The sequence below is a fragment of the Emydura macquarii genome, unplaced genomic scaffold (genome assembly GCF_026122565.2).
Source record: "Emydura macquarii macquarii isolate MOO-44397 ecotype Brisbane River unplaced genomic scaffold, CSIRO-AGI_Emac_v2 contig_1045, whole genome shotgun sequence".
NCBI lineage: Eukaryota > Metazoa > Chordata > Testudines > Chelidae > Emydura > Emydura macquarii.
The window spans coordinates 13,452,473-13,596,651 of record NW_027131182.1 but is presented as its reverse complement, the minus strand read 5'-3'; the positions used below and the strand labels follow the sequence as shown (position 1 = coordinate 13,596,651).

The window sequence follows — 144,179 nt, the reverse complement described above, 5'->3', positions numbered from 1 at the left end:
AGTTATTCTCCATGAGTGATAGCTTCAGTAACAAGATTTTAAAAGATATGCAGTAGTGAAATAGGGCAAACCCTTACATTGCTAAAATGGGTGGACAAAATACAACGTTGCAAAGCCTTTAAATTCCATCATTTAAGAATACTACATGCATACATACGAGAAATAATTTGTTTTGAAACAAAAAATTCTAATGGATTTTAACTTTAAAACTATGTGCTGTAATTCATAGAGATATACAAATAACAAATACAAAGAAAAAGTGCCTGACAGAACCCCCCCAAAAAGCCTCCTAAAATTAATCTGGCCATCTTCTAATGATGCTGAGCCAAAGAATCTGGAAATTGGGTAGTATGGACACAGAAAAAGTGGATAACCCTAACTAAATCTGACTTCTACCTCTCAGCTGAAACCTCTATTTACTATGTTTACTGATGTAATATCGCTGGGTCTTCACACAAAATTAAAGGTGTTTTAACATAAAAAATTTCATATTGTTCTTTGCATCCCTAGTTTTATTTTTTATTGAACAGCAATTGCCCTGGCTTATATAACCAATAGTTCTTCCTTAGTGGAAAATTTTATTTGTTTTGTTTGTTACAGTTCTTTATACAGAGATCAGAAAAGACCCTCCTGATTTATCAGTATGTTTGTTCAATTTATACATTTTGCAGTTTTCTTCCCCACTCCTCACCCTCTTTGGTCTGGGTGAGTGCACATCTTCCATTAAAGTCAGTGGGATTTGGGTGTGTAAATCTGAGAATAGATTTCCTCCCTAAAAAATGGATTAAAAACCCACTGAAGTCAATGATAATCTTTCCATTGACTTCAGTGAGATTTGGACGAGTCCTGAATATTATAGATCATTTGGGGCAAGTTCTGATCTCAGCTGCATGAATGTGGCCCCCTTTGAAGTAAATAGAATCCACGTGCCTGCATCTAAAGACAGAATGTGGCCTACATTAAAAATGCGTGTGTTCTCTTTCAAATTTAGTAAACCTATATTCAGGGCCGTTTTAAGACCTTCGTAGGCCCTAGGCACACTTGCCTTCATAGGCCCCCCGACTGAAATAACTAATTTGATTTTAAGCTATTAATAAATAGTTTTTTAAATAAAAATAAAAAATTATATATAAAAACATTTTTCGTAGGCCCTGAAAGTTTCGTAGGCCCTAGGCACTGTGCCTATAGTGCCTAATGGATAATATGGCCCTGCCTATATTGATGGGCTTGCTTTTATTGCTGACATTGAATAAAAAAGGGTAAATATGATTATTCTATGAAATTATTGATGAGAGCTACAACACCAAACATGGATTAACAGCATCTAGATGCTAGCTATAAAGAAAGTCTCTTGACTTTCTATTCTATTGGATGGCTCCTTCAGCTAAGCAGTCATCCAAGAGGAACCTCAAAGGCATCCTCTCTACAGGCAAAGTGTTTGTAAGTCATACTGGAAATTAACTACTTCTCCTGCTCATCTGATTGGGCTGTATGCTTTATGTTTTTTTAATTCCTTGTTAGACTCTATAGCTATCTAAACACTGTCTGAAAGTAACAATATAGAAGAGAGAGCATGTTCTTGTGGATAAAGCATAGGAGTAGGAGTCAGCAGATCAGTGTCCTGATAATGGATCTTTCAGATTTCCTGTGTGCATTTTGAGAAGTCATTTAGGACTAAATTTTCAAAAGTGTCCACTAATTTTTTATGGGTTACTTAGGAAACCTATTGCTTGATTTTTCAGAAGTGCTGAGCCTCTTACCTCCCACTCAAGGCAAAAGGAGTCATTGGTGTTCAGCATCCCTGGAAATCAGGCCTGAGATGTCTCGGTTTGGCCACTTAAATGCTGAGACACTCAAAAGACACTTTTGAAAATATAGTCCTTAGCCTCAGTCTCTCCATTTAAAATAAAGATAAAAATACTTCCTTACCTCAGCTCATTAATGCTTGTAAAGCACTTTGACATCTTTCTATGGGAAGTGCTATATAAATGTAGATCATTCTGATTAGTATGGACACAGAAATCCATTCCACATAACTCATATACATGCTTTAATAGCAAATAGGCTAACCACACATGAGCTGGATCAATGCTTAACTCTGAAGTTTGCAGAATGAAAGGAAGAGCTATGTAACAGCTAGAATAAGTGAGTAGCATTGTATCAGTCTGTATATTTACAGCCGGACTGTCAACCTACACCATTCCCACAAGTCTCTAGAAAAAACTGACAAAAGACACTATTATTGACATCCTATATGAGGATTTGATTTTTAAAATTAACCACTGCTACCATGCAAGTGTTGTATTATCCTAGCAGGCTGAATCTTTGTATCTCTATTCTGGACATTTGTGTTTGTTTGTATTTACATACAATAAGCTTTAAACACATGGGAAAGAAACTGTAGCTTTGTGATTCTAATACCATTTATGTCAGCTCTAGATACCAACAAAAGAACTACTGTGCATGTTCCATGACCATGCCAAAAATCTATCACATGACAGTGTCAAATTTCTAAAGGCTGATAACAAAGAGTCTTGAAGCGCTCTGTACAATTTCAGTACTCTGCTTATTTTTCTCAAAGTTTATAACTGTGTCATTTAACCACTCTGCTTTGAAGAAATTAACTGAACACAAGGACAAATGAGCACTTTTACTTCATGCATTTTAAAAGGATACAAGTTAAAAATTAAATACGGTATGTCACAATGTAGATGTATAGCACTAATTTTTCAACCACACAGTTTAAAAAGTCTCTCCCCAGCCTCTCACCCCCTTTATGGAAAAAATCCCTCAGCCTTTTCCAAGGGAAAGGAAATTATGTCAGATTTATATCATATAATCAAATCCTCTGCTAGGCTGTGATCACAACAGGTATCTCAAAATAAGTATGGTATGGTCAAAATTTGAATGGCAGACTTTGTTGCTGATTCAGTAGGTGGCACTCTCTTCTGAGTCAGTACCGAACCAGTCGCTTAGTATAGTGACCACTGTGCTTCTGGATTTATTTGAATGAAATGTAAAATCAAGCTGCTGGCGACCTTTGGACATTAATGATCTTTACAGCACTATTCTGAAAAGTAGGGGTGTTCCCTAAGTATCTTGGCCAAAGTCAAACTCACTTAATTACTTTCTGCTCACTTAAATTTCCATGCAGTTTCATTTGAACAACTTTCTTCACTACCCATCCTCAACATGTGTGCTGTGTTGCTGCACACTGTCAAACAACAGCTGTGCTGACCTTTAGACGTGACTGTATTTCAATGGTGGGTGAGTTGACTCATGTAGATTATGGAGTTTCCAAAATACTTTGGGATCATTTGAGTTGAAAAGCAAAGTATACCAAACATAAATGTAAGATACTACTATTGTATATTTCATTTCACTGTTACATATATAATAGAAAAACAGCTATTTAACAGGAATTTACTTCTGATGTCAAAGCAGTCTATGCTGATATCTGAAGTACAAGATGACAATGCTTTGTTTTTGAAGAAGGATGGTCTTGTGGTTATGGTCTGGGAATCATGAGGACTGGGCTTAATTCCTAGTATTGCCACTGGCTTCCAGTGTGACTTTAGATAAATCACTTTACCTTTCTGTGCTTCAGTTTCCTCACTCATAAAATGGGACTAATAATAGTTGTCTTCCACTTCGATCACATTGTAAAATGCTTTGAGTTCCAAAGTGAGATAGAAGTGCAAACTATTAATATTATGTACTGTCTTTCCACTAGGTAGATCCCAAAACACTTCGCAAGCCACATACATTGGGATTATTTCATCCACCCCTAAAATACCTGTTAGGAGAAATTCATCAGCTATCAATAGTCTAGAACACAACATTCTAGGATGGAGAGAGAATACTTTACATGCATTTCCAACTGAAACCATATGGGGAATTTTATATAGGTAACATATAATTATACAAAGTGGAATTTGGCCAGAATAGTTGGGCCTAATCTTGCAAGAAGTGCTGTGGGCTATTTACAAAGGTTGAGGACCTCAGTTTTACCATGTCATCCAAAAAGCAGTGTCTCTAACAGCACAGTGCCCTTCTTAGCCCCATGCTGAGGCACTGGTTCAATATTGACTCATAGAGAAGAGATCCACCTACTGAATCACCAATATCCTTTCCATCAATACCTGACTTTTTATTGGAGGCAAGTCGATACCAAGTACTGACCAACCTTGTCCTTCCCTAGTATATGAGATCTGATGAGATCACATCTTAAGGCAGAATGACTGCATAATAGAACAATTAAATCAATGTGTATTTTATTTTTAGGGAGATATACTAATATACCATATGATAGTTTTATTTGCATATTTCCTTATATGAGGATTCTTTATTTAATTCCGTAGAAATAATTTCATGCCTGTGGTACAAATACTGTTACTTTTGGAATCTACTTTCTCACATCTCTGGCCCAATTCTAGTTCAGCCTGTAAAGCTTTATTCAGAAAAAAAATGATGAGTTTAAACCATTAAGATAATTAAAACACCATGAAATAATTGTATATTAAAAAGTTGCCTTTTTTCATAAATGAAATGTTCTCAGTATAAATCCAACACCCTAATATAAAATAAACTGTTGAAAAGCAAAATAAAATTAAAGTAACTTAAGTCTTTTTAAATAACTGTACTTCATGAAAGTGCGTGTTTAGAGTCCCAATTGCTGTTGGGCTTTGTGCTAACAATTTAAAGAACAATTAGCAGTAAAATAGCCAGTTCTTAAGGCCACTGATAAATTAAAGTTAGAAAACAATGGTGGCTTGTGCTTAGTATGCAGCTCATATAAACCTAAACTGAAAAGAAGGACATTAGGATTCTGGACACCTGGTCTTCTCTTGCTGTGGAAAAAGAACAGGGTTGAATGTTGGAGTTCAGTCATACAATTCTAATAGTTAATCCTGTTTGTAACGGTCGATTTACATGTTAGAAGATCTAAAAGACAGGAAGTACAGAGTCTGCCTTTGAATTTTAGTCTTTAGAGTTTTCCCTGTTAATCTTTCTAAGAAAAGGATCACAATTTATTACCAACTATTTTGTGGCTTTCAACACAAGGGTTTCATACACCTTACAATAACATAAACTAAAAAAAAAGAAAATAATTCATTCTTGCTTAGTACTGTGACCCTTTCGTGCCTAGGATAGCAACCTGAAAACGCCAAGGTCAGGGCAAACTGTAAAAGGAGAGCAGATTCTCCCAACACTGGTGGGTGACACTGAAGTCAGACTTCCCAACCAGCCAAAAACAGTGCTTCTGATTCCCCCAAACCTGTTATCAAGAAGCCAATATACAAATATACACAGCCCCCTTTACTGCATTTCAGTCTCCGGCTCTCAATCAGCCACTAGGACCAGTAAAGAGACTAGTTATTTAAACTCTATGCTCTTTACCAAAAAGGTTCCTCCTGACCCCAAAGAGTCAGCTACAGTACCAGATCAATATACGTTTGGATCTTACCCAAAATACCACACTGCCAGCCAATCCTTTACTAACTAAAACTAAAGGTTTATTATAGAAAGAAAGAAACTATAAGAGAAATGTTAAAGGATTAAAGCAATCAGATACATACAAATGATTTGAAAGTCCATATATATGTCAGGTTTCTAGAAGAATAGTGGAGTTTGCAGGCTTGTATAGCCCCTCTGGTATACATCCAGTACTTGGATGGGTCTCAGTCTTTTGTTTCACAGGTTCAGTAGATGAGTTGATCCAGCGATAGGTGATGACTGAAAGACAGACTGAAGACAAAATGGATCCCAGGCCTCTCCCTTTTATGTCCTCTGACTTTTTTCCATGCTGCTTGTGGAATTTTACAGGAACCAAAATGGAGTCTAGAGTCACATGAGTAAGTCCTGGTGACTCATCAGGTATATCCCTGGCTTATCCCCTTGGGCCCCTGGTACCTGTGAATTTCTTAATGGGCCATCAAGCAGGCTTTTGTTCTGCAGCCATCCTGTCTGGGGTGTGACCCAGACACAGCACAATTTGAAATACAGATACATCAAATATATCCATAACTTCCATTACACATATAATACATGAACATAAACATCATCATCTTACTTAGCACATTATAGCCTTTCTAACGGTATCTGACATGGCATATCTTACATGAATTACTATGATTTTGATATACTGATGTCAAACAATATAATAAATGCCCCCCCTCCAATCCAGCCAATGTGACAAGTACACTATATTTTCATTTGGAAATGGGGTGAATAGTTAATACATACATATAAATATAATATATTATGAAGAAATATTAATTTCAAAAATAAAATGGAATAAATCAAATAATGTACTTAAAATTATTATTCAATCAGATCTATTTGAAAACTGACACCTCAGCTCAGGCTCATCTTTGGTACATTTTATTGTGATATTAATATTTTGACGTGTATTTATTAACAATTAATATAGATACGTTAATTAAGATGCATGAAACTATTAGTTACCAGACATTTCCAGAAAATTCAATATTTGTTTATTTATTTATTTGCCATTGATCACGGGAGAAATATTATGAAGATATATGTGCTGGAAATAAGGAATTTTTAAGATAAACCATTAGTAAATTAATCTGCAGATAACAAGCATGTATTCTTACTGCTGCACATCTGCTGATTATACAGGAACACATATGCAGTGGCTATCTTTAATAGGTTGCCAATTTCCAAAGTGTGTGCTCAAATCACAAACTTGTATTATGCAAGCACCTTTGAAAATTTCAGTCTGAGTAACTTGCTCAAGATCAGGTCTCCTGATTCACAGTTCTGTGCCTTAATCACATGGTCAAATACAGAAGTAAAGAAACACCAAAATTATGATTCCATACACTACATTAAATTCTGCTTTCTTACATATTATAGTACAGCTTATAATTACATGAGTACATCCAAACTTTTAGAGAAATTGTGAAGTGCGCCCTAATCCTTAATAAAGGTTTTGCTGGACCAAGATGGAAAGCCATTTCCAGATTCTAAAACCCTTAATGGAAAATGTCATGCCACCTGTTGCCTTCCTTTTAAACTGGGGGTGGGGGCTATTAGCCCAAGTGCATTAGCTGATCACAGCTGTGTCAATATCATTTCGGAAGAGGTGCAGTCTTGGGTATAGTCACATCCCAAGCCACTATATATTACCATCATTTATAGTGCATAACATTACACTATTATACTAATATAGTGAACATCTAGGGATTTAGCGCAGTCCAAGTGATCTTTAAAAAACATTTTCAGTGCCAATATTATCTTTAATTATTATTACAAGAAATTATAAAGCAGAAAACCTTTGACATGGTCCCTTACTGAAGGCCCTTAAGCAAAGTAAGCAGTGATGGGATAAGAGGGAAGGTCCTCTCATGAATCAGTAACTTAAAAGATAGGAAACAAAGGGTAGGAATAAATGGTCAGTTTTCACAGCGGACACAGGTAAATAGCAGGGTCACTCAAGGATCTTTACTGGGACCAGTGCTGTTCATCATATTCATAAATGATCTAAAAAAAGGGGGTAAACAGTGAGGTGGCAAAATTTGCAGATAATGCAAAATTACTAAAGATAGTTAAATCCAAAGCAGACCATGAAGAGTTACAAAGTAATTTCACAAAACTGGGTGACTGGGCAACAAAAAGGCAGATGAAATGTAATGTTGATAAACGCAAAGCAATGCACATTGGCAAACATAATGCCAGTTATACATACAAAATGATGGGCTCTAAATTAGCTTTTACAACTCAAGAAGGAGATCTTGGAGTCATTATGCAAAGTTTTTGGAAAACATTTGCTCAATGTGCAGCAGTAGTCAAAAAGTTAACAGAATCATTAGGAAATCATTAAGAAAAGGATAGATAATAAAACAGAAAATATCATAATGCCACTATATAAACTGATGGTATGCCCACACCTTGAATACTGTGTGCAGTTCTGGTCACTCCATCTCAAAAAAGTTATATTAGAATTGGAAAAAGTACAGAGAAGAGCAACAAAAATGATTAAGGGTAGGGAACAGCTTCCACATGAGGAGAGAGAAAAAAAGACTAGGACTGTTCATCTTAGAAAAGAGATGAATAAGGGGAGATATGATATAGATCTATAAAATCATGAATGGTGTGGAGAAAGCAAATAAGGAAGTGTTATTTACCCCTTCACATAACATATAAACTAGGGGTCACCCAATGAAATTAATAGGCATCAGATTTTAATCAAACATAAAGAAGTACTTCTTCATACAACGCAGTCAACCTGTGGCACTTGTTGCCAGGAGATGTTGTGAAGGCCCAAAGTATAAATGGGTTAAAAAAAGAATTAAGCAAGTTCATGGAGGATAAGTCCATCATTGGTTATAAGCCAAGATGTCCAGGGATGCAACCCCATGCTCTGGGTGTCCCTAGGCCTCTAACTGCCAGAAGCTGGGACTGGACAACAGGGGATGGATCACTTGGTAAATTGTCCTTTTCCATTAATTCCTTCTGAAGCACCTGACAGCAACCATTGTCAGAAGACAGGATAATGGGATAGATGGATCATTGGTTTGACCCAGTGTGGCCATTCTTATGTTCTTATAATCATCCGGGTCTTGCTTGGAATCAGTGGAAAGGATATCAATATATTGTTAATCTATGGAGATATCTTCCTATTAGTAAAATACTTGTAAAAAGAAACTAATCCTATACAGAGAAGCATGAAAACATATTTAGCAGCTTATAATCATACTTTGGTAGGTTCACTGGTCTTTTGGATTATTAACCCTCATAGAACTCAGTCTCCTCACGTAGGAGATAGCTCTCCATCAAAGATGAAGCACCTGAACAGATCTACATGCTATTGTTTCAAAAGTTACAGCCCTTTTCTGCCAACATATTCTGTATCTCTCTCAATAGACAACCTGCCCCAAAGCAGATTCTTATGTCTGGCCAGGAAACATAATTGTTTGGGTAAACATGACTGTTCCAGTGTCCATGTTACTTCCATCAGTTCAAACAAAGCATCTGAGTCCCTCATTTGGAAATCAGTGCCTGCTGTAGCTCATGAATGGAAATAAGTTTTTAAAAATATATTGTTATGTTGAAGTTTGGATGGTGTCTTTGCTCTATAGGCTCTCAGAGATTTTCATGAAGCTGATGGATGTGCTAGCTGCCTTCCATTCATGCATTTGTTTAGTGATAGTTGCCCAAAGACTAGATTGAATGCAAACGCAGGAGCTGAGGACTGAGGCTTGGTCTACACTACAGGGTTGCTTCAATGTAAATTGCCTTGCGTCGACCTAGCTGTGGGAGTCTCTTCACTTAAATTTGGCTCCTGCCGACGTAAATGCCGCTCTACATCAATTTAGTAACACCACTTTCCATGCAGCATAGAATCACAGTCGATGTAATTAGGTCGACAAAGTGTCAGTGTAGATGCTGCGTTGCTTACGTTGACTGTTACTGGCTTTCAGGAGCCATCTCACAATGCTCCACACTGACAGTACAATTGATACAAGCACTTCAGGTGTGTCATGCACCGCCGACACAAAGAGCCAGGTGCCCACACACACGTGATTTAATAACTGCAGTGGCTGTATGCCAACATAATTTTTAGTGTAGACATGGCCTGATTTGGCTGTGTCTGTCTGAGGGTAAAAATATGAACCAGAAAGCAGATTGTGAATGAAGCATAAAACAGCAGGAGAAGCACTTGTAGCTGTAGTGTGGCCCTAAGAGAGAGCTTTATGGGCAGAGTGCTGGCCAGAAAGGCAGTGTTGGAACCATGAGCAAGGCGACTGCCTCCTGTCATTTGATCCTATGGTGCCTGGTGCTCTACTTCCCACCTGCTGCAGAGCTCTGGGAGCTGGAGAGGAAGAGAGGTTACAAAGAATGAAAACCACAGGAGAAACAACTGTGGACATCTGTTCATGTTATTTTACAGGATATAATGGAAGGATCACTTCTCTTTCCTTTTCTGAAGATCAGTATGAGTTTTGTTTTCCTCCAGTCTTGTAGTAGCTACTCACTTGTCAGAAGACCTGTCCAAAATAATTTTCAGTGATTGAATGGCACAAAGTAACCAGAATAAAAATGAGAACCTGCTCCAGTGTTTTTTTTTATGACTCCCAAACCTTCTTGTACATTGATGGATTTTAATACTTCTCCTACTGACCCTCATTAATAGGTTTAATTAGCCCCCAAAACTAGCTTTACTGAAATATAACATCCTTTTACTGCAGCATTCTATATTGCCATTTTTGAATACGCTTAATAGAAATAACTTGTAGTCATCATTTGTTCCAAGCTTCCCTATTAGTCTCACATATTCAGTAAGTACTTTCCTGTGTGTAACAAACTGATCCAAGATGGATTCTCTTTTTGGTTGCAGTGTCTCTGCTTTCTGGAACGTAAATTGCTTTATAGGCAATGTCTGTAACTTTTAGAAGTTGCCTTTTTGGTTTTATTTATTACCAAATATACATGTAAATAGTTCAAATGACCAATGAGTACAGGATCTTGTGGCTCAGAGCACCTTGGAAGTTGGTCCAGTAAGTTTTCATTCGTATTCTCTTTTTTTTCCTGGTGATCTGTAGGAAGTGCTCACAATTGTTTCTACTTTGGTTTTCATTCTTTGTTACCTTATCCAAAGAATGTCTCATTTCTTCATTGTCAGGCAATAGCTCCTTACCATTGTTAATACTTGTAACACATATCACAACCTTTCCAGACCTTTGTCCATCTCTCCCTTTTCTATAAAGGTTTTATCTTCTGTAAATTACTTTCCAGTTATGAGAATCTTTATGTCCTCACCTCTCATGAGAGTGGAGGGAGCATTTGGACTTAAAATTGTTAGCCCTTTGGTGCAATGACTGAACTTTTGTCTTTCTCTTGTACAGGCCCAAGCATATTGTTGTTGGTCAATAAAAACAGTAACAAAGGTATAAATGAGAATGGGGTGAATATTCAATACGATGCATAACATAACACAATATAGTTAAAAGTACAATATTATATTTGTATTATATTATATATGTGACTGATTTGTATTTAACTGGCATTAGTTGAACATGTAAAACCTCTCTGTACTAGAAAAAGGTGTTGTGCACAGTATATTGCCTCTATACCATCTGATTGCAACTGTGTGTATAGATGTCAGTAATATTTGAACAGAAAGGAAGTAGAATCGAATGAAAATCAGTTACAAAATGCCTCTACTTATTTTAAAAGATAAAAACTCTAACAGTCTTTATTCTGCAGCTTTTTCTCTATGCTTTATGTCCCTATTTTTCAATCTCAACCGTTTTGTAAAAAACAAGTACTTTCATTACCTTAGCAACCACAGAAACATGTGGTACTGTATGTATGCAACCTCTTTTAAGAAGGTACACAGCACCATGGGAACTGAGCTGTTGACTCCTGTGGAGGAAGCAAATGATCGCAATAGAAGCAATTCAAATACACTATTCAAATAAATTATAGAAGTTTCACACCAGTGATGTAAGACAAAGACCGGGGTTTCTGCGCCACTGTAGGACCTTTTGGATATTTCCCATTATTTCCGCAGGACGGGAAGTTGCATACATCCTGACCAGTGAATGGAACAGTAAGCTATATCTTTGCAATACAGAATATCTTCCTAAACCTACCAGTTGTCCATGCACAGTGTCAATATATACAATTTTTACAGTAGTTTAAAAGAAAAAAGTGTTTCCAATTAGTAGTCTCCAGTCTTTCGAAACTGGTTATGCTCATTAAATTGTTTTTGTTAGACACAGCTGATTTCAGACTGTGTACTGTATGCTACTGCTAATAGCTTTGTGAGTAGAAAGACATGTATCAGGATGATTGCAGTGAACATATAGTAGGATGGAGCAAATATCAGGCCCAGGGCCAATCAGTTCAAAATGGTTGGTTTACATAAGCCATGTGCCAACGGTATTTTCCAGATGTTATTGCTTGGATTAAGGACACAGTTTTGCTTAGGTGCTTCATCTCTCTTTTTAAGTACAGATATGTTTCCTCCTTGTGCTGTGTTGTGCAGCATATATATATTGTTATAAGGTGACATACTTTCACCGGTATCAGGAGTAAACAGTCACCACTCTTGCATGCATTACAGAACTTAGTTGGGCCCAAGGGTCTTCTCAGTCTCATGTATCTAGCTAGGTACACATATGGCCCCATCAGCAAAATGACTGAGCACCTCACAATCAATAGATTTATTCTCACAACACCTTTGTGAGACAGGAAAGTATTAGCCATGTTTAACAGACAGGAAACTGAGGGTAGATTAAGTGACTTGCCTAAGGTTACACAGGAAATCTGAATTGAACACACATTTCCTACATCCTTGTTATGTGCCCTATCCACTAGTTCGTAGTCAATCTGGTCATTCTCTATGTTGTATTACAGTTTCCTTAGATGAAATTTAAGGGTAGCTATGTGGTGACAGAAGATATAGTAAGAATGTCCCCTAAGATAAAATTAATTCTGCTATATGGAATTTTCTTTCATTCAGACATCTTTATGTGACATACAGCATTCTTACCAAATTCAATAGCCCTATTGCATGTGATAGCTGATTGGGTTTTTTATTTGCTTTATTCTATCATAGTATAATTTCAGGCCATACCAATTGCACAGCTGGGGAGTGCTGTAATAGCACCACTGTGTGAATGGAAATACTTGATGTTGCTGAAGTTGCACCATTCATATTTGCCTACAACTGCCAGAGAGTTTCAGAGCAACACAACCTACAATACTTAAATATGAAAGTCAACTCTTCTTAATGGCAAAATATCCAAGCATTCTGAATTTACCCCAGAATAACTGAAATCAGAATTTGGTACAAATATTAAACTCATTATAGCAGACACAATCCCTACTGGATAATAAGGCACTGTGATTGGATGCCCATCCCACCCAAGAAGGGAAGGAGTTAAGATGGCCAGGCAGGCCAATTAACTCCACAGATGGCACCTGGAGGAGAAGCCAGGGAGCAGGGAACTAACTGGAAGCAGGTTCAGCTGTGCAGGAACAGGAGGGGCTTGTATTAAGCCCAGGAGTTGTGAGCAGTAGAGGGGACTGCTGGGAAAGGCTGTTGGAGGACAGGCATCAGTCATTTGCTTGGAAGAGAGAGGTGGGTTTGGAGTTAATACACCCAGAGGGAGCAGGGGAACCAGGTGTGGTAGGAAGCAGTCTAGGAAGGAGCAGGGAGGGTTGAGAGAGGAAAGCCCAGAAATGTTGAGCTGAGGGTTCCTGGACTGGAACCTGGAATAGAGGATGGGCCTGGGTTCCTCTACCAACCACTGAAGAAGTGGCACCATGGGGCAGTAAGAGGGAAGACTGCATAGGACTGCTAGGGAGAAAGGACTTTGTTACCACAGAAGGGGGTAACATTGAGTGACCCGGCCAGAGGGCTGAATCACAAAGAGGATGCTGCAGTTCCTGGGATGAGAGAAGAGCTGCAGAGCTGTGAGAGAGATAGAAGGATGGCGTGCAAGCTGCGGAAGGGGGCGTGTTGACCTTTAAGAGTTAATCCTCAGAGTCACCAGGAGGAGGTGCCAGACCAACAGTCAGTGGCACACCCAGTGATCAGCACTAAAAATAAACTAAAGGCCAGATCCTCCTCCAGTGTAAGTCCCCCTTTATGGGTTTTGCACATTCCAAAAGCTGCCTTTGCATTTAGCTTTCTGATGATGAAATTATTTTCCAAAGAGAGACATGGTCAGGAGGTAATGTGTGTTCAATGCTTTAACTAAGTCTTCTTTTCATGAAGGAGTGCGGAGAAATGGATGGGAGTTGCAGTGTAATGTGGTATTTATTGCGACTATGTCACAATTCTTTTGGTAAAATGCAGTCCTTCTTTTCCTGCTTAAAGATTTGTGTTTAATGAGTAAAGTGAAGGTTGTTGAAAAGTGTGTCGTCACACAACTGAAAAATAAATGGGTTTCCTAAAGAATAGAATGTTAACTGCAGTTACACATCTTACAATTGAAAATATGTTAGAGATGTCTTTGCAGACAATGGAGCTTATCATTAAAGCCATTGACTTCAATGAAATTGTGATTTGGTTCCAAAAGAACAGTTTCTTTACAGGTAGATTTGTTTTTAGAAAAATGATTTAAATTGCATCATTCTAACTCTTGCCCTATCACCTGGTGTTCTGTGAGACCTTTTGAACTAGGTAGCACAGAAATGCAACACTGCAGCATTCCAGTTGCCTGTAAATAAATCTTGCAGCTATTTGATCTTTCTAGGCTCCTGAAGGCAGGTTAGTGAGTGTCCATGCTCAGGGGGCTGCCTGCATTGATAGTGGGAAGTGGAATATGAACTCTGAAGGGTCACTCTGAGGACAAAAACAATACAACACATTGGAACTCGCATTGTAACTGTGATTCTCATGGATTAAACTTCAAATGAGCCCTTCCAATCCATTCAATTATTGTTGGCTGGAAATGGCTGCAGCCTGTTCTCACATCCGAAACAGAACAAGATCTCATTTTTGGGAGCCTGCTCTGTATCTTATATTTGGATTTTTTCTTTTTGCTTAGACAACAAATGTGGATCATTAAAAAAATTAGTTAAACATACAGTAACTGTCATCTTTCTCTGCATCAAACACAGGACAAAGACTCCACAATGACAGAAACAGCACAAAACTGGAAAGAAGGAAGCTTGAAATGCTTTAGATTCAATAACAATGTGCAGCACTTCTGAGATGCTGGTAAATAATTCATCCTGATAAAGGGAGACAAGCATCATGTCTGAGAGAAGGGGGAGGTAAATATTAGTAAAAAGAAAAAGAGACAATATATTCCAGCAAAAAGTTTCAATAGTTTATGAAGTGGGGTGCTGTAGATGGGGCTGTGTCTGCACATTTGTATGTACTATTGCTCTGTACCGAATGAAATACAGTATATCAGACAATGTCATCACAATAATGGAGTAGCTGTTGGATTGAATGGACTGCTTCTTTGTACACCAAGGCTTTCATTTTAAATTACACTTACTCCCACTTTAATGCCCCATAACACTGCTGGAGTGGTATGAAGTGGTCTTAGTGTAAATGAGAATCCGGAGCCATGTTTAAGGTTGTCCAACGCTTCCCATTAGAGAACTATTTTCAGTTGCTTTCAACTTTGCTAAACTTTAGCCCTTTGGGCTGGAATTTTCCTAAACCTCAGGCTGAATTTTCTTGGAAAATTTAAGCCAAAACAGTTAAGTCATTTCCTAGAATGAGGCACATAGCATGCCTACTAGATTGGGGCCTGCATGCAAGATAGACAGTGGAACACCTAGTTTGTGAATCCCACCAGGGCTTAGTTAGGTGCCAAGCTGCTTGGAAGTGTCCGTATTTAGGTGGCTGTGGTTATGCCCACTGGCAGAAACACAGGCACCTAGAGGACTTTAACTGGCAGCACGTAGGCTGGTAGCAACCCCTACCTGAGCCTTAGGCTGCAGATGTTTGTAAACCCCTGTCCTGGGCTTTAGACTGCTCCTCAGTTCTGCTCTGCCTGAGTGCTGGGGCTTTAGACTGCTCTAGTGCTCCGCTCTGCCCTGCCTCAGGGCAGGGGCGATAGACTGCTACTGGGAGTATTGGTTAATTCCCTTTGCCAATAGAGGGTGAGTGAGGCAGGGTGGCCTCCCTCCTCCCAGAGAAGGAGGAGCAACCAGCACCCCTCTGCCCCTCCTCACTTGTTATGAATTAGATGGAACTTTGTGGTTTTATGAGAGAATGTTCTGGTTAGCAGTGCAGCTGGCTTTTTGCATTTAAAGGCAAAAGGGCAAATTTTCAACAAGTGTAAGTAGGCCTAGCTGCACTGATTTCAGTGGCACTAGGAACAGTTTATATCATCTCACTATCAGGCCTAAGAAAGTAGTTCAGGTCTGATGGTTGTGACTATGGTGCCCCTTGGATCTGAAATTTTCTCCATTATTTATTCCAAGAAACAAATACTAAGCTGGGACCTCCTTTTCCCAGCACTGAACTCAGCCGCAGTTCCTGAGGGGCAGGACTTCATGAGGGGCAGGATCTGGCCCTGGTTAAGCTTTTAAAGTTAAGCTTAAGACTGTTTTCTGTGGCTCACTTAGTTCAGATGGTGTTTTGCTTTTCAGGGTGTTTAAAATACATGTATGGCTTATAAAGCATCTTGAAAAGCGCTAAAAGAAAACTGTAATATAAAAGCAGCTTGTATTACACTGCAAAATATTGAACTGTGTGAGACTTGAATTTGCAATTTCTTTGGTCAGATAAAATCTGAACATAAGCTACAAAAGAGAAGCAGCCGTCAGTTTTCATGACTACAGATAGTCATGGGCAAGATCAAAAGGTAATCATGAGAATTTTCACAACTGATGTATGGTGAATTTTCTGCAATTTGCAATTTTAATTGGCTCACTTCTCATAGACAATGGCAGAAATGAGTCTTTAAGAGTGATCAAATTAGGCAGGGGTGTTGGCTTGCTGAAGATGTTTTGGGAGAGCATTTCAAGTATGGGACGGGGGGGAGGGGGAGACATGGAAGAAAGCATGGAAAGGTTTGTGGAAGAAGGTGTTGAAAGTGTCAAAGATGGCATTTTTGCTGTCAGGCTGGCATTTTTGGTGTACAGAATGAGGTGGGAGGAGAGCATAAAAGGAAACAGGTTGGAGTATAGTAAGCAAAACCTGATATGTGTAGAGTCCTAAAAGCAAAAACAAGTAGTATGAATTTTAATACGCAGATTGCTGTAGAGAGTGGAGGGCTTCAGACTCATCACAGCAGTAGTCAAAGATTTGTTGGCAGTGGTATTTCGACAGTCTAACATTTCCTCAGCTATCATATAGTTTTGCATGGGATAAGGAGATCTTGGGAACTTAGTTATGAGTGGGAGTTAAGCATGGAATTATAGAATTCCTACAGTGTGTATAGAGAGGGGTATAATCATTAAAAATCAGAACATAAAACCAATGTTGACACTTTTTTTGGAATATTTTAATACTTATTGTCTGATAGGAACTATGAGCGTGTTTTGGGACTCAGGATTTATGTTGTAGGTTTATTTCTGTTGTAATAACATATAATGTTCTACCCGCTAGTTATTCTAATATTTCAAATAAACCGCAGGTAAGCTTTGGTTTAATTATTACTTAGCCTAAAATCTTCCAAAGTGCAGGAAATTACACCTGGTATTTCAATTATTCTTAAGGAGAGATACCCAGCTCCCCATATTACTCCTCAGCTTCCTCAGTTTTGTTTGCTTAGCTACTGGCCTGGGAAAGTATTTAATGTATAATTGTAGCTTCTTTTAATGCAGTTTAGCTACTGGGAACAACAAGAAGAGGCAGCACCATGCGACAAGCTAACTATCCACAGATGGCTGTGAACAGTAGTTTGAGAACCACTGGTTTAGTCTATAGCTATTGCCATATTTGGTCCTTCTAGTCTGTTTCAGGGCAAAGTGGGAAGAAAGCCTGTAATGTATCAAAATGAAGTGCCCAGGTCTGTAGGTTGCTCATTGTGAAGTTTAAGGAAGTTCAGTGAGGACTCATAGCCCTGGTCTACACTTAACTGGAGATTCAGCAGCAGTTGACGGGAGTTATGCAAACTACACAGAGTAGCTTGCGTAACTCCCGTCGACTGCTATGCTTCCCTTCTGCATGCCGTCTTCACTGCACTGTGCTGACGGGAACTGCATTCCCATCGATGCAGCACTACACCACTTGAGGGGGTGGTTTACAAACGTCGACTTCCTGATCAATTGAGTGGGTCTACACTGACCACTGAATCGATCCAGAAAGATCGATCTGACTGCAGCGACTTTGCCGCCGTCAGTATAGACATACCAATAGTGACAGCAGCATTAAAATATTTTGTAAGCCCAACTCAACCTTCTAAACCCAGAAGCCCTTGTTTCCTTTTACATGGTGATGGAAGGGTGACTTTTTTTTAATGACAAAAGAATATTTAAAGATCTCACTCAGAGCCTAGTGGCTCGATTGCTTATGTTTCAGCCTTTTAAAGATCTCCTTAGGATCTACCTTTGCCTGTCTTCCTAAATATCTTTCATTTTCTACCCTCAAATGCTAGTGATTTTTCCCAAATCCATTTGTCCTCTGTAAGGAACTTTGTCTGATTGCAAACTTCTTGTTTTGTTTGTTTTTTTAAAGCTCTTTCTGCTTTTATCCTGAACTCAAGTTTGAACATCTGAAAAAATCTTTATTAAACCACTAAACATAGCTACTTCATACTCCCATGTAACCTCTTGCTTAGGATTTGTATCTCAATTGTTAACAGTCATATAACACTATGGTGCTTTCAGTTCACTCACAAATTTTTCACCCCATGTATCACACTATACATTCCTACCTCCTTCTTTTATATTAAGCTTTAAGGCCCAAATCCACAAAGATTTCAGTGTTGCAACTTCGAACTTTTAGGCACCCAGGGCTTGACTTTTAAAGGTATTTAGGTGTCTACCTCCTATTGATTTCAATGGGACGTAAGTGCCTAAATTCCTTTAAAAATCTGGACCCTAACCATCCAGAGGAATCCACAGACCCTGGGTTAGGCAAGTAGGCTACTTGTACAATGCATGAGGAGAGAATAGGTGCCTAAGAATGAGATCCACAAAAGCCAACACATTAGGTGGGGGGCACACCTAAACTTGCCAACAGCAGATGCTGACGGGAGGGAGCGGGGGTTTCTTGAGCCATACCCCTCGCACAGAGTTAAGCATCTAAGTCCTGGCTGCAAGGAGTCACTTATGTTTGTGATCTACAGCTGCGAACCCTCTCTTGGAATCAGGTGACCAATCCTTTTTTTTTTTTTTTTTTTTTTTTTTCTCAAGAGCAGCAGCGCACACCTAACTCCTGACAAAATGGGGGGAGCTGGTGTTAGAAAGGTGTCTGGGCACCTGTGTGAGCTGAGACAGCAGTATGCACACCCAGAGGCAGAAACTCAGCCAGCTAGGGAACTTTTAGCTCAGTGATTAGGGCACTCTCCCAGGATATGGAAAACCCTCATTCAGTTCCCCCCATGCTTGAGGAGAAGAAGGGTTTTGAACATGGGGTCTCCCATCTTTCTTGTGAATGCCCTCCCATACTGGATTATACAGTTTTTCTATATATATATGTGTGTATCCCGATGTGCAAAGGGGAATGGTTTTGACAGAAGAGCTTAAGAGAAACCAATATCAGACTGTCCATAGTCCAGAGGCTAGGACACTCATTCGAGAGGTGGGAAACCCCTGTTCAGATCCTTTCTTCCTCATCAGACAGAGGGGGGAATTGAACCAGCGTGTTCCACATGACCCCAGCCATTTTGTGTACTGTTAGGCATGCACAGAGCATTGGATGGGGTGGCTACATTTTTACATTTTTCCCCATCAGACTCCTGCACTCACTCCAATATTTCCTGCTTAGCACTTGTAACTATGGGGAAAGGTGCATGAAGAAATTATACTTTTGTAATATTCTGTGAATTAACATTTTTCTATAAACACAAGTCTTCTGAAATAGTAAAGGTTACTGTGTAGCCAAAGACAGAATAGCTTTCCCAAAAGGTTGCTTCACTATAAATAAATGCTAACCTGCCAGATAGTGTTTGTTTCTGGTTAAACTTAGTGACTTGGAGAATCTTCAGAGAAAATGTAATTGAAGGATCATCAGCATACAAGGGAGGATGCAGAATCCAGTCTGATAGAAATTTGTGTGATGAATAATCACAGATGAGAGTACCAGAGATTGCTGGAGCTTTAGGAGGGGGTTTGGATTGTGCTTATTGTCAGACAACTTTGTGCTGTGGTCCTGTCAACTCTTATAAGCAAAATTATGTTGTACTTAATCAGCATTTGGTTAGGATACCACACTAAGGTACTTGCAGTGGCTGGTGATAGTGTTTAAATGTGTGAGACCTTGGAGTCATACTGGACTCATCACCGCTCTGCACCCACAGTCATCACAGATTGTCATTGTTATATGGAATGCCTGGAGAAGGACATCACCATTTTGATCTATGCTTTTGTCTTCTCCATATTAGATGACTACAATTCATTCTACTTGAGCTATGTATAACCACCACAGAAAAGCTTAAGTGGTACAACATCCAATAGTTCAATTCACAAGCAGCAAAGGCCAGTGGCAACACATTATACCTGTGCTTCACGAACTCCACTGGCTATCCATTCACTTCAGGAATGGATTCAAGGCCCTGGTCCTAATCTGCAATGACTTCCCATACTGGCTGTGCTCCTGGGGGATAATACAGATGAAGATACCCAGGTTTAGACTATCAAGTGCTAGACATTTTTATCTGCAGGACCCAGATTAGGGAACTCCTTGCTGAAAAAGGTCACACTGAGCCCACATCAGAGTAAAGTATAAAATGCACTTTCAGTAAACCATTCCCCAGAAAGAACACTTGTTAAGTAAATAAATCCTTAAACATATCCATTCATACTTCCCTGTAATGGAATAAAGAAAACACCATTTGTTCTGGATTCTTTTGCTTCTTAGTTTTCTTTAGCATTTGGATAGCTAAGATCATAGGTGCCTTATTAGTACCCCAGATAGATAGGGAAAAGGTATAGAGCAGTTTCCAAAACAACTAAAGCTTCTTTTATTCCTTTTTCTCTTTCACAATGGTTGCAAATACTTTGACAATCTCTTGCTGTTTTACAGGAAGTAAACAAAATATTTTTAAAACATTTTTGCTGTAAATTGTACATTTCTAGTACTCTCACTTTAAGCCAAAATCATCTACTTAAAATTGGTGTTTCCACAGGAGCCTGGAGATTGGTTTAAATGCCTACAAAAGAGGCTCTTCATAATTTCCATAAAATGTGAAGTTAATGCTGTGCTGGCCTCAGGTCCTTTCAATTACATCCCTACCATTTCTGGAAAAACCAGAAATAGCAAGAAGTACTTAAGTGATTAATTAAAAGGATTAAGGGGATTACATTTGTTAATGTATGTAAAGTGTCTGAAGATTAAAAAGAGCTATACAAATGCTAAGCAAATGTAGTATCATTAGCAGTAAAATGGCAGGCACAAATATGTAAAACTCTATGTAAACATGGAAGAGGTGTTTGGCAAATACAGCTCTAGGACAGAATAGTCTTGTAATCTTCAGGATGCTGTGAAATTGGATAGTGGATATATAGAAATAGCTAGCTTCTTTAAACTAGTGATACTAGTCTTGGGAAACTTCTACAATTAAGGAATTACTGGGCAAAACTAATTTCAAATAAAATATTTTTATCCAGAGAATGATGAATTTAGAACATGCCCCATGATAAAAAAACTCCCATTGATACAGAGCCTTTCATCCCAAAGGATCCCAAGCTCTTTGCAAATGTAACTGATTATAAATAATACACAGTGATCTCTTTGGCTTCTACAGAATTGCAGCCACTTCCGGATGAAATGTGGCAGTGGTTTAACAGAAATAGGGCTTGTCTACATGGGCAAAGATGTGGCACAATAAGCTATTCTGTAGCTATTCTGGAATAACTCACCATGTGGACACTCTATTTTGGAATAAAAGTGACTATAGGCTAAGGGTTATAAAGGAGGTCTGTCCCCTGTATCCCACCCCCTAACCCACCTGTTTTATGGAGTAAGGATGACCTCTGAGCACACCTAAAAGTCAGGCCCCACTCATGACTTGGATGGTTGAATACCTATCTTCCCCTGGTTTGGGAATTGCTCGAATGTACGTGGGAGATAGGCACCTAGAATGAGGCAGCAATGCACATGCCAGAGGCAGAGACATAGAAGCCTAGGGAACATTTACTGCAAAAATTCAGGCACTGAGTGACTTTAGGCACCTACAAGGTTAGATGGCAGGCAAGCGGGAGTTGTGTGGCTTGCTGTAGTACCTAAAAACAGGACTTAGGTGCCTAACTGCCTTTCTGGATCTCACCTAGAGTGTCCATATTGGAGCTATTCTAGAATCGCTATAGTAACATAGCTTAGTCCACTATAGCTACACGGGTCAGTTTTCCCACGTAGACAAGCTCTCTAAGGCAAAAGCTGCACAACAGTTTACAGCAGTGAATGGAAAAGATTTTTCTGGTTGAATCTACAGATGAGATTTAGGTGAGTAGAATGTAAATACTGTTGTGCTGAAAGGTTTCTGTAAATATGGTTAGGCTGACATTAAGGGAGTGTCAGGTCCAAAGACAATCACCACCCTCATTAAAGTCAGTGGGGATTCCCAGCAATCTTTCAAGCTATACAGAATGAGCAATTAAGCCCCTTTATGTATTGAAAACAGCTGGGGACAGTAGGGCTACTGTCCAAAGCACAAGGCCACATGGGAGGTCCGAGTAAACCTTGTGGATTGAGGGGGTTCCTTGGTTGCAATCACAGGGACAAGGATATCAATTGTAGGTTGTATGTATGTTGGAGGCAGAAAGCCTGGAGGAGGAATTGTGAATTGACCCCAAAAAGGAAGCAGAGGGAAAGTGCTTATTGGGCATAACTCACTGATTTCTGAGCAAGGAAGCTGCCTGCTATTGTTTGTTTCTGCTGTGTTCAGGGAAAGAGGACTTTGTGTACATTTTCTGTAAATAAATAAGATTACCTCAAGAATATACCTGACTCATATCACTGATTTCTTGTCCTAATGGAAGCAACTCAGCAAGGTCTTAAATTTTGGCTAACCATTCAGGTTAAAGGGACAACAACACTGAAATAAGAATCTGGTCAGGACACAGGTTAACATCCCTGAGCTTATGAAGAATGCATTGGGTCTTTAATGATCACAGGTTGTTAGTTGATAACTACCAAAATCCATCAGCCAATCACACTTTATAACTTGACAATAAAGATTTTCAGGCTTACAGTAGAATAACAAAAACATGAAATAACACTAAAATGAATCAGTTTGCCCATGGAAAGTCCTTGTTTCCAACTTACATCCAGCTGTCCTTCATTCTGAGATTCATTCTCCATTTAACTTCAGCTGCAACTGCTTCCAAACAAGTCTCATTTAACACTGCATCAAGGATATTCTGGGTCTTAAAGGCACAATAATGTCAGTCACCTCAGTTCTTAGATCTCCATATACCACATTCAGACCCTTTGTTTCACTTCCCTCTTGAAAGGTGATACATCTACCATCTGTAGCAACTGTCACATCAATGATTCAACAAGAAACAGGCAGGAAATAGGTTAGCTAGCTGTGTCAGACGCTCAGGGTTTCTGAGCCTATTTTTGACCCATAATGTTTCTCTATTTCTTGATGTAAGAACTTTTGTTTGCATGATCTTGTGTGGAGAGAGAAGCTTCACACCATCCACAGATGATGATGCAAAATTAATGAGGAATAGCAACATCTTTTTCAGACATGTACTGGGAAAAGATCTGCAGGATTTAGGGAAAGAGTGGCCGACAATCCTGTGAGCTCTAGTTAGGGGAGACAATGATTAATGGTTTTGCCTTTTTTTTTTTACTTTCCAGTTATTAATGGATTTTCCAATTTGTCCATCAACCTCTTTTTTTTAAAAGGTCATCATTGCATCTGACCTTGCTGTGGGAAAAGGAGGGGGCTTGCGGCTGTTCTGCATACCACAAGGTTGTATAAGGAGAGCTGAATTATAGCCAGAGCCCTGTTAAAGAAATTGAAATGTTTTACTGTGAAATCATGTGGGGTTAAGGTTTTGTTAGGTCTGAGTGCCAAATAGCGCAGTGAATGAATAGATATTGTGTTCTGTCAGTGCAGTGCATGAACGTTCATTTCAGTGTTGTGTTGTGTAAGTGCTCAGGTAAGTGTTAGATAACACAATATCACTACTCTATTCAGCACTCATAGCTAACAAAACCTTAACACCACATGATTTCACAATAAACAAACATTTCAGTTTCATTAAGAGGGCTCTGGCTCTAATTCTTTGAGAGCCAGAGCCCTCTTAATGCACTTTATGCACACGATATATTCTAAGGTTTTGTTAGGTCTGAGTGCTGAATAGCATTGTGATATTGTGTCATCTAACACTTAAATGAGCACACATAGATATTATGTGTGTAAGGTATGAGTTCTGAATAACTGAATAGATAGTGTGTTCTGTCAGTGCAGATGAAGTGCATGAATGTTCATTTGAATGTTGTGTTGTATAGGGGGCTGATCCAAAGCTTACTGAAGTAATTAGACTCCCTTTGACTTCAGTGAGCTTTGGATCAGGTCGTCAGTGAGAGAGCATATTTAGAGGAAGATGTGATGATTGTCCTGCAGAATGACTAAGCTGGCAATTCTGAGAGGGAGACAGTACTGAGCAGTAATGAGATAGTTTTTTGCCTCCTCTCTTAAATCTCACTAATTATGAGAATCATCCATGACTCTCCCCTTCTATTCTCCTTCAATCTCCTCTGGCACCTCTTCATGCAGACTGCAACAGGGATAGAGAAGATAGGCTAGAGAAGATGTAGGAAACATCTCATATGAAGTATCTGCCACTGTGATATCAGAATGCTTCTTAAACTACTAGATTGTACCTGACTATAACTCCCCTTCAGTTAAGACATTGAAAAAGCTATTTCAAATAGAGTGAGGGGGGAATCTGAAGAAGAAAAAGAGCTTACTGAAAAAGATAAAGTAACTGACACAGACAATTTATCACATTTTATTTTAAAGCACACACTAAGAAATGAGATTAGATTTTTGTGATATATTGCCTGAACTGAGGCTTGAAGCAACATATGGTAGAAAAGGTTTGAAGGGACACCACCCAGCCGAGAGAATGAAGCATGCACTTGACTCATCATTGGGCTAGGTCCTTTTACTCCAACAAATGGGGACATAAAATTGATGGATCCAGACCTGGTGAATTCACTTGCCCTAGGAGAAGACCCCTGCATAGAACAAAACTTCAGTAGAGACTAGATGCCACCATCCTCATTGCCTTATAAGTAGGGCATTTTTCCTGGGGAAAGAGCATAAGGCCAGAGCACTACAGTGTTTTTGTTATTTTGGGTGCCAGAATGGCCTTTGGCATGACAGGCACATGACTTTGGGCACAAGTTAGGGCAGCTCTGAGGGTGCTCTAATGTATGGTTGGGCAAAACTAGGGAGGCACAAAGATTGCAGCATAAAAGTACCTTTACCCCTTCATCCTGTGGGTCCTGAGTCTGACATCTAAGAATCAGGGCTATTACTTTCAGACAGAGACCAAGACTGGAAAGTTTCAGACCAAAAGGAGAACCATTCAGAAATGTATAAGTGACTGATAACAGGAAGAGGGCTTATAAGGAAAACTCTTTTACATCCTTAACTATAGTGGTTGCTAGCAATAGCCTATAAAATAGTTTGTGAAGCATTCTGTGATCCTGTGGGATGAAAGACACTATATAATTGTAAATATTAATTATAAAAGTCTTATTAGCTCTTTTTAAGTGGCAACTGTAGAGAAGAGTTAATATCTTTTATTGGACCAACTTCTGTTGGTGGATGAGACAAGCTTTTGAGTTATACAGAGCTCTTTTTCAATCTTCTGGGTCAGTTGTCTCTTTCACCAACAGAAGTTGGTCCAATAAAAGATATTACCTCGCCCACATTGTTTCTCTAATATTCGGAGACCAACATAGATACAACAACACTGCAAAGAACTTTAGAGGAAGTAAGTTACATCCAAACACTTCAGAATTTCATCTAAAAGTGCACCTTTTGGTTTATTTGTTGGGAATATATTTTAATTTGCTCTTTCTGCAGTTAAACAACGGCTTTTCAATCTGAATCAACAGAGGCCAGTTATCAACACTACAGCTTCTGTCAGGTATTTAATCATGCAGGTTTGGATAGCCAAATGTTTGTTCCAGCTGCATATGTAATCTCCCTTTTTAAGTATTCCTTATGAATACTCTTTTGTTGTGTTTTATAAAGACTAATGTTTGGCAGCGCAGGAAAGAGCATTTCACCATTAATCTGCATGCAAAATAAGATGCAGTCCCCAATTTCAGAAATAGCTATGAACATGACGTGGAAAACTCACCTCCTATAGCAGAAAGATGTGGTTTGGTCCCTGTCATAGTTCCATCCATTCTCTGTCTTTTAAAAAGAGGAGCTAGAAGTAGGTGATGGATTTATTATGTTTCACTGTCTGGGAATTTTTTATTTTATTTTATTGTTTTGGTGAAGATTATTGAATGAATTGTTTGTTTAATGGTACATAAGCACCATCTTCAGGTAAGAACTAGTACTCCTCTAATATTGTAAAAATATTAAGGATGCCATTTGTTTGTTGCTTGCAGGTATCTATTTGGTGCATAACTGACACTTCTCTATTGCTCTAATTTGCAGTGGCTTTTCCAGCTCTGTCCCCTTCACATATTTCCTTTGATTCAAGAAGGGAACATCTTTGTTTATGGAAACTCAGTATTAATAGTACTGCAGTAATTTTGTATCTGAAAACTGAAGCTATGCCCAAAGCTCTCCTGGGTAAAACAACATTTATTTTTCACATAATTCCTCTTTATGTAAAATTCATGTAATATGTCAGCAAAGTTAATTCTGGTTAATTAAATCAAAATACTGATATGAAATATTTACTTTATGTAACCATGCCTTACTGGGATCTTTGAACTATCAAAGCGTTCTTTTGGAGTAGATCTGTGTATTTGGAGGTCATGTGGTGGTAGAATATTAGAGAAGAATGTTAGAAGATGGGGCCCCTTGCTGACTTTTTTCCATAGTAGGAATGCAGAGCTCAGAAAATCATGATTCATTTGCTCTTGTAATAGGGAAAATGCCAGCAAGGGGCTGGGAAGGGTAGGACAGTCCCTTATAAAATAGTGATAGTGCTAACCAATCCAATGTGGCATCCAAGTTGAAAAAATAGATAAGGTTATTCAGTTAAGATTAAGAGCTGCTATTTCCACAACTTTGTATTAGTCCAGGCTTTAAAACCTTTGTTCTTTGAAAAAGAATCAGTCCTTAGATGCTGCAGTTCCGGCCGATCATATGAAAGTTTCATTTGGGGAAATATTTTGGTGGTTTGAATGTTGACTGAATGGATAAGTCATGTTTGTCATGCAAGTAGTACCATTCTTGATTCTACAGCAATGTCATTGTCTATAGGATATTTTGTTTTATTACATTATTGTTCTTTTATTTGTATTACCAGAGTTCATAAGACAAGAGACAACAAAGGGATACAGGCAGATGGGAGAGTACAAGGAAATTAAACAGTATCGGTCAACATGATAGGTAGCCCAGAAAGACAGAGAGTATTAATCATGTCCTCCATCATGCGATGTCTGAGAACACAGGAAGAATTTATATTTAGATGATAGACAGTGGTCTCAGCACACTAGCGACCCCAAACCATTGTCAAGTTTTTTGTAAGCATCATGGCAAGAATTTAAAGGAAACATTTGAAGGAGAACAAGCATGAGGGGGAGCATGAGGGAAAGAACAAAGGTGCTTGTTTGAAAATTTGATAAGTGGGTGATGGAGCCTGGCATTATTGGCTGATTGGAGGTGGGAATCAACATCCCCATAGTGCATAAGGGATGATAGGTGGGGTGGGGATAGGCCATGAAAGGTTTTGAAAGTGAAGATGAGTAGCTCATGTTTGATGTGACAGAGAAAGGGGGTGATGGTGGGATGCAAAGAGAGGGGTGACATGATCAAAGTGGCAGGCTAGGAAAAATATCTTTGCAGGGCTTTCTAAGTGTGTGTGTGTTAAACAATTCACCAAGATCCACAATAACAAGTCTATTGAGAAGTTCCAGAGGGGTAGCCATGTTAGTCTGTATACAGCAAAAACAACAAGAGTCCTGTAGCACTTCAAAGACTAACAAATTTAATTTCTGCAGGCATAAGCTTTTGTGGACTGTAACGAAGCAACCCACATGTAACCCACATCTGACGAAGGCTAGGTCATATCCAATGTGTACATGTCCTCACGAGAGTGGAAAGAACTGTACAAAAAACACCACTAATGGATGATATCAAAACCTGTGGCCAGTGAACAAATGTTACAACTAAGTCAATACCATACCATCCAAAGGACCCATATTCCTCATACAAGCACCACTGAGTGAGATAAAGGTTTACAGCTATTACAGAGGTCTCTTGGGTATGTAAGTGGTTGCATTCACTTTTGTATCACCCCCTGGCATTAGAGGATGGCTTTGCAGGGGACTTCATCTCTAATGCCCCCAGTTGACCACTTCTTTAGCCCTGTGCTGGCTCATCTCTGTTTGGGTTTTCTGTGGTGCAGCCCTCAAGCCAGGCCCCCTAAATTCAGTCCTCTTCTGTGGTAACAAAAGTCCAAATGTAAATCCAAATCAACAGTCGAACTAGGGTTGTCACCTTTCAAATTGCTGGTAACTGGTCCCCTCTTCTCTACCTCTTCCCCCCGAGGCCCTGCCCCCATCACTCACTGGGTCATCTCAAGGAGCCCACCTGCAGGTAGAAGGCAGCCCCAGCTAAACAGGGACTGGCGTGGGTTAATGATCCAGCACTTCTCTGTGCTCCGTGGTAACCAGACTTTGGGTTCAGGTGCCATTTAGGGTTGCCAGGTCCCAGAAATATGTCTAGCATATTTGGAGGCACTACAAAATAATAAACCCAGCAACCCTAAATGGCACTTGGACACAGAAGCCCAAAACTGGACTGTCTGGGTAAAAACCCTAAGTCGAACCAATAGTTCTTCTGGCCCTCTTGAGAGCTTCAGTGTAGCCCTGTTCTTTGTCCTTACCTCTGGACCCTGCAGAGTTGTCCTATGCTGCTGCTTTTCAGCAAGTTTCCCCTCTGCCTCCCTCCTCAGGGACTCCAGCAACTTCCCTTTCTTACATGTCTTATTTCAGGGGTTCCCCTCCCCCCGATCTGATCTGCTCCCTATTATTCTTTCCAGCCTGCCTTTATCATGCCCTTGCCAGGGGGCAGGAACTCTCCTTGATCCTCAATCCCAGTTCTTTTCCTCCTCCTGATGAGTTTTCTTCCCTCTCTGTGTAGCATACCCTGAGGTCCCTTCCACAGCTGGGATCACTAATAGTAATTGAGTCCATATTAGGATCAACTGGGTGATAACTGCCAGGTCACAGGCAAGGCTGTGCCTGACTCCCCTGAAAGTCTGTGACAGGTATCAAAATGTTATCAACTGTGTATATAGAATATGTCAGCATACAGAAGACATTTTTTTTTATTTTTATACCTACCAAATTAGCAGTATACCAAGCAGTGCCAAAGAGAAGGGCTGTACAATTCTGCTTGGGGCTGACAATTATATGATGGCATAAGACCAGGCTGATCTGAGGCTTTTGGAAGAAAACATAAGTGATTTCACCAACATTCACAGAGTCAATAATCTGCATGTCTCCTTACAGTAAGGTATGTTCAGCCGGGAGATGACATGCAGCTGGGAGGCATGCCATGTTATTTACAAAGATCGCAAATTCAACAGAGTGGGGAGTGTATATTTGTATGGTATATCTTTGGTGAAATGTCTAGCATATTTAGGGTCACTACAAAATAATAAACTATAATGATTATTATAATGAAAATGCAGTGCTCTGCATGGCATGGTCTTTCAAGTGTGGACAAGGGGAGTGCAGCTGGCAGGACAAAACAGACTTTAAAAATTTAATCAAACAGCTACACCACAGGGAGTAGTTTTAAAAAGCATCCGCCATGAAAGAATTGGGCAGCTGAGCAGTCTGCTTCAAGATTACACTGCTAGAGAGCATTTTTATTAGAAAGTTTTCAGGTTGTTTTTCAGATTTGCTTGCAAAGAGCAGATGTTTTAAATTAACGGATGCTGTTTATTCAGTTAATGGTTTGCAGGTGGTAGTAGCTCAGCAGTTTTTGAAGGAAGTGGATTTGCAAAGAGTAAAAGAACATTATTTTCTCTGGTATACTATTCTCTCCAGTATAAATTGTCCTGTCAGAGAAATATTATTAAAATATTCTAGTTCAATGTAGAAATTGTATCAGACACTTGTTGTGTATTTTGTGTCCTGCCTACCTTGCTGGAGCTAACAGGGCTACATTATTATAGGATAGCTCAGCTAGTTGAGTCTGGTCGTAGAATAGGAGAATAAACTCAGGCTATGTGTTTTTACATCTCCCTGTATTCCTGTCTGCTGGTTTCTCTCTGAGTGCAAGTAACTTCCAAGTACCAAACATAACAAAGTGGTGATGAGAACAATGGACCTGTGCTGGTACTGCCACCGGCGAGCAGCAAAAGAAAAACGTAAGGAAAACCTTTTGCCGTTCTATGTGGCTGTGTTGCTGTTTGTGCTGATGGCACAAACCGAAAGTAAAGCAGACAGATTGGGAAGGGGGAGGAATGCAGTGCTAGTGAAAAGAAATTACTAGTAATTGTGTGTGAACGATGCCCCAACACACATGAATAAAGGACACTAAAGAAAAGGAAAAAAAGAGGCAGCAATGGCTACACTCACTGGGCACCTGGGACAATTTGATGAAACTGTGGAGCAATGGAGCTCATATACTGAGTGTTTTGAGTTTTTGTTGTTGTTGCAAATGGAATTGGACATAAGAAGGTGGCAACTTTCTTAAGTGTTGTAGGAGCTAAAACATTTAGTTTGGTGTGCAGCTTAATGCAACCTGATAAGCCAGGCACAAAGTCTTACAGTGACATTGTGAAAATCCTGGAGGCACATTTTCCCCCAAAACCACTGGCAAATGCAGAGAGATTTAGGTTCCACAAAAGGAATCAAGAAGAAGGTGTAACAACTGCCCAACATGTAGCAGCTTTTAAGAAGCTTGCAAAGCATTGTGAATTTAATAATGTGTTAAATGACACACAGTGTGATAGGTTAGTTTGTAGTCTGTGCAGTGAAGCAATACAGAAGCGCCTATCGACAGAGGCCAAGCTCACCTTGCAGAAGGCCATTGAAATTGCAGTTTCCATGGAACTGGCAGCAAAGGAAGCACAATAATTAAGTGCATCAATCAGAAAGCACAAGGTATCACAAGAACCTACCAACAAGACAGTGGGGAGCCGGGAGTGTTACCGCTGTGGAAAGCTGGGTCACGAATGCTGGTGTAAAGACCTAGTGTGTCGACAATGTGGCAAAAAAGGACACATTGAGCGTGCCTGCAAACATAAGAAAGAAGAGTCAAACAGAACAGGCAAGCAGGAGAAAAAGAAGCCTGATGTCTGGTGGACCAAAAAGAAAAATCTACATGGAGTTGAGCAGGCTCAGGATGATCAAAGTGACACCCAGTCAGAAGAAGTGCCATTCCGCATCTTGTCCCTGTCAGTTGGTTCACATGAATACTGGGTAACACCGCTATTGGAAGTTAAACCTGTACACATGAAACTGGACACAGGAGCAGCAGTTTTGCTGGTCTCAGACACTGTGTATAAGGAGAAGTTAAAGCATTTTCCGCTTAAGCCGACAAAAATTGTTCTGAAGATGTACAATGGAGAAGCTGTACCTATGTTGGGTACTGTTGGTGTTAAAGTGGAGCTCAATAGACAGACTGCTAAATTGCCACTGTTTGTAGGAGAAGTCCTGAGCCCATTGTTAGACCCGCACCAATAACACCTTCCGGTGCATGAACACGAGAAGTCCGCCGTAATCCACCTAGAGAGAGAGCGCCTCCTCAACGGTTGAATCTTTAGCTAGGGCAAACCCATGTTTACAGGGCTGAATAATCACTGGGGTTTAGCCAAGGAATGAGGCAGTCTACCCTCATTCCCTTGGTTAGTTATTGTTCTGTTAAATGGACGTTTTCATTAAGGGGGGTGGAATATGTTGTGTATTTTGTGTCCTGTCTAGCTTACCATAGCTAACAGAGCTAGACTATTATGGGATAGCTCAGCCAATCTGTCTGGTCTGAGAGTAGGATAATAAAGTCAGGCTGTGTGTGTTTACATCTCCCTGTGTTCCTGTCATCTGGTTTCTCTCTGAATGCAAGTAACTTCCAAGTATCCAAACATGACACTTCTATATTATATAGATTTACACAGCATAACTGGTTTGCATGGCACTTTATCAATATATAAGGAAGTAAAGTGTCTACCCAAAGAAGCTTACACTCTAATTTAGATAGACAAATCAATGGCAATAACAGGTCATGGTGTGAATTGAGTAATGATGTGGGGGAGGCTGCAATGACTGGGGGATGGTCAGTCAGGCCTGATGATCAGAGCCAAGGGTCAAAACTAAAGACAGAATCAGGTGCCAAGCCAGGGGTCAGAGCTAGAGACAGTGTCAGGTTCCAAGCCAGGGGTCAGAGCTGGAGACAACATCAGGTACCAAGTTAGAGGTCATCATTAAGGTAAGGCAGTATCGGGGTAAGGCAGAGGAGCATGGACCTGGAGTAGGACAGGACAGCAGGAAGTGGGAATAGATAGGAATCTGGGACAGGAACCAGGAGCAGAAAGGAATGTTGGTCTTAGGAGTCATATAAGCAAGCAACTTCCTTTTGCTCAGGCAACTTCCTTTTGTTACTTCCTGATTTATATAGAGCCCCTCAGCCAACTGGAGGGCTGGATGTTTCCCTCAATGTGGAGCTTTGTAAGCTGATTCTTCCCTGGTTACTCAGGTGAACTGCCAGGTGGCTGTCATGGCCTGAGCACTGCCTGTGGGCCCAGGTTCGAAGCCTTGATTCCTCACATCAGCAAATGATGCCGTACCATCTCCAGTCATAAAAAAAAGTGACACTAAAAAGCACCTGTGATTTTTTTTTTCATATATAAAGTTAATGGGAGTGTCATCTGTGATCAGAAACAGGAATCTGATGCAATTACTACCCTTTCTGCCCACATTAGACTTGGGGTAACATGTTACTTGTACGTGTGGGCCAGCTTTTTAAAAGTATGTAGTCACTTAGCAGTATTGCTAACCTCAAATGTTCAAAAATCATAAGTCAGCCCTGGTCTACATTTACCTGGAAATTCAGCGGCAGTTGACGGGAGTTACGCAAGCTATACAGAGACTCTTGTGTAACTCCCGTCGACTGCTGTGCTTCCCTTCTGCGCGCCGTCTTCACTGCCCTACGCCGATGGGAACTGTGTTCTCGTCGACGCAGTGCTACGCCACTTGAGGGGGTGGATTACCAGTGTCAACTTCCTGATCGATTGAGCAGGTCTACACTGACCACTCAATCAATCCAGAAAGATTGATCTGCCAGTGGCGACTTTGCCGCTATCAGTATAGACATACCCCCAGGCTCATCAAAAATCATGAGATGGTTTTAAAATCATGAGATTAAATAAAAATAATAGATCTGGTGTTCTTTTTATTTATCTTCTGGGTTTTTTTAGCCTTTAGGGTGCACTGGGGTCACATTTAGAAGCTTTCTCCACAGACACAAGGACTAGAAACTTACTTTTTCTTTAAGAATGAAGGCTGAAATCCTCACATATCCATTTGACTCAGGAGCTGGAGCTTTAAGGGAAACAATAATTATCATGAGACTCATGACAAAGTCATGAGTTGGCATCGCTTAGAGATGCAGATAGGTGCCTATCTGGATTTACAAAAGTGCCTAAACAGTTAGGTGCCTAAGTCTCATTTGACAGAACTATAGCTTACTGGAGATTTAACATGAGAGCTAAAAATCTACTGGTTCTAGATTCCAGGGGCTAGTGGAAAACTTCAAGTTATTGTTCTTTATCTTAGTCTTCAATAATAGTAATATAGATGTTCCAGCTGTCATGCAAATTGAAATTGATTTTATCAACAATATTCCTTCTATAAGGAATTCCAATCTTTTTCCCACAGTATCAACAATGTGGTATGAAAACCTCTGTTTGTGTGCCTCAGCAGCCAGAAGATGTCAGACTTGCATTTCTGACTATCTACAGCTAATGAAAACATTTCCCAAAGTTAATTGCCAAAGTTAATTGCCCACTTACTTAGAAATTATCAACCTGCCTGTTTTTGTTTAAAATACAAATTTTAGTAGGATTCAGGAAACAGTGAATCAGAAAATACTGTTCAGAAAGAGACCATGAAATCTTAAAGGGAATGGCAAAAACATAGTCTATGGGACTATCATTATTTATGGATGCTTCTACAACTTAAATGCCTAAGATATTCTCCATGTTTTAAAGCTTCTTGCCATTCTGAAGTCGCTACTGCTATTATTTTAAACTATCCAGGTCTTCCCATGGGAGACTGTGCTAAGGATATTTCACAGTTTAGATTACTGCAAAGGATGTTTCTTTGTCTACGTCAGTTTGCATAAGTTCTTAATTGTGATTTAGTAGTAGCATGCATCATTAATACAGATGTGTTATCTCATGAAAAAATGTTACCTTATCATTGATGATTTATCATATCCTTTTAATTATATTCAAAGTGAAATCTAAGTGGTTTGAAGGATGCAGAACTACATGGGTTGACATTTTGCCATAGTAAATTTCTATTAAAACCTTGTGAGTAAAGGCAATGTAATTATTACTAAAAAACATAATTGTGGTCTTGTACAGTGTTGTTGTAGCCATGTTGGTCCCAGGATATTAGAGAGACGTGATGGGTGAGGTAATATCTTTATTGAGCTTGTCAAGAAGTTGGTCTGATAAAAGATATTACCTCTGTGTAGTGAGATGGCATGGGTTCCTTCCGAGACTGATAGGGAGGGACTGCTACTCAACCCCCAGGAGAGTGGAGCCAGAGAAGCCATGCCCACAACACTGGAAGCAGAGGGGCAGAACCAAGACAGGAACCGGAAGTATAAAGGGCGGGACCTACAGCTCAGATGGGGGGCAGCCGCTGAAGGGGAAGGACGTTGCCAGCCTGCCACTGCAGAGATGAGCTAGAGAGGAGCCTGGTTACCATGAGGACTCATCTGACCCCTCCTGAGCTGGTGGATGACCCAGATAGTGAAAGCTTGGTGGGACTATCGCTGGCAACGTACCCCGGGGAAGTGGATGATGACCCTTGGCTGCAGGTACACAGGCACGGGGTGGAGGAAGTAGCCCAGGGATAGCCGACTTAGATCCAGCTAGGCTCTCACTCGAGTCTTTGTTGGTGCATTTCGGCTGGAGCCCCGCTGACCCAGTGACAGAATACTCTGCCACTGGTAGGGCCCTGGGCTAGGACGTAGTGGAGTTGGGTGGGCCTGCATCCCCCTCACTGCTTCACACACCACCCATAGCGTGGGCGCCTCATCCCGGCCCGTGAAGCCTCAGAGGCCCATAGACTATTTGCCTGCCATGCCCTGCCCAAGGGTTTGCTTGCTTTGCTTTGCCTGTCCCGTCCTGACCTAGGACCAGGGCTCTAGACTCTTTGCTCATCCTGTCTTGCTCGATAGCTTGGGCTATGGATGCTGAAGAGCTAATCCACTAGCTCAAGTTTGCCCCCACAGGTGTGTAGCAAGGGGGAGTGGCCTCCCTCCGAAACTACCAGGGAGGGACAGGCCACATCTTCTACACTCACCCACCTTATATCTATAATTGTGGTCTTGTCACTTCTCAGCACGATCCTTGTTATAGACTTGATTGTGCGAATTGCATTAAATCTGTCAAGAGGCATAGTATGAAGCAGCACTCCCCAAAAGGAGCAGTAGAATGCCTCCTCTTCATATCTGCTGCTACACCTCTTTATGGGTGTAACTTACTCCTTACCGTGTGGCCTACCAGTTTGTCTGGCCGATATGTAAAGGAGTGACACCAATTCCCTGCCTCATCCCCCACCCACTTTTAGGCTGCCAGAGCAGCATGATGGGAATGGAATGATGCCAAGGATCTAGCCTCTGGTTTTAGAATTGGTCTATGTTTGGGTCTCTTAGCAATGTTATTTATGCCATACCTTTAGAAGTGCTGATTTGTTCTGCAACGTGTCCTTTGTATTTCTTACTCATTTATCCTGGGTAAAAATCCATCTTCAGTTGTAACCACATAACCCTATTAATGTCAGTGGAGTTATGTTGGTATAACCAAGAACAAAACATGGCCCACGATCTCTATGCGTTGCTCCATAGTGTCAATTCTGTCCTTGAAAGTGAATGTCCTTTCAGTTGGTTTCAAGGGAGATGTGCGTTTTGTGGCTTTTCTGGATAAAAACATCTGTTTTTAAAACTGTCAGTTTGCTAATAAAATTCCTGGGTTGAGATTTCCCTTCAGGTATTTTCAAATGAAGTAGCAAAGAAAATACAGTCTATGTGGAAGTCTGTAAATAAAAGTGGTATTTTAAGGAGTTTTATCCAGGATACTTAGGTAGGTGCTCCCATGAGTCCCACCCTCTTCTCCCATGCTAGAAAAGACTCTTTCCCATCTCCCTCCCCACAAGATTTATTTTTGAGCTTACGAGATGCAAAGCAGCACCTTAAACACTAGTTCCCTCTTAGCCCTTACAAACAACTAAATAGATCACTTTTGAGTTTTGAAAAAACATTTAATTTTGGGCTAAAATCATATATATTAACTGAAGTTTTCATGGCCTAAGAGAGCACTGAAATGTAAGAGCAATTATAGCATTCACTTCACTTTTTATGTAAGCATCCTACCTAGACTATATTGCTTTTTCATCAATATACAGCCAAAGTGAGCAGATTTTTAATATTCATAAATAAGCAGTCAAAGACAATATCGACCTGAAAGCATGATCTGAAACTGAGCTCCCAGGCAAAGCTGTTCTAAAGACTTTAAACTATGGACTTGATTTTTGAATGGTTCTGTGCATTGAAGCTCCAATTATATTTAGTGGAAAGTTGCAGGTGCTCAGCACCTCTGTAAATCAGAATCAATACATTTTTGGATTCCACTACTTTAAAAAAAATGTAGTCAGAAGTTGTATAAAGGTGTTTGAATGACTTTAAGAAAATCCATGAGGTTGGAGAACTTAAAAAAGCACCAAAACAAATTAAAATGCCAAACAGACTTAGCTTTACCTGTTCTCCTAAAAAAACCTGAGCAGGCAGGCTACTAACTCACTCAACCAGCACCTGGGGGAAAGAGTCATTCAAATGCTGCTTTTTGATATCTGTAATAGTACACGTAACTCTATATAATGATTCTCTCGAGCTACAAAATTCAAATAAATATTCTGATCTCCCTGCATGAGTTTCAACATTGACGATTGAATTGATACAATGGACATTAATCACCACTCTTCTTTTCTGAAAGAAATGCATGACACATTGACTTTTTCATGAAAAACAGGCTTAGACATTTCAATATATAGATAATTGAGATCCCTGATCATTCTGAGGAAAAAGATGTGGTTCACTTAAACACCTCTTTGGAACAGAAGACCACAGCAGATTTTGTAAAATAACACAAAATGCTAATAAGTCTATCAAGTAACTGTTACCAGCCAGGGCTTCTCTTCCACATTTCAAAGACTTGTTTAAGAAGACTTGAAATGTGGGAGAAAAGGCATTTGATGATAATGGGATCCATTTGTAACAAGCCGCTATCAAATCCCCTTTCACTCTTCTCTTCTGCAGACAAAACAAGCCTAGTTCCCTCAGCTTCTCATCATAAGTCATGTGCTTCAGCCCCTTAATCATTTTCATTGCCCTCTGCTGGACTCCCTCCAATTTGTCCACATCTTTCCTGTAGTGGGGGGGTCCAAAACTGGACACCATACTCCAAATGTGGACTCACCAATGCCGCATAGAAGGGAATAATCACTTCCCTCAATCTGCTGGCAATGTTCCCACTAATGCAGCTCAATACACCATTAGGCTTCTTGGCAATAAGGGCACACTGTTGACTCATATCCAGCTTCTTGTCCACTGTAACCCTCAGGTCCTTTTCTGCAGAACTGCTGCCTAGCCAGTCAGTCCCCAGTCTGTAGCAGTGCACGGGATTCTTCTGTCCTAAGTGCAGGACTCTGCACTTGTCCTTGTTGAACCTCATCAGATCTTTTGGCCCAATCTTCAATTTGTCTAGGTCACTCTGTATCCTATCCCTGCCCTCCAGAGTATCTACCACTCCCCTCACCTTAGTGTCATCTGCAAACTTGCTGAGGGTGCAATCCACTCCATCCTCCAGATAATTAATGAAGATGTTGAACTAAACCAGACTCAGGACCAACCCCTGGGGAACTCCACTTGTTACTGGCTGCCAACTAGACATTGAACCATTGATCACTACCTGTTGAGCCCAATAATCTAGCCAGCTTTTTATCCACCTTATAGTCTATTAATCCAACCCATACTTCTTTAACTTGCTGGCAAGAATACTATGGGAGACCATATCAAAAGCTTTGCTAAAGTCAAGATATATCATGTCTACTGCATTCTCCATATCCACATAGCCAGTCATCTCATCATAGAAGGCCAACAGGTAACTAATAGCATCAGTTGTTAGGTACCAAATGAGCCAATGACTGGCTTTGCCATTGTCTTCACAGGCCCTTCATTGACTTGGGCCCCGAAGTTAGATGCCGTTCACACTTCTGTCACAGCCTGTCCATGAGTAAACAGCCTTTTCATTCCACCTAGTTAACCACGCAGCATGTACAGGAAACTGAGGTACATACAATACTCATACAAAATATTTACAGAAAATTCCCACTGCATCACAGTGGGCCACTAGGCAACACTGCCAGTGTCATGCACCACCAGCAAAGCACCACCACCTGCTGAGGCTCTCCTATACTAGTGCAAACTGGATTCTCCAGACACCAAAAGACAAAGAATTTTTGGATAAATAGCCTGAGTTTAAACTGATAGGACTGACTTTCTGATCAAAAGGACAGGACCTTCTGTTCCAGGAGCCCCCAATTCTTCTGGAGAACGGTTGGAAGGACTTGGCCCAGTCTGGGCTCTTGTTCTGAGCAAAAGGAGTGATGAACTGCTAACCACAGGAAAACCCCTGGTTAGGATTTGAAGGGCTGTTCATTGGCCAGAACTCTTGTCAAATTGAGGGGGTGAACGCTGATAAGTTTATTAGCATGCATGTAGGTTCTTTTATTGTTTTTAAAATGTTCTCTGTAATGCTTTTACCTTAAGAATAAATGTGCTTGCTTGAAAAGAGTTGTATGGTAACTTAACTATGGCAATTACACTGTTCACTGTCTCATAAGCAGCCTGACAGCTGGAAATTCACAATGTAGGCAGGGAACTGTGAAACCTGGAAATACTCGTCAGGAGGTCACCCTTCCCATTAATGAAGCATTGCTAGTACCTTGTAAGTTCCTTTGGCAGACACCAGCTTCCATTCCACCCACTACCGAACACATGGGTAGAAGATATCAGATTCCTCAGCAAGAATATGATTATTTCTTCACCTATCCTCTCCCGGATTCTATAGTCGTCATGGCAGTGAATGAATGATTGAGGCAATTGCATCCCAAGCAAAAGATAAGGAAAGAAAGATTATGAAAGAAAGGTTTGTACCACCACAAGCCTTCAATTGAGGGTCTCAAATTATCAGGCTTTATTGGTCAAATATCCTTTATTAATTGGTCAGCAATTTCTAGGTTTGCATACAGGCTGCTTAAAAAATACAAAGAGCAATTCTAGACTATAGTTTCCGAAGCACACCATACTGCCTGGACATCTCTCCAAGCAGCTACTGACGTATCTGAAATGACTTTATGTTCAGTGGTGACAGCCATCTCGATGCAACATTCTTCTAGGTTGCAGGCCATTGGTATCCCAAGAGAACTACAAAATACAGTAGAAGATTTGTCATCTGAGGGAACTAAGCTTTTTTTCAAGAAGATTGATGCTATGCACACATTAAAAAATTCCCATGCAACACTTCACTTGCTGGATGTCTACACCCCAGTGCCAGAGGAAACTGTTCAGACCATAGGTGCAGTACAGGTCTTTCTACCACTCAAGAATTAGCATGTCTGTAGACTGAGAGCTAAGCCCATCAGCTTCTTCCACGGCAGGCCCTTCTTACTAGACTGCAGCTTCAAAACAGTTGTTTTGACATCAGAATCGAGGACAGCATACCAACTGTAAATCATCTCTAAATTTTAGAGCCCCCACCCATTTGGAAACCACCTATCTATCTTTTACAGTGTATGGACAGAAATTTCTTTTGACACCTGGGTGCTCAACACTGTGAAGAGGAATATGTTGTTAAATTCTCTTCCCTCCCATTTCCCAACTCACCTTCCCTGTCCTTTTTCAGGGACCTGCCCAATTAAGCTGTATTAATATAGGAAGTACAGTCTCTTTTGAATTGGGGAGCAGTAGAGGAAGTTCCTTACCAATACAGGAGAGGTTTCTATTGCCGATTCCCAAAAAGAAAAGTGACCCTTGAACCATTCTAGACCTAAGAAAGTTGAACAGATATATCAAGAAAATCAAGTTCAGGATGGTCACCTTTGCATCTATTATCCCTTCCTTGGAGATGGGGGATTGGTATGCTGCCCTCAATCTGCAGTGTATATACTTTCATGTGGCAATCCATCCTGGCCACTGAAAGTAACTGTAATTCATGGTATGCAATGTGCACTATCAGTACGCTGTACTGCTTTTTGTCCCATCTTCTGCCCTGAGTGTGGTTACTAAATGTATGACACAAGCAGCTCATGTACGCCATTCAGGCATTTAAATATTTCCTTCCCTGGACAATTGGCTAGTTCAGGGAAGTTCAAGGTCCCACATCCAAACAATAACCAAGTCATCTCTTTCCTCATCTGTCTAAAATTAAATATAGACAAATTGACATTACAAATAACACAGAGAATAAATATCATGGGGCGGATCTAGACTTTACAACTGGCCTGGCTTATCATACAACCAACAGATTCCAGTCCATAGTCTGTGTCCAAAACCTGCCAGTCCAATCCAAGGACAACTGTGCACTTGTGTCTGCAGCTGTTAGGACACATGGCCTTGTACATATATGTAACTCAGCATACCAGTCTTCACCTCAGATGTCTTTAAGCCTGGCTCCACATGTTATATTGTCCAAACAGGCATTCTTTAGAAATCTCATTTGTGTGCCTGCTCGAGTGATTCAGTCTCTGAATTGGTGGATGACCCCTCAAAATGTATGGAAGGAAGTTCTCTTCCTGCCACTACAACCAGTTATGACCCTGGTAACAAATGCCTCTACCAGATGTTGGTGAACCCACCTGGGTCAACTTCAGGCACTTTGAAAGCCCCAGGTTTCACTCCATCTAAACATACTGGAGTTGCGAGACATTCATTTCCATCATCAAGAACCAGATGGTTCAAATACTTACTACCACCACAACTACCATGTTTTATCTGAACAAGCAGGAAGTGTGAGGTTGAATCAGTTTTGGCCAGAAGCCATCCATCTGTGCAATTTCTGCATAAAGAACAATGACTTGCTAAAGAGTTTTCACCTCCCAGGGTGAAGAATTCTATTGCAGATTCTCTCAGCAGGAATTTTGTAAACGCATTCTGCACCAGATCTTTCATCATTGGGGTTACCCCCTAGTAGACCTCTTTGTGACCAGCCTGAACAACAAATGGAAATTTTGCTCCAGAGCAGGCCATAGGTCTGGGTTCTTTAACAAATGCTTTCCTTCTCTGTTGGTCAGGTCTTCTGATGTATGCATTTCCACCTGTCCCTCTAATTTTGAGGGGGTTGAGGAAGATATGGCTAAGCAACTTTAATCCTCATGTCAAGAGCCTGACCAAGGTACAGGTACAAGTACAGGTACCTCAACCCACCTCAACTCTCAGTTCAACCTCCCAATAGCTCTACCTCAGGTTGAGGACCTTCTGTCTCAACCTTACTTACTTACTTACAGATTTACTGCACCACAACCTACAATTATTTCACCTCACTGCACTGATGATCTCTAACTGAGCAGTGAGGAAAGAGTTTGCTCCTGAGATGTCCAAGCCATTTTGGTGTGCAGCACGAAGGACACAACCAGACCCACTTATGCTACAAAATGGAAAAGGTTCTCAGTCGGAATCAAGTCTCATCAGCTGTCAGCAAGCAATGTGGAAATTACACATATATTAGACTACCTCCTGCATTTGAAATCATCTGATCTCTCCATCAGTTCTGTGAGGGTGCAGTCACCCTCCATGTCTGCAAAACATCTGTCAGAAGATGGGTTTTCTGTCTTTTTGCATCCCTTGGTACCTAATTTTTGAAGGGCTTCATTCATATGTACCCTCCTGTCTCCAGTCGAATACCCTCCTGGGAGCTGAACTTAGTCTTGTCCTGTTTAATGGTTCCCCCTTCAAACCTTTAGCAATTACTTCCTTATCATTGCTGTCAATTAAAACAACATTTCTGGTAACAATTAATTTTGCATGAATTTGTTGATGCTCTAGGCACTATTAGTTGACCCCCCATTTCATGACATTTCAGAAAGATGAGTTCTCTCTTAGGCCACATCCGAAGGTTATATCTACATTCCACCTCAGTCAGACCATTCATTTTCCAGTGTTTTTTTTCCCAAAACCTCATACTACCAAAACCAAAAAGAAGCTTCACACTTTGGAAATTGGGTATTTTCCAGTGTTTTTTTTTCACAAAACCTCATTCTACCAAAACCAAAAAGAAGCTTCACACTTTGGATATTTGGATATTTTACTTAGACTGCACAAAGTCTTTCAGGTCATCTCCCAGACTCTTTATAGCCTTCTGTGAAAGAATTTAAAGGGCAACCGGTTACAGCCCAGTGTATATCATACTGGATTTCTGACTTTATCAAGCTCAGCTATACTCTATCAAAGGTTTCTCCTCCTCTGAGAATAACAGCCCATTCCACTAGGGCTCATTCCGCTTCCTCAGCCTTCTTAAGTAAACAATAGTGGACATTTGTAAAGCAACAACGTGGCTGTCTGTACATACCTTTTCCAGATGCAATATTATCACTCAAGCTATCCAGGTTGAGGCCAGTTTCAGTGACTCAGAGCTGCAGTTTCTTCAAGTCATTTGAAGTCTAATTACATGAAAGAAAATTGCTGGTGAGTCTCCTACAATGGAATGTGTATGTGCACAATCATTCAAAGGAGAAAAAAACTGTACAAGAGAAAAACTAGTACTGTAACTATTGTTCTTTGACATGTTATGCACATATACATTCCATGACCTTTCCCCCTTTCCCCACTATTCCGGTTATTAGTTAGCAGTCATGCCCCTTTTTATGCCCTTGGCTCAGTGCATGTGGATGTCAGTAGTGCATGTGCCCCTTAATGGTACTCCTGGCAAAAGTCTTCAACTCCAGTGCATTGGGCACGCGCACACACATTCAATGGAATGTATATGTGCGTATCTTGAAGAACAATAGTTATCGTACAGATAAGTAGCCATTTATTTCCGTCTTTTGTTTCTGAAAACGAACTTGTTTCTACCTCTGAATTCTTTGCTTCAGATGCAGCATATCCAGGTGAAAATCTCAAAGCAGCATCTTAATAATATTGTGGACGGAACAGGTGGCACAAAATAAAAATAGTATCTATAAAGCACAGGTTTTGTTTTATGCACTTTCCCCCTTTTGCTGCCTAGGATCTCAAACTGTGCAGGTGCAGGAATCCATTTGCACAGAGATCTTTGTAGGTTCCTTCTTAGCCCCTGATCTTTCAACTACACTTTGTTGTAATATAATGGGAACAGCTTCCTAAAATTCCACTTAGCTTTAAACCATTTCCTCCATGGACTGGTTATAGTAAACAAAAGCCAGTAGCCATTACATAAAATTAAATCCTGCCTCAAACCAGATTTAAACTCTTAAATACACACCATTTCTTTCCCCAGTGAATAATTGGTATCATTCCATTATTTAGCATGGGTGAAGATCATCAATAGACATATCGAAGTGAACAAGGGTTATGCCATTTGACCATCTCCCTGGACAAAAATGATCACTCACCTAAATAGAAATAGCAACACTCATCTAAACAGAAATGTATAATATTTAATTTGTGTTTAATATGAGTCCCCTGGCCCCACTTTACATTGTAGTATTTTTATTTTTTACTCAAATTTCTCTTCAAAATAAACAAAACCAGTTCTTCTATCACTGCACCAATATAGATCTGGTTAGACACAGAAACCTGGAGAAGAATAACCATTAAAACTCTGATCTTGAATGGATATGGATAGATAAATGGGATTTTCAAAAGCATTCAGCATTAGCTTAACTGCACTCTCCATGAAGTCCACTGACTTCAATAGGAGTACACTTAGCCCAAGACTGAGGACTTCTGAGAATCCAACCCTGCATGTTTAACACCACTAACATCTCCTTATAAACTCTAAACTGCCTCTGACAGATATGTCTTGACTTTCCACTTTTTTGGTCTTATTTTTGGGGATTATTATTATAATATTTAGTAAGTGAAAACACTGTGCTTATAAAGATATACTTGCCCCCAACTATTTACAATCCGATATATACAGTATATGTAATATACTGTATTCTATACTGTATGGAATTTAAAATGTGCAAACTGTCCCACTCAGTAGTAAAAAACAAGAACCAGAAAATATCCATGAGTGACAAAGAGCTGCAGGACAGTGGAGCCTGAAGAATAAAAAAAATCAGAGCAGGCTGAAGTGCGATCCTGCAGCCCTCATTCAGGCAAAACTTCCACTGACTTCAGTCTAACTATGTACTCTATGACCCCATAAAACTCTGGAAGACCAAAAACAAAAACTGGTCAGAAAGCTGACAGGAAAAATAATGTGACACAGCATTCCAATGTGTTTATGAAGAGACCACACACGTGCACACCTTCAGATGGGTATGGCTCATTCCACTGCCAATAAAGCATGCAGTGGAAATTTCCACTGCAAGTTGTAGCATATTTCCAGCCTTTAACCCTACACATACTGAAGTTTCACAATTCTTTATGGTAGCTGAAATAACCTTTACTTTAGTAAAGATAAGTATTGTAATCTGTTTTTAATCTAATCTAATCTTTCTAGTTTTAATCTAAAATATTAGTTTTAATGAGAAATCTTTATTTTTAATAATGTGAGCTAAGTGACCACTTATTATTGAAATTATAAATTTATATTTTAAATTAAAATTACCTTAAGTGGAGCAGGTAAAATTGTCAATTCCATCTGCACCAAACATGAATATTTTAGAAAGCGTTTATTAATATATGTATTATAGTATTTATTTAAAAATTTATATGTCACAAGTCATGTATGATGACCTGGCACTTTACAAACATAGGCCCCAGTTCTACAGCTGGAAGTGTGTGGGGGGCTGCAGCTCTGCTTGGGCACAAAGATCTGCCCATGGGGATCATATTGCGGGATTGAAGCCATTGAGTAAGACGCGGTCCCTGCCCCAAAGAATTTATCATCTAAAATAAATAGGACTAGCCAAGGCACGGGAAAATGGTTCAGGTAGGGGAAGGTGAAGAGACCAAGGCAGGAAGGAGTCCTAGGAAAAGTGCCTTTTAAGGAGAAATTTGGAGGAGGAACAGAATAAAAGGACTGTTCTAAAATATAAGGGCCAAACCATAAACCCCTCCTTCACCACCTTCATCCAAAAACCTTTCTGATAAGGACACTAGTGGGCCCAGATCCACTGGTGCAGTGGATCTGAGTCCACTGGTGTGGCCCCCAAGCCTGCATAACTTGCCCTGGGAGGATCATGTGGTGGTGTTGGTTTAGACTGCATTGTGGCTTCTACACTACCTGCCCTCCCCCTGAGCTGGTGCAGAGGACACATCTATGGGACAAGGGGATTTGCCTAAGGTTGCATTCCTATGCCCTGCTGATCCCTGGCTAGTGTGGTGTCCCCTGGGAACCACTGACACCAGCATAATTTAGAACAGAGTTCAGTTATACCAGCACAGAGAGGGCATAGAATCGGGAGAGTAAAAAGCCACCTTTATATCCTCTCTCCTAATCTGCTCTGCATATGCCCCGCCGTAGCCAAGATGTCTGTTGTTCTAATTTTGTTCATCCACTCATTAACACCAGCAGGAGCTGTGTTTGGAAATCCCTGTACATGAGATGAAACTATGAGTCCAATTCTCAACTTCCCTCCAAAATTTTCTCACTCTCCCCTCTCCCTTTTCTATCACCATGGACAACACCACCATCCCTACTATCATTCAGGCCTGCGATCTGAAAGGTTGTACTCTTCCTTCTCTCTTGCCCAATACATCCAGCCCATATGTTCTTCCTCCTCAGCATCTCCAAGATATGGTTTTTTTCTTTCCATTCTCGCATCCAAATCTCTTGTTGAGCATCCCCTTAAATTTTGCATTGACTGCTGCTGTAAAGGCCTCCTCTCTGGATTCCCAATACCATTGCTTCCCACCAGTCCATGCAAAATATTGCTGTTAAAATCATCTTTCTTATCCATGGATTTGATCATGACATTCCCTCCTCTGAATCCCTCCATTGGTTCCCCTCTGAATTTGCATTAAATTCAAGCTTCTTGACACCACCTTCAAAGTTCTATGTAACTCTGCCATTCCTGCCAAAAAATGTGGAGAAGCTGATCTGTGGTCTCAAAACAGGAGGGGCATTCTAAGGTAGTGGTTCTTAACCTTTCAACACTACTGTACCCCTTTCAGGAGTCTGATTTGTCTTGCGTATCCTAAGTTTCACCTCACTTTAAAACTACTTGCTTACAAAATCAGACATAAAAATAGAAAAGTCTCACAGCACACTATTACTGAAAAATTGCTTACTTTCTCATTTTTACCATATAATTACAAAATAAATTGTGACCCCCCCCCCCCCGCCCCAGGTTGAGAAACAATGATATAGTATACAGAGTAGTATAAACATGTCATTGTCTGTATAAAATTTTAGTTTGCACTGACTTCGCTAGTGCTTTTCATGTAGCTTTGTTGTAAAATGAGGCAAATATCTAGATGAGGTGACATACACCCTGGAAAACCTCTGAGTACCCGCAGGGGTACACATACCCCTGGTTGAGAACTACTGTAGTAAGGCATGGCCTAGGGTCCAGCAGGCATGGTTTGCACTTTTGTACCCCTGACCTTACAGTGCAACTATACACATCCCTTCCCTCTCAGCAGATGATTCTGCTTCTAGCAGAAGTAATCTGCATAAAGGGGTCAGGCGTATAGCCACGCTACAGCTGGGTGGAATAAGGGCACAAATGAATGCTAGTGTTGTAGCATTTGTTTGGCCATTAATCAAAATGGTCACAAATGGCAAAATACCAGAATTTGTCCCAAAGGTATGGCTGTAATTGGACATTTTCTGTAATTTGACTTCACATGTCCCACACTCATAGGGATAGTTTGTACTGAATGGATAGCTGAGACTGAGTGTGAAGTGGAAAGTTACAGGTATGCTTAGGAGTAAACCTTCCCAATTACAGGCAGAGGTCAGGCAAACTATGAGCAGTATCCTAACAGTTCTTTCAAACAAGAGCAAACAAAGCTTCAGTCCTTGTAAAATATTTAGAGCTATGTGAAACTCAGCAGTTTTTATTGGCAGGGGTTCTAACTTTGTTCTGACTTCAGTTTGTGTGGGGTTTGCACCCCACTGGGAATCACAACAAAACCTCAAAAGGAAACTCAGCCAGATTCCTTCTCAAAATTGTAACTTGGCCAAGGCTCACTCACACCTTGACCCAGGCTTGTTAGAAGGTTTGCAAACCTGAGCAACCCTTCCCAGTGAAAAGTAGCCCAAAATTTGGGTTTATAATAAGATACAAAGCCCAAGTGAACATTGCCTGGTTCACATTTAATGTATGTTTTGAAAGCTCTAAAAATATTATTGTTCCCTCATTTGAAAATATTGGACCTATAGTTGCGGAATAGAGCCTGCCAGAGCTGTGTGCTCAGCCAGATTTCACCACTACAGAGCTGAGTCAAATTCTAGGGTCAGTCACTAATTTTCTCCTCAAGCCAGGGTGTAGTATTTGGCTCAGTCATGGTCTCTCTGCTGAGTGTGGGTTCTTCTGTTCTTGCTAAAGAACAAAGCTCCAAAAGTGATCAAATGGTTAAACACATCATAAAATTTTGTACATTTATAATTCATCCCAAGGAGCGTCGCTCATTGAGTACACACAGTATCAGTGAATCACAGCCACCTCTGGAAAGGATGGGAGCAAGCATCCAGTGCAGATCACAGTGCAGAGTAGAGGAAAAGCAAGGGATGAAATTTTACCTTGGCTGAAGAAGCACATCAGGGTGGATGACCTCTGAGCTCAAAGATAAATTGTATTCCAAACAAAACCTGTTCAACTATTTTGTTAGTTTTAGAATGTAACAGATTTGATGACAGTTTAAAATTTTTTTTTTTTTTGGACGGCCCTAATTTAAAGCACTTCCTCATTTTCTCATATAGAATTTTGCAGGTACTGAGGGATAATAAACACATTGAAAAGAATGGGCCCTAACCTGTTCCCCTTGACATTATTAGCAAAACTCACATTGAATTCAGTGAGAGCAAGATAAAGCCTTGAATCATAGAAATGTAGGGCTGGAAGAGATCTTGAGAGGTCATTTAGTCCAGCCCCCTGTGTTGTGGGAGGCCCAAGTAACACGTCAGGCATAGTCTAGGTTGTTTGTGTAACGTGTTCTTAAAAACCTCCAATGACAGGATTCCACATCCCCCTTTGGAAGCCTATTCTAGAGTTTAACTATCCTTATAGTTAGAAAGTGTTTCCTAATATCTAACCTAACTGTGCTGCAGATTAAGCCCATGATTTCTTGTGCTAACTTCAGTGGAAGGGAGAACAATTGATCGCTGTCCTTCTTATGACAGTTCTTCACACATTTGAAGACTGTTATCAGGTCCCATCCTCAGTCGTCTTTTTTCAGGACTAAACATGTCCAGTTTTTTTAACCTTTCCTCAGAAGTCAGGTTTTCTAAACCTTTTATGATTTTTGTTGCTGCCCTCTGGACTCTCTCCAATTTGTCCATATCTTTCCTAAAGTGTGTGCCCAAAACTGGACACAGTACTCCAGCTGAGGCCTCACCAGTGCCAAGTACAACATGACAATTACCTCCCATGTCTTACATATGACACTTCTGTTAATATATCCCAAACTGATATTAGCCTTTTTCACAGTGGTCAACTATAACCCCCAGATCTTTTTCAGCAGTACTACCACCTAGCCCATTATTCCCTATTTTGTTGTTGTGCATTTGATTTTTCCTTCATGAGTGTAGTATTTTGCACTTGTCATTATTGAATTTTATCTTGTTGATTTCAGACTAATCCTCTAATTTATCAAGGTTGTTTTGAATTCTGATTCTGTTTTCCAAAGTGCTAAGCAACAAATCCAACCTCACACTAAATATAAAATAAAAAATATATAAATATAAAATAAAAAATATTATACTGTCACTCTGCCTTCCTATCTGTCCAAGATTTTATACCATGGCACCTGAACACTTTACAAACAAATATAGAATATTAGGATTGTAAGGGACCTCAGGAGGTCAGCTAGTCCAAACCACTGCTCAAAGCAGGACTAACCCCAACTAAATCATCCCAGCCAGAGCTTGTCAAGCCAGGCCTTAAAAACCTCTAAGGATTGAGATTCCACCACCTCCTTAGGTAACCCATTCCAGTGCTTCACCACCATCTGAATGAAAACGTTTTTCCTAATATCCAACCGTGATCTCCCCCATTTCAAGTTGAGACCGTTCTTCCTTGTTCTGTTATCTGCTACCTCTGAGAACAGCCTACTCCATCCTCCCTGGAAGTCATGTGCTTCAGCCCCTTAATCATTTTCGTTGCCCTCCGCTGGACTCTCTCCAATTTGTCCACATCCTTCCTGTAGTGGGGGTCCAAAACTGGACACCATATTCCAAATGTGGACTCACCAATGCCAATTAGATGGGAATAATCACTTCCCTCTGCTCGCAATGCTCCCACTAATGCAGCCCAATATGCCATTAGCCTTCTTGGAAATAAGGGCACACTGCTGACTCATATGCAGCTTCTTGTCCACTGTAACCCTCAGTCCTTTTCTGCAGAACTGCTGCCTAGCAAGTCGGTCCCCAGTCTGTAGCAGTGCACGGGATTCTTCCGTCCTACGTGCAGAATTCTGCATTTGTCCTTGTTAAACCTCATCAGATTTCTTTTGGCCCAATCTTCCAATTTGTCTAGGTCACTCTCTATTCTATCCCTACCCTCCATGGTATCTACCTCTCTTCCCAGCTTAATGTCATCTGCAAAACTTGCTGAGGGTGCAATCCACTCTATCCTCCAGATCATTAATGAAGATGTTGAACAAACCTGGTCCCAGTACCGACTCCTGGGGCACTCTGCTTGTTACTGGTTGCCAACTAGACACTAAGTCATTGATCACTACCCATTGAGCCCAATTATCTAGCCGGTTTTCTTTCCATCTTATAGTCTATTCATCCATCCCATACTTCTTTAACTTGCTGTCAAGAATTCATTAATATATTAAATTCTAACTTGAAGTCTGCTACTAAACTTGAGTTTTCTCGCCTCTTCCTCTTTTCAACGGGAGGACAATTTTTTCAGGAACTTGTTCTATCAAATTTTCATAATTTGAGGTATGCTATTGAAACTGAAGGAACTTTTGCCACTGCTGTGTTATGTTGTTAAATATTATTCAGGCTACTTAAAAGAGCTGCCATGCTGCATTTACTTGAGTGCAGGGGACTAGAATTTCCATTGCAGTACAATGAGAAATTGTTGAATATTAAGAAATCAATAGGAATATTGCAAACGAGACCTAATCAGACTAATGTTCAATTCACATACTACTATATCCTCCGTGTCTATGGGAAATGATAACCCATTATCCTATACTCCTTGAATAATAACTTATATTGAATATACAATAACCAGAACGCTCAAATCTCTCCTAGAGAGAATATGGGCAAATAGTAAACCCCCTACACATCTTTTGGTTGCATATAATGTTGGGATTGTATTAAGCCCCAAATCATAGCAAACTACACTTCAAGTATCATTTAATACTGATAAAAAGAATACGTATGTAGCTGGTGGAACCCCTGGCCACTAGATGTTTTGTGGACCAAGGGTTTGGTGGGATTCAAGCAAGAATTAGACATTGATGTGTATAGTGCAACAGTGAAAACATCCATAGTTGCATTAGATAGAATTAAAATATATTAGAAGACATATGAACCCTTATGTTGCATGACAGAATATATCCTCTAGCTCAAGGATCTCCTGTAAACATATTATTCCATAACTGTCCACCTTCTGTTTTCTTGCACTTTTTCTAAACCCTCTGGTTCTTGGCACTGTGATTCAAGATACTGGAATAGATTAATCTATGTCTGATCCATTATGGCAATTTCAATGTCACACTGTTCTAATCAAAAGCCTTTGTATTACATTTTAGGAGACATTTAATGGAACACACCTGTTCTAAAGAAGGATATATATTCTGAATACTAATGATAGCAATTACAATGCAGCCAATTGGAGTCAAAGGAGATCTTTTTTTTAATTGTCTCAGCTGAAATGGAATATCTGATGAAAATGTTGTTGTATTCTGTTGTTTTGTCTCAATCCTTCTTAGAAGTGGTCCAGCGGGTTGTTTGCTCACATGATTGGCAGGATAATCCTTGCTTCAGAGCAAGATCTAAAGCCCAATTAAGCCAAAGGGAAGACTCGATAGGCTTTGAACTAGGCCCTGTGAAGAGATACTGTATAAGAAGATGTTTTCCATACAATATGTTATTCCTAAACAAACAAATAAAAACACTGTTAAAAGTGTGTTTCAGTGAAGTCCAACAACATTATGCTCTTTATGAAAACTGCATGTTTAAAAAAGATTCCCCAAAATTAGACTGTCATTGACGAGTTAAGGAATTCAGTCAGTTCCCCTCCGCCACATAAATCTTCCTTACTCACTATTATCTCCCTGATTTACAATGCCCACCCACTTAACTTTGTCCTTAAAATCTGAAAAATTATATGCAAAGGTCAAAATAACAAATCACAAGGAGATTACTGGAAATTGATCTCTTGAATAGAAAGTGGAATTTTCTCATATTCTAGCAATTTGTTATTTTGACCTTTGTGTAGATTTGCAAGATTAAGGTTGGCTGGGCAATGTAAATCAGATAGGGGGACAGTGGGCAGTGAAGGCTTACCAGAATCCTTTAACCATTCATTTCTAGACAGTCTAATGTTTTTGAAAGGTGTAAGATTTTTGTAAAGAAAATTGAGTATAGCTGGACTACACTGAAACACATTTTCATTCTTAATTCTTTTTTTAGCAAAATATTTTGTGTAGGATTTTTTCTACTTTGTAGTGAGTGCCAAAAATTAAAAATGGGCTAGCATACAGGTTCATGGGCGCCCTGTTTTAACACACCTTATGTGGCCTAAAAACGGCTCTCCTGCAGCAGGACTAAAAGATTCTTCTCCTCAACATGAACATAAAAGCAAATCAGATGTGGTGTTTCTAGGCCATTTTTTAGATATGATGAGCCAAAACAAGTTAGAAAATATTTTTTAAAAGTCATCAATGGGTACATTTTAAAAACATAATTTTAAAGCTCTTTTTCTGATTTTTTTTTTAACCTTGCTTCCCAGAAAAGCTTTATTCTGGAACAAAATAAACTGCAAAATTTCAGGAAGTTGAGAAGGAGTTTAAAAATTGGGGTTAATAGGGTCACCTGCTTCATTTTTAACCAGCACCATTCCTTAATAAATTATAATTGTCATTCAGAATTGTTCCATACTTGTTATGGAAAAGATTATTCATACAAATAACAAATGCTGATTGTTTTGCATGGATGGGAATTACATTATTGCAGTTTTGCTTTCTAAACAAAAATGCTAGTAAAGAAGAAGCTTTATAAAAAGTCATTATGTGTTTATGAATGTAAATATAGAACTACACCCCTTTCCCACCATCAAAAATCCTCAACTCATCTCCATCTTCTTCTTCTTGCCTCTGACCATATCTCCCAATTTAGGCTTATCCTTTATATTCATCCTCTCCTCTTCTGTGCTGTCCTATGGCAACACTCCTGGCCTATGTGTTCTTCCTTTCTCAGGGTTCCCCGCATGCGGCTCCCCACTTCCAGCTGGTGGGATGCTTTTATAGTCACTCTTCAATCCTTAGTTGGGGAGGATGTGGTAGTGGAATTAAAGAATGATCTAAGTATCTGTGGGTATGTCTATGCAGCAAAGAAAAATCTGTAACTGGCCCATGCCAGCTGACTCAGTCTCGCAGTGTGGAAGGGTCACAGAACTTGGGCTCCAGCCTGAGCCCGGAAGTCTACACAGCAATGAAACAGCCCCACAGCCCAAGCCCTGTGAGCTCAAGTCGGCTGGTATGGGCCAGTTGCAGGTGTTCAATTGCTGTGTAGAAGTATGACAACATTAGTGTGAACAACCCAGAGAAGTACCTCCACATGCTGACTGTCAAAAACTACTTTATTCAGGGCTCCGTCATCTGCTATGTCCAACTGCAGGCAGATGAGGTCAATATCCAGCTGCTTCAGGACGCTGCCCGCAGTGTTATTCCTATTTCAGGCTTTACTCTTGCCAACCTTTTTGCTACCCCTCGCCCTGTTTTATTTCATCTGCTCCCACTGCTGCAGCTCCAAAAGGCTTATCGACAACCTTTTATCTCCCACTCAGTGATGTCTTTGGACTTGCTGAAGGCAGGACACTTTGACTTTACATCTGTCATTGTCTTCTCCTTGTCCCATTTTCCACAATTTGATAGCTGACTCGCCAGTGTTGGGTTCCTCTTCATTTTGCTTTGCTATTTCCAGCCTCTCCCTCTTCCTTCACCTCCTCTGAAATCCACTCTGTCGGGCTCTTCTTCCTACTGTTTCTCTAAGTGGTTCTAGCTACAGTCCCTAAGTCCCTTTTCTCCTGTTTCCCTGACTTTGATCATTGACTCCTTTTCCACCTCATCTTGGGTGACGGGTTTGGTTTCAGATGAGAGAGACAGATAGTTAAATCAGATTTTTTTTCAGATTTGGCTGGGAAAGAGGAGAAATTTACTCCCAGGCTGAACTCAACTGTGCCATGTTTCAGTTTGGATGGGACTTTTACCTTCATGCTAAAAAACAACCAAAAGTAGGCCTGTTATTCTAAATGGCAGAGACAGACGGGATAAATGATGCACAGCTACTATTGGATCCATTGGTGCATGGGTGTTTTTTGGATGTCAGAACACAAAAGACAAACTGTACAAGATGACAACTATGAACTGATCATTTATTATTTGACAGCCATCCTGCTGTGTTATGCAGTCATGAGGTGCAGACACAACGTCTCTGACATAAATACATCGGTTCCATTGTATTAGGGACGTTCGTGCAGTGGAATGAACTATTTAAGGAATGAAAGGTCAAAGACTATCAACTTATCTAGATGTCTTTTATTAATTCTATAGAAAGAGACAGTTCATCAGCAACAAAATCTAGCCGGTTAACCTTTTTTCATCTGTGTTAAAGTTTAGTGACGTATCCCAGTGTCCTTGTTAACCGAGTTTCTTTTGGGGTTATGAATGGCACCTTATGTTTAGAAAATCCTTGAACAATATAGCATATTAATAAAATGTACTTCAGCACCAAAGTTAATGCAAACCTCAAGGGAGTAGGTTCAAACCCACATGAACCACAACAAAGAAAGAGTTGTACAAATCCCCCTAAACTGAAAATGCAGTTTTTCACAGCCCAAATGTTCATTTTAATACAATGCTTGATGCAGATAACATATTTGAAACTATATACATTCATGAATGCAGATTGTCTTCATTATAGGTTGGGAGTGAATGGAACTATGATTATAGGAGCGTGAATATTTCACAATGGCTCTGTGAACAGTAACTTGATTGAAAAACTTGACTCTAAATTCATTCAAGCAGGAAACAGAAATAATAGCATGCAATCTGTGTGTCCAGTCAGGACTAACAAACAAAGCTTGAATTTTGGGTTTTGAATATCCAATACAACAAACAGCTCAGAATCAAACTGAGCACTTTGGGCCACACTGTGCCATCAACCTTTAGGCAGAACTCACCATTGATTTCAAAGAGAAGTTTTAATTTAAAAACCGATGGCACAATGTGGCTTAATGAGAACAAATTGACACAAAAGAATACATGAGTATTTTATTTTGGAACCTTCTAGAGAAAAAAGGTGAAGGTAAAAATACAACAAACTGCCCGTTCTGAATCCCCTAGCAAACTTAAGAAGATGTGAAAGGTCAAATACAGAGCATGCCTGCTGTATCTGTAATAGTAAATACAGTATTACATCATCTATAACGTTTTTTTAGCAGCAGGCATATTTTAAAAAGTAAGGTAAATAGTTTTCTAAGGTGAACTAGACAGTCTATTTGTTTTCTTTTAGTTTTGCAGCTGCAATAGCAAGTTTTGTTAATTTTCTGTCAGTTGTAGGAGACAGGGATGATGGCTTCACAGATGGGCCTTTACCTATAAAGGGAGGAAGTGTTGTCAAGTCATAAAGCACTAGATTAATAGTCATGAGATGGGAGTTGTATTCTTGGCTTTACTATTGACTATGACACTGGGCAAAGTCATTTAGGCCATTTTTTAAAACTTGGGCTCCTATAATAATAATAATAATAATAATTCTTGCTTACCTATGTAAAGTACTTTGAAATCTACACATCAAAAATACAAAGTGCTAATTAAAAAAAATTAGAATAAAAAAATTTAAAACAGCAGACCTTCAGAAAATGAACAAATAAAAATGTGATCTTTAAAAATCTTAGTAGAAAATACATGTACAGTAGATGTATGTAAATAAAATGTGCAGAAAACATCTATATTAAAAATTCTTGCATAGTGATTACAAATTTTGGGTTCTATCTTGCTATCAGTTCTTATGCAGAAATCCCATTAGCTTTTGTGGGAGTTCCACACATGACATGCTGGCAAGGCATGGCCCTAAGAAAATAAATCAGATTTTCCACACATTTTCCACATCTTCAAAGTTGCTTGTGTATTATAACACATCATGGGCCAGCTCCTCCGCTAGTGTCAGTTGACTCCAGTGGAGTAACAACGAAGCTCAAGATACAGCAATGCCTTTGAGAAATGCTCTTTTGAAAACTTAGGCAGATAAATGAACACTGCATAGCCTTTCGGTCTTCCCTGCACCTTGCAATAGAAAGTAAGTGGTATTTATATGCAGACTCCTTGGTTTGCAAGCTTATAACTGAAATATCATGCATTTGAAGAAATGCAATCTGGTATAACCTTCAGTGACTTAACACACACATTTTCTCATGTCAGTGATTCTTCTTAATATACTGAAGTTTTCAATTCATTAAAACTGTTAGGTTTCATTACTTTCTCTTACTGTCACTAATGTTATCTTGCTGTAAGCAGAAAACAAATTATAGTCACAAGTCTCTTTTGCAGACTTGTTTTAAGCAGTATGGAGACTGCAGGCCAAATTTAGAGGGTGAATCTAAAGGAGTTTAAACAGGTGTAATTTATGCACTGATGAGGCAAACAGTAGGTGTAAATTACACCAATTTAGATTCTCTCAAATTCAGCTCTGAATTCCAGATATATCATGGCTGGATTCAACAAATCCTTTAACCATGTACTTAACTCCAATTAAAATCAATGGGATTTAGAGCAAATGGTTAAACTTAAGTATGTAGTTCCATGCTTTGCTGAATAAGGATGATTTGCTGAATTGGGGCCAAAAATCATGTTCACGCTGAACTCCCCAATTTTCAAACATTCTGTAGGACTTCCTGCCAAAAGATTTTTGAATTACTGGCTTTGATAAACCTGTACATTCCTGCTTGATGCCTACAAAAATAATGTTTCTCAGATTCTCATTTAAAATAGTATTTTTTTACTTTTACTTTTTAACATTATTCTGTATTAAATGTATTAATTTCTATAGTGACTGTAGCCATGACAGTTTAGAACCAGATTTTGATACCTTTACACAGGCTGAACAGTATCTCAGCTCTCATTTAATATTTCATTTCCAGGAATCTTTGAAAGGAATGATAACAAGGAATTCACCAATGTGAAAATGGTCACAGCAGTCTGAAATATGAGACAGCTGGACTGCCACGAGCTTGGACTCGGTGGCTTAATGCTATGAATCATTTCCATCTTTCATTTCTATGATCTGTTTTCCAATGGGATTTCATGAGAACTTCAGCTCATGAGGCCTGCAACTGGTTGTGATGTTAATAGTTCGTATATGTTATATATTTGATGACAGTTAGGGGCCAAACCCTGAAACCACTTACTCATGCAAGTAGTCCTTCCTCCAGTTCCATGCTGGAACTACTCATGTAAAGGTTTGCAGGATCAAACCCCTATCCCAGGATAAAAAAATGAATGCAGTGTGAGTGAAGAATCAAATAGTTCTTTATTCTTAAATGAGATTATACTTTTTATGAATAGCATTAACACTGATATTTATTTATAACATATCCCACTAAAGTTGTAACATCACACTGTATATGTAAATTGTTCTCATCACATTCACATTTGGCCACATGACAGCTGTTCAGATTATTCTGTACACGTCTGAAAAAAAACTTTAAAACATGGTTATAGAGCCAAAATATGCAAGGAGACAAGCAAATTGCCAACTGTAACTTTTTTGCCAGCAGCTTCTTTAGTCAAGCAAATCAAGCACCACTATATCAGCACTAGAATCAGACAGTTTGAGAGTCTGCTGCCATTTTAAAATTTTCCCTTAGCAATGACACCGTAGTGGAAAATTCCCAGCTCAGAGGTGGTGATAGAGGAAAAGTAATCATTTACCTGTCACCATGTATACTTGTAACTAAAATCAGCTTTCCAAGTACATGAGGCGTCCATGAGAGAATTCACATGTGAAAAGGCTCAGAAAAATACAAAGTCACACAAGAGGCTTAAAAATAAGAGTGTATGTTTTTTATCAAGCTCTGTCGCTTCAGATGACTGCCCTCACTTCGCTTTGTCACATTAACAGTCCTTGTTAGCACCAACAACCATTTCCCTATGTGGAGCAGAAAGATGGGATCACTGTATGTTTCACCTTTTCTCTGCCCTCTGCATAAATGGTACCAGATACCTCCATGGCAGTCTGGACACATAGGGAAAGGGCTTTGGTCAGGCAGCATGGGGTGAGAGCAGGGAATAGCTGCTCCATGTGTCATAGTCTATAGTTACATGGCACAAATACCTTGTTTAAAAAGAGCTGCATTAAGTTCCTTGCCACACTCTGTGACCCTTCCCCCACTGAGGGTCACAGAGCTTAGCTGTGGCCTGGAAGCTAAGAGCAGCATGGTCCTTGCTCCAGCTATGTTACCAGTGCTTGGGATGTTTTAGAGGAGTTTGGTGGGAGAATCCCATCATGCATCTGGCCAGATGCTACAGTGCATATGTGAGGGTTTCCAGTATATCCCCTCTCAAAGCTTTATTCAGGCTGCAGACTATCCCTACCATACTACTTTTAGACCCACTGTGAAAGTGGCAGTATGCCTTCCAACAGAGACTATTTTAGAGCTGCATAATTTATTGATTCGTTTCCTTTGTTCCAAACACGTTCATGTGGGAGGAGGCTATAGAGCCTTTATATTCAGGAATGAAATCACACATTTCATTCCTGGATATAAAGTTCCAAATAGCACATAACATAAAAGCTCATCTGCTTAATAACGTAGGTCATTGAGAACACATCACTTAGGTGGTCTGCTCTCTACACTGGTTCCCCATTCAATACAGAGTCCAGTTCAATGTTTCTGTCATGATATTCAAAACCTTCCATAAGATTGGCCCTAAATACATGAGCAATTGCTATTCCTGCTATGAACATGGCATCCCACAAAAGCTATGTTCCACTGGAACCATGAAAATGTCAACCAATAGGAGAAGGCTCCTAAGTGGAGGAGAATTTTCACAGGATCTGGATCTAGACTATGAAAGAAGAAATAGGGATGAAAATAGGACTATAAATGCAAAAACACCTTTCTTTGACTTAAATCCTGTGAGGAAGATCTATCTTCACTACAAAGTTAACTTGAGTTATAACTCGAGTCACATCCACACACAAAAACCATTGCTGCTTTAACTAAAGTTGGCTAGACCATCAGCTGCTCACATGACCACTCATTATGATACAACAAGAGAGTAATCGCACGGACACAGCAGCTCGACTGGCTAGGCTAAATTAAGAGAAGTAACTTGAGTGTAGATAACGAGTTAACTCTGCAGAAACCCATAAATTCTACAAATACACATAGTACACCTACTCTTTCAAGCATCAACAAACAAACAAATAAGCCTTTATATTAATCAAGTAATTTCTCCTACAGGCTGGGAAGGAAAAAAAGAAAGAAAGAGAAATTTCTGCTGTTTGACAAGTGCTCAAGTGGGGGGCCTTATAAGACCTAGTTAGAGAAAAGGAGAGAGAAATAACATCATACAATTTTGTTCTTTTAGCCACAGTGATAAGATTGATGGATTGATTGATTGATTGATTGATAGACAGTGGAACATTTTTTCAAAGCATGGTCCCTAATCATATCTGCACAAATATGCATGCACAGTTGCTATATTTGTGCTTGCAAATTCTGTTATTAGGCAAAGAAATGCAGCAAATAAGCATGCAAGTGTGTGCCTTTGGAAAATTTGCACACACACAGTTACAGCCAGGTTAAGGCCAGCTGAAAATCTGGCCCATTAAGCATGGCATTGAGCAGCTGTTTTGCAGTTAAATGTACTCCAGTATGTATTGTGCCAGTGCACCATGGAAAAGAGGAACAGGCAATCCATGTCAGTAGGTCTGACTGGTTATCAGGGGCGTAGCCAGGTGTGATCTTCTGTCAGGGCCTCTGGCTGACAGGGGTGAGCTGGCTGAAAAACCCGAACGTCTTTCTCGGCCGGTGGCTTCCTGAACTTCCTGCTTCCAGCCTCGTGACCGGAAGCAGGAAGTTGGGGAAGCCACCAGCCGAGAAAACTAGTTACACAGGTAGTTTAAGTGGGCCTGCTTTCAAAGTGGGTGGACCCTGGCCCACCCAGGCCCACCAGTACCTACGTCCCTGCTGGTTATCAAAGTGATGATTAGCAATTTGCAAGTGATTTATGACATAGCAGTTCCTTCAAAGCTTTACATTTTAATCAGTTCAATCTCATCAATGACTGTTTAATTAATATGCTAAAGATAGGGTGTGAATAGATAAGCTCATCAAAGGCTTTGTACCCTTTGCTTGCCACTGTGGTAAGTGCTGTGCAGCTGTGTGCCAGACTCTGTGAGAGGCAAATGTTCAGGTTCAGGCTGTTGTCCGGTGCCACTACATTTCTCCACTCCAAGCAACAATTCCACAGCTTGTTCTGGCTTTGTCACGTGTAACCAATCTTTTCCCCTCATCTGATGTAGCAATAAGTCAGCTCACTAGCTTGTATCACTTTTTAGAGACTTTCTCTCTACAATTAAAAGGCCAGCTCTAATCATCCAATCACAATTCAAACAGCATTAGCACAGGTGACTGAACTTCTCACCGAGCTTGCCAGATGATTGGTCATCGGATACAGTTAACATACTCCTAGGTATTTGATCAGAAATCCCAACAGTCTTCAGAAATGCCTTGCCAAATTAACAGTATATAACAATAAGGCCTGCATTGTATTAGTTGCATCATAATTAGAACCCTTAATATCTTGAATATTATTGACAAATAACCACTTTGCTTCCTTGGTGTGGTTATGGGAAACATTTCTAAGGTAGGTTGAAGAGCATTAGAACCACTGTGCCTGAGAGGCTCAGGCAAAGAAAAAACAGAATTGTTACAAAACCAATAGGCATTATGAGCTACATCCTGTGAGGCACTTAGTACTCCTCTGGTGTACTCAGTGCCCTCAACTCCCATTGACTTCAGTGGGAGTTGAGAGTCGTCAGCATCTCAAAAGAGTATTCAACACCTTTCAGGATAGAGCTTTAAGTCAAGATCACAATCACAAGGAATTGCAGATGTTCAGCATCTCAGACACAGAAGGCCTTAGGTGCTTCAGATTGCATGCCCAAAAACTGAGGTACCTGTTATGTTAAATCCTTGGAAAGTACTGATATTCAAAGAGAAATTAGCATGGAACAGAGAGAGATGCAAACCCATGAAAAGTCTATATTGAACTACACTAAAACCAGCCAGGACTGGCTGAGCTATCCCCTAATAGTCTAACTCTATTGCTATGGCAACAAGCTAAGCTCTGTTGCTACGGCAACCTAGGAAAGATGCAAAATACACAACAGTACCCAACATCACTTTTGAAAATTTGGCCTTTGATGGCAATTCTTCCAAAGTTTGTCCATCAAGTGTGATAGCCCAGTTCTTATTACAAAGCCACCTTGAAAAAGCGGATGATGCCTTGATACTCTGGTGAAGTTTTGTTCTATTTCTTGAGAGTGTAAAAAAGAAGTTCTAAAGAATGCTCTTGTTTGTGACCATTGAAAATGGCAATTAGAGAAAAGCATATTGAGAAGATGAAATATTATTATGTCTCTGTGGACAAGCATGGACTGATATACACAGGGGCCTCAAAGAAAAATTTTGAAAATTGGAAAGGGTTCAGAAAAGAGCTACAAGAATTAATCTAGGTCTGGAAGTGAGAATTATAGTGAAAGACTCAAGAAACGCAATCAATTTAGTTTATTGAAGAGAAGATTACAATGTGTCCTGATCGCAATCTACAGATACCTAGAGGGAGAAGAGATTTCTGATAATAGATAGCTCTTTAACAGCAAAAGCACTATGAGATCCAGTGGCTGGAAGCTGAAGCTAGACAAATTCAAACCACAAATCAGGTGCACATTTTTAACAGTGATGGTAATTAATCATTGGAACAGTTTACGTCAGGACATAGTGGAGTCTTCGTCACATGCAGTCTTTAAGTCAAAACTGGATATCATCTAAAAGATATATCATAGCTATAGGCTTGATGCAGAAATTACTGGGTAAGGTCAGGCATGTGTTACACAGCTGGTCAGATTAGATGGTCATAATAGTCCCTTTTGTGACGTTATGAAACACTTTCTTATCTTTCCCAAGATGACTGCAAGTCCCAGAATGAAATGCTGTCTTTTAAACTATAAATTCCTACACAAAATGAGGGTATGTTTGTGCCTGTGTCACAAATACCCTCTCTTCTTGATCTCCCCTTTGTACTCCACTACACTCATCTCTATTGTGCAGTTTGACCTCTTTGGAAAACTAAATGTACCTGCAAATACAATTATCAGCTGACCTCTCCACTTAAATTATGGCCCTGTCTGTTTGTGAAAACACTGACTCTGTCTAAAGTGATTGTCCCCCTCAAAAGCTGAGAATACAGAGAGAGAATTCAGTGGATAAAACAAAGTTCATGGCAGCCTAGGGAACAAATAAATGAGAAAGCCCCACTTGGTGCTTGATGCTAACATTGAGCACCTTGAAAGGTGCTGAGCATTCTCAACTCCTATTTAAATCAAATGGGAGTTGAGGGTGCTGAGCACCACAAAAATGCCTTCAGCATCTTGCAGGATCGGACTCTGTGCAGAAAAGTCCTTGGGGAACTGGAAAGTAAGATCTTCTCAGGTGATTATTGTTTTTAACCTGAGTGCAGGGCACTCAGATTGCACAGTGTCAGGCACATTAGAAATGCATAAAATCAGTAGGTTAGGTTAAATTACATACAGTTATTCCAGTTGCTCACATTTTAATAAATATAGGATTTATTTACAAGATATGATGCAAATACAGGATTATATCACACAAGAGGTTAAAAAATCCCAAGAAAATAATAATTTATCCAGATAAACATGGGAACTAAGGTTTTCTGAAATGGGTTCATAAAGTTAAGCCCCTATATAGGTGACCTGATTTTCAAAAGTGTTGAGTGTTCACAACTCTCATAGACCAACTTCAGGCATCCACACTTTGAAAGTCTTGGCCTGTATGTTTAAGTCATCTCATTAACTACATTCAGGCTCAGTCTTCCTCACGTCTTTCTTAAAAGAACCCATATATCTCACCACCATACACAATTTGGGTTCAGTGTCTCTGTTTCTCTCATTTACAGTTTCACATAGAGATCAGCCCTCAACTTCTGCTTGCTGACTGACATAATCAGCTCAGATTTTCCAATTATAGCTAAATTATCTTTTGATGTTTGATATACAGAATTGACTTCAACAGTAAGTTCCCATAGGCTAACACCTCAGTCAGAAATCCTGGCCTCTACAGTCAGGAACACAAGCAAACAAGTAACCAGCATTACTAGCATATTGCTTCTTTGATCAACTCTACTATTTGTGTAGTCAGTTACAGGAGTTCCTGCAAACCTTTGATATGCCCTACACTGGGGCATCTGACACTATTATTCACAGCCCATTTGCTGTGTTAGTTCAGGCTAACAGCTTTCCCAAATATGATTAGCTTATTAATTGAATTACTGGCCTCACATTAAAAAAAAATCCATCTGTACCATAGTTATTGGGCCTTGCATATGACAGCCTTTGTAATAAAGAATGTATTAAAATAAAAAAAGAAATAATGATTATTAATTGTGATCTCCTGATTGTTATGAAAATCTCTGTCTTTCAAGCTGTACAGTTTTATCTGAATCTGGCAGGAACAAATCTTATCAAACATTATGGATTGTCAGATTTTCCTCCACAGATAATATTCCTCTCAGTGTAATGCAGGGATTTTTTCCCTTTATGGGGTCTTATATCCCTTGAGAATTTTTAGGAGACCAATGTCATTTCAAGCTTTCTGTATTTTTTCCAGATTAGTATTTGCTTATCTCATGGTGAGGAAAACATACTTCATGATCAGCTTCCGGATGGAAATACCTTATACCATTCCATTGTGACTCACATAGGAGTAGCATGTATCAGGAAGCAGGGCCTGCAGCAGGGAAAGTCTCTGGGCGACCTAACAAGTGCAGCTGGCCTGAACAGGCTGCTTGATTGGTTATGCTATCTAATTGGTTGGAAGAATCTGCAGACCAGCTCTTAAGCCCAGCAGCAGTACACTGCTGTTCAACTCATTTGTTCATGGTTGTGATAAGGCTTGTTTGTGCTTGGCTATGCTCTTGGCCTGTCTTATTCCAGGTAACCTGGTCCTGACCCTTGGCCCTGATTCCTGTCTGTTGACTCTGGCTCTAGCCACTGTACTGGCTTCCCATGTTTTGGTTATGGATAGCACTGATGTGTTACAAGGGGATTCTTGTCTAGTCATCCTGATCAGGGAAATGGATACTCAAGGATGGGGCCTCTGTGGTGTCTGGATGAAATGAGAGATCGATTAGAGACTATTCAGTGATTCATTAAATAGCAGTTTTTGTAAATTCTTTGGGGTAGAGAGTAGGTAGAGGGAGTTGTTTGTTTTAATAGCATCTAGGATAATGGGTCTCTGACCTTATTGAAACCTCTGTGAATAAATAAATCAATAATAATAGTCCCTGTCCATGATGAATACATGAAAATGTTCTGCTGGGCCCTGATTTTTAGTCACAAAAGAAATGTACACCCAGATTATTTAAGTGTCTGAAGCAGTGTAAATGATCCATTACTTCTAGTATGTATGTGACTCCTCTAATGGTGCTTAAGCAGATCAATAATAATGTATTACTTTGCCTTTGAATCCTTCATTGGTGATCTTAAAGTACTCTGTAAGTGGGGATGTTACTATGGATGAGAGAATTGAGGCACTAATTAGTTAGGTTCCCAAGGTAAGACATGGAGTCAGAAGCAAAACTCAGGTTGCCAGTCCCCATTTCTTACCCCTAGATAATAAAGTAGTACAGCCTCCAGGAATAAAGATGACTTCAGTAACACAAGCGTGCAGATCACGTACCCAAAATTATGCAACCTGCTGCTTATTGTGAAATAGTGAATCATCCTGAACAAAACAAGCTGTACAAGAAACAGAAAAAAGTGACTTTGGCAGCAATTTCCATGTTGCCATTTAGGCATCTACATTTGAAGAATGAGCAGTTAGCAGGAGAACATTTATGATATAGGACAAATTGAAGACTTCTGTTTGGCTCTTTCTGATTACTGTGACATTTAAACTGAATTCAAAGGAACTACTATGGTGAGTAAGGATTATGATGTGCACAACAATTGCAAAATTGGTTCCTATTTCATGGGAGCACTGAGGTATCCTAAATAAGTTTATAAATGAGAGAATATTAGGCCTTACCCTTGTGTAAGACTCATGCATTATACCCACTCCCTGCTGTATGGAGGGGGAAAGAGAATATCATTTTAAATGCATGCTATAATTTTGAGAAATGCTCAATACTACTGTGATGTGTGCTGTATGAGAACCTAAATAGACAGATTAATTGATACATAAAATAGATTAGATAGCTGGATCAAATAAAAAGATTAGGCAGAGTGAAGTTAGAGACACACTAAGTTAAAACTCCTGTGAGAGAGGCAGGCCAACTGTATACAAAACCTAATTTCTCATATTTTGAATGTGATGAACAAAAGAATTGCAGCTAATAAACAGATGAACTCTGCAGTTTTTTATAGCCAAGAGTTTTTTAAACAGTTTAATAAAATAGGCACCTAAATAGCCTTTATTTCCGTAGCTGCTGAGCATCTTGTAGCTCCTGTTGGAATCAATTAGTCTTTTCATTGACTTCAGTGGGAACTGAGTCAGGTGGGGGAGACAATTGTATTGGGAAACAAAGGCATTCTATATCCAGAACATTTTAATAAATGTATCTTAGTATGTATCGAAGCATACAGTTAGATGAGCTTTCCTATAATAAATACGTTAGCAAATAATCAAACATCTACTTAGTTGTCAACTTCAAAGCACTTTACAAATATTTAATTTAATTCTCCAAAAACCTCTATAAATTAGATAACTAAACATTATTATCCCCATTTTATAGATGGGGACACTGAGGAAGTGATGTTAATTCACTTGCCCAGTGCCAAACAGCAAATCAATGTCAGAGTGGATTAGCTTAATTTAAAGGTTTCTCAATCCTAGTTCTGTGCTTAGATGTCTCCCTATAAAATAAGTATTATTAATTTTCTCATAAGTATTCACTGAGGGCCAAATCCGTCAATGCTTACTTATGCTATGCTCCTGTTTGGTTAAATTTGCCCACATAAGAGTCTGTGTGAAGATGGTGAGATTTGGTCGTGAAGGAATTGCACATTGAGGGCTAGTGGCTACTGAGCCAGAGGGGAGGCATCCGTGACATGGAAAAAGTTGCATAGTCTTTATGTGAGTTCTTTCTTATGACCACAGTGACCTCTTTCCATATTCCTTAAAATGAGATACAGGCAGTTACCATAGATTCAACATTAAGGCCCTATCAGGAAGAATAAATCTCATGAAAATGTGCTCGCAATATTGAATTGCCAATAAATATATGTCTGTTGACCCTACAGTACATCAAATGACTATATATCAGCTCAGTGAAAGCACAATGACCTAACATTAGTAGATAGTTAGTTAAGCAAACACCAGTTAATAAATACCTAATCTTAAAACATTCATGTGAAAAAACTGTTCTTGTTCAGTCTCACCAGTTAAGACTGCAGTTTTCAAAGATGCCTATGGGAGGTAAGTGCCTTCCTCTCGTTGGATTTCAATGGCTACCAAGCTCCCTTAGGCCCCTTTGAGATTCCTAGCCTTAAAGAAATGGGAATTTTGGGTAGCTCTCAAACAGCAGGAGCAGACCCAATGTCTTAAAACTCTGTGTGAACTCTTCCAGCAGAGTAAATAAATAGGCAAAATCCACAATACTCCATAAAAGCAGAGAAATCTTTCCTGACCTTTTAGCAAACACGGCTAAATGAGATTATAAAATACATGAAGAGTCACACAAAGAGTTGTTGCTTTACTCATCAAAAGCTCTTTAACCTTGGGCTAAAATAAGTAACTTTTTAGAACAACCAAGCCAAAGAAAACTTTTAACCCCAGATTTAGTATAGATTTTATGTGGCACCTCCACACTGACTGATTTCTGCTCCATAATCTCATCTCCTGTAAAAATCGGTCACTGCAGTGCTGCCTGCTCTCCTGCCAGGTCTCTGTACTTCTGGGACTCTGTTGTGCATATCCATAATAGTCAAGGGAGCATCTGTCCAGCCCCTCCCTTGTCCCTTCATGCCTACTCCTGACCAACAGAATCCAGTCCTAGGATTTGGGCTGCAGGTGCCTCCATGGAATCAATCAGTAGAGCTGCTATGTGCCCCTTCTTTGCACTCAACCTAACTTATAAGGCTTCTTGTATTGTATTATACTGTTCTTCACTAGCTTCCCAAAGGATAGGAGCGGAATGACAACCCCTAAAAACTGGGTCTTAATCCTAGAGGAGGTCCACCAGAATCCTTATCTGGCTGTCTTTCGGGCACACGTCCAGTTCCATTTTACTATTTTATTTCTCTTATATGGACTGTTTCCAACTATCTCCATTTTTCTTAGCTTCTGCCACTCTCTTGCTTTCTCCCCTTCTTCCAACTTATTGGAAATGGATCCTTTTGGACATGGAATATGTTTTTGCTGCTCTCTGACTGTGCACGTGATTTGACTGGTTGCTTTTTTTCTAGATTTTTAATCCTTTGTAGTTTAATCCTTTGTAGTCCCTCTTCATCATTGGCTGCTTAAATTCCTCAGAAAAAGCACCTAATAAATTGATTAAACAAATAGAATATATTGCAGTGAAATGTTTTGGTGGGAAGCAGAACTACCTTCTTTATGAGTAAAGAGACTAACTAATAAATTGCAATTGTTCACAGCCAAAAAGGAAATTACATGGTTCTCAAAATCAAAGTCCCATGTCTTAAATTATGGCTCGCACAGTTCAAAATGTGGTAGTTTGGAGAAAGCATGCTACTATTCTGCTATACCTGATCAAATGAGTAGTCTCATATTCTGTTTCTGACAGTAGTTAGAGCCAGATTCTTCAGAGAAAAGTGCAATAAATCCCATTATCAGCCCAAAGGAGAAGTTTTTCATAACTCCCATCAGTTGGTGTCTGGCTTAGGCTATGAAGCATGAGGATTTAGATCCCTTATTCATTTATCATTCTCAAATATATTATCTATATAGTCGTCTGATTATTTTTTTGAACCTTATTAAGCTCTTTCTTTCAATGATATCTTGTGGCAATGAGTTCCAATTGTTAACTAGTGCATTGTATAAAGAAGTTATCTTTGTCAGTTTTCAGTTTGTTGCTTTACAGTTTCATAAGCAGCCAACTAAGAATTGTTGAAGTACAGAGGGACTTTAATCATGCCCTGATGTACCTGATGGATAGGGCACTGGACTGGGACCTCAAGATATGTGAGTTTTATTCTCATCTCTGCCACTGGCCTGCTGGGGGACTTTGGGAAAGTCACTTCCCTCCCCCATGGGAATTTCCTTACCTGTAAAACGGGGAGAATCATACTGGCCTACTTTGTAAAGGGCTTTAAGTTCTACTGATTAAAAACACTATATAAGAACTAGGTATTATTAGATGAAAATTATTACATTAATGCTTTATTTTCAGATCTTGTTTAGTCTGAAATGCTATTAACCTTAAAGCAGAGCAGAGGCAAATGAAAGTTAAGTGTGTAGTAATATATTGAAGTGGGTGGATGGGTAATACAAATAAAGCTGAGACAACCTGAAAGCAGTTAAAATGTTAAGAGAATTACTCACTAAAAGGCAGTATAATAGGGTCAGCCACCTCCCCCCACACCCTTCATGTCCAGGAGTGGGCCTCCGGCATGCTGCCTTAGTTCATCTCCATGGGCTCCTCAGATACTCACGAGAGACAACCATGAGCCCACTAATAGCCCTTCCTGCTAATAAACCAATCCCCAAGAAGTTCAAAGTAAACAGTCTTCCTCCCCAGCCTTAAGTAGGCACTGTTCCTCCTCCCTCTTTTACAGATCTGAACTGCTGGAGAAGATAGAAGGCCTGGCCTACCTTCTTTACCATTTTCCCCAAAGCAAAACACAACTTCCAGCTAGGGCTTTGTTCTCAGCCTCAACTCCCTTCCACAGGGTCTTCTGCAGGAGATTCTCTCTTCCTGCCCTTTGCTCTGCAGTCCCTCTTGACTATCTATAGGCCCCTGTTTTTCCTACCTCCCCCACACTCTGCTCCCAAAGGCATGTCCACGTTGCAGCTGGGAGCAAGGCTTCCAGCCCAGCTAGACAGACTCACACTAGGGTACTAAAAATGGACATGTAGCTGTTAAGCCTGAGCTTGGGCTCAAGGAATGGGGTGGGCTTGTGAGCCTGAGCTGCAATGTCCACACTGCTATTTTTAGCACACCAGCTGAAGCAAAGCTAGTGCAAGTCTGTTTGGCTGGGATGGCATGGGATGGGAGGCTTGCTCCCAGCTGCAGTGGAGAACTACCCCAAGAGGTTTGGTTTTAATCACATGACCAGCTGTCATATGACTTAATTAATTGTCTCCACCTGGGGAGGCAAATCAGCCCTGTCTCAGGCAGGTTGAGACCTATCTCCCTTTAAAAAGGCTAGCCACCCTGTGACAAGCAGACTGTGCCCTTCTGGTCCATGCCTCAGTAGGGGATGATGTAAAGCTGCACAGCCTCAGTGAAAGTGGTAGGTGGAGGGGCAGATGTTAGTTGATTTTATCTAAATAAATACTGCCCAGAATACCCAAGAGTACACCCACTGCTACACTTCTGTTTCTCTGACCAGTGTCCCTCCTGTCCCCCATCTGTGTCTGGTAAGGTCCACTAGCTAGTGGGGCGGACAGGAGGAGGCTATGACACTGCTTTCCACCTACCCCTTTGGGGTGGCTATCATCTTGGGATACTCCACTAGCCGGCAGGAATTCCTGGGCTCAGAAAGTTGCATGCACTGCAAGTGTGACTTGCCCTTGTAAGATGGCGGTCTAAACAGGGAGAAAGGCTCCTTGAGCTTTCTCAACCCCTGAGCATGGGCTCTTGGAACAATCTACCCACACACGTTGTTACTGCAGTGGCTAAACGTTGATTTCCCATCTAGTGGCTGTTATAATGTGCATATTGGCACTGTGCAGCATTCAATCTAAATCAGTCCTGAAGCTTTCAAGCAGGAAAGTGAATTAAGGGTTTCAATATTGTTAAGACCTGTGTGAAATGTATCACATTCACTTCACAGGGGTTTGTACAAACTTTCTTTGTTGTTTGATCAATGTGGGCTTGCATTCTGGGAGTTTTGCTTCAGGTTTCAGTCAAACCTGAAACTCAAAGGGTTCAAATATTAAAGGACAAGGAGATTTAGACTCCATATGAGGAAGTTTAGTACATAGTATAAGCTTGTGGAATTTACTGCCACAAGAGGTCATCAAAAGAAATAGGATGTTTGGGTTTTTTATTAAGAGGGCTGGATAATGCACTTCCTACCTTGCATAACTACATGTGAAGAAAATGATATGGGTAACAAAACCACCTATTTCAGAGCATAAGCTAGTTGCCTGCAGCAAGCAAGAAGGAATCCCCTTCCCATGCACAGTATTTCATAGCTGATTATGGACCTAATCCAGCTCCTAATAAGTCAGTGGGAGTCTCTCCATTGATATTAATGGAAATTGCACCATCCCCCAAATGATTCCCTGTGGAAGGGTAAGGCTGTGATTTCATCTTCCTTTGAAGCAGCAGTTATTGGCCACAGCCAGTTAGCAGATTTGATGAACTAATTGTCCGATACTAATTATTCTTATGTTCCTTTAAAATACCAAAGACCATATAAGAAATCATCTCTGAAATATCTGTGCAGTAGGCAAGTGCTCTGCAAACATCCCTGGAAAAATATAATAAAATGTTGACATATTTGGATGCCGGCTTTATCTTGTAATTTTAAGGCATGTTCTAAACAGTTGTCATACCAAGATGACTATGTCTGTTGGGGTATTGTTTTTGTATTTTATTGATGAAGTAATACTAGTATGACCATTAATGTGGATGCAGATATACCAGTACAAAGGAGCCTTACCCTAAAATAGCTTATTCCCCCTTCCTGTACAGGAACAAGCAAGACTAGTGTAAGCACTTTTATACTAATATAACTGTGTCACACTGCTACTGCTTTTATACTAGTATAGTTAAAGCAGTACTGTTTGTTAGTAGGTAAGCGAACCCTTGGATAACTAGAGCTGAGTGAAAGAACAAAGGAGAAAGGAACATTCTTAGCATTCATACCAAAAACTAAAGAGCCTTTTTAGGAGGAAGATCTTCCATATGACTGGAGAATTGCTAAATATAGTACCTATTTTTAAGAAAGGGAAAAATAGTAATCTGGGAAACTACAGGTCTGTTACTTTGACCTCGGTTGTATGCAAGGTCTTAAAACAAAAAAAAGAGAAAGTAGTTAAGGACATAGAGGTAAATGGTAATTAGGATAAAATACAACATCGTTTTACAAAAGGTAGATGGTGCTAGGACAACCTGATCTTTCTTTGAGAAGTTAACTGATTTTTTTTTAGACAAAGGAAATGCAGTGGATCTAATCTACCTAGATTTCAGTAAGGCATTTGATACTTTTCCACATGTTAAATTGGAGATGATGATGGGGATTAAAATGAGAATTGAAAGGTGGATAAGAAACTGCTTAAAAGGAAGACTACAGCAGGTCAGACAGAAAGGTGAACTGTCAGGCTGCAGGGAGGTTACTAGTGGAGTTCCTCAAGGATCGGTCTTGGGACCAATCCTAGTCAATATTTTTATTAATGACTTTGGCACAAAAAGTGGGAATGTGCTAACTTGCGGATGACACAGAGTTGGGAGATATCGCCAATATGGAGGAGGACCGGAATATCATACAAGAAGAGCTGGATGAACTTGAAAACGGGAGTAATAGAAATGGGATGTAATAGTACAAAATGAAAGGTCATGCACTTGGGGACTAACAAGAGAAATTTTTGCTATAAGCTGGGGATGTGTCAGTTGGAAGTGACCGAGGAGGAGAAAGACCTGGGTGTATTGGTTGATTATACAATGACTATAAGTTGCAAATGCAATGCAACTGTGAAAAAGGCTAATGCAATTCTAGGATGCCTCAGGTGAGTTATTTCCACCTGGGAAAAGTGTTAGTAACATTATACAAGGCACTGGTGAGACCTCATCTGGACTACTGTGTGCAATTCTGGTCTCCCATGTTTAAGAAAGATGAACTCAAACTGGAACAGGTACAGAGAAGGGCTGCTAGAATGATCCAAAGAACGGAAAACCTACCATATGAGAAGAGACTCAAATAGCTTGGCTTGTTCAGCCTAACCAAATGAAGGCTGAAGGAAGTTTACGCTTGACATTAGACAAAGGTTTCTAACCATCAAAGGAGTGGAAGTTCTGGAACAGCCTGCCAATGGGACCAGGGAGGCAAAAAACCTAACTGGCTTCAAGATTCAACTTAAGTTAATCAAGGGGATGCTATGGTAAGACTGCCCACAATGGCAAGAAGCCAGTCTGCAACTGCTAGTAGCAAATATCCCCAATGGCCAGTGATGGAACACTAGTTGGGTAGGGCTCTGAGTTACTGCCAGAATTGTCTCCCAGGCATCTGGCTGGTGGGTCTTGCTCACATGCTCAGGGTCCATATTTGGAGTCAAGAAGGAATTTTCCCCCCAGGTCAGATTGGCAGAGACCCTGGGGGGTTTTCACCTTCTTCTGCAGTATGGGGCACAGGTCACTTGCAACTTTAAAGTAGTGTAAATGGGTGATTCTCTGTAACTTGAAGTCTTTAAAACATGATTTGAGGACTTCAGTAACTCAGCCAGAGGTTATGGGTCTATTACAGGAGTAGGTGGGTGAGGTTCGGTGGCCTGCAATGTGCAGCAATTCAGACTATATGCTCATGATGGTCCCTTCTGGCTTTAGTCTGAGTCTATGTTCATGGATTACAAGGATTAGAAGGAATTATTATGATCCTCTTATCTGACCTCCTGCATAACACAGGTCATAGTTTATTTTAGTTCTGATCTCAAGTCAGTTCCTACTTGCAAGGAAATAAAACCCACAACAGGACTGATTCACATGAGCCACATATTTCAATTGTTTTATTTTAGAACTTCAGCAAAAAAGGAAGTGAAACTAATTGTTGTTAAAATCAAATTTTGGTTCAGTCTTAAGCAAACATCAGGATGTCCCTCTTGTAGTGGACAATGCACTACCAAAGGCTGTCTGCAGCAGTGCTGCGGTTAGAGAATGTTCTGAGGATCACAGGACCTCAACTCTTTCCTCTTCCCGAAGAAACTAGGGGCCTAATTGGCCCTGGAAATGAGTGTGTTTCTCTCTGTAACTTACTCCGCTATAACGAAGAAATGGTGGTAAAATAAAAAAGGATATTTTTCTTATGTTAATTTCTTTTCTCTGCAATAATCCACACCAATCCACACCCACTCTGGTAGGTAACTCATATGATGGGGCATTTCTTCCGTGTATAAGTGTTTAGAAAAAATCTTAACTTTCAAGTGATAAAAACACTATTGGACCAGTTCCTTGATGGTGCAAATCAGCAGCCCTCCAGTTGAAGTCAATGGAATAACACCAGTTTACACTAGCTGAGGATTTGGAACTTATCTCAAGGATGCATATTTTCAAAGGCACAGTTGGAAGTTAGGCCCCTAATTTCCCTTCAGGAGATATTTTTTTTTTTGAGGGCGTCATTATTTTATTCAGCTTCTGTCAGATGCTAGGTCTTTGGAGTTAGGTCATCTGAACAGCTCTGACTGCTCCCCAGTACTCTCCAGGGAAGGGTACCACCCAGTTGAGATGGATTAGCGGGCATCCTACTTCCAAAAAAGATTGAGCAGTTTAGAAAAAAAGTTTAGAAAAGATTGAGCAGTTTAGAAAAATAACCTTTTGGTCAGCTACATGTACAGCGCGTCTCCTGTGGTTTCTGAAAGCACCCAGCTGGCCTCCTCTGAGACTACTGTAATGGTGCTTCTCAATCATCTGCCAGAGAGCACAGAGAAACAGAGGCTCTGCAAGTACTCCCAGCCTCATCTTGTTCTGGGTAGCAAGTGTCCTGAAGTAGTTCTTAGAGTAGGCATCACAGAGCATCCAGAAAGTGGGAGACACCATTTACAATTAGTTTTCAAATAACATAATTGTAGGGTCTGGATTAACTGTGGAACTTTCCATTTGTAGAAAAATAGATGACTCATGCTTCTCTGCAAATGGAAAGTTCCACAGTTAAACAAACTCCAAGGTTCTTTGGCTGAGTCTTTCATTTCTGGATTATAGGGAGCCTAAGGAAGGTTGATAAACTGTAATGTAAATCCTTCACACTGGAATTCAGTTTTCTTTTGGTGTTTTCAGCTTTAAAAAGGTAGTGGGGGGGGGAGGGAGTTTTGACAGAAATATCTGAAAAGATGAAGCTGTGAGATAAAGAACGCTGTGTTCTATTTTACCTTTCCATTCAAAGCATTTTTATATTTCTCATTTATTGTTGTCATTCATCAGCTAGTATAACTGCCAGTATGTTCAAGTCTCTTGGCTTTTTAAGTGTCTTCTTGAATCTTAATAGGGTCTGGGAACTGAGAAGCAATGCTGAATAGTTTAAGTGCTCCAGGGACATGCTTGGCATCACTAAGTAGTGGAGAAACAGGGAGACATTTCCACTTTTCAGTTGTAAAATGCAAAAATTACAGTGGCTCAATAATAAGGTTGCTGAGTTAAAATCACAAAATCAGGAAATGAAAAAAATGTGTCAAACAGCAGCAGTAATTCAGATGCCTTGTACTTTCTACTCCTGTTTTTGTTAAATGTTTAACTTAATATTACAGTGTAACTCTTTGTCCAGCATATACTATAAAACATGAATATGGTTGTTACAGTAGCTCTGGAAACCTAGCTTTTGCATTTTCTAACCTTTGTGACAAATTGTATGACAGATGTTAACATAACATTAATTTTTTTTTGCATTTAATTTCCATGTCCACTTTAAAATTAAATGGGTGTTGGGGGAGAAATGACCTATGGCTAATGATGTTAGCATTTCAAACGTCCAAATTAGGATTTGAGGGTCACATTTTATTAAAGTGAGGTGAGCTGGGGGATGAGAGAGTATACAGGGTATTGTCATTTCTGGTTACATGGTGATAGCTGTATTTTCACAACAACAAAGATAAAAATGGAGAGTTTTGCCATTGTCTTCAGTGAGGTCAGGATCTTACCGCTGGCACTTACAATCTCCTACATGGAAATCATTCTAGCAGCAACAGAAGTCTGTTGGCCTGTCATGCTGGGCAAGGAGAATAACATAATGACATGTCACAGAGAGTGCAAGGTTTCATTTGTTGAACTGGATGAAATATTCATACTGAACATTTTTTGTAAAAAACTGCCTGTTCTGAGGGTTTGTGAAATTCATGTGAAACAGAAGCAATTTTACTCAGAATTTTCCAAAGATCTCAAATATTGGGTAAACTGGAACAGGGAATTAACTGCATGAGGTCCCTGTTGCTCATTGTACTACTGTGTTGGATTAGAAGTAAGACAGTAATGAGAATGCTTAAAGTGTCTGTTTATATTATGTTCCTCTCTTTATTCCTGAGAAGAAGGGAGAAATGCACTGAAAGAGAGGGATGGATTACGCAGCCCCTGAAATGCAAACTCAGAGCATGGATCCTGTCAGCAACAGGGCAGGGACCAACATGCATGATCGGTGCTAGGGTAACCAGATAGCAAGTGTGGAAAATTGGGACAAGGGGTGGAGGATAATAGGTGTCTATATAAGAGAGATCCCTGAATATCAGGACTGTCCTTATAAAATTGGGACATCCAGTCACCTTAATGATCCCTAGGATATAAGTGTTAGGGATGTAAAATTTTGTTTAAAAAAATCCATTTAAATGTACTAAAAATAGAATGGTTAAATGTGGGCGGCGGGAGCTGTGCTGGGCTCTGCTCCTCACTGCCAAGCGAGAGCTGAGCTGAGCTGAGCCCAGCTGCGGCTCTCCCTGCTCTGCACTTGCGGGAGGAACTGTGCTGGGCTCTGCGCCTCCCCGCCAGCCAGAGCTGCCCAGGCGCTCTGCCTTGAGCCCAGCTGCAGATACCCCTCTGCCCCACGCAGGGCTCCGTGCCTCCCCTATCCCTCCCCTATCTCTCCAGGGGAGCCCAGCAGCTTCTCCCCCCCCCAGTTTAAATGTAATCAGCTCTTTAAAACATTTAAACAGCTGATTACGGTTTAAACGGTTAGGCTTTTACATCCCTAGTAAGTGTGTACTTGTTTGTATAGTTAGTAACCGGGGAGCTAGACTCAGCCAAGTTTATCAGTTCAACCTTATCCTGCTCGCTACAACAAACCTTGTGGAGCCCGTTAGCACTGCTGAGAGTGCAGCCAGAGGATCTCACTGGAGCAATGCAAGGCTCTCCCTTTCCGTTGGCCTGACAAATCAGTGATCCCAACTTTGACTCTGTCTCACAGAGTAGCAGTCTGGCCTCTTTTCATTCCATTTCTTCTTCAACTTTCTTTTATTTGTTGCAGACACATGAATTTTAAAAAATGCACAAAATTAGTTACACCACATGGGATGGAAGTAAGGTAACATCCTGGAATTGTAAATAAAAGAGTGGTGAACAGAAATTGCCAGATCCAAGTATAGATTTTTATTTATCACATGACCTAAAGAAGTAGATCCTGGTATGATGACCTACCTAATGCAGTAGGTCCTGGCAGTGATGATGGAAGCTTAACATAGATGAGTTAAATGAGAGGGTGAACAAAACAAAAAGAAAAATTAATTTCAGTACCTTATCCCTACACATAGGTCTGGTCCCTGCATCTCAAGTTTTAATGTCTAACAAAATATACCTTAACTTATCGTGGGTGGCAATGTAAGTTTGTTAGCGTGTACAAACAATGGGCATGTTCCTGCAGACATTAGTACTATTGGCTTTTCATGTGTATATATAACATAGCTTTTAGAACCTCATGTGAAAAGTTCCAACCACTTCAATCGGACTAGTCACATCAGTAATGACAACTGGTGATAGTAGGAATTTGATTTTGAATTTGACACTGATTGTAAAGTTTCCACACCTATATTTCATTACACAGCCTCTTACCAATCAGTACCGCAAATATATCTGTGTGGTTTAGCTTTGACTTACAATTTCCATTTTGCCTGCATAACAGACAAAACCCAGCTTGCTCGACTGATGTGAATTGTTCTGTTGAAATCAAGATGGATTGGACCTGATTTTCTATTGTCCTGCACTTTGTGTTCTCCATTTACACCAGCACAAGGGATTCCAAAATGGATATAAAATGCCACTAACTCAGAATGGGTAGTGTTTGACACCACTTTACACTAGTGTGAATGATTACACAAGATAAAGCACAATGGAGAATCAGGTGCACAGTACCTTCTATCTGTGCTTTCTGAAAAAGTTATAAGCACAGAGTAAATCAAAGCTATGGTTTTGTAATTGATGAGTTTTTTTGTTTTGTACAAATTCAAGGGCCTTCTCCCAGAATTCTTCCGCATATAATATCCCCAACTCCTTCGGTTGGCTCAAATGAGAGTTCCATGGAAAGAGTTTGCAGGAATAAAAATGAAGGATTACAAATCCCCCTCCAGAATGATGCATCCACTGAATTGTTTTTAATGGAACTTTATATCACATTTTATTTATTTACCTAGTGCTCTGGATCCAAGGCACTGGATTTTATTAAGTAGCTACAAAGTATTGGCAGTTCTTCAGGTATTGCATTAATACTTCTTTTCTTGATTCTGTAACTTCAGGTATTTTTGCAGACTGATTTTTGTTGCATTGAATGATTTGTTGGATGTTTGCTAATGAAGCACGTTAAAATGTTGAGAACTAATATATGTGTTGTTGGTTTGTCACCATTCATGAAAATTTTAAAACTAAGGCCCAAATTCTCAGATTACCAGGTAAAAGTTAGGTTCCCAAATAAGTGGTCAGATAGTTCTGTGCATAGACTGGTAACAGGATATTGCCCTAAAACGTTTTTAGGTGAATGTTACATTTGTAACAGAAGGTGAAATCCTAGCCTCATTGGAGTATAGGGGAGTTTTGCCATTGACTTCCAGAGGGCCAAGACTTTCATCCATAATTTTCCATACAAGCCTGATCTGGTATTCCTTCTGCACCCACGCACTCACTGAGGTCAAGCTTCCCATTGCAGTCACTGGGAAGTTTTGGTGCACAAGGAATGGAGGATCTGTCTCAATATGGACATTGTTGCATTAATAAAAAGCTTTCCATTATTATCTCCTCACCAGCCATTCTGTATCCAGGACTTCCCACCATTCATAAGCACTAATTATTGTGTGGTTAACTCCACAATCCAGTCAGTGAGGCCAGAAGAGCTGGCACTGTCAGGAAGGAGTCTTCATAGCAAACAACAACTGGAATGCTAAGTGCATCCACTATGTCTGTTCATGCTTTATTACTGTCATAACCGTTTCTATTAAGAGTTTTGAAATTGTGTTCATTGTGGCAGTGTGACCTAGTGAACAGAGAACGGGCCTGGGATGCAGGAGTACAGGTGTTCAAAATTATTTCCAGTCCATGAGAAATGCTAATATTTCAAAAAAAAACCAAAAAACTTTTGCTCCTATTTGGAATTAAAAAGCTAAGTTTCCTGTAGAGAGAAAGTTTTGAAAATTTTAATTGTGGAGCTCTCCCTCCTCCCTCGATGGGTTTTGGTTCAATATTTTCAAAACAAAATGGAGCATCCAGCTGCCCTCATCCTGAGGGTCCCCTGCCACACAGAGTGGAGAACCTGGAACCCTGATTTTGCTAGGGATCTCAGGGCTTCTAGGCTGCTGGCTTCACAGCAAGGAGCCTGGCAGCCCTGTGGTGCCCAACTTTTTGAGACAATCAGCAGGCAGCACTGCCACAGACCCTGGAAAATTGGGCTCCACAGCAACCTTCCAGGCAAGCTGGAAGAAAGCCACACTGGTTTGGGGAGGAAGTATGTTAAAACTGTAACATTTCTGTGGAAAACTTTTGGTTTTGACAAATCGGTATTTTCCTATGGAAAAACCATTTCATCAGAAGATTCCTGGCCAGCTCTACTCTGGAGACCCAGGGTCTACTCCCAGCTCTGCTGCTGGCCTGGGTAGGTGGTCTTGGGCAACTCACTTAATCTTTGTGCTTCAGTTTCACCATCCGTAAAATGGAGATAATATTTACCTCTTTTGTAAAGTCATTTGAGATCTACTGATGGAAAGTGCTATTTAAGAGTTAGGTGGTATTATGGTGCATAATTTTAAGAAAACATCTATAAATATTTAATACCCAAAACACAGTTAGATGCCACTCTGTGCAAACACAACAAATAACCCCTTCTTGTGGCTTAACTTCTTCTTTTTTCTTTTATTTAAACAAAGTCAACAATAAGATAAAATTCAGCTTAAGCCTTCTATAAGGCTTGCTGTGTCTAGGATTCCTAAATCATGATTGCTCATCCCACACCCTAGGTCCTCTCTCACGTCCCTCTAAATACTATTTCTGGGTCAGGTAATAGCCACCTGCCACCAAGAGTCAACAAAACCCACTTAACCCTTTTGTAGCAGACCAATTCCTACTAACAGGGTGTGGAGTTTCTGGCAAATGCTAGGATTTCACCTTCTGTTACAATGTACCAGTCACCTAAAAAAACATTTTAGGGCTATATACTATCATCAGTCTATGCACAGATCTATCTGACTACTTATTTAGGAACCTATCATTTGTCTGAAAGTCTGAGTATTTGGGCCTTAGTTTTAAAATTCTCATGAATGGTGGCAAACCAACAATACATATATTAGTTCTCAACATTTTCACATGCTTCATTAGCAAACATCCAACAAATCATTCAATGCAATAGAGAACAGTCTGCAAAAATACCTGAAGTTCTGAAACAGAAACCAAGGAAAGAAATACTAATAAATCCCTGAGGAGCTGCTGATACTTTGTAGCTACTTTAAAAAATCCAGTGCCTTGGATCTACAGCACTAGGTAAATAAATAAAATATAAAGTTCCATTAAAAACAATTTGGCAGGTGTAATTAGGGGAACAACGCACTTAAAGGCAAAAGAGTTGTGCCAGCTGAACTGATCTGAATTGACTTGTAGATCTGAAGAACTAAGCTATCTGTGTGCTAGCATTTACTGCAGTATAACTTAGGTTTCTCAGGAGCTGGTGCTCTCCTGCCGTAAACCTTCTAGTGTAGCCATAGCAGTAGATTTGGGTGCCTAAAACTAGAGACCCGAATCCAGGCTCAGTTACCTAAACAAGTCATTCAATATTTTTACAAAGCTGCTGAATACCTACAACTTCTATTGATTTAATTGGGAACTGTGGGTACATGCTCAGCACCTCTGAAAACTAGGCCTTAGATATTTCAGTGCCTTGATCCCAATATAGATGCCTAACTTCTAGCCAAAATTTTCAAAAGGATTCTACCCCGGCCCCTAAATTTACACCTTCAGCCTTGCACTGACAACTACTTATGCATACAGGTTAGTAGCCTCTATAATCCATGGAAGTACTTGAACACGCAAATGAGGGGTGCTGTATGAACATACTTGCAGCCACATATTGAGAAATGAAAAACTGTGGCCCTAAAATAAAAAACACATGTCCCAAACTTTCACACTAATAAAAGAATACTAATAATGCATTGTATTTCTACAGTGCTTTTCATATGAAGACCTCAGAGTGTTTAGCAGGTAATAACTGATATAAAATTCATCCTGAATTGGGCAGTGTCTCCCCATCTCAAATAGCAGCTTGAATAGAAAACAATCGTATAATACATCCTGCATGAGCAAGATGCCTGGGAAGTGTAGTCAGTGACAGTCCTAAGCGTTCAGTCAGTTCAGCTTCTAGATCAGTTTACCACTTGTATTAGCAAAATGCCAATGGGTCTCCAAATCTGTTGCAACCACTACCTCCTGTTTTGGATCATGTGTATGTTTGTCCTGGAATAGGGTAGATTAAAGCAGCAGCTCCTGTGACTCTCTCTCCCCAGTTAGTAGTGCCCAATACTGCCCTCTCTGGTTTCAACAGGCTTCCTTAAGCCTTTTGCCTCCCTACAGGCTCTGGCATGCTGCTGTGCTAAGTGAGCCAGGGCCAGCAGGGCTCAGAGCCTATTTTTCTTTCTTCTACGGGACTTTGCCCATGTTAAGCACCATATCCTGTTTACAAACCCCGGGGCTGTTGCCAGTATCCAGTAAATTGGCTTTCCTTGTGTGCTGAGGCAGTAACTGGAGATGGCAGTAATGTACACTCTCCCTCCACAAACCCCTCCTCCTCACCCTTTCCCCCATTCAGTGCCTGACTGTGTTGTAATCCGTAGCTCTAGCCTTCTTGGCCCCTGAGGGCAGGTGGAATGGGAACATGATGTGAGTGTTAGTGATTTATCAGGCACAGATTGTTACCCATCTGAGCTTTCCCTCCATTCCAGCTGCTCTGTCACATAGTTAAACAGACAAGCATGTCACAGAGTTGACACGTTGGCATGGTTTATAGTCCCTGTTTTAAACCAGAGTTTGGAATTGGGATTGGAAAAAAGTGTAGAAAGGGTAGGAACTGGTCAAATTTATCACTGAGCAGGGTCTGCACGGAGAGGAGAGTGCATACAGGATTATAGGAAGCTATTGACAGTAGGACAGTAACCACAAGAACAAACTACACTGCAACCTGCCTGATATGCATGCCTAGGATGTTGGAACATGTGTTCTTGGAACTAGCGGGGGGCTTAAGTCAAAACTCCAGATACAAACTTTGGTGGTTTGGATCTAGAGAGCTGAAGAATTTTATCTTGGCTGCATTATTGTTGACCTTGTTTCAGCATGGAGGAATGACAGAATATTATGTTACTATATGATATGAAAAATTTGAGGACATAAAGTGTTGCTGTTATAGGGGCACCCAGAGCATGGGAAGGGTGCCTGTTGATTGACTGATTAATATCTCTGCTCATAAAATTGAATAAGGACTAGATTCACGTTAAAGAGTAACTTACTCCACACATAAGGATGGCAGCATGTGACCCTGAATAAACAAATAAAAAGTGAGTGCATCATGCTGACATGCACTAAATCTGCCCTGTTCCCTGAAACTTCATTGATGCAGGACAATGCAAAGTGAAAGGGGCCAGCAGGAGGCAGTGCTAATGACCACAAGACAGACACTGCCACTTCTGCAATCCTTTGCTTAAACACTTTTAGCATGTTCTTGGTTTTGTTTATCATTGAATGTTACTAAATTGTTATAGCTACACATAAATTATAAAGTCTTTGGGCCAAGATTCATGATTATTTTGTCTGTAAAGCACTTGGCATTATTTGGGTGCTGTAGAAATAATTAATCTGATTTGTTGTATAGTTAGACTAAAGCGCAATTAACTTCTTTGTTTCTCAGTTTTATTTTATATTTCTCTTCCATGTTGTTTATTTACATCTTTACATTTGTTTCTGTTAAGCGGATCAGGAAAGAGATTCCCTTCTTTGTGAATTCAGGAAAAGTGCTGCTCCTCTGCCTTTGCACAGGAAAAAAGTACTAGGGCTCAGGGTCTGATCACTTTGGGTTAAAATCTGCCCCTGTGCAAAGGGCAAGCACAAAGCCCTCTAAAGAGGATTTATGTGGGCTTTTGGTTCATAGGTTTTGTGCTGGCCTTCTGCACAGGAGGTGAATTTTCCCGTGAGTCTTATGTTCATAAATTCCAAGGCCAGGAGGGACCACTGTGGTAATCTGATCTGACTTCCTATATAACAGAGGCCTTAGAACTTCCCCAAAATTATTCCTTTTGAACTAAAGCATATCTTTTAAAATAAATCCAATCTTAATTTTAAAAATGGCCAGTGCTGAAGAATCCACCATGACCCTTGTTACATGTTCCAATGGTTAATTACCTTCACTGGCCAAGATTTTTATACTTTGTTTCCAGTCTGAATTTGTCTAGCTTCAATTTCCAGCCAGTGGATTGTGTTATACCTTTGTCTGTTAGATTGAAAGAGTCCATTATCAAATGTGTTCTCCAAGTAGGTACCCTGTGGTGCCCAACTTTTTGAGGCAATCAGCAGGCAGCACTGCCACTCTGATCCAGTCACTCTTTAACCTTCTTTCTAAGCAAAATTGATTGAGTTCCTTGAGTCTGTCACTTTAAGGCATGTTTTCTAATCCTTTAATCATTCCCATAGCTCTTCTCTGAACCTTCTCCAATTTATCAACATCCTTCTTGCATTGTGGGCACCAGAACTGGACATGGTATTCAAGCAGTGGTTACCCCAGCACCAAATACAAGGTAAATAACCACTCTACTCGTCCTTGAGATTCCCCATCTGTGCATCCAAGGATCGCATTAGTCCTTTTGGCCACAGCATTCCACTGGAAGCTCATGCTCAGCTGACTAGTCACCATGACCATACTCCTTTTCAGAGACATTGCTTCCCTACAGCCCCCATCCTGTAATTATGGCTGCATCCTTTGTTCCTAGGTGTATACATTTACATTTAGCCATATTAAAATGCATGTTGCTTGCTTGTGCTCAGTTTGCCATATGATCTGGATCACTCTGTATCAATGACCTGTAGACTTCATTATTTACCACTCCCCCAATCTTTGTGTTCTCTGCAGATTTTATCAGTGATTTTATGTTCTCTTCCAGGTAATTGATACAAATGTTAAATAGTGCAGGACCAAGAACTGATCCCTGTGGACCTCCATTAGAAGCACACCCATTCGGTGATTACAGTTTGAGACCCATCAGTTAAACAGTTTTTAATCCATTTAATGTGTACCATTTTAATTTTGTATCATTCTAGCTTTCTAATCAAAATGTCCTCTTATCAAATCAAAACCTTTCAAATGTTTAAGTGTATTACATCAACATTATTACCTTTATCGATCTTGTAATCTCATAAAAAATCAAGTTAGTTTGACAGGATCTATTTTCTATAAATCTAACTTGATTGTCATTTCTAATTCTTTACTGGTGGAGTCCTGTATCAGCTGCTCCATGCTTCTGCCTGGAATCAATGTCAAACTGACAAGCCTGTCACTAGCTATTATAATGCTAAGGCTATAATACTTTTTAAAAAAATCCTTCTCTGCTGAATTATTTCTAATAGTGCTGTTGAATGTTTTTTAAAATAAACTCACATTAAAAGTGACCTGCACACCTAAAAAAATCCAAAATAAATACAACCCATCCCCAGCCAGAGCTCTCAAATGTATTGGATTTTGAGTGATTGTCCATCTTTCAGGTGAATCTGGGAGGCTGTTTTGGCGCACTACCAAAGCAGGCATCATTCCAAGGACAAGAGAGCTTCTCTTCACCTATGTACATGGTGGCCTAGTTAAAAGTACATTGACTGTCAGTTCTGGTTTCCCCTCTATTGACTTCTCTTTAAATGTCTATACCCTTTAGAATCCTTATTATTAAGCAAGACCCCATACCTTACTGTAGAGGCCATTATAATTTCTCCATTTTCCAGATAAGTGAGAGGTAGCACAAGATTACTTCAGGAGGAACTGGGAACTTAATATGGCAAACCTAAGATTTATCTACATGGCACACTGACTCTCAGAATGAATGTGCCAAATCCACACGCTCAGTCATCATGCCTATAGCCACGGTTCTAGCCACTGAATTAAAATCCCCTCTCAGAGCCAGGAAGAGAGAACCCAAGATCTTTCATTTCCAGCACTGTACTGATGTCTAGCAAAGAGTTCTGTAACCACTGGCACAGTGTGTGTCACGTCTTTCTCTAGTGGCTGTTCCAAATAAAGCATAACAATTGTTCCTTTAGCGCAGGTGGTAGGGGGCCTGATTTGTGCATGTGCAGGTTGAGGGGGTTATACCTACTGATGAGCCATGAGCGAGGGGGGAAGAGTGGTCCTTGTGGATGCAGATGTGGAATTTTTCTTTCTTTATTAAAAGAGTGATTTATTACATTCACATAATTGAAAAAATATTCTTAAAACCTATTTTGTTTTGTTATTGTTTTTAGCTATCTTTCAGTTACGGCATGATGCACAACAAAACACAGGCATTTAGTTGGTTGTGGCATATTGCTTGTGTCACACTTTGCCAGGCTTTGAAGATTGAGAGAGATGCTCCCAAGATCATCAGCTGAGATTAAATCAAGGTCTTTCAGCACCAAATTACAGTCGGTTGCCACTTGAATTAAAAGAGCACCTGCGTTTGTTGGTAGCAGTGATAGATTCTTATCCTCTGTCAGGACAAGTCACTAAAGCAGGATACAGCACACTTAGGTTGTTAAAGTAAGATTTTGTTGTTGTTGTTGTTGAATAGCTAATGTAACCAGGCTGAGAGGGCATTTTACCCATTGGCTTCACTGAGGTTGTGTAGGCTTACTAAGGGCAGCACTCAGCTCATTAATGGTCTTGTCCAAAGCCTGTGGACATTGATTTCACAGACTTCTTTCAACTGACTTTACTGGGCTTTGCATAAGTCCCTCAATGTTCACTTCTATACAAAAAGTTGCTTACTCAGAATGGCACAGCTGGGTATGAATACCGGTGTGCCAGCATTGTAGAGTAGCTTCTTTGGAAATCACTTTCAACTAAAGTATGTTACAAACCAGTCTTTGAGCATATAATACATAATTACAAGTACGTTTATACCTAGCAAATTGTTCAGAGTGAGGAAACCCACAAAGTTCAGTTTGTATTTTATCAAAATTAATAATAGAGCTATTTGAATAGTGTTGGTTAAATTAAGAATGTTATGGGGCACCTCAATTTTTAATATTTAAAAAATATTAAAAACCAGCCTTAGTTGATAGAGAACCACTGAAAAATTGTGAAAAGACATGCCTACTTGGTACTATTAGGATGGTAGATTTAGATGGGGGCAAAAACAACTTTCAAGTAGAGATGGGCTGAAGCTATAAATGTTTAGATCCAGAATGAAACGTCCCTGAAGTTTGGGGAAGAGGGAGAGATTCAGATTTGGGGTTTGGGTTTCTGACCATTTCTATATTCAACTTTATGAAGCTTATGAAAACTTGTACAACCAGTATTAATCAGTTGTACCAGACACAAACCTCTAGCCTTTCAACAGCCTGCCTTCAAGGAATACTGCTAAATCATGCATCTAAAGCAGCAGTTCTCAAACTATGGGGATGGACCTCCCAAGGGAGGCATGGGAATGTGTCCAGGAAGGCAGGAGTTCTGTGCTCTTTAGCTCTATGGGTAACTGGAGCTCATGCAGAAGGACCATGCACACCCAGGAGCTGGGGAGAAAGGGAAACAGCTGGAGCCCCACCACCCAGGCTTGGGGTCTCTTTCCTACGCCCTCTCTCAATCCCCCACTAGGAGGGAGTCCAGGCTCAGGCTCGCCCTGTTCAAGCTTTCACCTGGAGGTGGTGGGGCTCTGGCTGTCGACCCCGGGGTAGCAGCAGCAGCACAGAAGTAAGGGTGGCAATGGGACGCTAAGTCTGCTGTAAAAAGTGATATTGATGAATATCATGTTTCACATTGCCATCCTCACTTCTGTGCTGCTGCTGGCGCGGTGCTGCCTTCAGAGCTGGGCACCCAGCCAGCAGCCACCGCTCTCTGCTCTGCTTTCAGAGCTTGGTGGCGGTGTATGTACTTGTGTGGGGGGCAGGGACATAAACAACTACAGACACAAAGAAGGGGGGCCCAATCAAATAAGTTTGAGAACCACTGTTCTAAAGCGTTCTTAAATGGTAACAAAATGGTCTGCAGCAATCATGGCATATGAACACTGACTGCTCCACCTATCCGTTTGCTGCTGTTAAAGTGGACTTACACCACTTTTTGTTTCTTTATGATAGGTTTTTAAAAAAAATCTTTGTGAAATACATTAGAAATGCAGGCATCTGTCTAGGCTGTAAGGTTCTATGACGAATGATATCACATGACTGGTGATATTACATGAGATAACACAGAAGCTAAGTTTGGCTCACACAAAATTGCCATTAAAGTAAAGTTAAGGAACTACACGACTGGGCTTTTTATTGTAATACAGCATCATTGATGACTTTTCATTTCATTACAAATTCAAAAAAAACATTAAACGAAACATGTTTTGTGCAATTCCTCAATGTGTGTGTATAAATACAGGGCCAGATTTTGGAAGCTACCCCAGGTGATATGTTCCCACAATCTAGACCACGAACATCTCCTCCTCTTAGGGCATCACATCATTCACTATAATCTGCTGTCAAGTGTCAGGGTGCATAGGGGAGCACACAAAAAATTCAAGTACCACTGTTTGCTTACCTCTTCTAGGAAATAATTAACCATTATCAATCCCATTTTTGCTCAGCTCTCATATTGCATCATATAAATATCAGAAAACGGCCTGATGGAAAGGAAGAGAACTTGTTTAAAAGGTGATTTATAACACTTGAAGGCAACATGTTAGAAAGAATCTGGAGCCTTAGCACTTCTCTGTGGATCCAGATCGGAACCATTCCATAGTTCTGGAATGTTAGGATCTAACACAGCTCCCACTGGAATCATTGCTAACGCTCCTACTGGCTTTAGTGGAAACAGAATCAGGTCTCTAATACTGATCGCTGTGGCTACATTTACCATGAGTACAGATGCATCCTATGATGGATAATATGTGCCCTATCACTGTGTGAAGCAGAAAGGGGTTAAATACCTTCAGTAGACAGAAAAATGGAAACTAGTTCTTAAAGACTGCCTGAGTTTCCAGATCAGGAGAGAAGAGCAGGCAGCTGTGGCTTGGTAGGATATGAAACTGCCATGTGGTTTGGGAAAGCAAAGCAGGACTTTCCTAAAGTGGAGTAAAGGGAAATAAAGTAAGAGAAGTAAAAATACTATAATAGGTGGATATTATGTATATTCAGAATAAGTGTTATCTAAAAGAAAATAGTACTTTATTTGATAGGCTTAGTAGCTAATCACAAGGCAAAAAGAAAAGAAACAAAGTGCATAAATTGATTGTGAAGAAAATAGACTGTATGGATACTTAGGGTAAAATCATGCCCTGACAGTGCTGCTGATGGGAGCAGGGATTCTAGTAGATGCATCCACTTGCCTGCCAGCTAGGTCAGGATCCCAAGGCTGGGCCTGGGCAACTCACCCAAAGAATGCTCTATTGACCCTGTTGGATGGGAGTCAGTGGGAGTTTTGTCACTGATTTAAATAATCCCCAGTATTTCACTCTGTCTGTTTTTTTTTTTTTAAAAGTGCAGCATACACCACTAGCTAATGTATGTTGATGACTGCTGTAAGGTGGGGAATGGAAACACTACCTAGATGGCAAATCACACTCCATATAGCTGGGCTGCACAGGCTGTTGCTGTACCTAGTCTCTCGTCCTACTGCTACTTGTTTGGTCAGAGGGAGTTCCTGCTCTGTTTCTTTCACTCTTTCCTGCCTGTAACCCTAGCGCTATACCAGATGTCAGGATCTGGTCCTTAGGTTTCTTTCATTAATACAAGATTGAATTGATAAAAATAAGAACTGTACACATATATAACATGAACCCATGTGGTTCAGAACTGAAGGAAGTGTTTCCCCAAACTAGAAATGGGTCCAAGCCACAAAGTTCAGAGCTGGATTTGTATGTGGAGCCAATCTTTCCCAATGTTTTGGGGTATTTGGATTCAAGGTTTCAGTTCAAGCTCATCTCTAGTACTAACACTTGTAAAGAAAATCCCTCCCATTGCACCGAGCTCTAAGAACAGACACTTTTATTTTACTTGGCCGATCTTAGTATTTGTATATTTGTACGATTATTTGAATTGAGGTTTACAATACTTGTATAAAGTGGGGAAGATTGTTTGTACTGCAACTGAAATGTGCAGAACAAGAGCTGAACTGACACTGAGAGAGGAAGAGAATGTTCAGAATCATAAGGGATGACCTCATAAGAGTTCAGAAGCTCTGCATGACCTCAGCTGCCTTGCACAACCTTAACTGAGTTCAGAATCCAGAACGATATTAGCCTTTCCTCTTAAGGACTGTAGTAGTCTCCTATGCTGATTTTTTTCAAAAGATTACACTAATTTTGGGTGTCCGGTTTGAGATACCTTAGGCCTAATTTTCAGAAGTACTGAGCACTCATATCTCCAGTTGAAGTCAATAGGAGCTGCAGTACTCAGCAGCTCTGAAATCAGGGCCAAAATGTCTCAGCTTGAACATCCTGACAACTGAGGCACATAAAATTAATTAGTTCAATCAAGTTCATACCATAATTTGAACTGCTAAAACTGAGCTAAAGGTAAATAATAATACCTCGTTTTCACATAGTGTTTTTCATCAGTAGGTCTCAAAGCTTTTTATAAATGTCAGTATTATTATCCTCATTTTACAAATGGGGAAAAATGAGGCACAGACAGATGAAGTGACTTGTCCAAGGTTGCACAGCAGACCAGTGGCAGAGCCAGGAATAAAATGCGTATCTCCTGAGTCCCAGTCCAATGCTTCCTCCATTAGGCCACACTGCCACCACTGTTGAACTGTGTCTACATTGGTATTAAGTGAGGTTTTCAAGTGAGCTAAATTAGAAAAACTCTTCTATGAAGAGAGACTGAAAAGATTTGAATTGTTTACCTTAGAGAGGACATAACAAAAGTACACAAAATAATTAATGGTATAGGTAAGTAGAACAGGAGCTTCTGTTTTCCTTGTCTCCTAAAAAAGAAACAAGGGGCATTCAATGAAAATGAGAAGTGACAGATTCAAACCTGCTAATAGAAAACACTTTTTCATATAACACAGGATGGCACTGAGGCCAAGAACATAGCAAGGTTCAAAGAAGGATTGAACATTTATATGTATAACAAGAATATCCAGTAATAATGGTTAATGTTAACCAAAAAAGTACTGGAAATCTCATGTTTCAGAGTTTAAACCAGCCTCTAGATAAAACCTTGGGAAGGGAGGGCAGATTACCCCTCATTTACCAGCTGTTGGTTTTCTTGCACCTTCCTTTGAAGCATCTGGTGCTGCCACTGTTGGAGACAGGACACTGGACCATGGGTCTGAGCCAATTAGGCAATTCCTATGTTTCTGTGTTCTCTTATAAATGGACAGGGTTAAAAAAAAAAAAAGGTGGGAAGTAAGCTAGTGTGCGGTGAGTTTACTCCAGCTTCACAGGAAGTACACAGAGTAATGATCTCAGCACAGGGTCATCAGCAGGACCTTCAGCACAAAAGCACAGACCTCTACCACTGCAGCTAAAAGAGTAACTCTTTTTGTTAGCAATTGTTGTGTGTTATGTGATTCAGCCACTGGCAGGGGACACACGCTAGACTTTACAAATGTGTTGCACAGTGCATTTTGACGGAGCAGACACTGGTGCATTTTTATGTTCAGTTTGTAGTCTGAATGTCATCGCACACATTTATTCAAGCACTGGAATAATCACAACTTTTGGTTATTTCATACTTTTCCTTTACTTTCCCTTTATAAAAAACAAGAAATTCAGTGCCAATAGCTATGCTGATACAAAGATATGGTTGCTAATCAAAATGCACAAGTTCTGCAGGCACATTTAAGGGAAAATTATGTTCCCCTAGTGCAATGGCTCCCAACCTGGGTTGCATAACCCCCTTGGGGGTGCCAAAGATTACAGGGGTCCATGAGGCTTCAGTAATATTGAGGTCATTTAGCCCCCCGAGCCCTGCGCCTGCTGAAGCGGAGGAGCAGCCCCCCCCCCACCAATGCCTGCTGGGTGCTCGGCTGAAGCGGAGCAGCCCAGTGCTGGTGGAGGACCTGGAGTAGCCCTGGCTGGCCTACCAGTGCCCTCCTCCATTACCCTCAGTCCATGAGGGATGGGAAGAGGTTGGGCCACACGGGGAGTATGGTGGCAGCTGCACCAGCAAGGCATAGCTTTTTATTCAGTATGAGTAATTTATTATTATTTATGTATGTAATTTAGTGTTATTATTATTATAATTATATGTGTTTATAGGTTTATGGCTGGTGAGGGGGCGGGGCGGGGTGTGTGTTTTATCTAATGTTAACTAGTGGGGCTTTCACCATCAAAGTTGGGAACTACTGCCCTAGCGATTAAAATATCAATTAAGAAATGCAGGAGTTCAGCATTAAATCAGTGTTAGTTTGCAGAGTCTCTGCAGAACTCAAACTCTGTATTGTAAGACACTTCTCCTGAATGTGCTTATATATAACAGAGGGGTCCTGGAATGACATCAGAAAGAATTAACTTAGATCCCATGTTTACCAAATGTTTAGCTGTCTCTCTCTCTGGTGACATTATGAATTGGTGGCTGCTGACTGCCATAAATTCCTGCTTTGACCATAATATTATATACTATCACAGACCACTCAGATATTTGTCATAAAAAGCAACTCTTTGTCTTTAGCTGCAGTTCTTTGTTCTAATGAATAGACCAGATAGCATAAAAGCCATAAAAGCTAATCTTCTATCTTACTTTAACCTTAATGATGAGGTTAAGCTTCATTGTTTTATCATTATAAAATAGGTCAGGATCCTCTCTAATGCGGCTGCACTGTGAGGAAAGGGAATCATGCACACAGCCTGTGAGAGAGCCTCTGGGCTTGTAGGAGTGCACAAGCTGCTACCAAGTTGCTGCCTGTAGGTATAACTCACCAAAAAGGGATCTTGGAGGAGTGAAGAATAGGCATGAGCTCAACTGCCGGTGTCAGGGATGGAGGATGGGAGGGGCAAGTATGATGCATACTTTTTAAAGGGATGTAGCAAATTACTCATCCCAGCACAGCCAAGGAGCTCCTCACATCCCCTTACAACAGGATCTACTTTAAAAGCAGTTTGCCCTGTCGGTGCTTCCTTTGAGCCATACTCTAAATAGCATTTTGTAAACAATAGGGCCAATCTTGCAGCCTTTACTAACCACAGTAGTTGTTAGACAGAAGTAGTTTCTTTGGGCCATTCAGTGGTGATGTGTAGTGTGGTGTAAATCAGACTCTCCTTTTCTTGGTTAGATTCCCTTACACCTACTTACAACCACTTATCAATGTGTTAAGGAGTCCAAGTTAGTGTAACTTACACTTTTTTTCTGGCTGCTTGGAATGTAGGTTCAATCAGTGTGTAGCCTGTTTTAACTTTCACATTCTGACACCCTTCTGTTAGTGACTTGCCTGCTGCATTCCTTTCTTCTGGCCCCTCAGCAGGCATATTGCATCAATTTAAATTCCTTTACATTCAGAGAATCAAAGTTAGATTCAGTGAGACAAGTTCCGAGGTGATGTGAGAGAGAGTGTAAATTACACTTTTGTAAGTGGGTGTGAAATTAAGTAAGTGTAAGCATGAGGGAGTCTTGGTGTAACGTGTTGTAGGGGCTGGCAGGAGGTGAATTACACAAGTGAGGCTCTTTCTAGACTTCCTTAGACTCTCCTTTATGTTTGGCAACTGATTTTAATAGGACTGCGTACATGAGTAAAAATACTGGCATGAGTAAAAGTTGCAGGATTATGCCCATAATGTGTATTCAGAATATCTTCAAGTTTTTATAACATATATGCTATCCTTTATAACATTCTAAAAATGACTGAAAAGAAAGAAATATCACTGGAGATATATTTCTGGTTTGGATTGGGACTATGTATTTTTCTTACTCAACTGAGTAAAGTTGAGAAGAATGTTGATATGTTCCCCAAATGGAAGGAAGAACATCTCCGCCCCCCCCCCTTTTATAAAAGAACTCCCACTAGGAAACTTTGCAATCATACAACACCAAATCATGCAGTTTTCTCTGTTTTGCTTGGAACTGCATTTCTTTTGATAAATGGCAGATATATAAACTTTCATCACATCTCTCTCTCTCTCTTTTACACTTATCCTCACACACCTAGTGTTAATGGCTAATTTGCTCTACTGTTGTCACTAAAACAAGGTAATCAGGGTTTATGTATGAAGCTTCTTCTGCCTGAAAGGATCCAATGATTAGAAAAACAGAATCTTCTGAAACCATTCCCTATCCCTTTTGGTAAGTGCTATGCAAAGCGACGCTGGCGTCATTCACTGCCCACCCCGTTATGTTAATCTTTCTGGCTTTACATATCTCCTCCCAAAGACCAGCCTCTGCTAAGAACTCTACACTCTTCGCTGTCACAGACAGTAACGCAAGAGCGTGCTCAGTAAACGCTTGCTTCATTTCATGTACAATGTTTTGTTTCATGAAGCAATGTTCTTTGAATCTGGTGTGACGGCTTTAACAAGGTGTTACTTTTAGTTTCTGTGTTAGAAGCTTAACTCAACAGAAGAATGCAAAGCAGGAATTGGTAGCACTTGGGCAGATATTTTTGTATCTATGCAGGATTTTAAACTACTGAAATTAGTCTTGGATTTGGGTGGGAGGGGAGTTATTTTTGTTTTTGGTCCTTAAAAGAAGAGTTAATAAGATTAAACCACAAGTTCTGAGCCAGATAAACTGAATCTTACTGTGTATTTTTAACTGTAAGAACCATAAGTATGAGACACCCAGTTCCTGGTAGTAAAGCAAATGTCTTGTGTAGAGGGATAGGACCTTCATGTACAGGTAGTGATATTTCAGTCAGCTCTGTGCATCACACGAAGGACAAAACTTACCTCACCAAAAGAAGAGGATGTTCCAGTGACACTTGGACTGTGAACCAAGCTACTGGTACCTGTAATGACTTGCAAAAACAAACCATCAGCAGTCAGTTCCACAGCTTGAGTAACAGCGAATTAAACCGCAGGGATGAATGCTACACAGGTAGGTTTTGTATGACTAATGTTTTGTATACTTGTACTCCCACAGCAAATATATTTTTGGTGAATGGGCTGGTTGTAGACATAAAGCCCATACTCTGCTCCCAGTTACACATGTGCAGACCCAGTCATATTAATGGGGTTGCAAAGGTGTAAATGAAAACAGAATTTGGCCTGAAATGCTTTTAATCCTAAACTCTTAAAATTATGATTCTACCGATGTAGCCCTTCAAGGATCTGTGTTTTGTGCTTCCTGCTGAGTTAAAAAATACTGCATGTTCAAGTGTTACATTTGGAAATCCCAGAAGGGTCTAGATTTTGCTATAAATTTAAACTCTGGTCAGTCTCTCTCTGTTCCTAAGGCTGTTGAGTTCTGTCTCATTTAAACCTCTAACGCTTTCAGAAAGGCCTGGTCTAGTGCAGCTGGTGGAAGTGGCACTGGCTACCATGGCTGTACTAAATGCCATGTTGTATAGCTAGCAGTTTGGCAATGAGAGCAGGGCCTGACTCATTTAGGCTCACCAAAGGGCCCCATAATTACACATGTGGGCCAAAAAAATAATATAAAAAAAAAACACACCTTTTTGGAGGAGCAGGAAGAGGAAGGATTTGAAAATGATTTATCTGAAATTATTAACAGCAGCTCAGAAGGAGGAAGGAAATCATCAGGCAGCTGTTTTTGGACTAGACCAATAAAGAAACTGTGGGTGATAGCACAAAATATTGCTAAACTAAGCTGGTCTAACACGCTAAAAACAGTGCAAGGAGAGAAGCACTTCTGAGATCTAATCCTGGTTCTGCCACTGGTTTTGTTTATAGTTCTGGGCAAATTACTTACGCCCCACTCCAGCAAAACATTTAAGTAGGTGCTTAATGTTAACTACGAGTATTCCCATTTATTCACTTGCTTAAAATTAAGTATGTCCTTGCTTTGCTGGATCGAAACCTTAACTTCTCTACGTCTGTTTCTCCATGAGTAAAATGAGGAAACTAATACTTAACTAAGGTACCTCCCTGGGATGCTGTGATGCTGAATATTTGTATTATGCTTTGAAAATATTAAATGTGTGCTAATTATTATGACGCTTCCTAAGTTGACTACAGCATGGGCTGGAGTGTTGGGTTACATATAATAATAGTAAGCATCGGGAGGTCAAAGAGTCTCTAGTGTGTATTAAGCAATTCTTTGTTCTTGGCAGAGTCTCACTGGTTTAGTGGCACAGTTACTGCTGGCATAGCAGCTCTGCTTAAATTACATTATTGTGATGTGACTTCCAAAAATACTTACAACACGCACTTCTTTGAAAGCAGGCCTAACATTTTTCACAAACTGTAGTCTTTGAGGTTTTAAAATATCTTTGTTAAGCCCTATCCAATGTCCACATTGTGGTTGGAACTGTGCTAGCCACTGCTGTGTACATAATGTGTGTGTGTGTATATATATATAATATATAATATGCTATATATATAAACATCACAGGGAGCAGGCTTCTAGCCAAATTATTATGACCAGTGTGAACAAGGATATTTTTATAAAAAAATCCTTTATAGATCCATGCTATAAAAGCATGCTATAGGCATGGGGTAATAAATAGCACTGTTTTACCCACTGCCCACAGATCAAGCAAATGGTGCTTGAGCCCTATAGCAACAAGAGTGATGGCTAGCACAGTATTAATGCAAGGATGAATATGGCCTAACAAGTAGAGGCCCAATCCTGCAAAGTCTTGCTCTCATGATTGACAGCAGTGGGATTATTTATGAGAGTATGAGCTATTTGTGTGATGAAGGATTTGCAGGCTTGGGCCCTAATAGGATAGTAAAGATATTATAAAAGAGTGATTCTAAGATGTATTATTTGGCCTTAGTTAGCTAACATGCTCTGTCCTTTGCTTTTTCCTGAATACAAAGGAAATGGAATCTCAGTTTCCTGGGCAAGCCTGAATCATTGTAGATCTGAGTGGGGCTGTGTAACTCCCTATCTCATTCCAGCCACAACGTTTCCCACAAGTTGTGTCTATCTCACACTATTTGAAACTAAGGTTGACAATGTATAAAAAGGCAACTGCCTTTACATAGTGTCTCTCATCAACATATTGTATGGTGTACAGGAATCTCTTCACTGAAATATAGAATATGTCTACTCTGCAATAAAACACCCACGGCTGGTCTGTGTCAACTGACTCAGGCTTGCGGGGCTTGGGCTGCGGAGTTATAAAATTGCTATGTAGACATTCAGGTTCAGGCTGGAGATTGGGTTCCGGGACCCTTCTTGCTTGCAGGGTGCCAGAGCCCAGGCACCAGCCTGAGTCTGAATGTCTGCACCATAATTTTCCAGCCCTGTAGCCCATGTGGGCATTTAATAGCAGTGTAGACATACTGGTAGATCCTTCTGAACAGCAACTATTTCGCGGCACATAGCAAGAACAGATTTAAAATTTTTATTAAAGCTAATTTTAAAATTGTCAAATACATAGATTAGAGAGAATTTCTATGCATCTAGGTGTAATGCTTAAATTTTCCAAAAGTACAAAGTATGGTTTAAAAAGTCATAAAATACTATCCCAAATTAAGATTAATAAATTAAACAATATAGTTTAAATATTACCATCCAAATTTTCAGGTACATCACTCATAAAAAATAGTACTAAAAGTAGTTTGTGGAAAGCAAATATAGTAATGAGTGTAGATTATCCCTCAGTAATTGAGAATATAGGCTAGGTTGTTCCTCAGTAAATACAATCCATCAGACGTATTTCAGTTACTTTCCTGACTTTACTTTTCAATGGCATTCTGTAGCTCGTTTCTCCTGGTATTGCTGATGTCCAGTGATGTGTTCTAAATAGTTGTTCCTTCACCACCTGATGGTGTCTGACCCCATCTATGCCACCAACTACACAACAGAACTGAAAAATAACAAGAAAAATAGCAATATCCAAGAACTGAAAAATAACTCCAGCAACACAACACCCCATGGTTTTCAAATTTGGGCAGTCAGGTACTCAAATAACAGTGTTACACTTCTAAGTGCTAGTCTGTGCTCCCAAAAGCAAAATTTGGACTAGAACTGGTTGAAAATTAAAATTTCTGCTGAAAATTCCAACATTTCAAAATTTTCTGTCATCCCAAGTTGGAACAAAAGTCTAAATTTTTCACAAAACAAAAATTCTGAAAAAATTGTTTTGGAAATATTGAAACAGCCTTATTGAACTGTTTCAATAAGGTTCAAGTGCTTTATTTTAACTATCATTTTTACTTAATAGTCAAAATAATAAAGTTGAAACAAAGCACTTTGACCTTATTAAAACAAAGCGCTTTGACCTTGTTGAAACAAAATGTTTCAGTAAGGTTACATGGAAAATACCTTCCTACTAAACGTTTAGATTTTGTCAAATCAGCATTTTTTTATGGAAAACCGTTCTGTTGGAAAAATTTTGACCAGATCTACCGTGGACATCTCATTAAGGTATCAAGTCTGAAAACTGTGCACCACCAACTAAGCTACCAAAAGCCCTTCCTGTTGCACCCTTCAGTTTCCTTAGGAGCCTACTATCCAAGTACTTGTCAGACTTAGCTTGTAAAGTCTGACAAGACCACAGTTTGTTGTGGTATTGCTGGAAAATAAATCTCTTCTAGGACTTCAGAGTTAAATTTATCTCCATATTACTTCGCTAACCTGATTTTTATTTTACAGTTTTACTTTTTTGTGGCTGGTAAAGAGAATACAGTAGATGTAGAGTATTTGAATTTTCATAAAGCATTTCTTAGTCTCTCTCAATCTTAATAATTTAAATTAGCTGAGAGTTGCTATCATATGGATTTAAAACTGGCTATATATCAAGTTGGAGGGAGACTATTTTAATTTTCCTGGGATGTGATCCTGTAAGGTACTGAGGACTCTCAACTCCTATTAAATTGAAGTCAATAGAGTCAAGGACATTAAGGCCATCATTTTTAAACATCAGAGTCTAAATTTAGGGTTCCAGGTCCATACTTAGGCTTCCAAATAACTGGTCTGATTTTCATTAATGCTGAGTGACCAGCAGTTTTCAGTGACTTCATTGGGAGTTCTTGGCTGCTCAGCACTTAAAAATCAGGTTAGTTATTCAGCAACATAAATGGGAATTTAGGACCCTAACTGTAGGCTACTATGTTTTTAAACACTTTGTCTAAAATCTTGCAGGAGGTGCTCTGCATTTTACAGATTGGACTCTACTGTTTTTCCTGTGTCCTTGATTTTGTCCCATGTAATGTTCCTCACTTGAGTTTTGGGAATGAAAACTGGGATTATGCACTTCAAAGAGGCCAGGAAGGGATTTGAGAGTTTGAGCTGAAACCCTTGCTGCACACCCAGTTGCCTGTAAGCTAACTATGATTTTATATTGTGATGTTTAATCAGATCTATAAAATGTAAACCACAGTTTGCCTGCATGTTTTGGCAAGTCCTGTTTTTAGCGGTAAGGCTTCATTGATTTTTGGCTGTAATGTGTGCAGTGGGAATGTAGACAGTTGTTTCTTTGTATCCAAAAGTAATGTGCTAAGAAGCAGTTTTAGAACTGAAACAAAATATGTTAATATAGAAAAGCATCACATTGGTTTTTCACTAACGTATGGTTTTTTTGTCTGATTTTGACATTTATGCTTCCGAAAGGGAGTTAATTTTTTTCTCATTTATAGACAATAGTGAACTATCTTTTTATATGGAATTTAAAGAAGGATGGAAATATCAGTACATAACTTAACTCTGAGGTGTGCTCTTCTGAGACAAATTTAGAGCCAAATCCTCAGCTACTGTAAAATTAATATAGTTACTTTGACTTCAATGGAGCTATGCTGCTTTATACTAGATCATCCTATGTTTGATCATGCTGATTTATACTAGATCATCCTATGTTTGATCATGCTGATTTATACTAGATCATCCCTGTCCTATATTTTAGGCCATACTTGTTTTATTCTGTTCTTAGTGTTAATAGCTGTTGAATATCATGCGTGACAATAATATTTTAATGGTTTTTAAATGTGATTAATTACTCTAAACTTTACAAATTTTAATAAATGGTAGGGCAAACCTATCTGTCTGTCTATTTAGGTCTCCTATGACTATACATCATTGTAATAGCCAACTACCTTTGAAGAGGTAAAACCAAAATCACAATAAGTGAGGAATCTAATTTTCCTCTCTACTTCTCACAAGGCATTCACAAGATAGCTAAATAGTATATCACTTGAAATAATATGAATATTAGCATTAAAACTCTGCAAAACATGCAGCATATACTCTAACATTTTTTCTTCAGTGTTGTTTCCTGGGAGCTAGAAAACATAAAATCCCAAACCTGATTTACAGTAGCTGTACTGTTCATTCAGTTTTACATTATTTTAGCTAAGTGTTTGTGTTTTGGCTGCTTGTTTAAGAGGGTTAGCAATCAAATTATTATAACTAAGTTTTGACATTTAGTAGTCCATTAAGATGAATGTAGTTATACGTCTCCTGAATGTTGACACTGTTTCTGCCTGCAAAACAGAAATATATTGACATCGAGAATAAAGCTATCTTCACAATCATAAGGTAGAGCTGAATAGTGAGGGCAATTGTGGGAATTCTATTTCTTTTTAAAAAAAAGTATGTGGACAAGGCTGTATCATGCAATACTTGACAGTATATCATACAGATTATACTACAGAGCTGACAGGCCTAACTTGGTTCAGACAGTTTTCTGGATATAGTGTCTGTGGTTTGATGCTAGAAGTGGCAAACAAAAGTGACCCACTGCTATTAGCTTTTTGCTCTTCTAGAGAACGTTTAAACTAGTTCTGATTTTTTCCCCCTAAGGATTCATCGTACAGTTAACTAGCTTTTACATTAGCACATGTAAGTGTTGCAGGATTAATTTCTGCAAATAATAATAAAATGTTAATGAAAACATGATACAATATACATGGAACACAGAAACTTTCTAATACTATACATTACTGTGCCAAGAGATATAAGGGTAGAAATTATATTCACAGACATTGATATTCTCATTTAATAGCTTTTGTGTTTTTAAAAAATGGAGCTTTCTACATTTCACAGGGCTCTTATAAAGAACAAAATTCTGAATGAGAAAGAATAAAAAATCCAAGGAAGATGTTAGGTAGCAGTATTGGCACTTACTTGTAAAGAACCACATTGCAAAACATATACAACATAGGGGAGAGAGTTCTGACAGTACCAAGAGCTGTGGTCGATCGTGTTGGATCCGTATTGGCTATTTTAAGGCCTCTTGATTTGTGAACTGAGTGAAAGACAGCAGTGAAAACCTGAGATACTTACCTTATAACTGGTCAATAGCACAACATCAGCAAACCAGCCTGAAAAAGCATGGCCAGCTATCTGAGGGGGGCTTTTAAAATACAGCTTTTTCCAGCGTAAACCTAATTTTGAAAATTGAATTCACTCTGTACGGTGTAGCCAGTATCTATCATTAATGTTCAATTTCCTGGAAGATTAGTAATTACTACTAATATTTTATTTTCTTCAAAATTGACTGGCTGGCTCCAGAATAATATTTGTCATCCAAAATATATTACAAAAGTTAGGTGTAGGTGCATCTCTAGCAACATAGAGAGAGCCTAATTATGTTAGAATTAACTGGTTGCTTAGTTTTCTAATTCACCCAAAATGGAACATTAGCCAGTGTGATGGACTGGAATGGAACGTAGAACTCTGTATGAGAAAATCAATTATTTACTTCCTTAGTATGAGAGACAATGTGGGTGAGGTAATATCTTTTACTGGACCAACTTCTGTTGGTGAAAGAGACAAGCTTTGGAGCTTCACAGAGCTCTTCTTTAGCTTTAAAGCTTGTCTCTTTCACCAACAGAAGTTGGTCCAGTAAAAGATATTACTTCACTCACCTTGTCTGTCTAAAAACCGGGTTCCAATATGGCTACAACAGCAATCCTTAATAAATCAGCCTGCACTGATTTATAATTACAGTCAAAGTTGGCAAAGAAAATACAGAGTTTGAACTACCCAAGAAAACAGAGTTGACATTTTCAAACTCAGATGCCTAAATTTAGGGATCTTAATCTATGCTAAAAGTGGCCTGATTTTCAGAGTTGCTGTTCACAGTTGCTACTGAAGTCAGTGGGAGCTATTAGAGTTCAAGGAGATAAGGGCACTTCCGTTTAGGTGTGTATATATAAATATATATATAAATACTTAGCTTTAGGTATCCGCATTTGAAACTGTTGGCTGTAGATGTCTACAATTACCCCACACGTTTTTTAAAATGTTTTCAAACACTTGTCAAAAATGTGAGTCTCAGAACGCTGATGGTAGAACCATTTTTTAAATATTTTCAGATGCAAAAGAAAATGAATTAATTTTGCAGACTCTAAAGAGAAAACAGCACATAATTGTTGTCTTTTCTCCACGAATCCACCTCTCCTCCTTGCTTTTTAGGTTTTTCTTATGCTATGGGATGTCTGAAGCCAGGCCACTGGCAGAAACCTTTGTTTGCTTCTAACCAAGAACCTGAGCTGGACTTAAGTTCAGGTCCCTCCAATCTGTCCTCAGGGCAATATGCAGCAGTAATCCCAAACCAGCCAAAAACTTCCTTAAATTAAAAACAACAACAAAAAACTTCATCTTTGGGAAAAGAAAATCAAATAGAAATAAAAGTAAACCTTAAAGCTTTGCACTGCATCTGAAATTACCACACACTTAGATGGGTAAACAGACTTTTTCACATTACATGTAAAGTTAATGTAGGCAATTTTACATCCTGGATTCCGCTATATCCTTGCTTGTCTTTCTGGTTGATGCTTTCTGTGCTCATTCAGCATCCAGCAATCATGCTTTCCCAAGTCTGATCTTCTTTTCTGTTTTTTAAAAACATGATCTCCATTTGTGCATGGGAAGTTGATAGAACACACACATGTGACAGTGATTGGAAAACATAGGTCCACAAGTGCAAGGCCACATTGAAGTCTCTGCAAATGTAGTCTGTATACTGTAATTACAAAATTATCATCTAACATTTCATCGCATCCTCTTTTCATCGTCCCGTTTTGGATGTTTTGTTTCAGGAAGTAAAGGCCACATAGTTTTTTCATAGAAATGTAGGATATTTTTTCTTCGTAACATTTCAGGGCATTCTAGATGTGGTGAATTTAAATGACTTTGATTTTTTTTTTTTTTTAAACGTAAGATTTTTATATTGCACAATCCCTCATCAGAAGTGAGATTCTTTAAAAACTGCCACAGGATAAAATTCTCCTCTGAGACCCACACAGCCAGTCTCAGCTCAAATATTCTGCTCTCCCCTATATGTGCAGAACTCAGAGCTCACATAGGGCAGAGCAGAATGATAGTACTGCTGGGAGCCACGTTCTGAGCACATGGAAAAGAACAGAATATTGTGGCTCGGATCCATGTTCTGCACACATAGGGAAGACAGGTATTAAATCTGAGATATGAATCTCTCACATGTAAGGGAGAGCAGAATATCAGATCCAGGGTTTGAATTCCTCAGATGTAAGCAGGATATTGGAGCCAAGATTGGCCATGCAGATGATTCCAAATGAGTCAACGTGGCAATTCTAATACTTGCCCCAGGCATGGGATCATTCTACAGTTCTCAAGGCAGGAGACATTAAGCCAGGTACTTTCTAATTCAGCAGCTTCAGGGGATTTGTAGAAAGGGAAAAAGAGTTCAATCTGGGAGGATTATTTATAAGTAGGCACTCCTCCTCTTGGCTGAGAATGATGGATTACTCCAGTCCTAGCATTCAGAGGCAGCTCCTTTGGCAGGCTTCTGCAGTGTCTTTTCCAACAGCTTCCTTCATCCAGAAGTAGCTGAACTGCTCAGGACTGGAGCAACCCGGTCTTATCCAGTCACTCACCAGCCTGTGTGTGTCTGTGTGTTTTCCTGCCAGTAATGAGGAGGCGGGCCTGCTCCATCCTACGCCTCCCCTTTCCCTGAGTCACTGTTTATGTGTGTATGTCCTTGGCTGCTGCTAATGACAAATGGCACCTCTTCCTTCGGACATTATGCCTGTCACCGTGCCTGTTTGTATGCCCCCTGGTGGTGCTAAAGAAACATAGAGGCTTTCCCTCTCCTCCCTCTTACTTTCCCAGCATGCAGCAGCACTGACAATGTCAACCCTGTCCAGCAATGCAAAAAAATCACAAAGTAAGACAAGACTGTTAGAATTAACACAATCATCTAAGTGTGCTAATTCCCCACTGGCCTTACAGTACTGATTAGTCATCCTAGGAGGATGGCTGTACAAGATTTTTATTTAAACATGTTAGAAGTTTTAAAAGTTTATTATAAATTGATACATATGATATTTTTTACACAGATTATTTAAAAAACTTGAAGATCTATTACTAATGGGTTCAGTTTTGGAAAATGCTGAATGGCCTAAACACCCACAGGACCCACACTACTAGGGATACACAGGGTTTTCCGCTGATTTTGGTACCAGCAGCATAGATCCCTGAAAATAACATGACTTGATTCAAGTGATATCTGTAAATCTCTCATTAAATGCTCTGAGAAAACCTCTTTCCTCAGGCTCAAGTGGAGTTAATGGTGATTATATTTTCTAGAACATAATACACCTATTAATGTCTAATAAGCACCATTATATCCTAGCTCCACAATTTTCTGCCATAAACCAACTAATTGTAAACCTTCCCTCAGTAATTCCCACTTTAGAACTGCTATTGCAAAAAAAAAAAAAAAAAAGAGAGAGAGAGAGAAAAAAAAAAAGAAAGTTAATGTTCTGGCAAAGGGTTTTCTAACTCCTGCAGCCTTCTAGCTCCAGCCAGGCTGACTCAGTGATTGCTGATGTGGAAACAATGGGTTCCTTTCTCACTCCAGTTCTTTCTTTGCTAATGCAATATGCCCCATGCTTTAAAATGGGAAATATATCTTTAAAATATTGTGCTGGTTACCTTTAAGAGGTAACTTGAAGGTGTCCTTCAGTATTTAAGCTTGAACCTTAATAAATGGGGAGGTGGGGGTGACACCCTGTCTGAAAACAAAAACCCCATATTCAACAATGTCACATAATTTTGATATGTTCTGTACAAAGTATGACTTGCTTGATATTATTTTAAAGGTCTTGATCTGCTAAACATTAATATCCTGTTGGATTGTATGTATTACCATAGTATGTGAAGTTATAAAATATTGTTGTAAATGCTACTAGAACATGTTGTGAGGCGGGAACCACCAAAACCAGCATTTCAGGTACAGCATGAAGTGGCAAGATATGCTAATGGTCCATCAAGGAAAGACGGCACTACCTGGGATTGCTTACAGTGAAGGCTTCCCTGTAAGATGCACATTCGCAATGGGGTTGCTTGACCAATAGGAAGGATCCACCATGTCACATGCATGGACTGTTCTAGCAATCTGAAACAGACTTTAAAAGGAGGAGCATGACATGATCATCATGGGGCTCCACTCCCATTCAACTGAACCTGAAAGATCCTATGGAAGATGAAAGGACATTGAAAGGAGGGAGGGGAGTCCCAGACAGGGAAGGTTGCCAGCTGGTGTTTAAGAAACTGCTTGTACTGGCTAACAAGGGTGAGACATTGCTAATTCAAATATTGGTAGTGTGTAGAATTTAGACTGTGATTTTATGTTTATTTCATTTGGTAACTACTTTTGATTTCTTTACATTTGCCCCTTATAATCACATAAAATCTATTTTTCTGTAGTTTAATAAACTTGTTCTATCGTAACCAGCATGTCTTTGAGTGAAGTGTTTAGACAAACTGCTCAGTAACAAAAGCTGGTGCATGTCTTTTCCACTTTGAGGGAAGGATGGACTGATAATCTCCATTGGTCAGGCTTTTTGACTAGAGTAGATGGTGTGGTCCTGGGTTGAGGAGCCAGCTGGAGTTTCATTACTGTTGATTCCTAAGGGTCTGGAAAGCATTCATTGAACTAAGTTGGGTGTCTGGCACCACCTGCTGTCGGGCAGGGTGACAATAGGGTCTGGAGAAGCTGTCTGTAGGTCACCAGCCAGAATGACGTGGAGGGCTCACCCCAAGCTAAATAGTTGATAAAGGTACCCGTGGTTCCATAACTCCTAGGCTGTACCCCAGGGATTCTGCATGACATCGCAGCAGGGAAAAGAAAAATTGTTGTATTTAATAAATGCATATTGTAATGGACTTATTGTTTATATGCACTATTCCCTTCTACTGGATAGAACTGGAATTGCTCAACTATGTGCTGTAGCATATGCCCTTTGCTGCTATCAGCTAACGGAGATTTGCTTTTAGGTGAAATGGTAGGGGATTGTGCTTGTAGAACAGAAGCTCTCTTTCTGCTGTCACTGTGCAAGTTTGTGGTGGACAATATAGTAACCAGAAAGTCCTTAGCAATTGCAGATATGTTAACATTTCATTGTCAGAAATAATGATAATGTGGCTAAATTCAGCCCTTGAGTAAACAGGTGTAAAAATAAGTAAAGTAAGGTATAAAAAAACTGCAAGATGGGACACTATATTTGTAAATTACTTTGAAATTTAAAAAACCAGTTATAGTAACCCTCACTATTAATTATTATTATTATAACCTTGTTTCTAAATTAGCACCAGTTCATTTCAGTGATAAATAATCAGTTGCATGTTTTTGCACCTGGTTTCTGTGAGCAGTATTTATTTATGTGGGTAATATAAAAATTGTTTCAAACATGGAAGGCTTATTATACCATTTAAGCAATTGATTATGCAATTAGAACAGTTTGGCCACAAATAGGTATGCAAACCAAGATAGAGATGTCACTCCAGTGGCGTACCATGGGTCTCTGGTGCCCGGGGCCCAAGCCTGCATTTACGCCCCCCCCCCCCCCACGGCCTCACACGCCTCCCTCCCCCATGCAGGGCAGGAGGGGTCCCTGGCTCCCACCAGATGGTGTCACCTCCCAGCTGCCCCAGGGAGGCGGTGTTCTGTACCTGCGGGGGGAGGGAGGATACACCACTTACCTCCTCCTGCTTGTGGAGCTTTCTGTGCCTACAAAGTCTAGCTGCTGAAGCATCTGCAGCATTTGCCTTCAAGTCACTGGCATGCTACTGGTACCTTAGGCTCTTGGTGAACTACAGCACTGAGCAGCCCCAATAATTACAGAATGCATAAGAATAGAAAATAAAAATGTGGTAGTGGTGCCCTGTGTGACATGCCCCCACCTACTCTGTGCCCCCTTCAGGGTGATTTGAACCCTTAGGGGTGCAAAGTGGAAGCAGTGCTTGTGATCCCCTGAACTTACAAGGACTGTGATTGTCCCAAACACTTGGGGGGGAGAGGGGAGATTTAAAGGGTAGAGTATACTGCTTGCATCCTTCCCACTACACCCCTGTGTTACAGCCAGAAACAACTTGGTTCTAAACTAGACAAATACTGAACATGAAGATAACAAACAAAAGAAAGGATTAGAAAAAGGGAAGCAAAAGTGAAAGCAAATAAAAATAATGTGAGTTATATTAGGTATAAGGTATATTAGTTTAAGGTGCCACAGAACTCTCGTTATATTAGGTATAGTGTCTCATTTGAATCATTCCTAAAAAGTGACTTTTGAAGATGACAGAAATTGAGTATTTCCAATTAAAAACCAACAACAAACCCCCACTGCTTTGGAACTATCAAGAACTATATATGTCTTAACTCAGTGACTCTGCATGCTCAATTCTGTAACTCAGGTACTTTTTCCTCCTCCTCCTTCCTAGTGTATATTAAATCCTCATATGTATGTCATGGTCATCATTTTAGTTCCAATCTGGTAAACGTTTATGCACATGCTTCACCTTACTCACATGAGTAGTCACATTGAAGTCAGGGCCTTCGACTGTAAGCTCGTCAGGGCAGAGGTGTGCTTTGTGCATATCTTCTATGAAGCACATAGCTGTCACTGTATACTATTAATATAGAAAATCTTATAAACTTGAATCTTTTAAATTAGAGGCAGATAACGTAGGAAGTGTGGTTTGTGAGAGGACTTGAAGGCGAGCAAGGATGTTTGGTAGAGAGGAAGAGTGATGACTTTCCAAGGATACGGAACAGCACAAAAAAAAGGCACCAAAGTGAGAGTGAGAGGAAGCAAAGGATACAACATGATGAGAAGAGTGGGTAGAGTGCCAGGGCAAAGGGCTATATTCAAAGCCACTGAAATCAGTGGAAGCAGTTAATGGACTTTGGATCAGGTCCATAATGATGAATGACTAGAAATGAGAGAAGAGATATAGGCTAGGACAAACCAGCACATAGGATTGAAAGTTCTCACAAGGAGTTTGAATTTTATGTGGGAAGAGATCCTGAGCTTATGGAGAGACTGAAGGAAGGAGAAAGGGGTGACAGGAGAAAACTTTTTAGCTACTGAATGCTGGATGAAATTAAAAGACAGGTGCTCAGACACTACAGTGATGGGGATAATTGGTCTGATCCTGCACCCACTAAAGTCAAAGCAACACCCCTATTAACTTCAGTGGGTGAAGTATCAAGCCCTATATGAGAAAGGAGGTGTAATAAAGTACTGTTGACCAAGGACTAAGTAAAAACCGAGTAAGAACATTAGAAATGGGCACCAAAATAATCTCTCTTTAACTAGCATTCCTATTGAAATGAAGAGGAAATTTTGATTGTGCTTGGAAATAGATCTAAGCCCATAGTCTGCAAAGTATTCCGGGATATTGCTGGATGACGAGCATTATTTTTCATCTAAAAGAAGTGTAAAAATATGGGGCCAAATCCTGCAGTTCTATCTAGATGCAATTCACATTAGGTGTAATGGGAGTTTTGTTTGATTAAGGACTGCAAGACCTAGTTCCATATTTTTAGAAGATGAATGATATCTTGACAAAATTTTAAATTTTTACTGGATATCAGTTTAGATTTAAAAACAGCATTATGATAAATAGCTTAATTCAATGGTTTCCAACTTTTCTGAGTGAAAGCCCCACTAGTTAACATTAGGTAAAACACACATCCCCCCACCCCTCACCAGCCATAAACACATATAACCCCATAAACACATATAATGATAATACTAACAGTAAATTACATAAATAATATAATAAAAAAATTACTCTTACTGAGTAAGAAGCTAAGCCTCTCTGGCGCAGCTGCCACTGCATGCCCCATGTGGCACCACCTCTTTCCGTCCCTCATGGACTGAGGGTAATGGAGATGGGCCCTGGTGGGCCGGCCAGGGCTGCTCTAGGCCCCCCACCAGCGTGGGGCTGCTCCGCTCCGGCTTGGCATCCAGCAGGTGTGAGGAAGGGGGGCTGCTCCTCCACTCTGGCCGGTTCAGGGCTGGGGGGGGGGCTGCTTCTCTGCTCTGACTGGGACAGGGCTCGGGGGGGGGGCTAAATGACCTCAATATTACTGAAGTCTCATGGATCCTCTGTAATCTTTGGTGCCCCTCAAGGGGGTCACGCAACTCAGGTTGGGAACCGTTGGTTTAATTCACATTTTCTAAAGGTGACCTCTTTCCTTTTCCAGAGACATCAGTTATTGCTCAGCCGATATTTGTTTTTGAAAAGAAAGAACGACCTTTCAAGGTAAAACTTAAGTGCCTTCCTTTTGCTTTGGTCATAAAGCAGCCTGAAAATCAGGAAATAAAGGGCCTGATCCTGCAGCCCTTTATGGAGCCCAGGTTCCACGGGGGGAAGGGTTGATCCCAAACATCTACACTGCAATTTTATAGCACTGCCGCCCAAGTCCCACGAGTCCAGGTCAGCTGACATGTGCCAGCTGTGTGTCTTTTACTGCAGTGTAGACATACCCACTGACACATTTTGTTTGGGGTTTTTTTTCAGAGGCCTGCGGAAGACCCAGTTTGCAAGGCTGAAAATGGTAATGATTGCATAACTACAACCGTTTATTATAAACTTGCTGTAAAGGGTGTAGTAGAGTGTATAAAGGGTGTATAAATGGAGTGTTTATAAGTGCTGAGTCCATTGCCTGCATTAGTAGTGACGAAAATTTCACTTTGTATGTAACAGTGCAGTTTATCGTGGGTGGATGTATATGGGGCGCAGCGCCACCACTTTTGCCCTCTTCTGTCACCCACCCAAAATCTAAATTTCAGCTCCCCTGGAGAGTAGGCAAGTGTATGCATCATTTATATAAGTACTAGGTTTTTGAATGACCTCTTCACTTCTTCAGGTCTCGTTATACTGTGACCCATACATGGAAGGGTGCTGTGGATCCAGAGTCCTGTGGATCCAGTCATCTGTTTAAAATCAGCTGAGTGCCGTGCAGCCTGCTGCAGAGTGGAAAAAAAAGGCCTGATGTAAAGCCCAGTGAAGTCGATGGGAATGGAATTGATCTCAGTGGGCTTTGCATCAGGTCTTTAAGGAAGCATCAAGAGCCCCTTCCATGAGTAGATTCTGCTAGAGCCTTGCAACCTGACCCAAACCCAATGGGACCCAACTGCCAAAGTGCTGGGTTTGGGTCAGGTTGCATCTAAAAACAACCCAACCCTCTCAGGTCAGGTTGAGCATAGTCATCTCTGAGCACCTCCTCCTAACCATGGGTTCAGCACAGTGGCAGCTGCATGCCCCAATTCTGCTGGCTGCTGCCACCTCTCCATGCTCAGCGTGTGCTATCATGTGAATGTGCCAACGAGTCGCAGTGCTTCTCACTCCAGAGTGCACACAGCACAGCGAGGTGCCAGGAGTGGGACATGCAGCCCCCACTGCACACACCTCATGGGCAGGAGATGGCTGGAGGTGGTTTGCAGTTTTTGCTGTGACCTGGGTTAATTCCATACTGAAATATTGTACTGAAATCTGTTGCAAAAGTTTGATTTTTACAGTACATGATATGTTACATTTCTCTTAGATTTCATTGGTTGTTCCAGGAAACGTGCAAGGTCTTCATCTTTTACTTTCCAAACATCTGACTCACAGTTCTACATGGGTATGGCATTTAGCTCAATTCAGTTATAACTGTAATTATATTTTCTAGATTGATAAGCAAGAAAAAATATTCTCCCCTTTATTCACATTTTGGTCAGAATAATTCCAAGTCAGCAAAACTTTTAAACTTCAAAGTCAGTCTGCAAGTAATTCTCCTAAGTCTGAAAATATTGATTTTAAAGTAACAGAGGGCCCCAGGTCCACTCGTGAGTTATTTCCACATAATGCAGTGGAAGGTCTCTGTGTTTCATTCATGAGTTTCCCTGGAATTCTTTGACTAGGTCAAGGGAGAGCAGGATTTCCTACCCTGTGGAAGATGTCCATGGTTCAACCCCATAAGTTTGGGGAGGATCCATGGAATTGAGAAGCCATGCTGACAAGAGCTTTCCCCTCCAAACAATTATTGTCTGACTTGGAAACCTCTTCAGGGTGGCGGGGTTATTTCCATAATATTGAGGGAACACGCACACAAGCCACTGCAGACTACTGTGTACTGAGCAAGTGCAGTAGAAATTCTATTTTAAAGTATGGCATTACTGTAATAATAGGGCCATATGCTTGCCTCAAAATTTGGACCTTAATGTAAGTAAATCATATTTTGTTTCACCCAGCCTTTGTGGCCCATACATTTAGTTAAAAGGGTACAATTAACCTAACTTTCATCTAGCCTTAAAATCACACCTAGAGCATTCCTACATGTACTTAGACGTCAACAGCTCCATACAAAAAAACAAAAACAAAAAAAAAGACTGACTGGTAGTGTCAGAATTTTGCTATAATACCCCTCTTGGGCTGTGCCTGTACTAGATTTTTGTTTTGAGTCACTGGTGGTAGCAACAATAGGAGTGCCAGTGTAGACTGGCCTCTGGCACTTCACCACCATAATATCTAGTCCTAATCTCAGAAGGTCTAGATGACAGTATCGTTAAAATGCTGGCAGATGCCAGCTCCTTCTCTATGCTGAAGCTGCATTAGTGTTAGCAATGGTGGGAATTTCTAAATCTACACTACAAAGCCTTAATACATAAGTTACCTGATAATAACCTAATAATACCAAAGTTACCTGATACAGGTAGATTCTGCTCATCCATGACAAATACACTTTGCTAACATGAAAAATTTGTATTCAGGTACTGTGCTTTGACCAAAGGATAATTTCAGTCTCTTATGTTTTCAGATACAGCACTCTCTCAAAAAAGAGTGAGATCATCTTCCTGTACCATCCTTCCTACCTTTCCCCCATCACAGCCAGGTAATTATGAAATATTATTCAGTAAATATTCATATAAAACCAAAGATCAGTAAAATAACAAAATAAAACTGCTATTTCTGTGGGACTGAGCTAACTGGGATGGGCCAAGTCAGTATGTGAATGGGAGAAAGGAACTTCATGATGTTGCAATAAGCCATGCTGGTGATTTAGTAGGTGGCACTCATTTCTCAGTTAATGTTGCACTGATGTCTCATGGCGCTAGCGAATGCTCGGGGCATGAAAAAGCTTCTGTTTGGGTGAGATGCAAGCAGGCCATCCACATGCTACACTGGGTTGTGCTGAGTCTACTCACTGTTATAACACAGATGTTTTTGAGATTTACAAAGTCTTATCGCAAGTAGGTGGATGGTTATATTAAGCTATAAAATATTATGTCAAATATTATGGACAGTAAACACAGAATGGCGTTAAAGAAATGGTGTGAGCTAGATGTGTTTGGACTAAAAGAGTGGTTTGCATATTTATCCTTACTGTGATGTCATTTTCCATACTGGAAACATCCTCCCTTCTAGCCAAGATTCAGCAGGGATCACCCTCCCATTTCTCAATAAGGGAAGGGCAGGGTAGTCACAAACCCTGACACCTGTTTGTTACTCCCAGATTGAAAACCATTGGATTAAAAGAATTGTTGCTTAGGGGTTTCCAAGTAATCTGGTAAGGGTACAAAATTGTTATAGCAACAAACTAGAACCATCTTGAAATGGAAGGGAAGAGTCCATATGTGGATTATCAGACATGTAATTTTATAGCTCACTATTGATGGGACAAGACAGACTTCTGAACATTTCTGGGCAGCATTTGTAAACTTTATAAAAGCAACAGCAGAGCACGCACTGACCATCATTACAATTACCATGATGGTCATCACTACCAGCACATGCTGGGTCTCCGGCATTTACCATCATACTCTTGGGCCTCTTGTGTTGATCTGAAAGGATATTTTTACTAGACGACATTACTGTGCCCATGGCTGTGTCCCGAGCTGTAAAGCTAAAGAAGGATAGTTTTGTGATTAAAGTAGCGGCTGATACCCATGATATCTGGGTTCAATTCCTGGCTCTGCCTTAGAATTCTTGCCAAGTCACTCTCCCTGTGCCTATTTCCCCTTCCATAAAATGGAGATAATACTTCCTCAAAGAAGTGTTGTGAAATAAATTCATTAATGTCTGTGAGATGGTAAGATATTACAGTGATGTGGGGGAGGGTCTATAGAAATGCATATAAACAAGTAAGTATTGTGGATAAACCCCCTTTTTTTTTTTTTTTTTTTTTTTTTTTTTGCAGTAAAGAATAACATATTCATGACTTCAGCTCTTCTCCAAAGAACCCATGACATCACAAGAACAGAAAAAGGTAACTATTGTTAATATTGTAATATTTATTAGTTGTTGATCCACAATGTGCCCAACACTGGACAGAACAGGTAAAACATAGACAGTCCAGCCAGTTTATACTCTACAGCTGAAATTCACCCCCTGTGCAGAAGGCCTGTATTATAAGCCTGTAAACCACTTAAGTCCACTTAAAGTCCTATTTTGAAAACTTAAGTAGTTCCTGGGCCATGTTCTAGGCTACTGCTCAGAAGTGAATATTACCCTGAGTAGAAATATCTGATACATAATGTTAACAAGGGATGAACTCTGCTCCCAGAGAAGGCAATGCAAACCTTCTGTTGAGTTTCAGGGGTGCAGGATCAAGCTTCATATAATCAGAAAATGGATTTATCACAATCAGTGCAGATGTTTTATTAAATATTACATGACTCCTTTATTTGCAGATCAACATTGGTTGGTTTCATGGCAAAGGTGTTTTTTAGAAAGGATTTAAAACAGGAAAGGGTGGCAGGTATTAACAATAACACTTAAATACATGGGCGGAGTTTGGGAGGGGCAGTGCCCCCCCCCCTCAACTTTGCGCCGGGACCAGATAGGCTCCCGGCTGGGAGTGGAGACCGGGTGGAAGGTGGGTGGCTGCAGCTCACCTCCCAGCTGTAAGCAGGAACCAAGCGGGATGGGAATGCTGCCACCAGGGTCCTGGCTTTGCCTCCCCAAATTACTAAATCAAACTCTGCCTATGCTTAAATACAATTAATTTAAAACTCCACAGCACATCTATGTTATGAGTCAGGAAAAAGCAAGACAAAAATGTGTTGTTTAAATGTGCTGGAAAGGTTGCATATATTAACCTTTTATTTTGTAAGGACCCTTGTCACAAACTCAGCAGTGGACTGTCATAAGACCTGCCATTTTACAGCCACCACAGTCTCAGATATGTGAGGAAAGAAGGCAGATGTGTACTGAAAATACACTGGCATCTCCCAGAGCTAAAGAGAAAGCAAATATTCAGGTAAAAAAAAGTAACTTAAATGTCAAATCTACATGGCTGGGTTTTTTCTCCATGTGCCTGAACTCTAATAATATTTCTCTGAAATTAATTATTTTAGAGAGAGATCTTGAGTATTAGTTTAATTCTGTTCCCATTGAAGTCAACAGGAGTTTTGTCATTGACTTCAGTGAAGCCAATAGTTTTTGAAAATCCAGCCCTTGCTAAATTGCCCATACGGTTGTCTGATGAGTGTGCAGATGCTGTGAACTTGTAATTCAATCCAAATTTTTTTGGGGCTGGGGGTTGGCAAAACATCATTTTCTAAGCAAATTTTTAATAAAATCTGGTTAGGAATGGCACTGGCTTGCTCCACATGATAACCATGGTCCTGTCTCTGCAAACCACCACATGCATGATCCTCATTCTTGCAGGTGGACCCATCATAATGTATGGGCTTACTCTTATACATAACATTTTCTGTTTTCAGCTTTGCAGACCCTATATTTCTGGTAAAATTATTTATAGTGCAAAATGAGTCAGAATTACATTTTTTGGAACATTTCCAATTGATTATATTAATTGTTTCCAGTTGTCTGAAGAGAGATCTGATTGCCCAGCCGAAAACTCAGCAAGTTCTGAGACAACAGTGGGGCCATCTATCTCCATGCACCTTTCTAGCCCCAAAACAACAGAGTAAGTTGGTCAAAGCATTGTGGGTTTTTTTTCTGCGTACCTAAAGAATAGCAAGTATTTGGTTTTGTTTTCTGGCCTATTGCTCTACGTGTCTATGTAGCTGTTAGCTGAAAAAATGCAAAGATCAGCCAAAAAGGAAAAGAAGGTTTATGGGAAGATTATAACTTGAACTATATGCCTGTGCAGGGGAGTAAGCACTTCCCCTTACACCTCAGCGTGAGTTACCTGGACTTTCAGAGAATGTCTACACTGCAGCGTAAACCCATTTTACAGCCACCACAATCTCAGATCTGGGAGGAATGAAGGCAGACCTGTACTGAAAATACACTGGCAGCTCCCAAAGCTAAAGAGAAAGCAAATATTCATGTAAAAAAAGTAACCGTAAATAAGTGGGACTTGAGTCAGCTGACCTATGTTGGAGAACCTAGGGCTTGAGGGTCTACACTGATTCTTAACCCTACCTTAAGAATTTTCTAACCTCGGCTTGAACCTGGGGTTCTGGAATCCACAGTGCAGCATGCAGACCTGAACCATGCCATCCATATCCCAAACTCCCTAGCGCCCTCCTGAAATGTAGTCACTCTAGCCAGTTGTCCATGGTGCACTGTGGGAAAACTTTACTGCCCACCCTGCATGTTACAGGAAGTTTGAACAGCCCACCAACACAGCCAGCTGAGCAACATGGAGGAGACCCCTTTTCAAGAAGTTGTCCGGCTTGCACTTTCATTCTTGAGTCAGGAAAAGGTCAGAGTTTTCATGAGGCACTGGTGGACATTTCAGCAACGTTTTCTGACCCACCAAAGGCACCTGACAGAGTTTCAGATGGACCAGGAGGAAGAGGTGAGCCATTTCCCCCTGAATGGACCGATGACAGCGAGGGGCTGCAGAAAGTGCACCTACCACAACTGAAGCTAGATGTACCCAGGCAACAGCAGTCAGAGATGCTCTGTGCTCCTATGTTATGGACTTCCCTGGCCTGCTGGAAGAGAGGGAATAGTATCTCTATGCATGAGGGCTAATTGATATGGGGAGGGGTCAGTGCTTGTGGGGATGGGGGCTTGATTGTAGTGCAGTGTACTTATGCAGTGTACTTACTTACTTACTTACCATGCAGTGTATTTATGAATGACATGCTGGAATTGTGAATTGGAGGTAGAGTGGGGGATGATTCACAATATGGATTCACATCAGGAAGTGATTGATATGTGACTTGCTGTATCTAACTGTATAGAGAAATAGTGTTTGTTTAGTAATTCCTAATTGTTCCTGATCATGTGTTTAGCTTTCTTATCTCAAATCATGATTGTACGATGAGATGCAGTCATAGCAATAAACTTTCCTGATGACATAAGGCTTTATTTAGAAACACGTTAAAACAATGCAGCAGTCACCCATTGCCAGGCAGGCCAGCTGCCATTAAAAAACCCAGTTACAAAAGAACATTTCCAAAACAAACAATGTGTATGAACCAGTGCAAACACAACAGGATCCCCCTCCACTGCATGTCCCCGGTCTCCTCCCCTTTCCCCCATTCTCCTTTCCCTTCTTTCCTCATTTTCTGTGCACTTGAGGGAGGGTGTGGAGCTACCCATTGGAGAGGGAGTCAAGATGGAGAGCTGCTTGGGGTTTAGTTACCCTGCCAAGCTGCTTATGGGGCCTGACTGCATGGGCCACCCAGATATGGAGATTTCCAAGCTGTTTCTGGACTGAGGGTACATCACAGGATAATCAGGCTGTGGTGTGGGAGAGGGGAGCAGGAGCCGATAATTTTGAAGCCATGATTGAGATGAGCTGCTCAAAGAGTTATCTCTGCTGAGTTCTGTCCTCCTCCTTTAGCCACCACTCCTGTTCCAGGAACTGTGAAGCAAGGGCCTGCTCCTGTGCGAAAACCCTGTCCTCAAGCTGTGCGGCGAGTCTCAGCCTTTCCTCCTGTCTCTTGGCATGCCTCTTCTCCAGTTTTAAGTCCCTGTGCTTCTGGACCTGCTGATTGGCCCACTCAAGAACTTTGACCATAAGTTCACCATGGAGGTACACTGGGCCAGGCTTGTACTGCACTGAGGTCAAGCTGTGGAGGCATAGCAGCCAGTAGAGGTCAAGGGGCCCGCAATAGGACAAGACACAGAAGATTATTGTCTCAAATAGCTCACTGGAGGAGTTCAGAATTAATTCTTGTGGAATTTCAAGGACATAAAAATGTTACACTTCAAAACTGAACTGCAATCTATTACAAAACTGATGCTTCAGTCCACAGAATCTCCCTGGGCACAACCCAGTTAACCTTAGTTACAGGCGTACACAGACAATGGTATGTTAAAAATGCCAAGTTGCTTTTGTTTTACAAAAATTTCATAACTACTTGGGTTGAAGGTCAGGTGCCTTGCAACAAAAGGCTTTTTCTATCATTTCAGGCCTTTCACATTTTGGAGGACATAAGTGAGGCAAACCCATAGCCAAACCAGAGCTGCTCGCTCAGCTGCCCCTCCAATAGCGCTGAAGTGTGTCACTGCTCAGGCATGCAGCAACAACCTCACATCATTAACTACCTTTCCAAAAGAGTCTGTGCTGAGTCAGCTCTCAAGCCTGCAGCAGCAACCTATCCCTGAGCCGAGCCTGAATCAGATGACATCAGATATTTCTCCAACCCCACTAGGGCTGCAGATCAGTCTATACAACAGCACTACCTGGCCAGGAACCCTCCTGCTTCCATGCAGTGTACCAGACTGTCAAGACACCCAGCCCACTCTTGATCCTGTTCCTGCTCCAGCCTTGCCTGAGCCCTGTTTCTGGTCCTTGCCCTACTCTGACCTCGCTCCAGCCTTGTTACCAACACGCTCCAGCCTTGCCTCCACCTCCTGACCCTCCCTGGACCCTCGGATTTTTGACTACCAGGTTTCGACTTTTGGCCTGTATCCGGACCCTGGTTATGATACTGACTTGGCTTGTCCCGAGACTCTCGCTACAGTACTGATTTTGGCTTGTCTACAGCCTCTGATCTTGGTTCTGACCCTGACCCTCGATCTCAATTCCAGTGCCACCCTTGGCCCAGGCCCAACCCTATGGCCAGTCTAAGCCTGACTACTGGAAGTTAGTGCCTGACCATAACTGTCCTATTTTGACAGAATAGGAAAATAGGATGCTGTGTTTGTTTCCACATGGCTTACACTGTTAGGGCTGCATACAAACACACACAACTCCATAGCCTTCTTCCTCTCTACCCTCAGCCCTTTTTTGAACAAAAATTCAAACCCTGGTCATACTTGGGACAAATGTCATCTATGGACTACCTTGAACTGAAAGGGACTAGTTTTGGAAGTGGAACACATTTTCCCCAAACAAACACACAGAGTCAGTTCACTGTTTTCCAGGCAGCTCTACAGATTGCTGAGCGATTACAGAGCAGCAAACTTAAAGGCATGTCAATGTAATGTTGTTATTTTTAAGAAACAGGGATGGCTCTAATAAAAATCTGTGCCTTTCCAGTAAAAATACACTTTAAAGGTGTTCTTTACTATTTGCATTTCCCAGTCACCATGTTGAACGCCACGTGTTGGCAGGCCAGGGGATGCCAAGGCACTGGGATTCAATTCGCCAGTAGTGGATACATGCTACTAGCTGGGGAGTCTCAGAACTTTTACACTGGTTCTTAGAGTAGAAATCCCTCCCATTCTGTAGCAATAAATTTTAAATTGGAGCCAAAAACTTACTGGGCTCAGGGACAGCTTCTCTCCCTTCCATGTATGCTGCAGGCTCAGCAGAAGGCTGTTCCCTGGGGGGGACATAAAACAGCTCCTCCAAGTATGGACACAGAATTTTCTGTTAATCCTGTTCCAAAGCATGAACTGACACCAGTGTCAGCAACAGAATTACTTCATGGTCCTCACCTGTTTCCTGCTACTGGCTCCCATCAGTTCCCAGGCTGGATTCTGAGGCCAGCAGGGCACCATCCCAGCTGACCAAGTCATCATGCACCACGGTTGGCTCTGTACTGGGTGCAGTGCCCAGCACTCGATCAAACCTCCTCATAAAATGGACACAATGTTGACGAGTTACTTGAGGTGCGGTTCTGGTCTATGGTCCTCTGGTACTCACTTTTGAGCTGCATAATCTGCTCCCCACACTGGTCAGTGATCTGGTAAATTTGCAAAGCTGCCAGCTTCTTTGCTATCTTCTGGTGTGCATGGTCATTCCTGGTTCTTTTACTGAAGTCCACAGTTTTGCTGGCCTCGCATCAGAGGTTTACCAAAGTCCTATTGCACTCCCGTGACCATGAAGCTGCGCGTTTTGCAAAAGGCTTGTTCTGTTCAGGCTCCACAGAAGCAAACACAGAAGCCTCTCCTATGTTGTATTTGCATCTTAGAATCTTAGAACAATAGGGTTAGAAGGGACCACAGGGATCATCCAGTCTGACCTCCTGCCAAGATGCAGAATTTGTTGTGTCTAAACCATCCAAGACAGATGGCTATCCAGCCTCCTTTTGAAAGCCTCCAGTGAAGGTGTTTCCACAGCCTCCCAAGGCAGTCTGTTCCATTGTCCTACGGTTCTTACAGTTAGCAAGCTTTTCCTGAGATTTAATCTAAATCTGCTATGCTGTAGTTTGAATCCATTGCCTCTTGTCCTGCGCTCTGTGGCAAGACAGAACAACTTTTCTCCATCTTTTTTATGGCAGACTTTCAAGTATTTGAAGACTGCTATCATGTCCCCCCTTAATCTTCTCTTTTCCAAACTAAACATGCCCAGTTCCTTCAGCCTGTGCTCAGATGGCTTGCATTCCATCCCTTTGATCATCTTTGTTGCTCACCTCTGGATCCTTTCCGTGTTCTCTACATCCTTTCCATACATTGATGACCACAATTGGACACAGTACTCCAGCTCAGGCCTAACCAGCGCTGAGCAGAGTGGTACTATCACCTCCCGTGACTTGTATGCAATGCCTCTGTTAATGCAACTGAAAATTGCATTTGCTTTTTTTTTGGCAGCAGCATCACATTGCTGAATTCATCGCATTGATGACTCATGTTGAGGTTGTGATCCATCACAACTCACAGATCATTCTTAGCAGTGCTGCTGCCAAGCAAGTTACCCCCATTCTGTATTTGTGCATTTGGTTTATCTTCCCTAAGTGTAGCACCTTACATTTGTCATTGTTGAATTTCATTTTGTTCTCCAATTTATCAAAATCCCTCTGAATTTTAGTTCTATCATCCAAAGTATTGGCAAATCTCCTTCTCCCCCCATTTGTGTCATCAGCTAATTTGATCAATATGCCCTCTATTCCTACATCCAGGTCATTAATAAAGATATTAAACAACACTGGACCCAGAACAGATCTCTGTGGACCCCCACTTGAGACCTCCCTCAAATCTGATATCATTGCCTTAATAGTTACTCTTTGTCTGTGGTTGTTTAAAAAATTATGTATCCACGTAATGGTAGTTCCGCTGAGTCTGTATTTCTCCAGTTTACTTATCAGAATATCATGTGGGACAGTGTCAAACGCCTTGCTGAAGTCCAGGTATATTATGTCCACTGCATTCCCTCTATCCACCAAACCAGTTACCCTGTCAAAGAATGAAATCAAGCTGGTTTGGCATTATTTGTTTGTTCTTAGTAAATCATGCTGGCTGCTAGTGATTACCCCTTTATCCTCCAGGTATTCCCAAACTGAATGTTTTTTACATTGCTCTAGTAGCTTCCCAAGCATTGAAATCAGGCTATAGTTCCCCAGATCCTCCATTTTCCCTTTTTTAAAGATGGGCACTACATTAACCCTTCGCCAGCCTTCTGGGGCCTCTCCTGTCATCCATGAGTTTGCAAATATTATTGCCAGTGGCTCTGAGACTTCTTCAGCTAATTCCTTCAGTACCCTGGGTTGAAACAGCATCAGGCCCCACTGACCTGAATTCATTCAAATTGGTCAGAAGATCTCTGATGTGTTCTTTGCTTATCTTGATTTGCATCCCTTCCTTTTGGTGGTCAGAAGAAAATGAAAAGGTTAATGCTGATTCACTGAGCTGCTGCTGTACATCAAGGGGGAGAGTGGCTTCCATTTTAAGCTGAGTCTATTGGAGATTTTTGCAATAGAGAGGACAAAAGAAGTTGGCCCATGGGATTGTGGGATATTTTTGGTGGACTGCCAGGACCCCAGTCAAGCAGGGTTGCATCTACACAGCAAAGCTTGAACCCTGGGTCTTGGCTTGGCACTGGCTTGGACCCTCCATGCCTGGGTCCAGCATGAATCTGAGAGATTTGTGTGTAGACGGAAGGAGGATTTGGGTTCAAACCTGAGTCTGAGCCCATGCTTACATTGCAGCATAGACATAATCTATATCTAGATACACTGAAGTAAGCTGCGCACCTGCCCCTCTATATCCCCCGCTTTCCCAAAGCAGATGGACAAGGAGTAGATGAAGAAGGTAGGGGAGTGGGTGGATCTGGTGACCGGCACAGTTAGGCTGACACAGAAAGAGTAGCAGTTCACTGGAATAAGAGGAAGTAGGGAGAGAAGTGTGTCTCTTTGATGCATGATTCTTTTCCTATACTGCTCCTGGAGTGCTGCACCAGTGGCTTGTGGCTTTGCTACTATCTAGTCTTTAAGGGACATTCTCATTATTTTCCATGAAATACAGTGTATCTCCCTAAATTCCTTTAATGAAGTATTCTCTATGGTTCATAGTAGGCCAATGTTTTTGTTTTAATGTAATTTTGGAAAGGTAAATGCATGCATTTATAGATATATTTGTATCTCTTACAAAGTCTAATTGATTTTTTTTCACAAATTTTGTTCCTCTAGAAGTCAACCAGTTGAAGATGTCACTTTTTTAAACAGCAGAAATTCTGATTTTGTGTTTGGAGAAAACATGTTAGAGAGAGTTTTGGTAAGATTTGTAAATACTGACATTTTTCTTCTTTCTTCTGTTTCTGAAAAAATTGGCATTTGAATGCTGATGGTTACATTTTCAAAGGTGGCTAGCTAAATTGTGATCACATTTGTCATATCTACATAAAAAGCCACTTGTCCTGCAAATGCTTATGCACATGAGTCATTGCCTTGAAGTCAGCCGTGTGAGTAAAGTTAAACGTGTATACATGTTCGCAGGATTGGTCCAAAATGGGTAATTATATGTCAGTGCTCATGTGCACAGGCGGACTTGATGCATGTGCTCAGCTGGATTATGTGCACACTTCATGGGCACAATTTAGGTGGCACAAATTTTAGACTTGGCCCTTCAGTGGGAAAAACAATTCTAGCAATTTTCTGTTATAGTACAAACCACTTCAGACTTTTTTATATTCAGAGCTGTGGGCTTTCTCCCCTCGAACCCCCAAGAAAATATTTGATTAGCAGTAAAACAGATATACAGGAGATGTGAATAATGAGAAAACTATAACCCTACAGAATCAGGTAAATGTAATAGTTTAAAATATCTTAGAGAGTGATTATTTCTAAATTCTGCAATGTCTTCTTTAAATTGTGTGTAAATATGGTGATCAGTAAAATGAGGAATTAATTTGGAAAGGTACCTGGTAAGCTTCTCCACTTCCGTTAAAAGATCACTTTAAGCTTAAATTGAAAGACGTTTATTCTCCTAGTCCAAAATCTCTCTTAAGAATAGACTGTGGTTCCTGCTTAATATAGTTTATGGTTTTATGATAATGGACAAAGTTCCACTATTGACTGAAATGATACCAAACACTTGTTTACTGACATCCTATGTCAGTATTTGTATGTAGGAGTAAAATTTGTATGTTAACCTATTATTTCAACGAATGTTCATCCTCGCTGTGTATTAGATGATTCAATACATTCTTGACCTTTCAGCTTGCTGCTAATGTCAAACATATAAACATTATCATTTCTTAAACTTGTTTCTTCAATTTTTTAGAGTCCTCAAACATCTGCCAACCCACATAATGAAACTGATCGATGCAAGAGAGAAATAACATCCACATTTGCTGAAACTTTTCATATTGGTTATTCAAATACAAGTAAGAATGACTACTTAGCAAACAAATACAGTGAACTCTACCAGTAGGTCATTTCAGTGCATCTTGGAGGACATCAAATTAGAGAAGTTCAGTAATTACCATTTATTTACTTTAGTTATGCAGTCATTAGTATACTACTGGGATATGCACCATAAATTTAAGTGTCCAGAAAGCAACTATCATTTGGTTTATGACTCAAAACTAGTTGGATTATCATTGTAGCAAATGATTTATTATTTGATTAATTAGACTGTTTTTTTATTTGCACGTTTTCCTGGAATAGACTTTGACCAATTTGTTTGTTATCCAAAACTGTGTGATGAATACTTTGGGAACACATTTCAGCTAATACCTTGTCTATGAACAAGTCACTTCAACTATAATTTTAGCTAGTTATTCATGTTTGACTGGTCACCTAAATTACAATGTATTATTTCTGTGCCCTAATTGTAAGACTGAAACTTTTATAAAAAGAAGAGAAATCAGAGATTTCAGGATGGCTGTGTGAATCCTCTGGCATGAACATCTCTGTCAAAATACATTCACAGAAGTGTTTGAGAGGCTTTTACTTTCTATGAACATTATTACAAACAAAAATATCATGACTGTTTATGGAAAATGAATATTTGTAGCCATGAATACTGTTGACACCAATCCATGGCTTTAATAAATTTTCTTTCCTACTGAGTATTCACAGGGCTTTTATTACCATTATGATATATGGGACTTACCTTTTTCATGACTATGACTCTGAACAGCAATTTGATTTGAAAACTCAACTATTAGTTAGTTAGGGTTTGATCCTGCTACTTTTTCCTCATGGGCAAACCTCTGCACATATACAGAAAGCCTGGATCATGGTCTTATTCTTTAAAAAATATACTGGAATGTCTGAAGCTTATTAAAACATTGGCTGATATCTAGCACCAATGGGAACATACAAAGACATAGACCATACAAGTAGACATTTTGTTGATGTACTGAAACAGTCCTTCTGTAGAAATTTTAGGGGTTTTTATTATCTTTTCCTTCTCATTTAGAAACATTTTTTGTCAAGAAATCAACACTAATTGAATCGGCTGCTGCTTACGTTTCCAAATCAGCACAGAAATATTTATTAGATAAAGTTGAAGTTATAACAGGAGAAGAAGCAGAACACAACGTGTTGCAGGTATATATTTTCCTAAAGACTGCATGGTGAGCCTTTCTACTTACATTTAGAAAGTACATTATGGTCTACTGCAACTTATAATACCATGAATATGTATGTACTACTTCTTTGGTGGACAAATGTACAAGTTTTTCCCTTTTAAAAATGTGCTTCTGTTAACGAATTGATAGCTCTTTCAACCTCCAAAATCATGCTCCAAAACTATATCCTGCTGTTGTCTTTATAACCTAGCACCAAAAGCTAAAACCCCAAATTATATGTATTTTTAATTACTTTATAAACACAAATGCTTGGTTTGTTTTTTTTAAACTGAGTTATCAAAGTAAGTGGTTTTATAATAAAGCTAAGTTACATCATTGTCCTTTTAGGATAAATCTTGCTACTCAAGATTAAAACTCTTATTTTCTTGGCAAATAATACTTGCATACATTACAAAAATCTAAAAATGGAAAGATATAAAATTATAAGATTGCTTAAATCGACTATCCCATCCATATGTGGGAAATTTGTATGTGGATGGGTCATTAGCTTCAATTTATGACAGTATTGGTACAATGGGTTGCACGAAACTTCTGGTATCAGTGATGTCATAGGATGATGTATTCTGGGACATATTTAAGAAATATGGATTTGTCAGTGGATTTCACAGAGGAGGGGAAAAATTGAAAAGATTAAAGTGAAATGTATTTCTATGCTAACTGTTCCCCATAGCCCAGTTAGTAGAGAGACTCATCATAAATCTGGGATTAGCTCAATTTTAATTTCTCTTTTTAAAATTTGTCTAATTTTATACCAACTGTAAAGTAAAAGGTTATAGTACAGAGACTTCAAAATTGTAAAAACTGCATTTTTAAAATAACAAAATTCAGATTGGTTGACAACTTCCATAATGTTTTTTCCCTTTAGATCAGTTGCAAGCTTTTTGTATTTAATAAAGAATCACTATCCTGGATTGAAAGAGGCAGAGGAGCTCTGAGGCTTAATGACACGTCAAGCAATAAACATGGAACATTACAGTCAAGGCTAGGTAAAAATTAGTTCCGCTTCTAAATCATGCTGTCCTTTGCCATAGCTAATTGGATCTCACGATATTTGTAATCCTGCAGCCAAGCTTTTTTATATCTATATGAGGTTGCTCAAAGCCTTTTCAGTGTTATTCTATAAAGTAAGCTACCTTCTGAATATCCCTAGCCACTGCAGTTTATGTGAGCTGATGTCAATAAGCGTTATGTGTTTCTGCTTCCAGAGTTCTCTAGTTTTCTTTTCTGATTTAGCTTTTCCAGAGATGCTGCTTTTTCCACGTGACTTATGGGACGTTTTGCTTACTGAGCAGTAGTTTCTTATACTGCCCTGTGTAGTTTTGAAAGACTGTTTCATTATATTATATGGCAAAAGGTATAAAATATTGTGAGAAACTTAAAAAATATCAAAATGTAGTAAAGAAATTTAAAGCCCCACCTCTTTCAAAATGTTAGGTTATAATCCCATGAAATGCAAAGTTAATGGAAACATGAGTTTTATAGCAGTACTGAATGAATTTGCTGCAACAACAAAACAAAGAGAGGGTTCCATTTCCATGTAATGTCTAACATGTAAGCATTCTGTTTTTAGTTATGCGAAATCAAGGCAGTTTGAGACTGATTCTCAATACCAAACTCTGGACTCATATGGTGATAGAAAGAGCAAATCGCAAGAGTCTGTGCATCACTGCAGCAGACCCAGAAGACCATTCTATTAAAGTATTTCTAATACAGGTAAGAAAAAATTGAAACAAGTATCTACAAGTCTGCAATTTAGCTCAGGCTCCTTGTTCTGGCAAGCCTCCAATTCTGTTGTTATAGCCTCCTTATGGTAAAACGTGTAAGGCCATAATGTTGACAGAATCACCATTGATATCAATTGGCATTTTGCGCAAAAACTGAAGGTCTGATATTTCCCTAGGAGATAACCAGATCACTGTATTAGAAAGGTAACAGGGGTCACTAAAGCAATGGTATGCAAATTGTTGTTCCAAACTGTGGTCTGTGGACTATCAGTGAGCTATGTAACTGGCTACTCCTTGATGCTAAATAACATTAAAAGATGGCTAAAATATATCAGTACATTTTCCTGATTTTTCATCTGCATAGAAACAATTGCTATAGTTGCCATAGGGATGTTATTCAAAGTGATCCTCGTGGTGCGGGTAGTCCATGCAATCGTGAGTAGCAGGGCAGATGGTCCACAAGAATCTCCAATAAGTTATATAAGAACATAAGAATGGCCATTATGGGTCAGACCAGTGGTCCAACTAACACAATATCCTGTCTTCTGACAGTGCGCAGTGCCAGAAGCTTCAGGGGGAATATACAGAACAGGGTAATTATCGAGTGATCCGCCCCTGGTCGTCCAGTCCCAGTCAGAGGTTTAGGGACACCAATAGCATATGAAGGAGTAAATAACACTTCCTTATTTACTTTCTCCACACCATTCATGGTTTCATAGGCCTCTATCATATCCCCCCCTTTAGCCATCTCTTTTCTAAGATGAACAATTCCAGCTTCTTAATCTCTCCTTGCAAGAAAGCTTTTTCATACCCCTAGTCATTTCTGTTGCTCTTCTCTGTACCTTTTCCAATACTAACATATCTTTTTTGAGATGGGGTGACCAGAACTACACACAGTATTCAAGGTGTAGGCATACCATGGATTTATATAATGGCACTATAATATTTTCTGTCTTTTTATCTATCCCTTTCATAATGGTTCCTAACATTCTGTTAGCTTTTTTATTTGCCGCTGCATATTCAGCAGCTGTTTTCAGAGAACTATGCAAGATGACGCCAAGATCTTTCTTGAGTGGTAACAGCTAATTTAGATCCCATCATTTTGTATGTACAGATGAGATCATTTTTCCCTATGTGCATTACTTTGCCCTTACCAGCATTGAATTTCATCTGCAATTTGTTGCCCAATCACCCAGTTTTGTGATATCCCTTTGTAATTCTTTAGCTTTGGACTTAACTATCTTGCATAATTTTGTATTATCTGCAAACTTTGCCATGTCACTATTCACCTCTTTTTCCAGATCATTTATGAATATGTTGAACAGAGCAGGTCCCGGTACAGATCCTTGGGGGACTCTGCTACTTATCTCTTCACATTGTTAAAATTTACCATTTATTCCTACCCTTTGTTTCCTATATTTTAACCAGTTACTGATCCGTGAGAGGACCTTCCCTCTTATCCCCTGACTGCTTAACTTTGTTTAAGAGCCTTTGTTGTGGACCTCATCAAATGCTTTCTGAAAGTCCAAGTACACTATATCAACTGATTCATCCATGTCCACATGCTTGTTGACACCCTCAAAGAATTAATGAGGCATGATTTCCCAAAAGCCATGTTGACTCTTCTCCAACAAATTGTGTTAATCTGCTTGTTTGATAATTCTGTTCTTTACTATAGTTTCAACCAATTTGCCTGGTATTGAAGTTAGGCTGTAATTGCCAGGATTGGCTCTGGAACCCTTTTAAAAACCATTTACCAATACATTAGCTATCCTCTAGCTATCTGGTATAGAGGCTGATTTAAGCGATAGGTAATGTACCCCAGTAAGTACTTTTGCACTTTCATATTTGAGTTCCTTCAGAACTCTTGGGCGAATACCATCTGGTCCAGGTGACTTATTACAGTTTAATTTATCAATTTATTCCCAAACTTCCTCTATTGACACCTCAATGTGGGACAGTTCCTTATGTATGTCTAAAAAGAATGAATGGCTCAGCTGTGGCTGAGGTTCAAATATATATGAACAAGTTTGAGAACCTCTGAAAAAGGCAGTTACTTCAGTCTGATCTATAACATTTGCAACATCTATGATGTTTGCAACCCTAGGCTGACTTTGTCCCTCAAAAGCTACATCTTCCTGTGATGACAAATTATTCAGGGCTTGTCTACACTAGCGTTTATGCAGGCAAAACTTTTGTTGCACAGGTATATGAAAAAAAAACCCACACTGCTGAGCGACAAAAGTTTTGCTGGCATAAGTGCTAGTGTAGACAAGGCCTAGGTTGACAACAGAGTTAACTGCTGCTGAAACACCAGCTCTGAATTGCTCTCAACTGCTTTCTTTTGTTGCCTGCTGCAAATGTGAGCAGCGTGGAAGAAGAGCCAGATACTCTACTGCTTTGAAACTCATGCAGGCACCTGTGGAAAGTGAGTATAAATTGGGTATAAAACTACCAAATCAGACTAGTATCTTTCTACTCTCAATTTGTACAGGTGTACATGGTGCAAAGCAGTAGAGGAGCAGGCCCCAGAAGACCATGTGCTTTCAACTACCCTCTGGTAAATGATTTTCTTCCAACTTCACCAGCAGTGTTCATAGCATCTTTCCATTCGTTAAATCAGAGAAAACTCATTTTTGGATGTTAATTCTGTTTACTTACTTCTAACCAGAAATATTACATGTGGATTGTGAAAGTTCCTAATGTTTTATTATTGTTAGAAGTACATTTTGTTATTGACGAATTGCACAAAGTCCAGAATATTAAGTATTCAATAAAAATTGAGCCATTCACCAAGATTAATAATAATTTTTGTTTTAAGCCTAGATCTATTATATCAATATGGGAAACAACCAACAATTATATTTTAACAAATTCTAAAATCCAGAGCATTTAGACAAACTTGATATTATTTGTTTTTAAGTCGATTTTCTCAAAAAGTTACTAAATTGGAATCCTACATCAATCGTTTTGACTCCGAAGGACAATGACTCTCTGCTTGAAGGGATTTTCAGTCTTTTTGAAATCTCTCCTTTGCCTCTGCACTTCAGTGATTTGGTCGAGATGTAGTCAGAGTTATTTTGCAGTTATTGTCAATGGCTGTATGCATTTTATTTTCTATAGGCAAGTTCAAAAGATGCTGGATATCTGTATGCAGCGATACATCACCGTCTTGTTGCGCTGCGAAGCTTTGCTGAGCAAGAATTGGATGAAAATCAGGTTGACACAGAGCCAGAAAAAGCCTTTCATCCATTAAACTGTGATAGTGATGATGATGAAGATGATGAAACAATAACTCAAGTGAGCAGCAATGAATCGGGTAAGCAGAATTTTTCCTGGGACTTTTGTGCTCCTTTGAACTTCTCTTGTTGCCCTGAGAATCCCATTTTATCCCTGTTTTTAAACCTCTATTTTCCATCAAAGTACCGTTGTTATGGTGACCCTCTCTCCAGCACTGAAGTAGGGTTTTAATATTTTGACAGGCTTGTGTCAACAGTGGCAAATTCTTTTAAAACAAATCATCAGAGTAGCCTTTTGACGTAGCACTGAGTGTCAAGATATCTGGGTTAAAAATTTTCAAGTTTAAAGTTAAGGTTCCTAAACCCAGACTTTGATATCTCAGTTAAAGAGACCTGAAGTGCTGAGCTCAATTTCCACTTACTTCAATGGGAATAGAGTCTACTTATACCAGTGCTGCATATAGCTCATGGTAGTCTACTGAACCATAAAAATGGTCATTTGAACCAAACGTATGTAATGGTTGATTTCTTTTAAAACATCAACCTATGCTGACTAATTGTAACAGTCACTTATGAATGGTAAAACTGGTTGACAAAGAGATTTTATATTGTTACAGGACCTTAACAAGTTTGATAAACATCAGATTATGTCTAGCAGGAGATTTGTGGGGCTAGACACCCTGCCCAGGTTTAATCTGCATTCACCAATGGAACAAAGACTACAGCCCCCAGTGGTGAAGAGTCAACCTAAAGCAGGGTGTAATGGGGCAAGCTGTTTGCAAACCCCACTCCAGAGACAATTAGCACAGCCCATAAAGTGGCTGGGGTCAACTGTGGTGAAGTCGAGGGAATCTAGAGATATAGTAGCCACAGTTGAAAGTTGCCTTTCCTTAGTGGAAAACCGGCACTACGTTGCCCAAGGGGTAGTTTCCCAATGGGAAAATTTGCCCCAGGAGAGCTGCCGTTGTGCATTTAAAGGTTGTAAATTGTATCTACCTCTTCTCTCAGGAGGAATATGGCAGTAATGTTTGAATTATCAGCTACATGACACTTCTTCAACTGAACTGCAGGCTATTCCCTTTTTATCTTTTAAAAGAACTCTTCAGCAAGGATCAAATCATATATAAATAACAGTTATGAGTGACTGTTTATTTTAGGAAACCAACATGCCTCTTTTCCTTTTAGCAGGAACATGACAGTTTACAATACTTGTTCCCATAATCATTTGTTGTATCTGTAATATTCAGTTCACTGAATAAAGTATGCCATTATTATAAAACAAACTTTTTTTCTCAAGTACCCATTTGCAAATATCTTCATTCCATTAAACAAATGAGAAAAATGTGAGCCTTTTTGTTTTTCCTTAGATTAATGCATTTGGTATACAGAATTAATTTAAATGAGTCCCAGGACATTAGAGTTGGTAACTTGTCTTCTTTAATTTAACAAATTCATTATTAAAATAATTGAAAATATTAACATTAAGCACGTTTCCAAATTACTTAACATGAAAACTCCCTTGTTATCCCCAGACAGTCAAAGCCTCTGTGTCCTTCCAAAATAGTTTCCATTGGCTTTAAGAAGGGTTTCTGTTAATTTGAAAACTTCATGTGAAGCTGGATTCCTTTCCAGAATTATTGACAATAAGAACTTCTAGTTCTTTCACAAAGGCTAGGTGAAATAATCTCAAAATGGTATAGGAGAGTGGATTTATAAGGTAAATATTTATTTTGACATTCAAAGAGTTCTGATGCAGATGTTGAGATAGCAGCTGGCAAATAGAATCTGAGATCTGTATTTTAGGTACATAATATAAAAGAACAATACCCTTTTCTGCAGGTTTCTCCTGGATCCTTAATCCAAACTTCTGTCTTTCATTTGTTTCCAAGTGGTCATTGACAGTCTCTTTCAACAGTCTCTTGGTGGCCTATAGCACTTACTGCTTTACTTTGATCTCTCCTTTTATCCTTATACCCATTAGATCTTCATCTTGTGTAGGTTTCACTCCCAGTATTCTGTCCCCACTTTACACTCATACAGTCACATCTAGTCATGCAACCCAGTCTTTCAGCACACGCAACCCTGGAACTCCATTTCCAAAATGATTCATGATGCTCTGCTCTTTCACAAGCAGTTAGCATCTGGCTCTCTTGTGGCTCTTCTGGTTGAAATACACAGTAAGCAGTTTCTTTTAGCAGTGTGTAGAAAACTGAGAATCATACGGAGTGCTACTCTCAAAAACTGGTAGGCTAGAACACTCAAAGTGCAGTGAGTGCTCAAAATTTCCCTTTGTCTTTCTCGCAAAGATTTTTCTGAGCTGCAGGATGCAGTGTTCTCCATCACTGGCTACACCGGATAACTCCTAGCTTTGTTACACATGGGGGGCTTGTTCTGTATTCACAGATTTTAAGGCCAGGGAGTAATCATCTAGTCTGAGCTCCTGCGTAACTCAGGCCAAAGAACCTCACCCAGTAATCTCTGTATCAAGCCCGCAACTGCTGGTTGAGCTATATATTTTAAAAAGATATTCAGTCTTAATTTAAAGACTTCAGGAGACAGAGAATCCACCATGTCTCTAGGTATGTTGTTACAATAGTTCTTCCCTGTTCATATCCCTTATCCTCACCAAGCAGAGGGGGGAATTGAATTGGGATATCCCACATCCTGGATGAGTAACCTAACCACTGGGCTAATGGTTATAGGGGAGTTGTCATCCACCTCCTCTTCTGCTTTGTGTGGAGGTAGACAGGCGTCTAAATCATTGGCTCAAGAAATGGCTTAACAGTCTAAGCCACTCAGCTCGAAGAGAGGGGTTCCTGGCTATGGATTTTAACAGAGATGGGTGCCTACCTGCAGACTGGACTTAGGTGCAGAACTCCCTGAGAAGGGCAGGGCTTGGGACACAACCCTTTTGTAGGTATCTCCCATTGGCTAGTTTAGGCAGCTCCTCACCTAGCTTGCTGGCTTTTGTGGATTGCATTCTTAAATGCCTATCTCTCCCCATTCATTATACAGGGATCCTAGGCTCCTAACTCAGGCTTTGTGGATCCTAGGGATTTTCTAGGCACCTAAAAGTTAGACATTGCAATACTCAGCCTCGTAGTGCCTAAACCCTTTTGCGGATTCAGACCTGGGAATACTGCCAGGCCCCACAGAATGTAAGGATCTCATCAGCTTTTGGAAATAACCATTATTCTCTGAGAAGCACAGGGCCAATGATCCAGAGGATGTTAGAAAAAATGGTTCTTGGTGAAGTGTGATAGTTTGAAATGTTAGTCCAAAATAAATCACTGTGGAACAGACTCTCATGTCTGCTGCTTTCAGAAGAGAGGATGAAATTCCAGTGCTTCCTTGCTGGAGAGCCTTAGAAGGAGTGCTTCCCTTCAATTCAATCATCCCTTCCCTCCTTGATCCCCACAGAAGTCTATTTGTGAGGCTCCAGATCTACAAGAGAGAAGAGATAGGTATGGGGAACGTACCTGTGGGGCTGGGGAGACAGACACTAACAGCAGATGGGGGCAGGAAACAAAAGCCCACAGGGTAAGTAAAAAACATGGAGATCTGGGAGAAGGGTCGGATTCTGGGGGGAGCACTGTTAAAGCAGGGATAAGTGAGAGACCAGACAGAACATGGGGGGAAATCAAATCAGTATCTTAGATGTCTGTATACTAATGTGAGAAGTATGGGGAATAAGTAGGAAGAACTAGAAATGCTAGTTAATAAACACAGCTATCACATAGTTGGCATCACAGAGATTCAGTGGGATAATAAACATGACTGGAATATTGGTATAGAAGGGTACAGCTTGCTCAGGAAGGACAGACAGGGAAAAAAGGGAGGAGGTGTTGCCTTATATCAGTGTTTCTCAATTGGGGTTCCGCAGGAACACTGTTGGGGTTCCGCAAGAAAGTGACATCGCACCGCCGAGAGCAGCTGTTCTCCGTGCCGCTGAAAAAGGGAAGATGTCCTGGATTTTTCAGCGGAGGGTATCGAGTACGAGTGTAATTTCCCCATGAAGCCTAAAGGGTTCCGCGAGGAAATTTAATTGAGAAACACTGACCTAGTTGTTTGTATATAATTTGCTTATTTCGACATTTTTTTTGGCCCCATATGTAAAAATACTGTTAAGGGTTTGGGGGGTTCCGCAATTATTTATCAAGTTCAACAGGGTTCCGTGGCCAAATTTAATTGAGAAACACTGCCTTATATAAAAATTATTCACTTGGACTGAGGTTGAGATGGGAATAGTAGACAGAGTTGTTGAAAGTCTCTGGATAAGGATAAAAAAAACCCCAAAGGTGATGTCATGGTAGGGGTCTACTACAGATCATCTAACCAGGAAGAAGAGGTAGATGAGGCTTTTTTTAAACAACTAACAAAATCATTCAAAGCACAGGACTTGGAGATGGGTGACTTCAGCTACCCAGACATTTGTTGGGAAAATAACACAGCAGGGCACAGATTTTCCAACAAGTTCCTAGTAGGCATTGGAGGCAATTTTTTATTTCAGAAGATGGAGAAAGCAACTAGGGGAGGAGCTTATCTTTATTTGATTTTGACAAATAGGAGGAACTAGTTGAGAATTTGAAAGTGGAAGGCAGCTTGGGTGAAAGTGATCATGAAATTATAAGAGTTCATGACTCTAAGGAATGGTGGGCGGGAAAACCACAGAATAACAATAGTGTTTGTCAAGAAGGCAGACTCAGAGAGTTGGTAGGTAAGATCCCAAAGGGAAGCAAGTCTAAGGGGAAAACAGTTCAAGAGAGTTGGCAGTTTTTCAAAGAGACATTATTAATGGCACAAGAGCAAACTATCCCACTGCATAGGAAAGATAGGAAGTATGGCAAGAGACCACCCTGGCTTAACCAGGAGATCTTCAATGATCTGAAACTCAAAAAAAGAGTCCTACAAAACATGGAAACTAGGTCAAATTACAAAGAATGAATATAAACAAACACCACAAATACGTAGGAACAAAATTAGAAAGGCCAAGGTACAAAACGAGATTAAACTAGCTAGAGACATAAACGGCAACAAGAAAACATTCTACAAATATATTAGAAGCAAGAGAAGAACAAAGACAGAGTAGGCCCATTACTCAGTGAGGGGGAGGAAACTATAACAGAAAATGTGGAAATAGCAGAAGTGCCAAATGACTTTTTTGTTTCAGTTTTCACCAAAAGTTTAGTAGTGATTGGACATCTAACATAGTGAATGCCAGTGAAAATGAGGTAGGATCAGAGGTTAAAATAGGGAAAGAACAAATTTAAAATGAATTAGACAAATTAGATGTCTTCAAGTCACGAGGGCCTGATTAAATAAATCCTAGAATACTCAAGGAGCTGCCTGACGAGATATCTGAGCTATTAGTGATTATCTTTGAAAAGTCATGGAAGATGGGAGATTCCAGAGGACTGGAAAAGGACAAATATAGTGCCAATCTACAAAAATGGGAATAAGGACAACCAAGGGAATTATAGACCAGTCATCTTAACTTCAATACCCATAAAGATAATGGAGCAAATAATCAAGCAATCAATTTACGAACACCCAGAAGATAATAAGGTGATAAATAACAATCAGCATGGATTTGTCAAATTGTGTCAAACCAACCTAATAGCTTTCTTTGATAGAGTAACAAGCCTTGTGGATAGATGTACTGTATATCTTGACTTTAGTAAGATTTTTGATACCGTGCTTGACCTTTTCATAAACAAACTAGGGAAATACAACCTAGATGGAGCTACTATAAGGGATGCATAACTGGTTGGAAAAGTGTTCCCAGAGAGCAGTTATAAGTGGTTCACAGTCAAACTGGAAGGGCATATCAAATGGGGTCCCACAGGGACCAGTTCTGGGTCTGGTTCTGTTCAATATCTTCATCAGTGATTTACATAATGGTATAGAGGGTACACCTCTAAAATTTGTGGATGATATCAAACTGGGAGGGGTTGCAAGGGCTTTGGAGGATAGGATTAAAATTCAAAATGATCTGGACAAACTGGAGAAATGGCCTGAAATAAACAGGATGAAATTCAGTGAGGAAAAATGCAGTGTTCTTCACTCTTGGAAGGAACAATCAATTGCACAAATACAAAATGGAAAATGACTGCCTAGGAAAGAGTACTGTAGAAAGGCATCTCAGGGTCATAGTGGATCACAAGCTAAATATGGGTCAACAGTGTCACACCATTGCAAAAAAAGCAAAGATCATTCTGGAATGTATTAGTAGGAGTGTTGTAAGCAAGACACAAGAAGTAATTCTTCTGCTCTACTCTGTGCTTATTAGGCCTCAGCTGAAATATTGTGTCCAGTTCTGGGCACATTTCAGGAAAGATGTGGACAAATTGGAGAAAGCCCCGAGAAGAGCAACAAAAATGATTAAAGGCCTAGATAACATGACCTAAGAGGGAAAATTGAACAAACTGGGATTATTTAGTCTGGAGAAGAGAAGACTGAAGGGGGGCATAACAGTTTTCAAGTACATAAAAAGTTGTTACAAAGAAGAGGGAGAAAAATTATTCTTGTTAAGGATGGGACAAAAAGCAATGGGCTTAAATTGCAGCAAGGGTGATTTAGGTTGGACATTAGGAAAAACTTCCTATCAGGGTAGTTAAGCACTGGAATAAATTGTCTTGGGAGGTTGTGGAATCGCCGTCATTGGAGATTTTTAAGAGCAGGTTAGACAAACACCTGTCAGGAATGGCTAGGTAATACTTAGTCCTGCCTTGAGTGCAGGGTCACTGGATTAAAAGACCTCTTGAGGTCTCTTGCAATCCTATGATTCTATCAAACAGGTGGTAATACTCCTCCTAGTTCTGCCTGAAGCAGCATTGAGTTAGGTGTTCTCTCTTCTATGCTGTGGTATCTCCTTTTGGGAGAGTTCCAAGACACTGGCTGGTGAGGAAGTCCCAGGCAACATGACACATTGTTTTGGATCTGGATGAAAACTGTGGCGGGGGGAAGAGAGTTAATGCAGAGGCACAAGACTTCCATGCTGCAGCTTTTGTTGATTCATTAAGATCTGCCAGGATTTTAGGAGTTGCCTTGATTTTGGGTGCCAACCAATATGCTCATTTGCGGAAGTTCCATCTGTGTTCCATTAAGAAGAATGTTACCAAGGCAATTGCATGAGGGTAACTTTGCAACTTTTCCAGTACATGACACAAGTTACTTGTGTCCAGGCCTTGTTGTGATTCTTTGTTATCTCAGAAGCATATACTGGTGTCTGCAGGATTTAAAACCAGTGAGCCTGATACTTGATGTTCAGAAAAAAGTTTTAAAGTTCTTAAACTAGCTACTACTCAGAAGCAACATAAGCGCTCCTGAAAAACAATTCTGCCTTCCTTGGTATTATTACCACCACACTGCCTACTCTGTCTTTAAAACTGATTAGGAATAAAAAATAAGCAGATGCCAAATCACAAACTAATATATTTGTAGACTTAAGATTTACTACAAAAAATAAAATACATATATATTTTAAAATAGTTGAAAGTCATTTCTTCCTTTACTGTCCAACTAAATTTGGACTCAGGGTTCTGTTTTATTTGCAGTTGGTATCAGTAGCACCGTGAAGAAAAGGCAGTTCCCTGCTTCACTTTAAATGTTAACATAGCAGGAAAGGCAGAAAGAATTTCTAAACCAACATCTTGGCAGAGAAAAAGTTTTTCAGTTTACCTTTAAGAGAGTAGAAACTTTTTTAAAAACTAGCAGAGACCATAGAATATTGTCAATTTTTAAGCAGATCTATTGAAATAAAATTTCTGTTCTACACTGATAGTATAACATGGCCCACATTAGGCATCTAAATCTCCCATTTTTGTGGAATATTAAGATATTCAGATTACACACTAGTCACCCCAAAAATCAGTGGGTACTTTGTGATAGGCAGTGAATAGTTTGATGATATTGAGGGTGTAATCATGAGTTATCGAGCACCTACTCTGAACTGATGAAAATACTTCCAACTCACACTAAAATCCCTGTATCTCAGCGAACAAAGCCTTCAGTTAACATAGGCACATTCTGCCATATAGAGATCTCTGAAACACTTACACACAATTATAACTTTACTGATCTGACTTTTGCCTCACCTGCAAAAGTGTGTATGAATGTTCCAGGGTTAGCTAGTTAAATTATATGTATATAACCCATGAATATACCATATCCAGACTTTACCTATTACTGTATTATGAAATGCTGATTTGATTCAAAGTGTGAATATAGTGAAATAACCAGATATATTAAATTCTATTTCAGATCATTCTAGATGGATCCGCAGGCAGCCTGTTGTCTGCTCATGATAACTACCTATGATTACAGCAATACAGCTGATAGCTCATCTTGTTGAAAATCGTAAACCATCTCAGCGATCCCTAGAGTAAGGAAATCTTATGTATTCACATTTTATGATTTTCAAGCAAAGATTAACTTTCAGGACAATATAAGCTTAATACAGCAGCAATGGATTTCAGAAGCACTTTACGGATTCCAACCTTCATTCCTTGTGCTGGAATGGGAATGACAAAATGGCCTCCAGTATTCAAGAAGCATTACAAAACCTTCACATTTTGGAATTAATCATAGAGACATTAATAAAGTAAGGGATTTTATATCTAATCAAGGTTCATTCATCATATTGATGGATAGAATCATTTAACCATCAAATAGTGATATTTCTAGGAGAAGATATATTTATTGCTTGTTTCAGTTATGTAATGTCTATCCATAAAAAGATGCACATTATGAAAACTTCAAATGTAGTTGCATTGGAAAACACCATTGTAATTGTTTGGTAACATTCAAGGTCCTATGCTGCAATCAAAATTCAAGCAGAACTCTTTGTCAAAGGGAGTTTTGTATGAGTGAGGTCTATGGAAACCAACTTTTAATTAAACAAGATCTTTGTTTTGAAAATATCCCATATTGTGGATTGGCTTTAAGTTATCCTTTAAAAAATGGTAATGGACAGGGGTCTGATTCTGCTCCCACTACGGTAAGTGAAAGTTTTGTCACAAACTACAGCTGGATCAGTTTCACATCTGTCCATGGAGATCCCTGCATTACTGACCTCCAGATTTTATTATTGCAACTCATATCTAGGAACAAAGCTACACATTCTGAAAAAACTTCAACTGCTATAAAAGACAGCAGCCCATCTATGTAGCAACAGCTCCTGGTGAGAATGTTATCTAGGTGCTCCACTCTCTGAACTGGTTTTCTACTGAACGCAGAGTTTGATTCAAGATCTAGCCTGATAGTCAAAATCTTCCAAGGAACAGGATCTAGCTACCTCAGAAGTTGCCTCTTCCTTTGCAGCCATGACTTCCCACAACAACTATATTCTTTTACAACCACAAAACAGTCAACGAAGGAAGGCTCAGAAGTGAAATACAGAACTTTCATTAGAGCTGGTCCAAGACGCATTCGAGAAGATATACAAATGCAGAGATGCTTGTGATCATTCAGAATTAAATGAATAACTTATCTCTTGTGAGTTTGCTTTTTTCCCCATAAAAGTCTACACACTCACATATAACTAATTGAACTATACCTCTTATGAGCTGGGAAGGAAAAAAGAGGTGTTTCTATTTTTAACTACTTGGGTGGTGTTCAGATACAATGGTGATGGGGCCATATAAAAGATAGAGTTAAAAATATATTTCTGGTGTGTTTTTAATTTTGACATCTTGATACATTAAATTATTTGTACTATTTTAGTATTGTTGCACTACAGTATATAGCTTTTAAAAGTAACATATTACTATGAAATACTTTAACTCAGTATTGATAAAGTATTTGCGTTTATTGCAGCATATATAATAAAACAATATTATAGCCAAACAATGAACAACTTACTGACAACTTGCATTTTCAGTCTAACTAGATCTCTTCTTCTCTGACTCAACTATAGCTCTAAATAAAAAGAAATGTATAAAAAAGGAAACCTGTTCCTTTTATTTTTCTATTCTGGGCCAACAGGGGCCATCTTATTTTAATTGTGAAAAAAATCAGTGAATACCTTGTGCCAACAAAACTTCCATTGAAGCCAATGAAAGATTTGAATGTACAAAGAATGCAGAATCGGACCCTTAGGCATTAACTCAGTTATAATTTTCAAAAGAAGCTGGAAGCAAACGTTTCCTGGAAAAAGAACAAATATATGAGTAGTTAACATTAAACATTATCCATTTCTGATAGATTATTGATAGCCAATCTGATAAAAAATATTTGAAGGACTGCATGGCCCAAGTGATTGGTAATGGACTTTAGAGTCTTTCACCTTCAGGTCAGCAGGCTAAATCCCTACCTCAATCTTGTTACCATTTTATGACTTTCAGTGACCTATATAAAATGAATTCATTGTTCTGTACACTTCCTAGTCAACAGATGTCCACATCACCAAACCACCATCACATTAGTCACTCATTTTCACTGCTACTGGCAATCTGTGCAATGGTCAAAGTCTGAAAACGTGTGGGGACAGAATCCCACTTCTCCCTTGAAGTAGCTTTTCCAGGACTTAAAATTGAGGCATATTGGCAGGGAAGTTTGGGAAAGTTTGCACTGTTACTCCCTCTCCTGTACCTGTTTTTTTGCTAAAAATGTGGACTTCAGGCTTCACAGCTATCTGTTATCTTTCACAAACACTACAGTCATTTTAAAAAATTAACTGTCTGACTATTTCAATGTATTTATATTACTTTGAAATTTGTAGTTAGTGAAATTAATCCACCTTCATGCTGAAGACGTTTCCCTTGAATAAGCATAAATTGGCAAGGAGAGAAAACAGTCACGGGCTCTGGAGAAGTGAATTAAATTAAAATAAGACTTGCTCCAAGACAAATCTGGACAGGAGATCTGCCATCTCCCTGGGGGCTTCATGCTCTTTTTCTTTTCTTTATATGAAAAATTTGGCCTTCTGCATGCTCTTTGTTCTATGACTAACCAACCTTTGAAATCTGTGAAGTAAACTCTGTGGACCAACCCATGTAGCCACAATGACTTCCATGGAATTGCATTTATTGTAAGTCAGGGCAAAATTTGGCCTCAAGAATTCAGTTGCTATCTATGCCAATTAGTGTGGACAGAGCATAGGATCTGCTTTCTAGATGGAGGGTTCTAATGCAAGTCTGGGGCTTCTAGAGAGCAAGAAAATTTTCCTACGAAGAATCAGGATGAACTATGGCTACTTAGCTTCACAATCAGAACTTGATTCCATAAAAAATGATGTATATGACCTGTTTCTATTGTATGTAATTGACATTTATATTACTAAAACAACATCATTTTCAGAACTCAATAGAAATTATGCACATATAAGAAAAAAAGCAACACCCTAAATGATTACACTAATGAAATAAATAATTGATAAATATCAGCAAAAGAAAGTAGTTAACAGCAACTAGGAATTGACCAACTTGGCTTATGGTGTGATTCCACTGGAACCAATACCTAAATTCTCTTTGCTGAAAAGGGATAAGTTTGTAGAATTGTTACATTAAACTGTTTGTGCTGGTCTTGCATTTGTGGAAATAAAAGTATGACAGTTACTGAAATTAGTTTTGAATTATTTAGTTCCTATGTACAAATTATTCCAATTATGTCATTTTATAATGAAAAAGGAACTGGTAGCTTCAAGATTATTGTGGTAGTAAATGGAAAAATGTCTGTGCTTTGAATGACCTTAAAAACTGCTGTAATAAAAATATTATGAAACTTAATAGTGCAGGGTGCAAGCCCATGCACTTGGGGACTAACAAGAATTTTTGTTATAAGCAGGGAATGTATCATTTGGAAGCGACAGAACGGGAGAAAGACTTGGGTGAATTGGTCAATCACAAGGTGACTATGAGTTGCCAATGTGATGTGGCTCTGAAAAAGGTTAATGCAATCCTAGGATGCATCAGGTGAGGTATTTCAGTAGAAATGGGGAAGTGTTATTACCATTATACAAGACACTGGTGAGACCCTCATCTGGCTGTGTACAGTTCTGGTCTCCCATATGTAAGAAAGATTAACTCAAACAGGAACATGTGCAGAGAAGGGCTACTAGGATGATCAGAGGAATGGAGAACCAACTTTATGAGAGAAGATGTAAGGACGTTGGCTTGTTTAACTTAACCAAATGAAGGCCGAGGAGAGAGATGACTATTCTCTGTAGATACATCAGAGGAATAAATGCCAGAGAGGGAGATGAATTATTTAAGTTAATGGCCAATCTTGACACAAGAACAAATCGATATACACTGACCATCAACAAGTTTAGGCTTGAAATTACACAGAGGTTTCCAACCATCAGAGAACTGAAGTTCTGGAACAGCCTGCCAAGTGAAGTAGTGGAGGCAAAAAAACTTAATTTGTTTCAAGATTGAGCTTGATAAATGTATGGAGGAGATGGTATGATGAGGATGCCTAAAATGGCATATAACCCATCTGTGACTGCTTTTAGCATATATCTCCAATGGCTCGAGATGGGACACTAGATTGGGAGAAGTCTGAGTTACTACAGAGAATTCTTTCCCAGGTGCCTGGCTGGTGGGTCTTGCCCACGTGCTTAGGATCCAACTGATTGCCATATTTGGGATTGGGAAGGAATTTTTCCCAAAATCAGATTGGCAGAGATCGTGGGTTTTTTTGTTTTTGTTTTGCTTTCCACTGCAGTGTGGGGCATAGGTCACTTGCTGGTTTGAAGTAGGTAACTGGTGGATTCTCTATAACCTGAAGTCTTTAAATCAAGTTTTGAGGGCTTCAGTAATGCAACCAGAGGTTATGGGTCTATTACAGGAGTGGGTGGGTGAGATTCTGTGGCCTGTGATGTGCAGGTCAGACTAGATAATCATGATGGCCCCTTCTGGCCTTAAAGTCTATGAGTCCATGTCCCTATGAGTGCTCACTGTAGGATGTATGGATGTCCTTGTGCTCCTGACATAAGATTGCAAAGTAATGTCTGCAGGTCCACACCTGCAGAAAGCAGTGTCTTGTGCTCCCAATGTCTTGGGTTCCACATAAGGGGGTGCAAATACGCTGCCACTCAGTTCCTTGTCAACTACCTGCAGCTTGAGGTGGAGCACTTGGTGTCCACTGTTTCAGAGATTCCCTCCTTTTACTTACCATAAATTTGATTATCGTTTTTCCTTTTCTTTCTCTAATTTAGTTTATATTCCTATTTTTCACAGGTGTGCTTCAAAAAAAAAGGGGGGGGGAGGGGTTCCCTGCAATATTTCTTCTGCTGGACCTTTGGTTTAGTTCTCAGGCACTCCAGGTTACAACAACCCTGGTATTTAAACCCCAACAGACCTGCAAAGTCCTTTCCCCATAGCAATGGCATTCTAGCTGCTTCCAGTGTTTCAGAGACACCCACATTCTGTCAAAGTCTGTAATCAGTCCAAAGGCCAGTCTTGAAAGGATAGAAAGGAGAATACTTATTCTTTTGACTCTGAGGTCTTGATACAAGGCTCTGCTTTGTTGTACCATACCATCATATGCATCTGAGCCCACTTACTGAATAGAAACACCCAGAGCTCACTAGATGCCCTAGTCCTCCCCTATCCACCACCTCAGTGGCTTACTGGAACCTCTAGGGACAGCTCAGTCAGCAAGCAGTTTTATAGGGTACCAGCCAGAAAGAAACCTCAACACCTGCTAGTACTACATCATTCACAAGCACCAACAGATCATTCTCCAGTACTGTATGCCATCTTTGTACCAGAAGAGACAGAATATGAACAAGAGCCATGGACTAAGGAAAGCTCTCCCCCATCAGCCAAGTCACCCTCCGCTCCAGATAATGCAGTAATGCCACCACCACCCACTTGTGCTGATTACTTCAGGGCCTTCCAAATCCTAATGAAAAGCATGGTGGAATCCCGCCAAAGCCCATTAGAAGAGGCTGTTATCACCTACTTTACGACAAACACGTGCCACTATTCTGCTCACCTGCAAGTGGGCAGGTAAAAAAACATCATATTCCTGCCAAAGGAATGGAGTACTTCTTTTCCCATCTTGTCCCCAATTCCCTCGTTGTAGCTGTGATTAATGAAAGAAATTGCCATGCTTATGCCAGACCCTCTACTTCTGACAAGGAGTCCAACTGCTTAGACCTCCTGGGTAAGAAGAGTTACTCACTGGCAGCTCTTTAATTTCAAATTGCAAATTACCAAGTCTTGATGACTAAATATGATTTCAACAATTATTCAAAGTTCACACACTTTATTGAATATCTTCCACAAGACCAAAAGGAACAAGTTCAAGCCCTTATTTTGGAGAGTCAGTTAATAGTGAAAGTTTCCCTGAAGACAGCTCTTGATGCCACTGACATGGCTTCTAGATCCCTAGCCCACTGCTGTGGTCATGCAGCAAGCATCTTGCTGGACTGGATTGGACTTCCGAGAGGTACAGAATACTGTTGAAGATGTCCCCTTTGAAAGGCCTAAGCTCTTCAGTGCAGACACAGACTTCTTCCTCCACACTCTTAAGGATTCAAGGGCAATACTCAGGCCACTGGGAATTCATGTGCCTGCAGTGAAGAGATGATTTAGCAGGTTCCAAGCTGCACAGTGTTCCAAATCATTCCAACACTATCTGCATCAGACCTTTCCCAGATCTTCAGAGTCTCCAAGGAGAAGACCCAGACTTCAGAAAATGAACACCACACTCAGACCATTCTATCTGCACCTCCCTTTAAAAGACAGTTTTGACACTTCGGTCAAGATCCCAGAGCAGGGTTTCCCTGGATCATTATTAAACCAGTTCCCCCCACACAATAAATATTCTCCTTTCTATCCTTTCAAGGCTGGACTTTGGACTGATTGCAGACTTTGACAGAATGTGGGTGTCTCTGAAACACTGGAAGCAGCTAGAATGCCATTGCTATGGGGAAAGGACTTTGCAGGTCTGTTGGGGCTTAAATACCAGGGTCGTTGTAACCTGGAGTGCCTGAGAACTAAACAACAATCTCTCCAAATACCTAACAGTACCTCCAAAACTCTGGACTCACTCAAGTGGTGGAAGGATCCATTGAAGGTCTGTGTGGGAATCCCGTTCTCACATCCCTCACCCTTAATAATTCTCGTGATGGACGCTTCTCCTTTGGGATGGTGGGCTGCCTCCAAGCAGGCACAGCCCAGGGCAAGTGGTCCACACAAGAGGTCATGCCCCATAGCAACATCCTAAAACTGACAGCAGTCCACTATGCTTGTCAATATTTCCTTGACAACATATAGGGCCACTCCATCAGGATAATGCTGAACAACAGGGGAGCTATGTATTATGTCCTTATGCACAGAATGGCTAAAACTGTGGAACTACAGTATTTCCCACCAGATGGAAATCTCAGCGGTTCATCTACCAGGCTTCCAGAATACAATTGAAGACTCCCTGAGCAGAAATATCCATGAGGACCACAAATGAGAGCTTAAATATTCTCTCATCCTCAGCATCTCCCAAACCTGGGGTCTCCCAGAAGCAGACCTATTTTCTATCTCTTGTCACGTTTTTCTGCTCCAAGAGACAATATGACCACAACTCACTGGAAGATAACCTGATAATACCACGGTCCCATAACCTACTCCATACTCACCCATCTCTACTTCTAATCCTCAAGACCTTACTCAAACTGCCTCTGTAAAGAGTGAGGATTATTCTCATAGCATTTTCCTGGCCAAGACAAATGTTGTTTTTGAACCTCCTCCACCGTTCTGGGACAATGCCTCTCTGACTTCCTCTCAGGAAGGATCTCCTGTCACAGAACTTGGGGACCCTGATCCATCCCATTTCCTCCTCCTTGAACCTGAGAGCCTTCTGGTTCATATCCTTCTGGTCACCATAATCTGACATTTCCTATGGCCCTCTACAATCTAAAAAGTTGATGGATACAGACAGTGATTTTCTCTTTATCAGGGGAATTTAGATAATCTTAACTACTGTCCTTTTAATCTGGTTTCTTCTGGTTTCCTCATCTTCTAGTCCAATCAATAACTAGAAATCTCCTGCCAATCAATGGAGACTAGATGGAGCTTTCGTATTGTTCCTCTTCTGGCTTTACCTAGATAAAGATTTCCTAAAAATTATATTAAATTTTAAAATAGCTTAAAACAGGGGTTCCCAACCTTTTTGGCTCGAGGGCCACAAATATCATTTTTATAACCCTGAAGGGCCACAGGTCTATCAACTCATAAAAATGTATTGACATATACACCATTAAGGACTACAAATCACTACACATTTAAAGTAAACATTTTGATGCTACTGTGCTCACTTTTACATTCACTATCTTACACCTACAAATTACTCACAGTATGTCACACACTCACAGACAAAGCACTAGCGTAGTTGAGTGACTGTCACTACACACGGAACCACATGCTTGGCAGCTAAGTTATGATGGGTGGCCTGCTAAGTGCAAGCCAAACTGAAAGGCACTTATTTTTAGAGTCCTGCTCCTCTCCCT

General features: G+C 40.0%; 1 protein-coding gene and 2 long non-coding RNA genes across 10 annotated transcripts; 2 read left to right on the top strand and 1 right to left on the bottom strand.

Moving 5' to 3' along the window:
- Positions 1-39,282: 39,282 nt before the first annotated feature.
- On the bottom strand, positions 39,283-63,561 carry LOC137151304 (uncharacterized). Its single transcript, XR_010919240.1, has 3 exons — positions 63,522-63,561; positions 42,640-42,730; positions 39,283-39,500 (listed from the first exon to the last, which is right to left on the bottom strand). It is a non-coding gene; the product is annotated as an uncharacterized lncRNA (long non-coding RNA).
- Positions 63,562-63,761: 200 nt separating this feature from the next.
- Positions 63,762-139,281, top strand: RANBP3L (RAN binding protein 3 like). 8 transcript variants are annotated; one of them, XR_010919208.1, is made up of 16 exons: positions 92,728-93,344; positions 107,854-107,912; positions 108,171-108,207; positions 109,198-109,275; positions 110,452-110,526; positions 111,832-111,900; positions 112,748-112,893; positions 113,462-113,565; positions 120,356-120,440; positions 121,449-121,551; positions 122,592-122,722; positions 123,629-123,749; positions 124,334-124,476; positions 127,611-127,806; positions 131,147-131,266; positions 135,989-139,281. XR_010919208.1 is itself a non-coding variant. In XM_067545534.1 (15 exons), exons 1-15 carry the CDS (start codon positions 63,786-63,788, stop codon positions 136,030-136,032), a joined length of 1,416 nt encoding a protein of 471 aa, XP_067401635.1. In that variant the 5' UTR covers positions 63,762-63,785; the 3' UTR covers positions 136,033-139,281. The 8 variants fall into 8 exon arrangements, 6 of the variants coding, with proteins under 6 accessions (XP_067401635.1, XP_067401630.1, XP_067401631.1 ...); XR_010919207.1 differs by having other exon boundaries at positions 131,051-131,266; XM_067545534.1 differs by lacking the exons at positions 92,728-93,344; positions 131,147-131,266 and adding an exon at positions 63,762-63,810.
- On the top strand, positions 66,229-86,560 carry LOC137151208 (uncharacterized). Its single transcript, XR_010919209.1, has 3 exons — positions 66,229-66,292; positions 82,836-82,939; positions 83,303-86,560. It is a non-coding gene; the product is annotated as an uncharacterized lncRNA (long non-coding RNA).
- Positions 139,282-144,179: the final 4,898 nt, after the last annotated feature.

What these genes read in the sequence shown, in the direction of transcription:
- RANBP3L (XM_067545529.1), top strand. Translation starts at nt 93,080, where the DNA reads ATGAGACACCCAGTTCCTGGTAGTAAAGCAAATGTCTTGTGTAGAGGG. An exon ending in AGAAAGAACGACCTTTCAAG is followed by an intron (nt 107,913 to 108,170) that starts GTAAAACTTAAG and finishes GTTTTTTTTCAG; the next exon opens with AGGCCTGCGGAAGACCCAGT. An exon ending in TATTGGTTATTCAAATACAA is followed by an intron (nt 121,552 to 122,591) that starts GTAAGAATGACT and finishes CTTCTCATTTAG; the next exon opens with AAACATTTTTTGTCAAGAAA.